This window comes from Gymnogyps californianus, chromosome 9 (genome assembly GCF_018139145.2).
Source record: "Gymnogyps californianus isolate 813 chromosome 9, ASM1813914v2, whole genome shotgun sequence".
NCBI lineage: Eukaryota > Metazoa > Chordata > Aves > Accipitriformes > Cathartidae > Gymnogyps > Gymnogyps californianus.
Window position 1 is genome coordinate 3,255,896 of NC_059479.1, and position 144,179 is coordinate 3,400,074.

The 144,179-nt window shown below is 38.4% G+C and overlaps 3 protein-coding genes and 1 long non-coding RNA gene across 6 annotated transcripts; 3 read left to right on the forward strand and 1 right to left on the reverse strand.

Moving 5' to 3' along the window:
- The first annotated feature begins 464 nt into the window (after positions 1-464).
- APOOL (apolipoprotein O like) lies at positions 465-21,238 on the forward strand. Its single transcript, XM_050901792.1, has 9 exons — positions 465-476; positions 6,895-6,999; positions 7,616-7,735; positions 9,312-9,366; positions 10,294-10,392; positions 11,528-11,619; positions 13,319-13,405; positions 15,091-15,247; positions 17,013-21,238. The coding sequence occupies exons 1-9, from the start codon at positions 465-467 to the stop codon at positions 17,108-17,110; spliced, it is 825 nt and encodes a 274-aa protein (XP_050757749.1). The 3' UTR covers positions 17,111-21,238.
- Positions 21,239-26,497: 5,259 nt separating this feature from the next.
- LOC127019640 (uncharacterized) lies at positions 26,498-33,607 on the forward strand. Its single transcript, XR_007766955.1, has 3 exons — positions 26,498-26,644; positions 31,512-31,550; positions 33,169-33,607. It is a non-coding gene; the product is annotated as an uncharacterized LOC127019640 (long non-coding RNA).
- Positions 33,608-34,062: 455 nt separating this feature from the next.
- Positions 34,063-81,806, forward strand: ZNF711 (zinc finger protein 711). Of its 3 annotated transcripts, XM_050901825.1 has the most exons (20): positions 34,063-34,202; positions 36,644-36,774; positions 38,322-38,410; positions 38,876-39,080; positions 39,458-39,596; positions 41,723-41,883; positions 51,588-51,735; positions 55,106-55,210; positions 56,744-57,274; positions 65,030-65,188; positions 68,601-68,747; positions 69,349-69,486; positions 70,914-70,961; positions 71,548-71,691; positions 72,158-72,327; positions 75,723-75,811; positions 76,923-77,019; positions 78,873-78,942; positions 79,050-79,141; positions 81,747-81,806. In XM_050901825.1, exons 8-17 carry the CDS (start codon positions 55,132-55,134, stop codon positions 76,945-76,947), a joined length of 1,530 nt encoding a protein of 509 aa, XP_050757782.1. In that variant the 5' UTR covers positions 34,063-34,202; positions 36,644-36,774; positions 38,322-38,410; positions 38,876-39,080; positions 39,458-39,596; positions 41,723-41,883; positions 51,588-51,735; positions 55,106-55,131; the 3' UTR covers positions 76,948-77,019; positions 78,873-78,942; positions 79,050-79,141; positions 81,747-81,806. The 3 variants fall into 3 exon arrangements, with proteins under 3 accessions (XP_050757782.1, XP_050757780.1, XP_050757781.1); XM_050901823.1 differs by lacking the exons at positions 34,063-34,202; positions 36,644-36,774; positions 38,322-38,410; ... (7 more) ...; positions 79,050-79,141; positions 81,747-81,806 and adding an exon at positions 47,320-47,364 and having other exon boundaries at positions 72,158-73,861; XM_050901824.1 differs by lacking the exons at positions 34,063-34,202; positions 36,644-36,774; positions 38,322-38,410; ... (7 more) ...; positions 79,050-79,141; positions 81,747-81,806 and adding an exon at positions 51,765-52,171 and having other exon boundaries at positions 72,158-73,861.
- An 88-nt stretch (positions 81,807-81,894) lies between these two features.
- POF1B (POF1B actin binding protein) lies at positions 81,895-103,481 on the reverse strand. Its single transcript, XM_050901826.1, has 15 exons — positions 103,015-103,481; positions 96,837-96,875; positions 96,260-96,361; positions 94,155-94,370; positions 92,693-92,808; positions 91,596-91,623; positions 90,513-90,587; positions 87,759-87,851; positions 86,104-86,217; positions 85,782-85,934; positions 85,554-85,664; positions 84,792-84,920; positions 84,448-84,521; positions 83,974-84,088; positions 81,895-82,102 (listed from the first exon to the last, which is right to left on the reverse strand). Exons 1-15 carry the CDS (start codon positions 103,474-103,476, stop codon positions 82,097-82,099), a joined length of 1,833 nt encoding a protein of 610 aa, XP_050757783.1. The 5' UTR covers positions 103,477-103,481; the 3' UTR covers positions 81,895-82,096.
- Between the last annotated feature and the right edge of the window lie 40,698 nt (positions 103,482-144,179).

The window sequence follows — 144,179 nt, forward strand, 5'->3', positions numbered from 1 at the left end:
AGTGACAGGCACTCTGTAGTGCAGGATTAAACAAAGACAACTGAGCACGCTGTCTTACAAAGCTACCGAAACACACCCGCTACTGCCGTTGTTTATTTAGTGACACTCTTTCCTGGGAAGCCCTCAGGCGCCCGTCTCGCTCCCGTCACGGTGCCCCGGCGCTGAGGGAACAGCCCAGCTCGGCGCTTTCAGGAACTCCCGCTCTTTCCCCTGCGGCGGCGCCGGGCGGCCCAGGGCAGGCGCGGCCCCTCACGGAGCACCCGCCGGGCGGAGCCAGGGCTGCCCGCGGCCCCGCGCACCGCCACTGCCGCCTCTCCCGCTGCCTCCGCCGCGGCGGGGCCGCTGAGGCGCGCGGGGAGGCAGGGCCCGGCCCGCCCCGAGCGCTCGGAGCCCCGCCCCCCGCCGAGCGCTCGGCCCTTCCCGCTCGCCGTACGCGCCCGTGGCCGCGCGGGGCTGTCGCTAACATGGCGGCCAAGGTGAGTGCCGCCTTGCGTGAGGGAGGGCGGTGCTGCGGCGGCGGCTCCCTCGGCCTGGGCTCCCCCTCCCGCTCAGGGACACCCACGGCCTCGGGGGGAGCCGGAGGAGGCCCCGTGGAGGCCTCCTGCGGCTCCCCCGCCCCTCGGGAGCTCCCAGAGCAGCGCTCCCCGCCGGCCCCGCGCGGCCTGCCCGCACGCTCACCTCCTGTCAGAGCCGGCCCGGGCACCCCGCGCCTCGCCGGGCACCCCGCCGGCTGAGGAAAGGGAGGGAGCCCCTTCTGCCGGCGGGGCTGCGCGGCCCAGAGGCAGCCTCAGCCGGTGGGTCCCACACGGAGCAGGCCGGGCCGGTGTGTGCGGCCCAGGCCCGGGGGCTTCTCCGGTCGGGGCGTCGCTGAGCTCGGGAGGAGCGCTGGGGGTGCGCGGGGTGTGCAAGGCGGGAAGCGGATAGGCCCGGCAGGCTGAATAGCTCGTTGGGATGATGTTACCCCAGCCCTCACTGGTCACCATGCACAGCCCTTCCCCAGTGCTGAACTCGTGTTGGGTGCACAACTTCTCTGCTCCAGCATGGGGGGATTAGAAGACCGTAGTTTCTCGAAGTGGGGACGTCCCCTTGGTATGTAACCAAGGGTTCAGATGAAGGAGTAGGAGGAAAGTAAGAGGTCTCAGTATTGCTTTCTCCGCTGCAGAACTTAAGGTAGAAAGAGCTGGTTGAAGAGAGTGGTTAAATTGTACAGCAGGGAATAAAAGAAGTGTTTCTCTTCTGGTTGTTCTCTGTCTACTTACAGCTTCTGAAATGCCTTCCACTCCTTACTTGAGAGATGAAATATCAAGATACTAGTTTGGTAGTAGCATTGTAAAGTGTAGTGGTGTTATACATCACTAAAACAAGGATGTTAAAATCACGCTGTTACAAACTAACAGGGTCACAAGTATCTAAAATATCTTTAATTGTAGAACTAATATAGTGCCTTTAAACAGGGAAAAATGTGCCTGTAAAGAGCTAAGCTTTCTCTCAAATATTTAGACAGGTTTTCTAGTTTTCATAGTGAGATTGATGAATAGGTTGCTTTCACATGAATCTCTATATTTACTTTTGTAAAGCATTTAAAATGTGTATATATCTGCAAAGAAAAAGATGATGCAAATGAGGACAGCCAAAGAAATGAAAATGAAGCATTTTACCTTAGTTTGTTATGAGACAAGTACCTGAAAAAAGAAACTGTATTTGGCTTTGCCATACGCCTAGGTGATCTTGAAGTAGTATCATTTAGTACATAAATTTGAATGATACCTTTAGTGAAGTGACATAACTTTATGTGTGTTCTTTATTATTTACTATGAAAAATTCATGGAGTTTTATTCTGAAGTTTTCACTCTCCATGGGTTACCATCTGGCAGACAAAGATTAAAAACAAATCTGTGGAGTGTCAGTAAGTTGAGTTGAAGTGGAAGGATGCTCTGTTCCACTGGTGTGCGGTTTTTTTGTAGTTGTCATTAGAGATTTATAAATAAATACATATCCAAATTTAATACTGGATTTGACCTAGAAACTTCTGACAATTGTCATGTCTCATGTAACTTCAGGGAAAAATAAATCAAAAGAATTGGAGACAGTTTTTTCTTCTACCTCAAGACATCTAAGTGGTTACAGAAAACCACAAACCCGTGCCTCTTATTCCTTGAGTAACAGCTCTCCACTGAAAATATGACATGCAGTAGCTGCTAAAATTTTAATCTTATTTTAATATGGCTAGTAGATTCTGATTTTGTGATAGAGAAGGCATATATATTTATATATACATACACGTAGCAGGTTTTTGCATATAGCCTGCTCCCTTGATTACCTATTTTTGTTTTGAGGCTTGTTCCTACATTCACGGCAAGCTTCCTTATTTGTGCTCCAATTCTTGAAGGAAGTATACAGAATTTGCAGAGTTTCCGTGAGAAACAATACTTAACATCTTGGAGATTAGCATAAATTAAATATATGGTTTTATTATGCTTTAGTTTGTGTTCTGCATCTTTTGAGTTGAAGATTCTTTTTAGTGATGTAGCTTTTTAATTTTTTTTAATAAATCTGTATTTTTGATCTTTGATAAGATTCTAACACTTTGAAGTAGATTGTTTGAAATGCAAAGACTTAAAGCCAAACTTATCTGGGTACATTTGACAGTTTTATTATTATATTTTGATTAGTTTTACTCTAGCTCTACTATTAAAAGGCATGGCTGTAACAATTTTCTGCTAGAGAGCACACATAATATATTTCTTCAGCAAATAATTGCTATTCAGTCTTCTCATCAAAAATAATGCCATGTCTGTTAGTCTACACTGTTTAGGGCTTTGAAATAACCAATGTGCTTTTTATGCCTGTGAAAAAAATGACCTACGGGTGGTACATGTTGCAGTGTGGTGGCAGTGTCAGTAGCATGGCACTGGTATTACTGGAAATCTTCTGACTCTTACCATTGACCTTGCCCCCCCGCCCCCCATCCAGAGCATTAAGGCTGGTAATCTCTAGTATCTGTAATTCTGGTGATATTTAGATCTATGTTCATACTGAATTCATCTCCAGAAGATGTCATCTGGGCTCCTGGCTTTTATAACTGCTGGTGTTTAGATCTGTTGCCATTAGGGACCGAGTGATATTCTTTTGTTAGTTTCATAGGGCTTAGGTCAGAGCATTAATTCAGATAAACCCAGAACTAGTAGTGAAATGCAGAACAGATGTTGAAGTCAACTCTTTCAATTAAAAAAAAAAAAAAAGTAAAATATTTCCTGAATTCATTAAAGAGAAGATTTTGTTTGTTTGTTTGAGTCAGTTATCGACTGACGTTCTGGAGTCATTCTGCTGGTTGACCATGTAATTCCAGGATTTTTTACAGCTCGAACTCGTTGCAGATGTTTTTCTCCCTACTTCTTTCCTAGTTTTTGATACAACTATATGATCCTGCCATTTCTTGATTCTCAATAACTTCTTTTAGAAGATTTCATAGGTAAAATATCTTTTGATTTCTTTAGCTAAAAATATATATTTCCTTGTTTAATACATAGTATCCTTTGAAGTAATTTGTAATAAAATAATTTTAATAAATTAATACTAGAAAACTTAGCTAATTGAGGTCTTTTTAATATACTTAGTGATTAGATAAAGGAAGAGGATAAAAAGCTCAATGCAGTAAAGCCTCTTTAGTGTAGTCAAGGTGACGTTGCTTTTCTTTCACCTCAGTTCTTTGTGATTTCAATAGAAAAGAGTGAAACCTCCTTGGAATAATTGTGCCAGCATAAAGGTTAGATAGTACAGCTGTTCTCTTGGATTTTTAAACATTTATGCATTTGTCTTCAGGCATCCAAAAATAAAGCAATTACTGTCTGTCAGGAATTGGACTACTTTCATCATTCCCGGTATAGCTTTCTCTTTTACATTTAGCACAATAAACTCCATTGTGACTTTTTAAAACAAATTAATCAAATTTGTTAAGTGAACAATATAACTTTTTCATGCTTTCTCACTTTTAAATTTTATTTTCCTTCTAGTATCTACTGAAAGTTGGAATGTTGTCTTGGTAACTTCTTGTACTGAAAGAAGCAATCTGAATTATGATACGTTTTAAACAGTTTTCTTTAATAATTCTTCAAAAATACAGACTTTTTTTGAGGACAGATGTCCCTTTAAGGATACTCTTCTGTAGCTCTGACTGTGGCATTTCGCTTTAAGCAACATTATTAGAAAGACAGTTATTGTGTTAATTGGTTCATATTTTGATTATTGCCATCCTCTCTCACCTATTTTCTATATCCTGGGGCTGTTCGGTGCTGGGAGAGCCGCTCTCCTGTGCTGGGCGCAGCTGAGTCAACAGAGCCTCCTGGTGACTTTTTCTGCTGAGGCGGTCATGTTAGGCACTGAAAGGAAAAATGGCAAGTACTCCTCAGTACAGCAGTCGTAACCTAAGTTGTACTAAGTGTGTTAGACCATTGATGTTTAATGTTAAATAACATTATATGTTAAACCTTTTGTCAACATGTGACTGAGTTTTTTCACAATGCTGGTCAACATACATGAGATCAGCATGGCTGTGTTTTCATATACGTAGGACTTTTCTCTCTAGATCTCTGCAAATGATATCACCTCTGTCTTCCTTCTGACCATGTCCACGTTTGCCAGCATAGCTAGGTCAACAGGGGAAAACCACAGTTCTTTAGTAACATGATTTTTGGTATCTCTCCCTCTGCCCCACTCCAAATCCAGACGTGGTGTGGGCTTAACTTGCAAAGCGTCTACTCCCGCACCTGTGTGTGTGTAGGGTGTGTGTAAACCCTCCCTCCCCAGGCGAGGAAATGGGCAGCAGCTATCACAAGTTCCTGCCTTTGAGTCACAGCCCTGCCTGCCAGCCTCTGTGGGCAGAGGAGCTCGCTCAGCCTCTGCTTTCGTGCTCTCCCCATCTCCCCTGGCTGGGACTCCCGATGCAGCAAGTTCCTCGGGGTTGTATCCCCAGCTTTCATCTAGCGGCCATGTCTAGCAGTTCTGTATCCGTGCCCCCCAGGCCTGTTATACTTCATCTCCAAAGGTAAAGTATTTTGGGGTGTCACTAGTGTAAATTAAGAGAATAGTACATGCTGGTCAATGTGGTTGCGTTTACAGTGATGGCTTTGCCAGCTGAGATTTGCTAGCCTAGCTATGCTGGAGTTGTGGGGTTTTTTGATGCTTCCAGCTGACATAGCTGTGTTAAAAAAATGTCGTAACATCAGCGTGGCCCGAAGAGAAAAAGTGGTGGGGTTCTGTTTCTCAAAGCAAAACGAACTCAGTCCTACACATTTTCCTACCATTTCTATATTGAAGAAAAGCATGAAATAAATAGTAGCCACTAGCAGACTTTTAGGGTGGTGCGGTAATTACGCTGACAAGAAGGTTTTATGCTTGAAGGAGAGGGAAGGGGCACATTGGCTGTATGTTAAGAGCAGGAATACTATATATTAATAAAGACCGTTACTGTAGAGAAACCTTAAGTAACCCTTCCTCCCCTTAGACCCCCATGCAAAAAAATGCAACTGAAGAATAATTTTTAGCTTTATCCTACAGCTTTGAGCTCAGGCATTGTCTGCTTGCCCCTTCTTTCATAACAGTCCAGTCATCATAGCAGTGTCCTCCTTTGTTCTCCTACGGCTTTGTGTTTCGCTGCAGTTGTACGATCTGAAAGTTTTGCTATGATGATCGCACAGTTTACTTTAGAAGTGATGGTGTTTTGCTGTTTTGAGTAGTTTAATCTGCATGTGATGGATGTCTGATGAACCTGAGCTAATTCAGGGTGGTGCTTTTGCGTTTCTTCTTGTTCATTGTGTTTTCATTATTATAACCAAATGCTATGGAGTAAATCCCGCTCCTTTGACAGGATATTTCCAATTGAAAGCTGAGATAACAGTGAGGATACAGTAGAGTTTTATACTAGGGATTTAAGGTATTTCCCAAAATCAAGTTGTTTTTTCCCTGCTTTTCTATTTTTCTGGCACTCTACCACCATCATCTCTATGCAGATCCTGGGAACGTTTTTCATACTTATTTTTAAAGTTTCAAAAATGCTTCAGGTGAAGAACAGAACAGAAAAGTCTTTACTGATATAGAAGAAACCATAATCTACCAAAGTTGCAGATGCTTTAACGTTGTGGCAAGTTTTTTAATATATGGCATGCCAGCATGCTTTATGCCACTTCTGATTGGAATCTTAAGGCAGTCATTTAAAAAATGTTCACATACTTGAGTTTAAACTTTGTGTCATGTACAGTGTTTTCCAAACTAATGTTCTAAGTAGACATGAAGCTATCATGACTAAACCGATATTTCTGTAATTTACATTGTAACATACGCAATTCAAAAGGTTAAGCAGGTGATTCTTAATTCCAGTTATTGCTATGTATTTTCATTTATTGTTGACACAGAGTTGTTCCAAACAGACAGTAGTTGAACCGTTCTCTGAATTGGAAAGATGACATTTTGTCTGATGTCATGGAGAATTCCTGTAAATAAAATTGAGGTGCTTTTTGCTGAAACAAGAGAGTCATTCATTGACTTGGAGTACCTGTATGTTGACTAGATTAGAACTTAATTTACCTTAAGGCATGGTGGAAGCATCAACATGGCTTTGGACACAAAATTCTTCCTGATAGACATAAAATTCTTCCTTTTAGACATAACTGTTGTTGTCAGTGATCTCTAGCTTTTTCTTTAGCATTGTAATTTGAGAAAATCTTTGTCTAAGACAGAAGAGGTTTCTAAAAAGTATACTATTTTAAAAAGGTTTTAAAAGTGACTTGTTTAATCCCGTATTTGATCAAACACAACACAATAGTAAAATCCAGATTTTATGGGAGTGAATTTTTTATTTCTGCATTAAGGCTCCCTCTCTTCATCTCTCTGTCCCAGGTGGCAAAGCTGGCAGCTGTTTCTTCTGGTCTGCCATTTGCATCTATTACTGTATATGCAGCAACAGAAAAGGAATCAAAAGGTCAACTGGTGAAGCCAAGTCAGGTAAGAATCTTACTGTTTGTCAGGCTTTAAAATACTACTAGAAGAATCTGCAGAATACTATCTCTTTCCATTGAATTATATTACCCAGTAAATAAAATACATAGCTAAGTAATGTGTGATAATAAAAATTACCTCCTAAATAACTGACCACTATAGCGCAAATAAAATATGAAGTGTTACAATAGAAAGTTAAAGTTTTGTCTCGTTTTCATTATTACATTATTTCCAGACTGAAGCCAGAAAAGGTAAAAGAGTATAATACTTACTCATAATAATAGTCTTTTTCTGTTGCACAATTTCTAGTAATACATTTGTGCATCTTCCAACTGTTCTTGCTCATGCTTTTTCTGAATACAAGTTATTTTTATCATACTCAGTAATTCTACTTCTTAGAACCTATACAATACTTTCAGTTTTCATTTCTAAAGAATTAACCTGTAGTCACACGTGTGTAAAATAAGTTTGTAAATATAAAAGAGCATAATTCGATACAGAGGTTTTATTTGCTGTAATAGGAACACTAAGGATTTGCAGTCTTGAAAAACACTATTCAGTGTAAATACTAATCAGTATACAAAACTATCTCCCTGCAGTACAGTTATGCTTTTCTTTCTAGCTTCCAATTTACTGTCCACCACCTCTGAAATCGAAATACATTGAAGAACAGCCTGGTCACTTGCAAAAGCAATTTTCTTCAGTAAGACAGACAACTGGCCGCTATATTGGATGGTGCAAGGTAAGAAATACATGCATCCAAAGTTTCCTACAATTCCTGACAGCACTAGACTAAAACATTTTTAAAACAGCATAGTTCACCCTGGAGGTTTTTTTTGCAGTTCCTTGTATTAGCATACACCTACAATTTAAGACGCAAAAATGAACCTTTCTCTCATTTTTCTCTACTGTGCTTATAACAGGGAACACGTGTGTTCTCCCTGTTTTCCAAATCAACAGGCAGTGAGATCAGAGAGGTCCATTTCAGTCAACGCTAAACTGGATCTAGGCCAACCCACAACGTCAGGTTCAGAAATACCTCTTGGTTAACTTCTACAGCAAGAGTTACGTAGGTGAATCCTGGCTAGCAGAACTTGATAGCATTTAGGAGTCTGAAACTCCAGGTACAGTTCACGGAGGGAGAGAGCGCTGCTTCCAAAGGGCAGGTTAAAAGACCTGATTTAGGTACTTTAGGAAAGACAAACTGAGTACATCCAATATAACTGTTAAAGCAGGCTATTACTAACTAGTCATCAAAAATACCTTGCGAGTCTGTTATTGAATATTCTAGGCATAGAAGAAAATGCAGTGCCTGCCACCATTCTCTTAACTGCTGGTAAACGACAGCGTTTTACCCTGGCTGTTGTTAGTATAAGAAATTTTATGCTTGTATTTTTCTCTTACAAACAAAATAGACCCTATTATTTGAAAGAGGCAAGGAAATCAAAAAGTCTTCCTGTATTTTCTGTAAATTTTGATTCCATTGATCTGTGAAAATTTTGTCAGTGACTGCATAACTGAAATAATTTAGTTACAAATCTGTATCAAACTTTTCCATGCCCTTAATCATCAAGTGAGTTTTTCAGAGATTGACTAGCAGTGACCTCTGGTGGTGCAAATTCTGTGTTACTGCAAACAAATGGTTTTGGTGAAATAACTCAAGATGACATTGTTTTTCATTAATCTCCTAAAGAATGTGTATTTACTCAATGTGCTTAGCAATCTGAGGACAATGATACTAATAATAGGCTGGTAGAAGGTCTTTTTCTGGATAAAGAAAAACTTGTAATTAAATAAATTGACCAATTTGAAGGGAGTAATGCAAACTAGTTGAGCACACATCTTAGACCAAATCAGTGTTGCTTATCTTTAGCGAAACTGAGCACCATTTTTACAAATTAAAAGACAAAGTCAGTTTTACTGGGTAAGTCCCTCTAGGGAAGAGGAGATTGTATTTTATAATTGAATTTTCTTATGTTATACAGTTGGCGTCCAGATGTTTTGCTACACTATAGTTTTGTTCCGGAGATGTCAGTTTTGAAAGTGATCTTATTATATTAAAGAGATTTTTTTAAATTAAATATGGATGGAAGTTTTAAAAATATAAATATGGTAATCAAAAAGGGGATAGATCTGAGCACAGCCTCTGTAGAAGTTCACTGATCTGGTTTGGTTTTTTTTAAAGTTATAATATTTCTTTGTGTCATTGTGCTGAGCGATATGTTTCAACCGAGTAGTTTTGTACTGAAAACATCTACTTTTGCAAAGATTTTACATTTATTTTGGGTTTTGTTTTTTTTTTTTTATTATTTTGGTAGGATGCTTTTGTCTTTGTTAAAAATGGAATAATGGATTCAATTCAATTTGGAAAAGGTAGGCAAGTCACATATTTCTGAATTGAGCATTTTCTGTTGTTTCTCCTTGCAACTTAGAAAGATGGTTGAAAGAGCAAATTCTAGTTAGAGGGGGAAAGGGTGGAAGGGGAGTGCACTGGAATACTGCCCACAAGTGGGGGGGGGGGGAAACCTGGGACCACTGTTAATTCACTATGGAGTTTCGTTTCTGTTGTCAATTCAGAGAAATGACCAATTAAGTGGTATTTCTCATTCCTTTGATTTTAGCTTTGTTCTTAAAATCATAGTATCACAGAATCATTGAAGTTGGAATCTCTATAGCTCCATAGATCGCTCTGTGGAGGCACCTCTATAGATTGTCTCGTCCAATCACCTGCTTAAAGCAGGGCCAAAGCAGGTTGCTTAGGTCTCTGTCCAGTCAGGTCTTGGACATCTCCAGGGATGGAAATTCCACAACCTGTCTTAATTGTAAAAACAGCTTCTTAATTCTAGCACAAGTTACAGGCAGTATTTGCATTCAAGTTCAGTATCAGAAACTACAGATAAAAGTTATTTTCCTTTAAAAAAGTATATTGGGAGATTCCAAAATATGCGTTGTCTCTATATTAACTCACAGTAAAATCAAAACTTAAAACTATGCTTTCCTTTTCCTTTATTAAGGACTAACATTTTACAAAACATGAAAAAGTACCTAAGGAGAAAAATTGTTAGCTTTGCTGCTGTGTTTTCAAGACCGTGATTCTCGTTCTAACACAGACTGCAGAATGTGCACCTGGAAAATAAGGCATCTTCATTCATTAACAAAAAATCCAGTCTTGGACTTTTTTCAGTTTTGAATATTCATAATTTTACTTCCATCTTTATTTCTTAAGTGCGAAATAAAATAAAAGGATTAATACTGAATTGCTATGCTTCTTTTTCTTCTTCTTTTTTTTTTAATTCTAAGATGCTTATGTTTACCTGAAGAATCCACCACCAGAATTTCTTCCCAAAGTTGGTGTAATTACAATATCAGGCTTAGCTGGCATAGTGCTGGCAAGAAAAGGTAGGGTTTTTTGCTTATTTTCATTATTGGCCTGTTGAATATGTAGTAGTTTTAATGGTCAAAAGATTTTTCTGAAACATAGGCAAAAACCTATGTAACTAGTATTAAATAAAAAATCCTTCCTGATAAATTGAAGGGACATTATTAAATATTTCTTTTAGAAGCTGGCTAAGACCTAATAGACAGAGTAGGATTACGTAGTCATTTTTAATGGTGGAATCAACAGAAATTCAAAGGAGGACACTTGTTTTGAGTTTGTTCGTTATTGGTTTTCAAAAACAATGTGTGTATGGGAGGAAACTGGGGACAAAAGGTAAGGTTACTGGATATAGCAAAAACGAAGGGAATTTAGAGGAAAGAAGGTACAGAATGTTGGCATTTGGCTAACAGGTACAAGAGAATACACATCAGAAGGCATGGTTTTGGCAGCTTTGAAGCCAAAAGGGTAGTTTAATAGATACAGCTGCCTCTCCTTTCAAGATAAATATTAGAGGAATAATACTTAACTTGCCGGAAAATACTGTTCAGAAAATGTTAATCTGTAACACCTGAGTGTGTGTCTATCTGAATATTTCATAAAGCAAATGGGTTAATCAAAACATTAGCAGATGTCTAAAAGCATTCTTCTTGTATCCCTGTTGCTTTTTGGTGGACAGATGTAAAAAAAAAAAAAAAAGACTTGAGCTTGAGAATCTGTCATCAGGGCTCCTTGTCAACAAACAGGAACCTGAGCCTGGCCCAGCCGTTCTCACGTTTGAACAGAGAGGCCCCAGTTTCCAGGCTCCTGGCTGCTCCAAATTCTGCAATCTGTGTCCTCAAGAGAGCACACGGAGCTAGCGAAGAACCACAGCAGCTCCTAAATGACACAGACATTCTTCTCATTTTTCACAATATTGGAAAATCTAATTTGGGATTATTTCTCATTCAAGAAACCAATGTTCAGAGTATCAGTATCTCCTGCAAACGTGACTGCGCTAAACTATAATCACACCCTGTGTTCTTTCCTCCAGCTGTAATGGGGATAAGTTTGATGTAAACAATGGTTAGGGGTTAAACAATTGCTTTTAATTGATACAACTGCTTAGCTTCACATTTCATTAGTGTCTAATTATTTGAAATATTTGGCTTTATACAGATTCTAGATTTAAGAAAATTGCTTATCCATTGGGACTTACTACTTTAGGAATTTCCGTTTGTTACCCAGCTCAGTCAGTGGTAATTGCTAAGGTAAGTTTACTTGTATTTTAATATTGAATTAACAGTGAATTTAGTCATAGCATTCCCATTTCACTTGAATTAAGCGTCATGGGACTGGGAGTCAGAATTCACATGCATCTTCATTAAAACATATAATGCATCACAGGTGTTAATTGCATAACTGTAAAAAATGAATAAAATGACTGAATTTAAAAATGCAGTTATATAGCCTCTCAATTTTTAATCCTCATTTCCCAAATAAATGAAGATTATTTTATCTTGCTGAAATAAAAGTAAATAAAAAATAAAGCCTTGCCGAACTTGATAGATGTGCAATTTGAGATACTGTACAATTGCATCTCTTGTTACAATTCCTTGTTTTCCAATTACTATCATCTTGCAGTTGTCTACCTGATTAGAATGTCTCAGCTGTTTATGTAGAAAAGCAGAGCTATACTTAATATTTTGCATGCAAGAATTGTTTACACACAGTACTTTTCTACACAAAAAGTGAATTGAAAAGCAGGATATAAAGTCTATATATCTCTTCCTTCTCTGTAGTTTTCCAGTGTTTCCCTATTTAGAAAAGCACATACTGCTTCATAAGAATTCTTCGTAGTTCCCTGATGAACTTTGTATTTGTGGTTTCAAAACTACACTTCTGTGTTAAATTGATGAGATAGGAAAATTTAGTTTAGTTAGTTGTGTTTGGTTCTAGGACTTATCAATCTTTCAGTTAAATGATCAGATTTAAGTTTTGACAGAAAGATTTGTGGGACGTTATCCTGAAATCTGATTGAAAAAACTACTGCTGAATCTCTTGACTTTCCATCATGCTGAATCAGTTGTTATTGTTATTAATTTTAGTGGGGTGTTTTTGTTTGGTATTTTTATACTTCCAGAGTACTTGGGAAGATATCGCAAAGACCTTTACTGTGGTTAAAATCTTTGGGCAATCTTATATTGCTAAATTGATATGTTGGTTTTTTCTTATATGCAAATCAATGAGGACTTCAGTTTCTCAAGAGGCAGTGGGATTTCTTGGCTTATTGTCATAAAACTTAAATGTCAGGGTTGGAAGATGGAGAAGTGAATAGGAATGCTACACTGTACGTTATGACCTATCTCAGGAAGCCAAATCCTTGTTTCCTATCTACTTACATTATGTATCACCTTTTGCACGGTTTTTTGTAGTTGCAGCTGTGAAGTATTCTGTTTCTACAGAGCATTTGTAAAGGTACTCCATAGTTACTGCAGTATTATAAAATTACTTTTCAAAAACAGACTGAAGGATTTGGCCATTTGTAAAGCAAAGCACTGCTCACTAACATGGGCCAGGTCATCTTTTGGGGCTTTTTCCTTTTGTGTTACTGCCTTTGATCATTTCCAACATAGTGAGACAAGTTTGGATCCTTTAAAACTGCTGCTCCAGTCTATTGTGCTAACATTGCCAAAATACTGTTTGCTGATCAGATTTTGATTTAATTTTGAGTAGATGGACGTAGCGTGTGAATGCTACCTGTGGATTTTTAATACCACTTTAAATATTATTTAGGATTTGCTTGATATAAGAGAAATATGCCCTAGATCTTGAAAAGTAGCTGATTAAAATGTCTTAGTATGGCGTCAAGCATGTTCTCATGCAAATAAGATGCATTTCATTTGAATGGTCTGTGTATCTTAGTATTTTTAAAGCTGTTGTTAAATTACGTTTTTCTAAAAAAAATAGGTAACAGGGAAAAAGTTATTTTCTGCAAGCCATCAAACCTATGAAGCTGTGCGATCGCTATGGACAAAAAAGGAAGATGTAACCAAGGTAGGCTTTCTGAAGTAATGACTGTAATTCATAAATTCAGAGGGAGAAAAAAGGAAATTAAAAGGTCAAGTACTATTCTGCTGATACTGTTTAAGACTACTAATTGCGTTGAGGCACAAAAACCCCTCGGATATTTTTGTAACTTCAGTGTTTAATTGATGTCATATTTGTTAAACCTTTCAGACCAATAGATACTGAGATCCCCTATGTAGTCCCACAATACATGCAAGATGCACAAGAGAAGACTGAGTTTCTCTTATAGCTCATTTTTTGGTCTTGACAAAAATAATCCATTCTGATTCAAGCTTTGGTACTAAGCAGACCACTGAATTTAAGATAAAGACACACAGAATTACAGTAGGTATGACTAGCTTATTCTTAAACATATCAGTGAAGGAAATTCCACAACCCTTCCCGGTAGTCCGTTTTAATTACCCTGCGATATAGATTGTCCATGTCTGATTTTGTTTTTTTCCTTGTCCTGTCCTCACTGCAGCCATAGTGAATAAATGGTCAGTAACCTCTTTATATTGACCTATTACATATGGAAAATTTGTCATCGTTTTTGACATTATCTTCTCCCTAGTATAACCTTTTCTTATAGAGCAGGCTTTCTAACTCTTACATAATTCTTGTTCTCCTCAGAGCTTTCTCTAGTTTCTCTCTGTCCTTTTTCTGGTTTTAGGGTTTTTTGTGTGTGGTTTGTGTTGTTTGGTTTTTTTAAGTGAAGTGGTCACAATACGACATAGTAAACCAGCTGAGGCCTTGCCAGCACTAAGTAGAAGGGAATATTAACCTCTTGTAAATTACGTATGGAATTTGGGTTAGTACATACCAGAATTAAACATGTTTTTTCTGCAACCTGAAAGGGTTTTTCTCCAGTGGAAATTTATAAACCCTTGACAAAAGTAGTACTTCCCTGAGTAAAATTTCAGCTTTGCAGAGCGATTTTTTTTTTTTCCCCCCTCTTTTTAAAGAAAACTAAAGTTTCTCAGTTATATTAACATTTAGAAGTATGTCACTTCAAATTTATGGTGTTCATTTGTATGCAGTCCTCACCTTTTATTTCCACTGAGGAGCACAAATGGAATTCTGAGTTTTGAAAATGAGATTCAGATAAATGTCATTAAACTGATAGCGAAACAAGAATTGATGTGGTAAAGACAGTTTCTATTAACTTTATTTTTTTCCCTGAGTGAAGCCTGTTCTCAAAACAATATATTATTTTTCATTTCTAGGGTGTTACCATGATTTACCTTTCCATCTTCTGTTAACTAAGGGTAGTAAGTGTTCTGTAAAAACTAAATGCTATTTCAGTCTTACACAAGACTATCGGTTCCTCATCTGTAAACGAACAACGACTTCCTTGTGAAGTACTTTGAGGGTCTGAGGTAAAAGCACAGTATCAGACTTAAGTATATACTTACGACAAAGTAAATTTCCTTACATGTGAATTTGAAGTTATTGTATCTGAACTGTGGGGTTCTTTCATGCATTTTATTTTTTCCAGCTGCATCCCTTGCGTACAGCTGACTTTAGCATTACTAGTTGAATATCATTGTATGATGTCATATCTGAAAATCATTTCATGAAAGAGAAGCTTTCAGACTTGAAAGCTTTATTTTGCAGTAATGTATTAAGCATATACCCGTGTGCGTTTCTTTTTATTGAAGTTTGGTTCACAGCTGCAGCAGGAGTCAAAATCAGTTACGCAAGAAGATAAGAAAAAGAAAGAAATTTCTAGTACAAAACCTGAGTCTGCTTTTGAGTCAAGATCATTTAACAGAACAGAATCTTCTCCAGTAGAGTCTTGGAGTAATAAAGATCCAGTGCCTTCATCAGGTGAATTAAACATTTCAAATGTAATCTCAGGGCAACTTGCAAATCCAATTACTTGACTTAATTTTGTAGTTACCCTTGCTTTAAAATGGAGCAGACCATCATAGCATATTATTCTTGAGAATATATTGTACACACTGTCGTTTAATATATGCTTCAGAGCCTCAGGGAGGTGATCATTTTCTCACTGTGGACCCTGTCACAGTATCAGAATTCTTATATATTTGTTGTTCTCTCTCAGTAATGTTTTCTTTCATTCCATATGGTGTGGACCATATCCCATATTGTTAGCAATGAGATGATATCATCAAGTACTTCTGTTAAATACCTACTTCAACTTATCTTTCTGTTGTCAGAATACCATAAGTGTAATTTAAAGGATTACTGCTGGATTATTGTGAAAATAGCTAATTTGAATTACTGTTCATTTCTCTGTACGGGTTCTGTATCTTCAGAAATTGGTAAAAGAGGAATGCGTAATTGACAAATGAAGCATTGGATTTTATTTTGCTAGGTTTTTTGCAGTGGTGTTCTTTGTGCATCTTAAGTGGTTGAGATAATCGACTAGATCATGTAACAGCATATTTAACATACAAATATTTTGATAGGCCAATTGCTAAGAGAAATAGTGGAATTACCTATTAAAGAAGAACTAAATTTATTTTAAAATATTGTTACCTTTTATAGGGGCAATTTCTGAATTTTACTCATCGCTTAAACTTACTTGCATCTTTTTATTGTGTTCTTTACCAGAACATTTTTTTTATGGAAAGCAAGCAGAACATATTTGGATGGAATTTTTGATTTTTTTTTTTTCCTTTACTTTCACTATAATATACATTCACATCTTTGCTTTGCACCTGTATTTTTTCTGATTTAGTTTGTGGAATGCTTTGATCTGTTTTTACATTCGCTTCAGGCCAGACTGTCTTTAATGGTTTTATGTATATAGATATCTTCCATCTTTGCTTTCATGGGTGGAATTAGGTCGTGTCCCTAATACAGCCAAAAATATCCATGCCCTAAATTAATCTGTGTTGTCAGAGATGTTTATTTTCACTAATCCAAATGGGGCAAAGCTTTCAGGAGAACATAGCACCCTTTGTTAAACCAACTGATGTAGCTGGAAAAGCAGCAGACTAGTAGTAGGAGGCACAGTCCTAGAAAACCTGCCTTTATATTCTCTTAGATCCTCTGGTATTACAGTATCATTAAATATGTCAGTCTTTGTGCATTGTCATTCAGGATGAGTGTGAGGGCTCAACGTTTTAGTAAACTTAGTTCATTGGTTTTGGAAGTCATGAAGTGAAACTAGGTAAGAGTGTTTGTCTTGATTTGGAATTCTTACCATCTGGCAGCAGCTTCAGGGAAGATACTGATTCAGTTGGTTTTGGGAGACAGCTGTGCTCCTGGGAGCAGTGGGGGAAGAAAGACTGGAGATTTTTTTTCCACGTCCCAAACTTTCCCTTCCTTTCCATGTGTAGGGCAAAGCATCACTATTTCTTCTCTCACCCTGCTGTGTTCAGGAAGTAGTATTAAAGTATAGACAGTAGGAAGACCTGCTTTCCATCCTCTGCTGTATGCTAATAATTACAACATGCCTTCATCGTCCTGTATTGCTTACACAGTTTTAACTAAAACATACGTATTCGGATCTTTTGTAACTGTTTGATAATACAGTAATTCTCAAAATGTGTCAATAAGCTTTTTTTTCTACAGCTCAAATATATATTTTTTTTTAATTAAATTTTTTTAATATCTCTAACAGGAACAGTGAAGACACCAAAATTTAAGCCTGATCCAAAACTTATGGACCATGGTCAGTCCAGCCCAGAAGATGTGGATATGTACAGTACTAGAAGCTAAGATAAATCTGCTTACAAATCTTTGCAAAGTATTACAGATAAGGGGGAGGGAAGAAGGGAAGGAATAATCCTTACAATACATACTCTGTGAGGTATAATTTAATCAGGTATTTTCTTATATCCCAATTTGTATTATTGACTTACATGATTCTGTTTAGTGAATATTTTGTTTCTCACTACTTATAAGCCGTGAGAATTCACTCATTGTCAGTGTCATTAGTGAGACAGAGAAAATAAGATTTGTCAGTGTCTTCTCACAATGAGGTTTCTCTGTGCCAAGCTGGTTAATAAATGTCACTTCACAAAGGATATTTGAAAATGTAAACATATCTCTGTACTTCAGCTCAGATGTTCATTGATCTAAAAGAAGAATGTGATGGATGGGGTTTGCAGAGGCTTCTTTGTCTTCTTTCAGTTCTGGACTGAAGTGCAACTTCTTATTGGTCTGAGTACCCTTTAAAAGTCAGTTGTTATATGATACGAATAGCATTATCTTTAATGCTTGTATAAAATCACTTTTTTTTCATTGCAAAGTTTGCCTCTTTCACAAAGGTGAATGGAAACAACTTCTTGTCCTGCGTGCTTCTTCACGTGCTATTTCAATGTCACTTAAGTTGGGAAAAACCACACAACTAATCTCTAAAATATCCTTTATAGACTATGCATTAGTTTTCACCTACTTCTAATACTTTGAAGAACTGTATGCAAATTGCTTAATCCATGAAACTGATACTGTTTGAATTTATATAGAATGCATTAGCAGTGTTTAGGAAGTTGGAAACCTGTAGTTTCGAGGTTTAAAGTGCTGACAGGTAATAGGCAGAATAGGCAGCCAGCTTTTTCTTCCCAGAAGTTTGTGTGCAGTACCCATTGATCTTGATAGGATTTCTGTGAAACTGTCTTTTTCCATAAGAATGAAATTAGAAATTGATTAAGTTTTCTAGGATGAAACTTTCAAACACTGCTTTTATCATTGTGTATGTCGCTCTACTTCTGTTCATCCTCCATTTCTCTTCAAAACACTCTTGTAAGGGTTGGAATAGATCTGGTGGTCTTCCTTGAACAAAGTGAAACTCATTATCAGTACACAATGATAATCGGCCTGCTGCCTAGAGGTAACCTCATCTGTATCTGCTGTGGCACTTCCCTAATATACAAACTGCAAAAGGATACTGTGCTGGTAGTTTGTCCTTCCATCTGTCGAATTCTGTTATCTTTCAATCAATGAAAATATGTGCTTTGTTGTAAAGTTGAGGGGGGGAAGCAAGAACAAACTATGCAAACAGATAGTTTGGTTGGAAGACTTAAACCTGAAAAAAAATGCTGCTTCATATGAATATATTCTCAGCACTGGGATATGAAGGGATATTTGCTCCTGTTCTCCATAAGAAGAGATTCACAACCTGATTCCTTCTTCTAAGGCTGCTAATGCAAAGGCAAATGACTAGTGAAATACAGGCAAACAGTATTCCTGGTGTCACTGTGGGACTAGCAGAAGTTGTGAGGAGATACTGCACAATGGAGTGTGTGCAAGGCACAAATGATGAATGAGCAAAAGAATAAGGCTTTTATGATGGTTCAGAAACAGTTAAGTATTGATATTTTGGAATCCAAATTTCTGGCAGAGTGTTGGACTTTGTTATACAGAGTCCAGCGGAAGGTGAAGTCAGTAAATGTGAAGTTTAAAGAAGAAGAATTCTATTAGTTAAACTTGCTTGGGACAGCTGACTTAGAATTTAATGTGTTTTGTTTCTTTAATCATCTCTTAAAGCCCAGGAAACTGTCAGAATTCAGGCAGCAATCAGAGGATATTAAATCAATCTTCACAGAGCTCCTGGACAAAGACACATTTAGTGTTCCATCACAGAGAGAGGAGTAGACAAATTAGATGGCTGGGCTTCATATACCATTTCCAGGGAAACAGATGAAGACATAAGGCAGGAAGTGAAAATGGTGAAGAAATGATCATTTTCAAGTGCAAGACTGGATGGCAGAAATTGTATTATCTATCTCCCTTTGATCAGATTCTGGATAAAAAACATAAAGGAAAAACCATCTGCTCTACTCCTAGATTCTATTTAAATTCTAACTTATGTCCTTTGAGTGATACGCTACCGCAACAAATCAACAAGAAAGGTAAGATGATGCAGGTTTGCATGGATTTTGTAGGGGTTTACTGTGGTGACGTTTTTCAGTACATAGTGGAAAACTATGCACAGGAATTAGTCTTCTGGGAGCAGGGAGAGAAGCTGCCTTGGATAGCTGTTAAGGAATAAGCATGTCTGCCCTTTCCGGGCAAGAGTGGGCCTTGAAAGGTTGCCCTCCACCTGCAGTGCGAGAAGCTGGGCTGGTCCTTTCCATACTTCAGGGGCATTACCGCTCAGATCTCATGATCCAAATGAAAGTGTCTGGTCTGCAAAAGGTATGTTGGACTCCTTGGTGGTTAGGCGGTCAAGAATTAGATGTTTCATGCAAGCAGTTTGTATTACAACCCCTGACTTTACAAGAAGTTCATGCTGTAAATGAATGTGATACACAAAGCTGTACTTAGGTTGTATTTCAGTCTCAAATTACTCCTTAGGGCAAAATTGTAATTAAGCTATACCTCAGAGTTAAATCATCATTCAGAAGTCTTAGATACATTTTCTGGGACATAACTTAAAATTTTTGCTCCTACCCACTTGGATAGATGAACAGGATGCAGGATGAGGAATACAGTTCTAGAGCTCATAAAATGGTATCCCTGTGCTGTGTCATTTCTTCTTGGTGGACGAGAGGAGTGAGCCAGCACAGGTTTATTCCAGTACAGCGTTTGCCTACTACTGTCACTTTTTAGTTTAGTTTTTCCGTCCGTTGAGATTTCTCTTTCTCATTCTTCTCTACGAGACAGGGTAAATTTTTTTTGTTTGTTTTCTATCAACAGTTTTTGTTTAACATCCTCACACAGTTGAAAAGCTGGGACTAAAATTAGAGGCTTGGGTTTTGGCACTGAAACAGATGTAGCTAAAGATGACAGTTTCCCTATCTGCAGCCAAAGAAAATGGGACAAAAAAAGTATGAAAAGTTTTGTATCCTGTCTGGGTGTGTTCTCGGCTTTCAGAAAGACGATAATCAATCTCTCAGTTGGTATTTCTCTGTCCTGGAGCATAGATTTATTGGTAGTGGGAAGGAATTTTTTAGCAAAACCTGGAATATGATATAATAGTTCTTTGCTAACATAAACTTCTGTTAGAGTTGGTCATCGTCTTGTCCACCCATGTGAGACACATGATGAGAGAAATTTCTAGAGGTATTAAAAAAGATGCAGGTTATTATAGAGAAGTTTGGAATGTATTTTCTGAAATGAAGGCAGCCCAAATCAGATTACTAATCTGCTCTTGTACAAATGTTGAAATGGTGACTGTGAATCTTTATTACTCAGCTGCCATTTTGTGAAGTGTTTCTTTGTCAGATCTAAAAAGGTGCCTGCCCTCTTCAGTTCAGACATCTGAACCTCCATGTTTTGTATCATACTCTACAGATGGCTTGTTCCAGATAACTACAAGGAACTGTAGCCACATCTCTGTATTAATGATTTATAGTAAAGGTGCTATGCAATGGCTTTCAAAAAGCAAATCCAAATCTACATTATGCCATGCTTGTGAGTCCTCATTTTAAATATATGTGCCTGACTTGATCTCTTTAAGATTTCAGACCCAGTACTCAAACCAGTTAAACAATGAAAAATTAACATAAGTACGCAGGAAAAGTTGCATTGCAAGATATAGTTTTATTAATTTATAGTGAAACACTTTGAAATGCCTCTCAAATGTATCATTAACAGTCACTTAAAGTTTCTTTCATAATGCAATAATACAGTAACAATAAAAGTAAGAATGTATACTGTAATTTTTATATGATGTAAGTTATATTTGTGAAAAATCCAATGTCTTAAAGAACTGGGTCACATGATATTTTATAATATAGAAATAGTTCTAATTTAATGCATGTTTTTTATTTATGATTGTATTCAATATATAGAGATTTGGGACTTGTTGATATTAATTTTTTATTTACATAAAACTGATTGTGATACTTTATTTTGTCATATTGTTGTGAAGCACCTGAAAATAAAGGGTGATAAGATACTTTTTAAAAATTAAGTTTAACTTTTGTATGTTGTCTCATCTGTAGGGCAAATTGTCAATTCCTTTTCTCTAAAGTACATTTTAAAAGTTAATTGGTAAACATGACTAAGTCACACCTGTTTCACTAATGTTGGGGAGAAAACTTCACCCCTGAAGTACTGAATCATACATTCCTGGAAGAAATCACCAAAGTAACATGCAGGACATATTAATGCTCAGCATTCAGTTGTTTATGCGTCTTAAATTTTGAGAAGTGCTTCCATTTTCTTTTCTCGGTAATTTCTTCTAAAGAATGCTGTAGCTCAGAACTTGGAAAAAAGGCGGCTTTTATCTATACTGGAGGAATGACACATATTGTTAAAAGAACAAGGCAGACAGCAAATATATTTACCTCAGTATGGCCCTGTGATAATCTTCCAGGTAAAGTAATTTGCCAGTCCAAGGGTCATAAATAATGTAATACATGGTGTAACCTACAGTGTAACTACTTAAAAGAAGAAAAATTGTGTGAATAAGTAATGTGGCTATTTTAATGGCAGATTATCATTGTGATTGTTGAATAACTTAGGAACTATTGTAAAGATATTTTATAATGCATCAGTATAGTTATCTTGCAGTGAAAGTTTGGAATATTTCTGAATCGCATTCAAATACAGAAAACATATTTTAAATCTAAAAAGAAAGTGGGGTCCTACAAAGCTTATACTTTTTAAAAAGGAGCATTAGTATGCTTTAGATTGTGTGTAGTTTTTACTTTAAATTGCAGGGATTCTAAGAAGCAAAGCTCAGATCTGTGCTAAAGGTAAGCTACCGTCAAGAAAGACTGTAATTGAAACCATTCTAGAAGTTATCATATTATTTATATTACCACAGTATTGATGTGCTCTTCTTGTAGACCAGAGCAAGTGTACAAAACAAACTGAAATGCTAAGAAGAAGGAAATCTAAAAGTTGGAAAATCTTACTGTTACACTAATTTTTTTATTTGAAGAAACTTCTTTACCTTTTAAAGTCTAATGGCCAGATCTGTTTTGTGTTGCAAAAAATGAGTATATCAGTACATACTAACAAGTTGTAGAAGGAGAAGAGAGAGGGAAATGGAAGTTTCATCACTGACTCGAAAGTGGTGAAAGGGATGTGCATTTGGGAGTTCTGAGTTTCCTGCGGGGCAGAGTCAGAACACCATTATTCAAGGTGCAATTAGTTCTTTGCCCTTTCATTTATGGGCTGTAGGAGATTGCTTTTACTGAAACAACTGAAAGAAATTCCATGTGTTTCCCTTGCTGTGGTCAGGTAATAGGTCTAAACTGAGGCTATCGTGGTTTTAAGTGTTGGTAACTTTTTTTGTGCTGTATTTGTAGCAGTCCTAATATCAATATTTGAGAAATATGTAGCTTCCTTTCTGTTCGTGCCTCTCTCGGAACCTCTGCAACACAACAGTAGTAGAAAGAGAGTTCTCCAAAGCCATCTTGAAGCAGATCTGAAATTAATTAAGATTAAAGCTAATGAGCAGTTGACCAGCTTCCACCATTAATTTTGGCCAGTAACTTTGCTTTAGCTATAGCTCTCTATTTGAGGAAATAAAATTAGTCTAGGTGTAGTCTACCTAGACTGTAGTTGCAGAATGCATAACTTTGCACTTGATTTTGCTGTGTTCCAGAAACTAAGACAATAAGAGAAAGAAATGGGTATGCTGTGAAATAGAGAGCTAACAGCTGTTTAGGCCTATTGGCATTGGTTTTATTTGTTGTGACCTAAGTAGGCACTAAAAAGAGAAACCTATTGATGGCCTCTGCAGCCCTTCCGTGAGGCCTAGTCCAAACCTGTTGCATTCAATAAAATGCCAACAACGTAACAGAAAGTCAGTAGTTTGGGTTTTGTAATCCACTTCATTAAAACATCCCGCCCAAGTAAAAACTGCAAATTACATTTCTGCATCTTTGTCTTAATCAAATTTAAAAGCCCTAGGTAAAGGTGTGTGTTTAGCACACAACCTGAAGTGCTGGCACTCAGCAGCTGTGAGCCGGATCCTGAGGGGAAAGCCCGTCAACCAGAAGAACAAAGCATGTGTATAAACTGGTACTTCACGCTTCTGCGTTACATCTGAAGAAGGATCACGCAATTTCTTTTACTGAGGTATATGTTAATTTCTCTGTTCTTGTGAGCGTGATTCTGGGGTCTGTTGTAAAGCAATCTTCTGGCAAGGCTGAGAATTGGTGTTATCCACTGCTGTAAGATTAAGTGCTGTTGGGCTTTCAGCTAAAGCAGTATTCTTTCAAGAATTTGCTAGGCATTGGTTTTTACAGATCATTATTTATCCTTTGAAAAGTAAAGGTTAAAGTTTACCTTTCGCTGTTAATGTGACTGCATTTGGCATGTTTTCATAAGCAGCTAGCTCCTATCAAATGCAGAAATCCATGTTGGGATTTTATAAATTACAGAGAAATTTCAAGGGCACCATCCTAAAAAACAATGCTTGTGCTAACTTAAACTTCAACGCAGTTAATCTTTCACAAACTTTGGGTGTATCCCCATTTCTTCCTGTATAGTTCTTCAGGATGACGAATCATTCACATAGAGGCCATCACATATTCAGGATCTTGTGCAGTGAATGTTCAGAATTTTTAAAAGACTTCTTAAATAATAAAAAGGCAAGGTGACAGTTTGGGGGTGTGCTAAGATGTCAGGTTTTGCTGCCATTCATCCTTGCCAGAGGGGTATTTTCTATTCTTTTCTCAGGAAGGAAACACAATTGCAAAAGAGAAAAGTTAACCAACAAAACTTAATGGTAGATGCATACGATTACAGGATTCCTTCTTAGCTCCTGTCTCATCCCTGTTAGTTAGCTTCAGGACCAGTGCCCTGCACACCTTTTTCAGGCTACATTCAGTCTCAAACAAAGGGATGGAGAAATCATTCTTTCCCTTTCTCTCATTTGTAACTTGGTTTGTAACTTGGCTTGGGCTGATGGTCAGAGTACATGTAGCAGCTGAGGCTACTTTCCCCACCCACACGGAGTCACAGCATATTCCTGCTGTGCCGTACCACATTCCTCCTGGGTTTAAAGGCTTCCTGCTCATCAGAATGTATTTAAGACTGTTAAAACACTTTAAAAACTAAGTAAAACACTTTAAAAACTAAGCTTCACAGTGTGTATTACCAAACTCCTGATGTCTAGCTTATTCATAGCTTTATATAAATTGCCCAGGAAATAAATAATAGAAAATATTTTAATAATGAGAGTAAATAATAGAGATTTGGTGTTCAGCACTTTGTTCTGATCTCCCTTTCTCCATCCTACCCTCTTCTTCCTTAGTCCTGCAGTTTCTGAAGTCATTGGCATGGAGGAATAGGCTTGTCTCAACGCTCACAAAAATAACGGTTGTGTAAGGAGTAGAAAAGTACCAGGAGTTTCCTTTGTGGGAGTTAGGTAAATGGAGAAATATGGTGATGCCAGTTATCCACAGGTAAACTTGCACAGATGCTTTTATATTGTAAAAATGATTCAGCAATGTGAGTCTATAAAATTCAGTACTATGTGGGAGGTCTTGAGGGCAGATCAGCTCTGAAATTGAATAAACAAACATTTTAGGGAAAAAAGCCCGAACAAATACATCCCTTCCAGCCCAGAAGAGATGAAGAACAGCAAAGAAATGCTGCTGTCGTGGCACTTGCTGTTTTGTGTTTCCTATCTATTGATCTAAGACTGTAATGTTAGCGTGCACATTCCCTTCATGTGGATTTTCCTCTTACTTGGTGCTACTTTAGAGCTATTGCAAATGAATACAGGATATAGAGTAATTGGAGAAAAAAATTCCTCTCTAGCTGTATTTGTTAAACTCCGCCTTCCCTGGAGGAGTTTTGGACTCTAGGTAGATGTATTTCATTTGTAAAATGAAGTAGTTATTGTACGTGTTTACTGTTATTTATTTTGCATTAATCAGTAATATTTATAATGAAATAAGAGTGTTTTCTCAATTTTTCTCCTCTTTTTTTTTTTCTTTATTGACCAAAACAATATTAAGTAATACTTCAAAGGGGTTAACTTTGATTAATTGAGGCAATCAGTGGGCTGTTGCTATAATCCTCTGACACGAATGGTATGCATTTGGAATCTTTCCTGCGCAATAAGGTTTCTAGCATGAACTATTATAAATAACTTAATTAGCTATCACTACTGTATATTGTAATTGATAACGCTTGCTAAGATGAGTTTGAGTAGAGCAGGTTTTAAGTCAAATCATTCGTGACTGAACCAAGACCAAAATAGCTCAGCACAATTTGGTGAGTTTAAATTACAAACCCCTTTACTGTGGACTTCGATGTCTGCATGAGTACATTGGTGGAAAGAACTTCCAAGGAGAGGGGTGGGAGAGAATCCCTTTATAATTTCATCTTTCTCAAGTCCCAGGGAAACAGAATAGCCAGTAAGTGTTGACGCAGAAAACAGCTGTTACTACAAAGCAGGACAGTTTCTCTACTATTACACAAAATTACTTACAAATACTCTGTTCACAGTCTACATACGACTATGTAGTCAGTGATTTAGAACTCACATATAGGCATCGCGTATAAATAGTAGCATTGTCAACTAAAAACCAAAATAGTGTAGAAGTGTGCTTAACTACTTTTAAGTATACAGTTCAAACAACTTTTAAGTATACAGTTCAAACTACTTTTAAGTATACAGTTCAGTTCTAACACCAAATATTTGTGTCACTGGATTGTGTTTATATATCTTGACCTACAGTTTATAATATGCAAGCTGTATGTGGGGCCATAGAAACCAAAGTTTAAAAATGTGGTGTAGGTCAGCAAAACAGTCTTTATCCTGCCAGCTGGGTACAATTTCCTGTGTTACATATTCTGGTGTTTTTCTCTATTTTTTCCATTCAAAAGTCTCAAATTAATAGAGCTTTCATTACCTTTTTAGAAGATTGTTGCAAGTTATAGGTTAAAAAATCATGGGTTTCAGAGGTAAAAAGAGTTTAATTACTGTGAGCATCAGGAGATTTCCTTTTTTTAATTTAGCCATCTTAATTCATTCCAGTATTTACACATTACAAACAGCATTTTACGGGTTGAGATAAAAGTTTTTGTATGTAAGAGATTGCCAAGACACAGCTTTCTAATATAGATAGAGGAAGGCTGCATTGAAGAGTAGTCTGGGAGAGTTTAGGATGACATTTAAATCATATGTTTACATTTTGATAGCTCTCTACATTTTATTTGCTTATTTTTGCCTGATACAGTTACTTGCACTTGGATTCTTGGCACTTCTGGAAGAAAAAAAAGAACTTGAGAAGATTAAGTATTGCAGACCACAGCTAGGAGGACAATCAAGGAGGAAAGGTGGGAAACGACGGTGTGAGGGACTCATGGAGGAAACAGATACCAACTTTTACTGGGGTAGGTGAAAAGGGGAAATAAATTCGCAGTACGAAAGGAAGCCTTGGATTGCTATGTGGGAGCTGTGAGCACATCTTACATTCCTAACTTATGCTGTGGATTGTTTTAACAGTATAAATGACAACAAAATACTTCAGCAGTAGCTGGGATAGCTACTCACTTTGGTAATGCTGAACAGGGAAGATTCTAGTAAGCCTTTAAAAAGTGATCTAGGGAAGACAATATCATGGGAAAAGATGCCACATTCCTGTCTACAGTGTCTTCCTCCCTGTCATTCTTTGATGAGACACAGAATTTCAAGACAGTCCTGAGGTGTTGCTGGGCAAATTTGAAAACAGCTCATGGTGCAAACATCAAAGCCAGCCTTGGAAGAAAATGCTGCCAGCAGAGAATCAGAAACTTCCAGGTAGAAAGATAAACCTCTGGGATGTTACTTGGGTTATTGACTTTCTCATTCCCTTCTCATTCTCATCTCGTGATGTAGGGAAGAAAACGACCAGCAAGCACAGTTTAGGCTCTTTTCTGAACTGTAGTCTAATAAAGCAATCCTTCCTTCTTAGTCTTCAAAATATGTTTGTGCGTGTTTTCCTATCTGACTATTTTTACCCAAAATTCATCTCCCCACTTTATGCAGTCAGATTTTTACCTCCTATCCCTTCTCTTTCCAGATGGATATATATATATGGAAGGTATACTCTTAAAGTGAAACTTGGAGATTTTTTTTGTTGCCTGTCAAAGCTGCTCCGTCTGGTTCTGATCATTCCTCCCCTACCTGCCTTGGAGACTTTATTTAAAACAATATATCTGAAAGAGAACTACAACTTTCATTTGTGCTACCTTCAGATATCACAAATGAAACAGCGCTGAGTTGGGTCACTAGTAAAATCCTAATAAGAATTATCATTAAGTTGCAAGTAGTAGTCTTGGTGTAGTCAACACTATGATTTGAAATATTTATTTCTCCTGATTATAAACAAATGTTCTGGCTTGGTGCTAGCATATACTGAACTCCTTGCCTTCCTTGATACAAGCCTCCACTTAGCTTTAACTTATGAATTACCTTCTCCAAAAGATAATATGGTATATTCATTAAAGTGAATATTAGATAGATATTTAGATATAATATTTAGATCTTTTGCCTTTTAATTCTTTTTTAATCTACGGGGAAAAAAGCATGCTATGAAGTAAGTTTTTGTTTCAGTTCCAGCTGTAGTAAATTGAGCTGTTGTGATTGGGACCAGAACCTTGTGCAATTATTTTTGGGGAACAGGCATCTTTACCTTTACATATGCAGGTAAAAATATCTAAATAAAGCTGCAGTTTGGAGTGAAATAAATCTCAGTGTAATTCCACATTTGCAAAAAGAAAACAGGTTCAGAGAAATTGGGACAATGTAAGAATTCATGTCTAGTCAGTACAGAAATTGTAGTTTTAATTTCCTTTTAGAATCTGATTTGAAAATGCATCAATACATATGGCAATAATGAGGAAGAATATGTATGGTATTTCATGCCAAACTGTGGGAGGAGTTTTGGTAAAATCATGAGATTGGAAGTTAGGAAATCATGAAAAATTCAAAAAGATGCAACCATGTTTTGTAATCGGACAGATTGTGGGTTGAAGGAAGAGCTGTCAGTAACATACTATGTTCTGCAGCTGTGCCTAGCAATCAAAGCAGCAATAATTATCGCAGCAAGGCTTCATTTGTTCTAGGAGCAGAGACATCTTACGACCAGCCTGATAACAACCTTTTAATCATCATTTTTATACTCTTGATCCATGTCAAAGACATGTCTTTAAAAACAATGTATGTTCAAGGAACTTTGTCTTCAAATACATTCAAAGTTTGTTATCTTTAAAAGGTAAGGTGACCCTAAAAGGAGAACAGATAAATGCTTGTGACAGATACCTTAGTGTGTTGAAACTTGTGTCATTAAAGGAATACTTTGCATATGTATTCAAAAATTCAGAAATAGCAAGATTAATGAGACAGTTTTATGGAACTACCCAGTTGTCATAAAATATGCTGGAGAAGTTATCAGGAAGTTGTATCTGTTATAAGTTAATTAGTAATTCTTCATAGAGCAGGATGTTGTAAAACAAGCTCAAAATCCATGATCCTTGACTTGCTACAGTAAATAACAGTAGCAGAAAGGAGAGTGCATTCTGCTGCTAGCAAAATCTGGAAGAAACGGTCTTTTACCACAGTCGGCTGCAGGATGTCCATTCTTGCTTTTCATTCTGTTCGTGGTCAGCAATTTGCTGAGTGAACAAGAAGCTTTAGAACGTAAGACGTGGTTGCATTTTTGCTCTATAGCTTGTCAGAATAGGGATGTGTCTATCAAATGCTTGGCTTACCTGTGGTAGTGCTGCTATGATATTCATATGCAATCCCAATGGTATTGCTTCTGAGGAAATTCTCCTTATGGTTTAGGTAGAGTTTATTTTTAAATAATGGGAAAACAGTGAAAATGTTAAGACCTTTGTGTGACAACTGCTTACCTGTGTTTGCCGTTATGAAGTGTTTCATAGTTCTTGAGTTCTGTACTGCCAAAAGTATGGTGGTATTTTACAGAGGCATAGGTATGCAAGACAAAGATGCTTTTGCTTTCACCTGTTATTCTGTACTTCTGTACATTAAAAAGATTGCAACCATATGAATTACAACTGAAATACTAAGTATTCTGGTGGTTTTGAATCATTTTGAGTCAATCTGTCAAGGTCAAAAGGACACATTTTAAATAAGTAAGATGGTTCGGTTCTTTTTCAGTAGGAAGAAATACTTGGTGTATGGGTTAAAAAAATTATACATTCTTTTTATAGCAACTATTTTTAGAAGATTTTTTTGAGATGAACAGGGAGAAAATCATCAGTAATTAAGAGCTTGATAACCAGAATGCATTGAAAAAAGGTTATTTTAAATGAGAAGTTAAGTTATATGGAATTGTCTCTGATTCTGTTAGAGTATACAGTATCAGTCAGGAATTTTTTTTATGGGAAGATTTCCTACAGATTGATTTTATTTATTTATTTATTTTATTACATCACTGTTCTTTACCTGGTAGCTACCAGTTACTAGTAATTAGGTATCACTAACCTGATAGTGATGTAAACCAGCTGCAGTTACTATTTTTCTAATAGAGTTTTGGTTTGTGATTTGAGGAATTTTTTTTGTGCTACTTTAGCCTTTAAGTTGTCAAAAAAAGTTACCACCTAAGGATAACTTTGCATTATATAGACTACAGTACTGTGAAGGGCTCAGCAGTGAGCGAGGCTCAGCAGTGGAGGCTCTCTCTCCAACAGAATCACAGCTAGTTATTTTCTACTCCCTTAGTAGTTTTTGTAACATTATGAAAAGAATTGTAATTCTGTTACTGATCATAGGGGTAGCTAAAAAACATTAGTGCTGCTTATCTCCTAGGTAATACGATGCCAAATACTACTAGGGTTTTTTCATTGTTCTGTACTTTATAGTCATAACATATGATCTATATTTAGGTTGTCTTGGAAAATGCTTCAATGCTGATGCCCTCTTGAGAGAAAGGAATGCAATATATTTAAGTAGATTTGTATGAATGCAAGCCTTGATCACTGTGTGATCATTTAGATTTATCTCTGATTAACAGTAAATGTTGGATTAGATTGTCTTGGACAGTGGGGAGGAAGGAGGCTTCCATCTTTTTTTGAAATAAAGACTGCTCATAGCATAGTTTCTTTAGCTAATAATGCATTAGTCATGAGTTTGCTAATGCACCTGTTCATGGTGTAAAATCCCTCTTACAATAGCAAAACAATAATATTACAATGCTCTGATACCACTTTCTTCCTGTCAGTTGCCAGGTAGGCTTAGATGGATCTGCTCAGAGAGAGATCTCGTCCAGTTCTGACTTTCTGGCTTCATTCTAAATGCATATTTTCTCATTGTGAAAAGTTATGCAAAATTATACTCAGCTGTACTGGCTGTTTTGGGGTTTTTTTGAGTATCATAATGGTGCTTGGCCTTGCCAGGTACAGTCCTGGTTTTAATTTTCTCTCTCAGCATCTCCAGTGGTGTCTTGCAATTCCTTGTTTGGTTATACATTATAGGTCAAGATTTCAGGTACATCTCCGTAAATCATAAACTTCAGTGGCTTTGCACCAGAACCTCTGGGTCAGCTTGTAGCTTGCTGGTATGAATGATACGTACAGCATTCAGTCCGAGTCCTACATAGGAAAGAAACAGGTAGCAAAGAATGTAGGGTCTGAGTGCCAAACATGGTGACTTTTGATGTCTGATTAATGTTGCTGATGAGGAAGTTATTTTTAGACAGCCGTATGCCTGTGAAGTACTGTAAGCACTCAACTTCTGGAACATAATTTACAGCCCACAATGTTTACACAGTAAAGGAGATGGAGAAGAACCAACATTAATGCAAAACAAATCCTTTTGTAGACCAAAATAAGGAACAATCCCAATCCAAAACACACAAAAAGGTTTTCATTTGGATTATAATTAGAAGGTTTGAGTCTCAAATGGGTTTCATGACTTTTAGCGTTTGCCAGCAATCCAGAGATGATACATAGTGGAATTCAGATACAACCACACTTAAATGATGCGATAAAAATTATAATATAAGCCATACAATTTACTGGCTAACTGGAAGATGGGTACAAATTCAGAGTAAAGTAATTTAAGCAGGTAAACCTTCATTTCTCAAATAATTTCAAAATTTTGAAGAGGCAAGTCACTGGAAAGTAAGACACAGTATCGTCTACAGAGTACATAATATGAAGCTTAAATTTCTGATGTATTTAAAAATACAGCCCACTAACAGTATGTTACTGTATAATTGCATTAAATAAATATTTGTTTTGTTTTGATTTACAGCCAACTGCACTGGAGTTGAGGACTTTAAGACCTGCCTGGGTAATACAGACAACTTCTGTCCTACCAATATTTACTGTCAATGTAAAAATGAAAAACTTTTTTGCAGGAGGGTGTGGGGTTGGCTTGCTTGTTTGTTTGTTTAAATATACACTATGTCAATGCAGCTTGTCAAATATATTCTTAATGATGAACTAAATTTAGACCCTGCAGTGTGATCCATGAAAGTAGATGTTGATCTTCATTCACAGTCTGCATAAGCTCATAACTCAGCTACAGAGCATCAAATCTGGGATGAGTGCAGCATTTTCTTTTTTAGAATATGTGTAGGCCATGTAATTCATAATGTAGGTAATCACTACAGTCCTCAATTTTCACATGCTTGCTGTTGTCTCAGAGGTTTTACTTTAGAAATGAATTATGCTGTGTAATGGAAAGTTAATTTTTTTTCCCAGGTTGATCAAAATTTCTTTAGAGTTAAAAAAAAAAAATTGTAATATGCTATTCTCCATTATGTAGTTGGTTTTTTCCTTTTTTTTTTTTTTTTTAAAATCTAATAATCTGAGTAGAAAATCTTGTTCCCATATCTAGCATATTTGGTTTTTTACATATAGCTTGACCCTTAGACTTGACAGGACATTAGCAAGAAAATACCAGGGCAGTATTATGAAGCTCATCTGACTACCTGGTGGATTCAAGGAAATAATTTCTCTGTGACCCAGTCTGTTGTTCATGAAGACGCAGCTAGCCTCCAGTTGTAGCCAGTATACCACATTACATCACTGAGTACGCTGTGTAAACGTTAGTGCAACTCCAAAGAAATAGAATGCTACATTCTTGAAACTATAAATACATATTCTGAATCATATCCAGGTCAATACAAATATTGCATATAAATTGCAGTAAGAAAAGAATTTTCAGTAGTGGAGATCAAGGTCAAACTCTCAGAAAAGGTTACCCAAATCCAGAGTTTACATCAACAAATGATGCAAAATCCCTATCAAAAGAACCTTCCCATCATGAGAATGGCTGGGGACATTCTGTTCTAGTGATATCCTTTGTATTAGCGGAGGAAGTAATGCTTTGGGAAGGCAAAAAAAAGAAGCCCTGAATTAATTAAAATAACTTAGCTTTTTAAAAAAGCAACATTCTTATCCCATGAGAAGTCTTACTCTTAAAAGCAGAGCGGACATATTCTGTGAATCTACTATGGGTTGTGTTGCTGCTTTTTCATAGAAGGTGCATCAATGTCATAATGATAGATAGCAATGTGATGTTTCAATTATATCTGCATAGTCTATTCTGGAAATTCAGTAGCTTTGCCGTGCTTACAGCTGGTGAAAAGATCTTTGACCTGAATCATGCCATGACTTGGCTAATATACCCTATTCTCAACAAAACTTATTATCTTGGACTTACTGGAATGCTAACTTGGACTTGGTTGACGCAGAACCTGGCAGAGTGCACTTGCATCAAATCTAGAATAAGATGTATATTACTAAGATAAGTAACATCTTTAGACAAACAGGAAAAATACTGAATCTCTTGACCTCTGCAGTGTTCAATAATAGATCATTATATAGCAAAATATTTTACTTTTTTGGTATTACTTATTTTTAAATTAAAGTAATGTTGCTAAAATTAATATTTTTATTTGCAGATGTGATTACTTCAGAGTGGACTGGAAGGAGTATGGGTACATGGGCTCCAAATGTAACCACCTTTGGAACACTCTAGCTTTGATTTTAGTAACTATTCTTCCTGCAGTAGCACTGGTTATCATAGTTATTGTAATATTTTACTGTGTCTACTATTGTAAAAGTGAAAAAGCTGGATAAGTTACTCTGGATGTAGTTAAAAGGGTTTTTATAATCAAAATGGAAGTAAAGCAAAAGAAGTCTGTTACTCTGATTAATTTTTAACCTCTGGATATTTAAATCAACAAGCTTGCCATATAGCGTCCTCTGCCAAAATACTGTTTACACAATTTTACACAATTTAAATCAAAGCATCTTACCAGGGCACTTAACCATTATTCAGCATTTTACCACTGCATGCAGAACTTCACTCTAAGTCATTGCTTCTCTTCTTTAGGGCTAACCAGGCAAGCTTTAAAGATTGATAAGTATATTTACTAATTTAACTCAAGACTACCAAATCTGTCTTGCTGATTTATTTGCTATTAAGGTTGGCTTTCTTTCAACAAGTTTTTAAAAAAAAAAAAAATAAGACCGATAAACATTGACAAGAGTCTTGGCAATTAAACACAATTCTTCCATTCTTTGGTCCTAGGCATTGGCAATTTGAGCTGCTTTTTGCTTTCAACACTTTATCTTTTTTTTTTTTTTCACTGATACCTGTCCCAAGTACATAGACAATATGGTTTTTTTTCTTCTTTCATTGAAGAAAGTGCGTATCACTGGTACTTCCTCTGTCATAGAAAAATTGTAATAATACATAGCTCTTGAATAGTCATTGCCACAGTACATCTAAACCTATGATATGGCTGTTGAACTAATCTGCAGTACAAAAAGATTGGTCAAGACCCTCAAACTATTGCTAATGCTCTAAATTCACATTGTTCCCCCAACCAGGAACCAGACAAATCCTCCATACCATGAAGCACAACATAACCCTGCATTTACTGCTGAAATGGCTGGTAACTTGGGGCACATTTGTCAGCAGTCACCAAGGGTAAGAGATGATGGTGTGTGGGGCATATCACATGTTCCTAATTCTAGTGGAAGTCAGACATGATTTTGTGATTCAACCAAATGGTATATGAATAGCAAAGAAGGGTCATCTGGTAAAATTAAAGGTAATCTGAGTTTAAAATCTTCCTTTTATTTGCCCAGTATTTGATTTCCAAGATCATCTAAATGCATGTGAGAAGGTGAAACTTCATCAAGGATGAAGTTAATCTAATTTGCATAGGAGAAAACAAAGAATTAGGCATTATTTTAAAAGGATGTTCAAATAAATACTTCCTTTTAGGCCAATTAGAAGACCAGCATTAAAAAGAGAGAGAATTTGGATATGAGCTGAAGCCATATGCTACAACCTCTTGCCTTGTATCGTCACTACACTGTTCCAGCTCCTGGGTGAGCTAGTTTCAGCCCAATCAGCTCATGAACTAGGTTGCTGAATGCTATTACTGGTAGTAGTGCCCGTGCAAGGAAAGGTGCAGGAGTATGTAGCCAGAGGGGAAGAGTTTGGGATACTGTCCAGACTTCAACCAATTTAAGCTGCTGAAGAGCCATGCCTACAGTTTCATTTGACTGTTTACTAGTTATACTTCACCAGAGGAAGGATTGGCTATTTGTCTTGAAGGTTTTTTGCTTGTATGAGGGTTATTGGCAAAGTTCCATGAGGATTTGTGTAGTGTTCATGTAAGAACAGGTAAAAGGCAGTGCTAGTAAGGTGACAAATTTTGCTGATAATGCCATAGTACTCCAGAGTAGTCAAAAATTAGCCTTACTATGAAGGAAGTACAGCAGCATATAATAGTGATTGACTAGACAAGAAAATGACAAATTTATTGTTTATAAATGCAAACTAATGCATGTAGAAAAGCAGTTTTAACTTTGTGTACCTGGCAATCATCTCTAAATGAGAAATTAGAACTCAGAAGGGGCGTCTAGAGTAAAGTTTTCTGAAAAAGTTTGTTTTGCTAGGGATTTTAGGAAGAAACTGAAAACAATATGAGGAACATTGTAATACCACTGCGCAAATCTTAATTATGCCTACATTTTGACTACTGAATGTAATTTTGACCCCCCATCTCAGCAAGCAATGTAGTACATCTAGAATTTCAGGGTCATTAGTATTGATTTCTGTATGAGGAGAGATTGGGTGAGAAATTACTATTCCCTGCTTTTAATGTAAGAACTAGGCAATGTCAAATGAAATCAGGCAGAAGTTTTAAACAAACAAAAAAAACCAAGTGCTTTTTGATAAAATGCATAATCCAGCAGTATGCACTCATAGCGTAAATTAGTTTTTAAAAAATCAGACATCTATTCAGGGAGGCAGGTGTTCCGATTGGATGTATGCTTTCAGGCAGGTAACGTCCTGGTTGTGCCACTCACTGTGCTGCGGTTCACGTCTCGGAGCAGCCTGGGAGTGCACAAACTGATTCCCCTTCAGATTAAACCAACCAGACTATATGCTTCCATCTCTGATGAACATTCAGTGCCCAGGCCAAACTAGACATATTCTGAAAAGCAGGCTCTTCTGAAGTGCATCAAGTGTCAATGTGAGGTCCCACTTGTATCAGTCCACTTCGTTTGCTGCTGCGAATGCCGCCACAGACTCCGCTCCGGCTCAGTCAGTTAATGACTTAGATGCTGCTGGCTAGAAGTTACGTTGATGTATTGATAGTACTTCAGGTATTTACACTGTTAGCACTTTTTTTTTCTTTATGCTTCCATTACTGGCTGTTCTCAGTGTGTTAGGTGGCCTAACTCAGTCTCTTCCTATATTCTATTTCTATATGTGCAAAAGTAAATTTTGCAAGTACAAGATGTGTCAGAGTACAGGTAGAGAGGCCTAGGAAAGACTTGATCTATGTTGTTTACTTTAGAGACAAGAAATCAGGCTTATTTTTGTAATGAAGATGTATGTGGTCACCAGCTGGTGCAGAGCAGCATAATTGCACAAATTAGTTAAGACAAACAAGGTGGTACTAGCTGAGAATCTGACCCTTTGTGAATAAACACCACACAGTTCTGCAGGCCCAGAGTCTAAGATTAAAACTTTATGAAAATTAGAAGCGTTTGTTTCAAATACATTTTATTCAACTGGAAGTGGAATGAAAATTCATGGAATGGGTTAAATTGCAATAATGTGACCCTTCTTTCCTTTTCATGTTGTGAGCGCTGCTTTCCGATGACACTTTTGGAGGCTGGGGGGGATCAGTGCAGATGATCAGAAGGATATGGCTGTACCAAATGTATTGTTTATCTTTGTCATCTCTCAGCTGCATAATCTATGAATGATAGTACATAATTGTTTGTAGTACATAACATAAGCATTGTTGGCAGAGTTCTAGCCGTATTTGTTTAAAATTCACTGCCTACAACTGAGTTAGGTTTGGGGCTAGAATATTTAACCGTTCCCTGGTTTCTTTTTTCTAGAAAGAAGAAACTCCCTAAATCAAATCTGAAATTAAATTACCTGCATCACCTTTGTAATGGAATATTTCACTGGGACATTTGCAACATTCCTGTGAGACAGAGTAGACAGAGTCATTTATAGGATTACAAAGGTAATCTGTGATGGAGCTGGGATTTGAACTGTGGTCCCCGAAGGGCCAGACGCTGCCTTTTCAGCTAGGTTAATGCTCTGCCATGCCAATTTTCTCCATTAGGCAAGATGTTCTTTGTAGTAGAGATCATCGCTTGAACTAGTGGGTATCACAAGAAAAGATGGATAAATGCATTTCAAAAACAGAACGGAAATATGAAATACAAAGAAACATGAAAGGGAATATATTTTTGTGTGTGTGTGTGTTCATTTCCTCATTTGGTACTTCAGGTGATTATTTTACATATTAAGGAGTGTATAGTGTCTGAGAAGAAGACATTGTAGGCTGTCTGAGAAAAGAAAGAAAATAATCTAGTCTGATACATTATTTCCTGTTAAATGTATCTGTAAAGTATTAGTAGCTTGGAAATGCAGTGGGGAAAAAAAAATTAGACATAAGCCTACCTTCACCAGGAGATGGTGCTGTTTAATTTTTAACTAATTCTGAACTTCATTCAACTGATACTGTCATTTTCAAGGTGTGAATTAGACCAAATCCTGCACACTTTGTTAGGGAAGAAAACTTACTGTAAAAGGAGCTGCTGTGGGTAAGGGCTGCAATACTTACTACTTTCTCGTGCTCCAGACTGCAAGTAGCAGCCCAGAGGCAGTCCGTGGGACGTTTCTGCCTGCCTCATCTCCTTGCTAGATGTGGTGGTCATGAAAATGTGAGCTTGTAAAAAGCCCACTGTTGACTGTCTGAGCTTTTGCTTTCATGCCAGCAAGGCAGGCTAGCGCACATATCACTCTGCAGTCTGCAGAGCCCTCACCAAAGCTGTCTGAGAGAGGCAAGAGAGGAAACCGAAATCCGCATCTGACAGCATCAGCTCCTGCAGATGAACTACCCTGAATGCTGCTTCTCTCCTGAGGGTACCTTGTTTTGAAAATTATTTCAGGTCATTGCATGTTTAAACAAAGATACCTTTAGCAAATGAACATCACTTATTAGTTTAATGAACAACATAGAATATTTATTTTGTTTCTTTGTGATGTTTTCCTTCTTCCTCTAGCAGTATGTTTGGCAAGACAGCAGCCAGTCTTTAAACGACAATATTGAATTGATCTTAATTGTTGATCACTGTATTTAGTTTAATTTTTGACTCAGTTTTGCATAAATCAGAGGTAAATCCACTGTTATTTATGGAGTGACATCTTTCTGAAATGTTTAATCATAAAAGACTCAACAATACTTCCAGGCCTTGATAAGACCCTTAATACCTGGTTTACTTAATTGTGCAGAGCCTTACCTGGGTGGCTGTTTCTCTGTTATATCTTAGAGGTACGTTTTCTGCATTATCTAAGTATGTAAAGGCTTCTACTGAGTCTTTTAGATAAATTGAATTTATACATTTGAAAACGTGTCTATAACAATATATTTTGTAACTGATAAACTGGTTTATACAATTTTTTTTACACCAAAGACAACTGCTAACATACTGTACCTGGTGAGCTGGTTTTGTGATTTGTTGTCATTTTGCTCTGTGTAACCACCTGATCCCCTACGTATAGGATGACTGGGTTGGACAAATTCCAGAAGTGGTACTGAGAAGACAAGATTTTGATGATGTCCCAAACCCAAGTCAATTAGAGAATTACAGGTGTGCTGCTGGTTTTATGTCTTTTTTGGTCATTTTCACTTTATACTCTGCTTTGGAGACAAGAATTACTTTGTAGCTTTGCCAGTGGTGTGGCAAAGATCCAGTAAATGGCTAAGCTTTTGACTGGATTACTCACATACATTTTGTGGCTTGAGTCCTTGATAGAGATTATTTTTCTGAATTTTTTCTTTATTCTCCTCTACCTTGCATAATTCTAACAGCATTGCTGCAAGAATTCTAGGACTGTTTTGTAGATTATTACTAAATGTGAACTAGCACACAGGACTAAACTTATCAGCTTGCTGTCTAAGACTTAGTCTGTTTTCCTAATGTATCACCAAAAAGAAAAAGTCAGTGTGTGTTTCTCTTGTTTCTGAAGCAAAATCCTAAAATACTGATTTATCCAAAGGCTTGTATGGTTTTCCTCTAATAATTACAAATTTATTCTTTTTCATTACTTTTTAGAAACGCAGTTTCCTTAGTTGTGCACCCTCACTTTAATCCTCCTCACTTAACACCAGCCAACTGTTGCAGCTCCTACCCGCAACTTTTGCAGAGGACTTGTTTACCATGAGGCAACTAAATGATAGGAGAACATTTTCCTCCTAAGTAGCATGGTTCTACTTCAGAAACAGACTGGAGCTTTCTGGTATTTCGGTCCATCAAGAAGGTCTGATTTTTTTAATATAAACATTGAAAATGTTGAAGGTATACCTATCATGAATTTAAAACATTTTCAAAATAATCATAGGAATATAGAAAATTAGATATTATGGCACTGTTCAGTGTAACAGTGGGGAAAAAAAAAAGCTCAAAGAATATGTTGCTGCTTTAAATTCACTGTTACTTGTGTTTGCAGGATGAGGGTTTGACAATAAAATGAACTTAAAAGACAGACCATTTAGATGTCAATGTTATTGCCTCAATGTTGTGCATGCAGTAGTGAGCTTTATTATTTTTATATTTCAATTTAAACTAACACTTTATGTAATTTGCAGTATATTATTACGCATATTTTTAATAACCTCTTTTTTCTCTTTTGCATAGTCCCATGCATCCTCAGCCATTAAGGAGACCAAATCCAGCAACAGACCATTTTTCTAACCAGCAACCTCGATGTGAGAAATTTGCCTATCCATGCAATAATTTGCCTTATGCAGGTTATGCAGAGGGGAGACAGTATCGGGTATGTATCAATACCATACCTATGCATATATATTACATAATCTTCTGTCTTGGTACTGAGTACAAATTATCATAATTCAAATTGGTAGTATGTATGTCACTAAGTAAAGATGTGAGCTAATAAAAAGCCTAAAACCATCTTTTAATATATGGGTGTTTTCTTCAGGAATGTTACATTCCTGCTAATTCTATTCTAGACTGGATAAATTTTGCAATGTTTTAATCATTTTCTGAGTCATTTACACTTAGATACCACAACTCATATAAACAGGGTTTTCACCAAACTGAGGGATGGCTGCCCAAAACAGCCCCTTAAGAACAGACACTGCAGTCAGTATAGAGATATCCCTGCAGCTCTGGCTGAGGAATCACTGGAATTCTCGGTTCTAACTTGCTGTACAGTGAAGGGAATTTATATGGCTGACATGAAAAAATAAAGCCTAAAAGCTCTGTGCCCATTTCACCAATACTGCTTTTTCATGCCAGCATGTCTTGTGATTCACTGGAATACTGTGAAAGATCAAGCTATTAGTTACCAGCCATGCTGAAAACTTCTGTAATGGTAATATAAAAGTGTGCTAATGCTCATGTAACAACTGTCTTGTTACATTTACTGACAATGTAAACTTTTAAAAATTATAATAATTTTCCAAACTCTATTCTGAATAATGATACAACCAAATTTCCACTGATGCGTGAAAAATACGACTGTTAATAGTTCTATCAGTACTTTCCTCTTACAAAGCACCTTTCCTTTGAGACTCTGGGGTTCCTGTTCCCCTCCCTCCACCACTTCATAATTCGACCTTATTAAAGCTTCATGGAAAGTTGCTATTATATGTTTCATGTACAAATAGTATGATGTACAGAGAAATTAAGTTTTTTCTTCCAGAACTTACAAAATCATTTATATAACTCAGTGTTCTAGCAGGCTTCCCCCCCAACTGAATGATTTGTAGACAGATGTATTTACTGTAAGACCTTTCTGTGCCTAAAAAATCAGCCTCATCAAAATTGCTAAAGGTGTTAGTCAACTAGCAATGTCTTTCTGGCCCAGATCTTGATAGATCAGTATTTTGTGATTACAGTTGGTTTATGTAAATGAGCCTTTTGGGTTATTTCTGTATAGGAGGTACCAATAATTGCTGTAAATTATCAGTAAAAAACAGGCATTTCTCTTCATAATGGAGTTAAAAAAAAGACAAAATGGGTAAAGTTTATTGTAAAAAGAAAAACGTTAACATTTTACAAAAAGAAAACCCGGTTCAGAAAGCCATATGTTTCAACTGTACAAAAGTATTAAAAAGGTGGGGCCTTTAGCGTAAGTGGAAAAATAACTAAATAAAAAAGAGTTGTGATGTGTTTTGACTGTCCTTAATTAAGGTGAGAATATTACCTGTATACTTTATTGTACAAGTAAATCTGTTGCCAGTCATGCATTATATCAGAGCCTGCAACCTAATTTACCCATCTGAGGTGTTCTTTTTTTTTTCCCTATGTCATGTAATATCTGCAAAAATAATTTTATGGGTAGAAAAATTTGCTAAGTATTCCAAGAAGTATGTGTGTGCATGTGTATTTTAGACTCCTGCATTCCTAATTGTTTGCCATTAACTCAGTGGAAGAATGATGAAGGAAAGAAAATACAGGATTTTCCTTCCAGAGCAGTAGTTTTGGTGTATGGATTTCTTGCAAAGGATCACTACAGGGTCAAGAGAAAGGTCAAGTGGCCGTGTCTGGCCATGTTTTGTCTTCCACAACAGCCCTGTGATTTCTTTGGCCCTCCTGTTTAGGCCACAGAAACTTCCTTCAGTTTTTGAAAAAACCACCTCAATAGCAACAAAATGTTCTGCTGTTGCTGCTTTCTAGCTCGCCCCGCTGAAATGTTTTTAAATATTTCAAAACCTGTTTCAGTTTGTGTGCACAAAGTCGTAATACGTTCAGTTATTTGCATGAAAATCATCTCCCAAAGCTATTGGTGAGTACACATTCAGAAGAAGCACACACATTCAGATACTAATAAAAGAAATATATAAATGTAGTTTGATTAGATACTTGCTATTAAAATAATCTGTATACTGGGGAGCGTTATGTTATGCTACTGATTTAATTCTAATCTCTTTACAGAAATACTAAGTACCAGTGCTTCCTGTATCTGAAATGTTTTGGAATGCCACATGATGAACGGACGATCCAAATGCTGAGAGATCAGTAAGGCCTTGTGGGCTGGGACATAGAGGAAATAGCCATAACTATTAGAAAGCACTAAAAGTTATTGCAAGGAAAAGGTATAGAAGATAATTATAAAACAAAACATGATATTAGCATCCAATTTGTTTACTGTGTAATTGATGACAACTTTTTGTGAATACCTGATTTTACAGTTTACATAGCTGCTTCTAAGTATTGCTTAAACTGATGCACATCTATCGGGACACAGGGTTCTTCTGCGATTAACCATATGTCCTGTGCCTAAATGATGAGAAGTACCTATCACAAAAAGCTGCCCTTCCTCAAAAGAAACTCATGAGAAAGGAAGTAGTCTTCTCAGATTTCAGCATGAGAAATTACAAATATGCATGCTAATCATTATTCTTCCTTGTTTGCTTCCCAGGATGGTTTAAATCCGTATCAAAGGGAAAGGGGGGTAAGGGGTTGCATTTTTTCATATTTCTCAGGAAGGCCTGTCAAAGACAGCTTTTGCCAGGTACAGTTTTTGTTTCTTGGTGTCCATTTGCCTCACCCATTTATTTGTGATGTTTGCTCTGCTCTGTGTCATGATCCCCCTCTGCACGTGGGTGAGCTATGGTTCCAAATCTAATGCTGTTGGTAGGACCATGAATTTCTCTTAACTATCATTATGACGATTCTTCAGGGCATTGTAGCATGTAGAGCCTGTTGTGCCCTGACTGACATTGCTTTGTTTTTCCCTGTAAAGAGCCAATATTTAAAGAAAGAAAACAACAAATTACATACAATTCTGAACTGTGTAGTAAGAATCTGTATTCTTGTTACACCAGTTACCCGCAGAATTAGGTAGAAGGGAAGGCTCTGTTCTCAGGCATAGCCACTTAGTCTCACTGACACTGGCAGCATTGCACAAACATAACCAAGGCACTCGGCTTCCCACTATCCCAAGATGCATCAAATACTGAAGTATTGACTAATGTAGCAACGTCAGCTTATGAGCCCATTCCATTGTCCCTTCTTTCTTTTTCACTTTGTCTTCCTTTGTCGTCTTGTTGATCCTAACAGCTGAAATGGTTTGCCTTTAAAAATGCAGTGGCTTTCTTTGTAACTTTTGTAAATAATGACAATAAATGAAGCTATGGAAAATTGACTACCTTGCCACTAACTAACAAAGATACTGAAGTCCTGGATATATTTCCCATTTTCCAAAAAGTCTCAAGCACGTTATTTTAACATTTATGTTAAATGATTCTTTTCCTAGTATTAGGTAATATGTGAAACTGTAAGACAAAACAGGAATCTTAAGGTTTTCAGAAAGGTGAAAATATTGGCATTTCTTTTATATAAATCAGAATGCTGTCCTCGCAACAGCTCCATGCCTTAACTGCATCCTGGCGCTTCCCATGCCCTCCACAACTCTGTTATTGCCCAGACTGTATTGGCTTTCCTATGCAAGTACAGTAGTAAAGAAGCCAGAAACCTATTCAGACCCCTTCATTTTGCTTCCTGTTCCTTGCAAGTATTTAGTGAATAGGTACAGCTTCCTGCTGGGGAAAAAAGGAAGGGTGGCTCCAAAGCTGGCAGTTTTTCTTGGCTCTGTAACTTAGCTGCCATCCTAGCCGCTGTTCTCTAATCTTTAGCCACAATTGCCTTCCCCCCCGCCCCGTTTCTCCCACAATGTAACAAATATCCAAAGTGGGTAAGTTTCACTGGTTTTATTTCTACTGCTGCAAGACACCCATGGGCATTTAAGTCTGGACCTAGCACATATTGAGGGCAGATTTGCCACCTGTTAAATCATCTAATGCTGGCAGAGGAGTTTTTCATGGATAGTTGAAATCACAGGCACCAAAACTCATTAAAAAGAATCCAAAGATTTTCTGAATGTGAACTGCTTGCAAACCTGCATTACAATGTCTTCTGAGACTGCAGACAGCCTAGAACAATGCTTCTACATATCAGTATTAAGAATTTTGTTGCTGATTAAAGCACAAAGAAGCTAAATGTTCATATTAGTAACATCTGCACAGCCAGCTTGAAGAAGCACCTTGTTCCGGCATCACCAGAGGATGAAGCAGGGATGAATGCCATTGCTCTTACTTGTCTCACCCACTGTTCTTTCAATGGGTGTGTTCAGTAAAAGCATCCTACTATCATCCAGTTATTTTTCAGTTTCTATCAGAAATAAGAGAAGTGAAAATGTTTCTCTGTTATCTTCAGAAACATACAGAAATGGTGTTAGCACATCTGTTTAGATCCTAGACTATCAGTTTAAACTGTTTTGACAGCAGAAAGTCAGATCCTAATGTGTCAGTGAGTTTTGTCAGTGAATTGCTTTTTTTCTGTCACTTCTTAGCCTCCAGTAGTGCCATAATTTAGCAAACTCTGGTTGTTGTTGACCTCTGGCTCTGTTTACCAACCTGAAAGTGATCACAGAATTTGAGTATGTTCATTTTGATATTCCAGCACTCCTTTGAAGAGAAATAGGAGAAAGAGATAAGGCAATCCTGTCAAATATACATGGTGCTGGCAAGAGAAGGGCTATCTGGAAGGTATGCACTCATGCTTTTTAAATTGAAACGAATAAAGTTTCACAGAGAATGAAGCTTTCCTCATCAGACTTTTGCTGTCTGCTGTTTACTCTCAGGCAGATCAAGAGTTGCAGGACATCAGCCACATGGACAGGCACTGCTCCTGATAACCACTCATGGTCAGGTCATCAATATTAACATCAGGCAGTTGTATGTGAAAGAAAACTGTGAAGAAACTGCTTGAAATACTCTGGTGTCACTTCTAACAACAATAATAATATTAAGGAATACCTTTTTGAATATGCCATCTGCCAAGCATTGTGCTTTGGTTGTTTGCCTCTTACTTGGAGAGCAGAGAAGCCCTGTAATTCTCTGAAATCTTTGTGTTCTGAACTGAAGGGTAAGGAGCAGTTCTGGTCGCCTGCTAGGTATCATGTTTTGGCTTTTGTGCGTTCTTTGTGACTCAGTGTTGGCCTTTTTGATATTTGGATTCCTGTGATCTTGGAGTCTTGGTGGGGTTTTGTTCTCTGCTTCTGACCAATGCTTTGGATTGATTTTCCCTGTAATTGCTGCCTTGCTCTGCAAATTTGCATGTTGGGTCTGATGTTGAATGTTGTGTCACGCTGCTGGCAATAGCCTTGTGGTTGCTTGTTGCTACATTATGCTCATTTTGCTTTTGAGATTTCCCGTAATATTATTCCAGAAGACAGAATCCAGCACAGGTGGGATTTTGTTGAAGAAAGGGGTAACTAATTTCTCTGTAGTTCTGCTTTTCTCATTGTATCACCTTGTGAGATTCTCTCTTACCATTTCCCTAAGTACTGAGTTTTGTGATTACCTTTTTCAGGTATTTTTCCTCTCATTCCTTAATTGTGTTGATCAGTTTGAAATTATTTTCTCATTAGAATGTCTACCTCTTGCTAGAGCTGGAAGAACAGACTAGAATGTTCTTAATACTGTACTTACTTTGGTGTGTGGCGTGTTACGGACAGCTTTAACCCACTATTCTATTGCTTGCCCCTTAAAAGAAAAAAAAGGGGAGGGGGGTCAAATGTAGGAGAGGTCTCCAAGTTCTGTGCTAAGGAGGTGAAAGTCCAGGATTAAGAATCTTTTAAGAATTACAGAAGAAAAAAACCTGTAACTCTGTATTTAAGTGAAATTTGTAATTGTGTAGTGCAAAATGAGATTTACTTGCATGATTTTGGTACCTAAACATAGGTGCCTGGAGCAGCGTTTGACGCTCTGTGGCGTTCCATCTGATGTCCCGCTGCTGTTTTAGAAGAGGGCAGGTCTTCTGTAGGTCGTTATATCTGCTATACCCATTTTGGACATCCTATTAGACATTCAGGCAACTGAATCCCACTGTCCATGAACAAAATTAATTTCAAATGTAAGGCAAAACTTTAAAAAACAAACATTCATTTCTATCAGCTATTTGTATTTCAACCAAAGAAAACAGTTGCTTGTGTTTGCCTAATGGTGTCTGAAAATCGACCATTACAGTACTACGATCTATTCAGCACAGTTTGTGCACCAATTTAACAGGTCAGTTTCTAAACCAGAGGTGTGTGTATGCCAAAATACTCTTAGCTTCAAGCAGGTTTAGAAAAATTAACAGTTACAACTCATGTAGTTAAATCAGAGAACAGAACTTATGGGCTTCTCTAGCCCAAGTTTTTCCCTATTTACTCTTGTAAGTGTATGCCATTTTTAGGTGTTGAACAATTTTACTGATGTGGTTACTAAGGTATATTCATGCTAATTCTTTAGAAGACTTTTTTTTCTTTTTTTCTCCTTTTTTGCTAGACCTGCCAATGTTTTATTAAGAGAACTACTTGGGTAGAGATGCTGGTATTCACACAGACATCCAAAACGATAAAAAAAAACGTGAAGAAAATACTGTGATGTATGCCAGCAGTTTCTTCCAATTTACTATCAGTGTCGGGGTTTTCTTTTGTGAATTGTGTTCTTGAGACTAGTAATACTGGCAAGAATGTGTTTTAAATACCAAAAAACATGTCTTTAATGTCATAGTACTGTACAATAATGAAGCAAAGACAGTCACAGCTGCCTAGTCGAGGTGCCTTTGTCTTTCTTATGAAACTAAAGGTGGATGGGAGGACAGTTGATGCCGTACCAGTTCCTTTGGGATTTCCAGTAACCTTTTTTGAAACCTTTTACGTTCACACGTGCTTTTGCATTCTCTCCGAAATGTCTGTGTATATGTAGAAATACTTGAAATTCAATACGGAATACAGAAATAGCAAAGAATTTCCAAACCGTGTCACCTTATGACGGGGCAGGACATGCGTATGTAAAATACAAGGCTTGTCACTTGTTGTTGCTTTCCACTGCTTGTGGAGAGGCACTGTGAGCAAGAGAGGGGCTGTAGCGAGTGTTTATCGAGGGACCACCCCAGGAACACCCCTTCTCCTCACCCCCCAGCCGGTTCAGTGCGGCGTGGGGGCTGCAAAGCGGTGCGGCGGGCTTGGCGTTCCATACCTCAGTAGTGCCCAGCCCGCGCACTTCTGCGTTCGGGCCAGCAGCCACGCTTACGGTGACACCGGGTGTTGCCCCTGACGGGGCAGGCTACCTGGCGGTCATACCTAAATACCTGAGTGAAACGCGCAGCGGCGGGCCCGCGCCTGCCGCGGTAACGGCGCCGCTGAGGCGGTGCGGGAGGCGGGGGGGGGGGTCGGCGCGGCCCCCCCCCGGCTCTCGCCCGCCGCGCACAGGCGCGCTCGGCGGCGCGGGCAGAGTGAGGGCAGCGGCCTCGGCGCGGCGGGTGCGCCTGCTCGGCGCGCGGGGCGCGCAGTGACGTGCGGCGGCCGCGGCGAGGCCGGCGGCGAGCGGGCGGCGGGGGGAGGGGAGCAGGCCGCGCGCGCTCGCGCCCCGCCGCCCGGCCCAAGCCTGTGATTGGTGCAGGCCCGGACCCGGCGGACCCGAATGCCAGGCCGCGGCGGCGGCGGCGGCGGAGTCCTGCGGCCCGAGCCGCCCCCACCGGGCCCCAGCCCGCGGCGCGGCCGCCCGGCGCGGGGACCCGCACAGGTGAGCCGAGGCGTCGGGGCCGGGCCGGCGGGGGAAGGGGACAATGGAGGCGGCTAGGCCTCACCGCAGGCCGCGCCCGAGGCCTGACAGCGCCGCCGCGGTCGCCGGCGGGCCCGGCCGCGGCCGCCCCTCGGCGGGTCGGCCGGCCTCGACCGTCCGCCGGCAGCTGCCGCGCCGGGTGGGCGCGGGCGGGCGTCGCTGACGGGCCCTGCGGCCGAGGGGCCTCTTCGGGCGGCTAGAAAATGGCGGAAAACAAGATGTCGGCCGGCGGGGCGGGGAAGGCAGCGGCTCCGCGGGCCGTCGCGCCGCCGGGACAGGGGTTATCCCCGCCTCCCCGTCCCGCGGCCGCCGCGGGACACCCGGCTCCCGTGCCGCGGCGGTGGGGCAGGAGCCTGGCGGCGGCCCGGGGCACACAGACGGGGAGGCCGCGGGGTGCGGCGGCCCCTTCCCTGCGCGCCCCTGCTGCGGGCGGCGGCCCCCAGCCGCGCCGCCGCCCAGCGCCCTCCGCGGGCTCCTTTGTCTCCGCGGTTCCACTCCTCCCTCTGCCGCCTCCTCCCCGCCCTCCTCCCCCGGCGCGGCGGGACCGCTGCCCGCTTCTCCGCGGCGGGCGTCCGCGCAGCCCCGGGGATGGGGCGTCCGGCGCCCGGGGCGGCTGCCGGCCGCTTGACGGTTGAGCCAAGCGGTGCGCGGGTGCGGGCGGGGGACGCCGGGCTGCCCGGCCGGCACCGCGGGCTCGCCCGCCCCGCCACCGCCGCGCTCCCGCCGCCCGGCGGCGCGCCCGCTCCGCGAGCACGCGCGGGAGGGCTGCGCTGCGCTGCGCTGCGCTGCCGCGCTCCTCCGCAGGCGCGCAGCCCCGCCGCGGTGCCCTTGCCGCCCGCCCCGCCGCCGGCGCGTCTGCTGTGGAGTGGTGGGATGGCGAGTCTGGCAGCCGGAGCCGCAGGCGGCCCCGGCCGTGCGGTGCCTTCCTGTGGCTGTCGCCCGTCCCTGCCTGTGATTTTTATTAGGGGAAGTTTTGTTAGTGCTGTGGCTGTAACATGTAGATGTAAATTCATCGGTTTTACTAATTTATTTAAGAGCCTTAAGCGCATTTCGGGCAGTAAGACAGAGTCTCATTCACTGTTTTTGTCTTTGGCGCTTTAAATGGATTTAGAGTGTAAGTTTTCATGGATGCTTTATAGGTGAACAGAATAAAAGGCTTTAAAACGGATATGTTAGCTTTTCATACCCAGTCTTTTTTCTGCGAAAGGCTTGTGTTAACCTGCACATTATTTTATTAATTTGGTTCTTCTGCTTAAGATTTCTGCGTAAGCAGGATGTTTCTCATTGCATTCCTATTGGTTGCTGCATTAAAAATTAGGGAAGAAAAACCCAAAACCCTGAAGCGTCTTCAGGAGAGGATAATTCTCTTGTATTCTTCTTGAACTTAAATGTTAAGACATAATTAGAAAACATCTGGTTGGGATTTTTCAACTACATATAAGTTTATTGTGTTACATTGCTCTGTATCTGAGCTTGGCCCTTTTGGTTTAATCAGAATGTCATATGCAGCTTATGAATATCTGAAACACCTGACAAAGTATGATGTAGCGTTTTACTTTATTATATGTAAACAAAACGTAAATATTATTTAGAAGACATTCACTATTTTAAAGGAGTGCTTAAGGGCTGACCATGCAAATATGCTTTACATGAAAATGTATTGCCTGAACATATTGGGAATAATTGCATGTGTAAACTGGGGAGATGCTTAGCATTTGCAGGACCACGCTGTTCAGGATATAACAAAATGTATTAAATACATGCTCTTTATTTATGTAGATTTAATAAGTTGTAATTGGCATTTTGTAGAAATATTTTTTACTTTTTAAAAATTTTAAATGCGGCAACAATGCCTGGAAGCCAGCATATTGATTGGGAGCTTCATTGTACCTCTGGGTACAAGAATGACACCCTTTTTTTCCTGGGAAGGGTAGAAGTGCTGAGGCGTTCATTTTTTTTCCCTCCTGCTTAAAATACTTTGCTGAAGATCTCTCAATTTAGGGTGTTTTCTGAAAGCTTTCTCAAAGAAAATTAAAATAGTAATGTTTATGATATTTTTATGGGAAGAGTAAGCTAAGAATAAATCAATGTCTATACTAAGAGCAATGTTTATAAGGGCCTGGGCCTTTAACAGTTTTTCAAATGAGTGTTGCTATTGTAAGTATGTGTTCTTAGGTAGTCCCAAACTGCCAACCATTATCTGTGATTTTAAAAATACCGTTTATAGTAGTGTTCCTGTCTGTAGACAGCGAGGTCATATATCGCTTTTTTTACTCTAAAATTCATTGCCTGGTCTCAGCTGAGCCCTGTCTAAGGAAGAGCTTTGGTATAAAGAACTGAAATAGGTTAAAATCCACTTTCTTCTGAAGCTAGTTAGAAAGAGAACTGTATTTTTCAAAAAAGCAAAACAGTATCAGATACATACATATTTTAAAACTTAGCCTTGAGACACTGCTCTGGGAGTCTCAGTTTAGGTTTCATGAAATTCTTCATTTTGGGATCTGATGGTAATGCACTCCTTCCTCGTGCAAGATAGCATGCTGTAATTAAAAAAAATCAATGAAAATATTAAGGGAATGTTGAAAAGTGATACTATTTTATTGGCTGATGGTAATAAAGCATTTTCACGATATTTTCTTCTAAATACACAGAGGAGAAGGGGAATTGAGAGGAGAAACTTGAGATCTTAATAGTTAGAGGCAAGAGAGGTATGGATAAGTTTAGGATTATGACAGTGTACAGAATTGTGGCTTTCTGCCTTATTTCTCTGTCTTTTTTTAAAACATACGATTGGACCACTTCTATGATTGTGTGGGTATATAACATGGTATACTCCAGAAAGAAGCTGTGAAGAACCACAGTTAGTGACTGTACTACATTTTTTGCTGTTTCAAATAATATGATTTACATGGATATGTAGTGTGTGAAACAAAGTCATCTGCACTACTGAAATCTATGAACAAAAATATCCAGTTGTAGCAGAATTGTGGGGCTTATCTGTTGTTAATTGTTCCAGCATTAGCAGTAAGGGGTTTTCCTGCTGTGGCTGCATTCCTTTAAGACCCAAAAGTAGATACAAAAACAAAAAAAAAAAATCTATGATTGCGTAGTTGGTGCAACTCTGTCCTTTGTCTGCATTGAGGGCTTAGAAGAATATACTTAAGTAATGGTTGGATACCAGCTGCATCAACCCAGGTACAGCTTCAGCATGTTTATTGCTAGTGTGTCATCATCCATCTCTGGTTTTAGTGGAAGTTTAAGGTACTCATGGTACTGCATGCACAAAAGGTGCCATCCCATAACTTTGGTGATTTTTATAGTCCTGTTAGCTACTGGGAAGATACTCCTTTTAGTGATAATTTGCTTTCCTTGCAGAAATTTTAATTTAAATTAAAATTATAGCCTTTGTATTGAATTTTCTATGTAGCACAATATGTAATATATTTGGCATCTAACTATATAATCTGAAAATAAATTAAATCGCTTATTGAGAAGGAAGAAAAGCCTAGCATATTCTTCCTGTAATCTCAGATTGATATAATTTAAGATAGTTTTTCATATCCATTTACATTAAAAAAGAAGGATTATCTGAGTGTAAAGGCTGTGGTCAGGAAATTGGAGATTATTGTATTAATTCTGAAATTGCTGTATTAAATTAGCCATTTATGGTTTAGAGCTGTATCTTATTTTGTAACAGCAAGTATTTGTTAGCTACTGTAAGAGTTTCAGATGGCTGTGACAATAATTTAGGAGTGATAGAGGTTGTGAAGATAGAGGTTACATTAAGGTTGTGAAGCTGCTTTGTAATTCTTACAGTGGTGAAAGAATTTGATTTTGGAGCTAAAACTTAAAACTACATTGAAATTTGATTGTATGGGTGGAATTGGGTTAGTTAAATCCTTGACTGCTTTCCTCATTGATAATGTTTGACTTGTATTCTTATAATACTAGCTGGTCTGTGGAACTAACTTACTCTGTTATGGAACCATCAAGAAATTACATTCGGGGATTCTTGTAGCTCTGCAAGAAGAATGTTATGTTGTTGTCATCTCCAAGAATTAGTATTGTAGATTTAAAGACAATTTGAGAGAAGTAGGTTTGAGCAAATAATACGGGGAGAAAGTGTTGAAAGGGTGATAGTGACACTAGGTGATACAAGTTCTTTGGTTCTTTTGTATTCTCAGTTAAGTTGAAACCTCCTTGGGGTGGATCGGTGACTTTTTCTTGAAATTGCCATCATTGCGGACTGCTTGCTGCTTCCTTCGCTTGAGGATTTCAAGAGTATAAAAGAAGGAATCTCTGCTTGGTTCCTTCCTTGACAATGAAGATGCAGTAAGCATGGATTGTGTTTTTTCACGTACTACTTCTTTGTCTTGTTACTCTGTTTTGTGTTTTTTCATATTAAAAAAAAAAAAGACAAAATTGTACCCACCTGGCATGTGTGTCTTGGCCTGCACAGAGTAGGCATTCTGCATCACCCGCTGAAGTGAAGGCATTTAACACAATCATAAAAAAGGAGGCAAAGCAATGTAGCACCAAAATTGACTTTTCACGTCATCTCACCTTGGTGGCTTTCTGCCTGGCTTGAACAACATCTGGAGCATCAGTTCCCACGTGCAGACCGAGCCTGGTGCCTGACGCAGCAGAGACCGCCTGATTCTGTGGGTCAGCCCAGTGCAGCGTGGCCCTTGGCACTGACAGAGTGCCAGCACCTCCCTTCTCGATGGCGGCTTGGTTTGGTACCAAGGATCCCGTGCTGTCAGTTCTGGTGAGCCACAAGCGTTGCAGTAAACATAATAACTGGCATTAAGGCGCTTTGATCTGTTCAGTTTTTAGGGTCTTTTACCGTGGACTCTAGTGCCTGTTACTGATAGAGCTTCATGTTTCAAGAGAAATTAATGTCATGTCTACTGCAAAGTTTAGTTTACTTCTAGTTTAGTGTGATAGTGTGAATTGCGTTAGGTCCTGGCTCTTTCTGGGTCCCTTGATTCTGGCTTAGAGGTATCTCAGAGATTTCAGGCACTTAAGCCATTTATTCTTACAGCTTGGCTTATTTTATTATTCACCGTGCTTGACTATGTTAGCTCTTAACTCTGTCGTGGTATATTTCACTGCAGTAGGGTTGTCAAATACGTTGTACCACAAAGGACTTGAAGTTTCTATCGTATTTTGGATTTAGATGCACAGACTTAAACAAATTCTTGTGGTAGGATGGGGGTCAACTTTTTATGAGATCCAGAAGAGCAAAATCAAGGTTGGTACTACAACAGTAAAAGTACCGTATTTTTGAGACTTGCTCTTAAAAGCATTTGTGCTTCCCTATTCATCTCTGCACCAGCCAGTTCCTGGTAGTTCTGACTTGAGCTCTTATTCTGCGTTCACTTCCCACAGCTCCTAAAACTCTTCGTTTTCTGTGTGATACTGTCACTTACTTCCGATTCTTGGATATGAGAGGGCAAGAACATACAAGATTTTAGTGTTGTGCCACAGAGATTTTTTTTAAGCTAGAGATTTTTCACCTAGGAAAGCCTTGCTCTCTGTATACTCTTGTAGCTGCCTCTACGGAGTCACTTCATCTGCGCTGAGAACTTGTGTAAAAGTCTTTTGGGTTGCAGCAAATTGCAAAATAATTCAGAATCCCTACACTTTAATGCTTAGTAGCAATGCAGATAACATGGAGGAATGCTAATTTACCCTTCTCTCTTGTATTTTATGGAAACAGTCTGTCAAAGAAATGGTACATGCTTTCTTCTCTGAAAGCAAGCTTGTATAGCTGTACCTTATGAAAGATTCAGCATCCCTAAGACAGATATGAGACCAGAAATGGAGATCTTGGTAAAATTGAGTTTAGTGAGAAGCTCAACATTTACTCTCCCTGTGTGAAAATTCTTGATGTAATTGGAATTGCATTTTAATGAATGCGAGAATCTCGGAAGTAAAACTCGGAGTAAAACTGGCGTGGCTGTGTGGCAAGGTTTGAGGAACTGGTATAATTTTAAAAGATTGAGGAAAATAGGTGAGTCTGGCAAAAGAGAAATCGGGAAACGGAAGCCCCTAAGCATTAAGGCGAATTACAAGAGACAAAGCAACAAAGCAACTGTCAAAAACGAAAGAGAAGAAAGAAAATCAAGCTAAAGATGTAACAGTGAAGGATAACAGTGGGGAGTTTACAAAGAGTTGGCGAGTCTGTTCTATCAGAAGCTTTAAAGGATCAGTTTTCCCTTAGAGGGATATTGCAGATAGCTGCATAGGACCAGCTTTTCCCTGGTAGCAGAAATGAGGCAGCACAGAAGGGAGTGTTGGAAGATAAGATTTCTAGAATAACCTGACAATTTTGAAATAAAATGTCATCCAGTATGGATAATACAGTCCTAATACTGGAACGGTAAACAGAGGCGTCAGCACAGGAGCCTGTTGAGCACTGTCATTTCTTCAGTATCATGGCAATGGAGACGTTGAAATAAGTTGGCCTTTCCTACGCTTAGCTGTTGCCTCTTATAATGGGTAGTTCTGCACTGTGCATGTAGATCAAACTGAGGCTGATTAAATTTTCTACCAGGCCTTTTGTCAGACTTTTTAATGATATAGAGGGGTTCATACACAGCCGCTGGAAGAGAAAATCAGCTTCAGCACTTTTGTTCTCATAAATTTAGTGCACTATGCAGCTTTTTCAAAACTTACCTATAATTAAGCTGAATGTTCAATTAAATTTACACATTAAAATTTGTTTTGAAATATCTGATAGATACAAAATTGTGAAAGAATCTGAAAAATCGATATTCCCAATACAATTGTCAGCTTTCATTGATGCAGCTCCACACATCCATAATCACCAGCCTTGATAGTTAGTTAAAGAGTATATACAGACAGGGACAGAGCACAGGTGACTTCTTCGTGCATAGTTGCTAATATATGTTATTGTGTAAGGCATGTAGTTAATAATAGCACGTGCGCTGTTGATGTCCGACTTGCATTTCTTGCTTCCGCAGACAGTTAGCTACAGTTTGTTTAAGGCAAAGTTAACTTGCTTCTTGACAACGTTTTTACTTCTTGATAATAAGTTAAGTGTAACTAGGTTCAGTTGCTTACTAACATTTGTTACATTGTTTTGTTACTATGGCCTGATGTTACTGTTGGTATTGCAGGTGAGATCTTCGCTGTCAGTCAGTGAGCTGTTACCCTATGGAGATAGTCTCATAAAGCTGCAAAAATATTTTAATGTTCAGTTTGCAGTGGGGAAATTGAAGGTTTAGGCATTTCTTGTGCTTACTGCTCCTAGAAATAAAGTAATCTTGAAGTTTGTACCTCTGCATGCTGAAAGTAACTAGAAAGCACTTTCCACTTAAATTCTACAGAATATAAACAGAACTGTTCTAGGCCAGGCAGTAACCAAAGACTTACATAAAAAAAACTTTTAAGTCCTGACCAAGAATTACTGACTTGTTTGGTTTCACTCGCATGTGTAATTCTTTTGATTAGTGTAGGACTACTTGTGGATGGAAACATTTTCAGGATTTTAGGTCAAAAAAAGTATAAAAACAAAAGAATAAAGCACAGTGAATTGTATGAAGTACTGCATGCTTTTTTCTTGACGTTTTGGATAAATACTGTCTGTGTTTGTCAGTGTGACACATTGATCCAGTAAAGTTAATCAACACAGTAATGCTGTTCAACATAAATTCTGATTTTGCTTTTATTGCAGTTATTTGTGAATGAACTTAGCTGAATATGGATCCAGGTGGTGGAAGTCTTGGATTGCAAACACAAGAATCCAAAATGCCTCACACTATGATTATGCAGGATTTTGGTAAACATTTTAACTATTAAAAATAATGAATAAAATCAAGACTGTTTTTCAGGTTTTTGCTATATGTTTATAAATGATATCAAGGTGTACAGTTGACTAATATAATAATGCTATTTGCATGACTTTCTTGAGAAAATTCAAAATTTAAGGTGTATAATATGTCTTTGTATACTTTGGTTGCTGATCTTGAAATAGGCACTTATTCCAAAATATTGAAGTAATTCTGGGGAAAAAAAAAAGGTTGTTAAGTCTGTGGCCCAGAGTGCTCTAGATGAGACAGAAAACGTTATCTGGAGTTCAACGGTTTTGTGGTGCATGTGCTTCTGCTTGAACTCACGTTGACTAGTTGTTACATCTCCCACATACAGATGTAAATAACATCCAGTACAGGATGTGAACAACATCAGAGCTTTTATGTGCTTACCTTGATTACTGTCTCCAGATCGCCTTTAGAGTATTTCAGTAAATGTGGGAAATAATGTCTCTGTCTGTGTGACAACAGATAACTTATTATGTAGACAACAATTTACAGATTGAGCTAAATCTGCACTTCACATGTGCTTAGAAGTCTTCTGTCAAGAACATCAGTCCTGGGACTGTACTGATGTAAGAAAACTTGTTTCTGAAGTGCCTTTTTTAAAATGAATACTGTTTCTTTTGGTGGCAGTGCTGAATAACCTCAGCAATTTTGAAGGTTTAGAGAAAGAACAGCAAGAAATCTCCACTCTTTTCTCTGTGGGTCTCCATTTCTGCATTATCACAGGAGATGACCTTCTCAAGTGTTGGGAAGGACCATGTTTTTGTTCTAACATGAATTAATATCCCTCAGAGTATACCAAAATAATTGCATTTGCAGTACAATGCTGAACAATTTTAATTTTTTTTTCATTCTGATAAGAACCATTTTCTTGAGTGTTTTATTCATTAAGATTAAAACTGCTGTTTATGTGTGTGTGTTAAAATAATTCACTGTGCATTCTTTTTATGTATAGAAAAGTAGTCTGCAAATATGACTGGCCAGTCAAGTCTGTTAGTGAAAAACAGGATTCTGCTTCTAGCCATTCCTTGCAACGTGGCAAGTTGTTAGAAATTGTACTATAAATATTGCATACAACTGAGTATTTATCAAGGCCCATGCAGTCTAAAGGATGAGAGTCCTTTTATTGTAACAGCAATTAATGTATTGTTACCACACTTCCAGTATCATGCAAGAATTCTGTGAAGGTTCAAATTGCTACTGTAATCAAACGTTTTCTAACTGGAATTTAAAAAAGATGAAATTGCAAACCTAAATTGGGGGCAAATGCCACATTATGTCTTAAAGAAGTGGCATGTTTTGTTTTTTCTTAGTTTAAAGAATACAGGTTGCTTTGGATAGTCTTTATCGGGTGAAATGCAAAATGTGGATTGTTGAAAAGTAACAGATTTGTACATCTGTGTAACTTACCTATAAAATTATTCCGTTCCTTAGATAAACTAATCGCTAATGCAATAATTTTAACATTTTTCTCCTCATTCATAATTGTTTCATAGTGGCTGGAATGGCTGGCACTGCTCATATTGATGGAGACCATATTGTTGTATCAGTTCCCGAAGCTGTCCTAGTTTCTGATGTTGTTACCGATGATGGAATAACTCTTGATCATGGCTTAGCAGCTGAAGTTGTCCAAGGACCTGACATCATCACTGAAACTGATGTTGTAACAGAAGGTGTAATTGTTCCCGATTCTGTTTTGGAAGCTGATGTTGCTATTGAAGAAGCTTTAGATACCAGTGATCATGTTTTGACTTCTGATCTAATAACAGAAACCGTTAGAGTTCCCGATCAGGTCTTTGTGGCTGACCTTGTTACGGGTCCTGATGGACATTTGGAGCATGTGGTGCAAGACTCTGTGTCAGGAGCCAACTCGCCTACAATGGTTTCAGAAGAAGTTCTTGTAACGAACTCAGATTCTGAAGCAGTCATTCAAGCAGCTGGTACTGTTCCTGGCTCCACAGTGACTATAAAAACAGAAGATGATGATGATGGCAAGAGTACATCTGAAGACTACTTAATGATATCTTGTAAGTTAAACAAAGGTAGATATAAACAGGAGATTATCTGAAGTAGAAGTGGTCTGGTGGGGAGAAGTTACTATAACTGGACTTTTGCTGCATTCTGTACTGGAACTCTCAAATAATAGTCTGTTGCCCAGTTAATTCTTAGTGTCTGGTTTTGGGTTTTCTTGATGAAAATTCCATTATCTCTGATACAGCAAGAAAGAGAATGACATTCATGCTGTTGAGTGAATGAATGTGTATGTTTGTGTTTCTGAAACTAGATATTCCTGAAAATTAAGAAAAACGCATTGGAAAGTTAAACATTCCACATATTTTGAGTATAATACTTTTTTCTAAAATACAGAGGTATATTACCATGTTACATAGATTCACGTAAATATAACATGTTGGGTTTAATCAGTAGAATCCAACAAAGAAATAGGTTTTTAAGATACCTGACTCATAAAGTTTTCTCTTATGTGTCCACCAAATATTGTTTGTTTAGTTGTATTAAGAATTATAATAGGCATTTTATTGTATATTGTGCTGTTCTGGACTGAGCTTGACATTAAGGGATTGTGTGCATTAATTGGTTGGCTCTCTTAACACTGGAAAGTGGCTGCCCATTTCAGTTTCCACACAGCATTCAACTCCGAGGAACTGTATGGTCCTATACTACTTGTTGAGGAGAGCTACTGAAAGGACCTTAGCTATGTTATGTTTCTTTAGTGGTTAAATTATACTCAAGATACCAGTTTTTATTGTTAAGCAAATTTATAAAATATATGATAGTTCATTTTAGATTTTTGACTTCTCCAGATTAATTATTGAAATGTGAGTAGGTCAAAACAGATTTTATTTAGTCAGAAGCAATATGTTAAAAAAAAGGCAATGCCAAGTGTGTCAAAGTGTCAATCTGTTCACAGCAAGCTGCATTTATTAAAAATTGCAAGACAGAGGACATAACTGATTAGTGATTATGATGATTTCAATATTTCATAGCATTTATGTCCCTTATGCAAAATATATTTTTGGTATTTATTTTTTGTTCAGTATAGGATGGACAGCAATGATTTTTTTTATCATTCTGTCATTACTGTAATGCCATATGTCACTACTAGAAGTCAAAAAGGTTTTTTGGAAAAAGAACTAAAAAAAAAAACTCAGTCTAAAAGCAAATTAGACCTACAGCAGAAGAATTCCTGTCTGTTTGTAAATAAAGGAACACCATTTTTACGGTCAGTTGTTTCATTGAAAAAATTCCTCCTTTCTGACAGAGTACTTCTGATGAGTTGTATTCTGTAACTGCGGTATTTCCAACTGCACCTTTGTAATTGTAAGTAAAGTCATCTTTGGAATTCCTTCTAAGATAGATAAGTGTGATTGATAATCATGATCACTGCACTTAGACAAGAGCATCTTAAACTTTCAGTAAGTTACCTGATGACCCCAGGTGTGTTTGATACATCTGTAGTTTTGTCAGGTGTTCTCAAGCCTACCAATGGCTTTTGCAATGTTTCGAAGCCAGTTTGAGACCTAGTTTTCAGCAAATTAGATTTATATATATGTATAATCAGGATATGCCTGAATAATCACAGTTGGAAGCTACATTATTAATCTAGAATTTTGTTTTAAGTAATCATTTTAGATAAATTAAGGCAGTCATAGAATGATTTAGGTTGGAAAAGACCTTTAAGATCATCGAGTCCAACCGTTAACCTAGCACTGCCAAGTCCACCACTAAACCATGTCCCTAAGCACCACATCTGCACACCTTTTAAATACCTCCAGGGATGGTGACTCAACCACTTCCTTGGGCAGCCTGTTCCAATGCCTGACAACCCTTTCAGTGAAGAAATTTCTCCTAATATCCAATCTAAGCCTCCCCTGGTGCAACTTGAGGCCATTTCCTCTTGTCCTATCGCTGCTACTTGGGAGAGGAGACCGACACCCACCTCGCTACAACCTCCTTTCAGGTAGCTGTAGGGAGCGATAAGGTCTCCCCTGAGCCGCCTTTTCTCCAGGCTAAACCACCCCAGTTCCCTCAGCCGCTGCTCACAGGACTTGCGCTCTAGACCCTTCACCAGCTTCGTTGCCCGTCTTTGGACACGCTCCAGCACCTCAATGTCTTTCTTGTAGTGAGGGGCCCAAAACCGAACACAGGATTCGAGGTGCGGCCTCGCCAGTGCCGAGTAGAGGGGGACGATCACTTCCCTAGTCCTGCTGGCCACACTATTGCTGATACAAGCCAGGATGCTATTGGCCTTCTTGGCTACCTGGGCACACTGCCAGCTCATATTCAGCTGGCTGTCGACCAACACCCCCAGGTCCTTTTCCGCCGCGCAGCTTTCCAGCCACTCTTCCCCAAGCCTGTAGCATTGCATGGGGTTGTTGTGACCCAAGTGCAGGACCCGGCACTGAGCCTTGTTGAACCTCATACAACTGGCCTCGGCCCCTCGATCCAGCCTGTCCAGATCCCTCTGTAGAGCCTTCCTACCCTCAAGCAGATCAACGCTCCCCCCAACTTGGTGTCATCTGCAAACTTACTGAGGGTGCACTCGATCCCCTCATCCAGGTCATTGATAAAGATCTTGCCTCTGCTAAATTTTGGGGCTGTATTATGCTGAGTATGCCAGCTTGACCCAACAAAGTATCTGCTATTGATTTTTTTCTCAGTAAAAATGAATCAGTCTTAGGCAGTTGTTCATTTTTTGGTTTTTTTTAAATGTTTTTAAATTGGCCTTGAATTTGTTATGTTTATGAAGATAATCTGTTGTGTAGAATAGATAAATGCCTCAGTTTATCAAGCAGTTTAAAACCTTTTTTATCTACTTACATTTTTAAATTGTCAAATGTTTAGAAAATATTGTAGAAAGTTAATTTTATTATATTTCTTTTGGGGTGTATATATAGGACTTGAACTTTTTTATAATGTAAATCACATCAAAATGATAGTTTTAAAGAATCTCAAAATACTTAGCTGTCTTTTAATGAAATTTAGCATCTAAAAAGGGGGGACTTTACATAAAATGACAGATAATGCCCTTAGGGAATACCACCAGCTGTTCTGTGGAACACGTTTTGGGAACTTCTGAAATACTACGTTTCAGGGTGTGAAGCTGAGCCGAGTGTGGAATTTTAACTTATCTTACTTATTTTTGGGAGTTACAGTATAAATATACTGAAAGGTGATTTTTCACCATTTTAAGACGACATTCCCATGTAGATATTTTATACACTATTGGTAATTACATTTTTGTGTAAATACTGTTTGGAAAATAATAAGTTTGTCTTGATAGTTCTGTAAACTAGCTGCGTATGATTTGTAATTGGAAATTTTCACTAGAAGATTATCACCACTCTGCTATCTCAGTGCAGATGAATTCAGCTTTTTTAAATCAGCCTTATAAGCATAAGACTTAAAAAGTCTTTTTTTGGTACGTTCACAACATATGCCACGGGCTATGCATGATCCCTTGTTTTAAATCTCCAGAATAGCTGTTTAAAAGGGACTTGTTAAAAAGGAAATTAATACAAAATGAATGCATGTGATGTGATCATGAACCCAATCCATCTCATACTGAGATGGGAAAATTATGAACAGTACATCCCATTTTGCCAGGGAGGAGTTAGCGCACGTGTAGCTTAAAGCCTACCCTTTTTTGTTTTTCAGGTTTGCGATATTCAGACCCACAGCGGATTGCCAGCTCCCGATCCGTGTGTTGGCCCTGCATGCACTATGTTGGTGACCTCATACCCACCAAAGAACAACACTGGAGCTGGCCTTTAGGGGTAAGGTACTGTTCCACCACCACCTCCTTTTTAGTATATTACAATACAGTGTTACGTAATTTGCTAAAGATTTTAATCTTAATACTCCTATATTATAACCTATGGGATATAAAATAAGTATATCAGACATTAGAAAAATATGAAAAATTGCAAAACCACGGGACTTATCTTGCCCTCATGTTATCCCTATGGGCTCCTATGGTGGGTGTGATATCACCAGCATAGTGCATGCTGAGGCATCACATGAATTGGGAGCTGGCAATCCACGGTGAATCTGGACATCACACACCTGAAAACAGCCAAGTAAGGTAAGTTGAAAATCGGAAGTGTGCTGAGTTTTCCTTTAAACCTTGTTTATTCAGGAGGATTCAGCATATATTTATAAAGGTTCTCTGTTGTGTTTTTTCAGTTAATTTTAAGTGACGAGATAATAATATGTAGTGCTTCTGGTGGATGAGTCAGATCTGGAAGACACTTTCATATTCCATTGACATAAAGTAAGCATTCCTGTTCCTGAGAACTATCACTGGGAAAAGTCATCAGATAATTTAGCACTGGGTTAACAGTCTGTGATAGAAGTCATATTACTTAGACAATAGAATATTTTCACGATCTGTTTTTAGAAAAAGTCCTAATATTTTGGAACTTGACAAAGATTACATGTCCTGCTGTGTTGATTGTTTTCCCCTTACCTAGATGTGTTTAAAAAATAGATTGAAACCATGAAATTTACTTCATGTAAGACAGCAATTTAAGCAATAGCAATTGCCAATTTAGTGTCTTTTGTTGTTGAGGTATTTGAAACAAAAGGCAACATCTTACAAATGACAGTGTATATCAGTATCATTTTCTCAGTCTAGTTTATATTTTTCAAATTTTGTTATATTACACTTTCGCTTTTTTTAGAAAAGTGATTCCAGAGGCCCTGGATACATAGGCTTCCTGATCTGTTTCCATTGCTTTAGCTTAAATTGTAGAGACTGAGACTTTGAAATACACAGGATGGTTGATGGTGTGGGAGTAACCACTAATTTTAAAAATAATGTTGTAAGTTTGCCCATCTAGGACAGGGCTCTGTATTTTTTGAATGAAATTGAAGATTTGAGGGCTTTACTTGAAATGGTAAAACACAGCATGTAAGCGTACATGCTGTATTAATGTATTTTACTTCATATTTCTTGCTGAAAATACTTATAAAAATTGTAAAATTGAAAAATTCCTCTTTTTTTTTTTTTTTTTCCTTTATGTAGTCTTTGTTGTATTGCAATTGATGTCCTGGTAAGGCAACTATCTAAAATTGTGTGGTGTACAGTCATTATCACCCAATATTAGTTAAACAGTTGGAAATTTTTGCCATAAAGAAAACTTCTTACCACATGTATGTGATTACTCCACTGTTCAGTAGGAAGTTGCTGTTGTTAAATATCCTTCCAGTATGGAAATACTTATTGTCTATGTTAAACTGATAATGCATTATGCTTATAAAATTTATGAGTTTAGAAAAAGTTGGTGTTGCTTGAGTTGCAGATTTGAAAATAACTTTACTACCACCTACCAATTCTAAAATTACAGTAACAGCTTACAATTAGTGATTTCTTCCACCCAGCCTTTAAATATTCTTTCTGCGTTTTGGCAGCATGTCTAGTCATACAGCTATATATATAATCACTCCTGCCTTGTACTATGAGTTACCTCCAGTCCTTCAAAGACTCATACATGCAGTGGAAATGTTCATTGTACTAAAATTAAATGTATGTGTATCATTTTGAAGAGTACGGATAAGAAACTTTTATAAATGTTAAAAGCCATGCAGAAAAGAAAATGGTCTTTAGTAAATTCAAACATAGTAAATGTATGGAAATACTTTTTCCAAGATAAGTATCTTTTAGCATCTTCCCTTTTCCTGTTAGTAGAGGGTGCATAATCCTCTCTTCTAGTAACTCCATTCTGGCAGCATAAAAAGTTTCAATTAGCAGATGCAGTAACACTCCCATTCTGGATGTAAAGATGTACTAATAACCTGGTGCTGGTAAACTTGCGAGTCAAAGGAATATGCAAGTTCTCTGTTGTGGCTTTCTCATCCGTGGTGTTCATACTCTTACTGTTCTCATTGTCCTGCAACGTAATGTGAATGCCGTGCAGTACCTTTTAGATTCTAACAGATTAAGTTGTTGATGTTGCTGGCATCGATTTTAATAGAGATGTAGAATGTTTTTTATTAAAATACAAAAACATTTTTCCTGAGGAAATTTTTATTTTTTTCTGCTGATCCAAGTTTGGTATTTTTTCGGCAATGCAATTAATCTCTTATTTACAAAAAGAAACAGCTAAAACAGCATATTTTTTTAATGTTTTCAGTTTAATTTTCATCAAAATATGTAATTTTCAGAAGTTCTAAAATGAAATCAAATACTTATTTGTACTTACCTACATTATATCTAGTTCTGTCCTCAATAACTTCTATACTCTTGTGATGCAGTCCAAGATTAGTGAAATAGAAGTAAGGTTCCTCAGTGTGGGGATGAAAAACGATGTTAGTTGGATAGGTGTTTCCGTGGAATCCTGTCCGTGAGTGGGAAGAGCTTAGTTTGGGATTGCTGTGGTGGATTCCCACCCTGCTGCAGGAAGGCATCTGCTCCTTTTCTAGCAGGTTCTGAACCACCTGGCTTGACTGCCTGGAGTATTAAGAAAAGCTTAAACTAACTCCAGTTTACCTCAGTACACCAGGCTGTAGCCTGAAGTAGTTAAAAGCAGCTCTTCAAGAGCAGTCATCGCTGCACTGAGGGCAGGAAACTTAGAGGGGGATTGGGAACCACTGCAGCCATCCCGAGGTAAGCCATCCTTTCCTCGGTAATCAGAGCCCTCAGTGTCTGCCTTGAGTAGACTCTATTTTTAGTCATGAAACACTACTGTCACTTTAATATTCATTTTAATGTGTCTTTTTTTACCCAGTATGCACATATTTTAATGTTATGTATGCAGTAAAGTGCTATTTCCCTGGAATGTATTTAATTCAGATTTTGTTTACATTTTGTGGAATTCTTCTCTATTTAGAGAACTTCAGTGGGTGTTAAGCATTGCACAGGTTTGTGTTGGCCATCTGCACAGGAGCTAATTTTATCCAGAGAGAAGCGTGTTGGCAATACATCTGTCAGAAAGATGCTTAGTTCAGTGGCCTCCGTATTGGCAGCTGGGGGGATATCTGTGTGAATACCCTTCTTATCAAAATAGTGTTACTTCTACACTTTTAATAGTTTGAATGTAATTTTTGTTGTATAAAAATGAGCATTTTGAATATATAGACCAAATAATCAGAGTGACTAAGTTGCATACATAAAGAATGAGAAGTCAATTTCACATAGTAGTATTTGGATGTATTGTCACTGCATCTTTTAATCAGCTGTATATTATGCAATAATCTTCATTAATTTATATGTTTTCAAGTGATAATGTGGATAAAATCATAATTTCTTTTAGGGTGAAGATGTAGTCAAATTTTTGATGCACACTTCTTTCACTGGGAACATACTCAGAGTCATCACTCTTCATAAGAGTTTCAGCTAGTAAATTTTAGTCACCAGTATCTTAGAGTAGTGAAACTTTTTGGGACTCAGACTGTAACAGACAATTCTGGGTTTAATTTTTAACATTTTTGGATAGATGTTTAATTTTACTTATTGATACATTTTTGCTTTCTAAGCATAATAGTTTCAGACATAACCATTTACCACATTCCCTTTGATGACAAGCTCCCTCTTGTGTCCTTCATTCTGTAATTCCTGCTGTGTTTCCTGAGTTGCAATAAAATGAGTACTAAACTTCGGGAATCTCTTTTCAGTATCTTGAGATGAACCGTTTTGTAAAGGCCATTTATGAATACAAACCTTTACTGTGCATGGGGATAATAGTGGAGAAAATCATGCTACTGATTACTTTGACTTTTAAAAAATGTGTTTAAACCTCATTATTATTCTCTTATCTTTACAGTGGATGATGTTGGAGAAAAATTGGACCATATAGGAAGCACTCCCTTGAAAATCAGTACCGAGGTGACAAATGATGATGTTGCTAAAGATGATGGTTTTGGTTCAGAAGTTATCAAAGTGTACATATTTAAAGCTGAAGCTGAAGATGATGTTGAAATAGGTACCTTTTAAATTCTATTTATTCTACCAGTAGTGTGAAGTATTTCAGGGTCTTTTTGTTTGTTGTTCTTAATTTCATGTAATCCACTGACTGGAATGTTTTGTAGAACGTGACATTTGTGGAGGCTGCCCATATGCGGTAAATACTGGGTGTGTATTAGTCTCAAGTTCTTTTTTGAACTTGAGTTTAGTATTTATTTTCAGGCAACCAAAGCCCAAATGTAGAAGTGGCTGGGTGTCTGCAGCTGTTTTTCAGCTGCTGCTTTTCTCTGATGTTGCAAGACTGTGTGTCAGCATAGAAAAGCCTCTAGAGTGGATTCCTCTCATTGAACAGTCTTTGGTGGCCTTGATGCAGAGAGAGGGGAAGATTGCTGGGGCTTTAGGCATACAGTCATTTCCAAACCTAACCAAGAAACTCAGAATTGCTCTGCTGTTCTCTTTTGCAAAGGATAGATCCAGCACTTCCACGTGCTTTGCAGCTAACCCATGTTCTGCTCTTCGTAACTTGCAAAAGCAGAGTCCCCCTTACAGTTGTTCTCAGAGCTGACACCTCTGGCTCATTCCACTTTATCCTTTGCATTTAGGTACTGAAACTCTGCCTCACTGGAACGTATCTGGCCTGGAGCCCCAGAGCTATTCACAGGGCAAATCAGCCTGAGTCTGTTCTTCCTGGAGTGGAGAAGGGAGTTCATCTCCCATAAACCACTAGCATTGGCCTGGCTATGCTGTGAAAATCTTGAAGTTTAGACAGAGCTGTGGATTAGATGGGCAAAGTCTTCCAATTAGTAACAGTCCTGGTGCTGTTTTTCAGGTAGCTTGAAACTGCTACTTCAGGAAATTTTTGGCTGTACGTTGCCTTTATTTTTCTTCTCTGAGAAACAAGTCATCTCTTCAGCTCAAGTTAATGGCAGACAAGGATTGCTCCAGGGATGATCAGACTGCTGGCTAATAGGGCAGTTGTCTTTGGTTTTGTCTCTCTCTCAGGGTAGGTTCAGAATTAGTTAAGACTCTGTTACGAGTTTCTTGGTATCTTTTACAGGATGATACAGTGTAGGTTTTGGAGCCTATTAATCAAGTCCTTCACAAGGTTGCCAAAGTAACTTTACATACTTTGCTATCCTACTTGGAATAGACAGTATCTGATTCGTCTGAACGTTAGTATTTCTGTAAAGCCCTAGGATTTTCAGTATTTGATCCTTAATTCCTTTCAAGTATGAGAAGGAGGTTGTGAAGACCATGTGCTTCCTAAGACCATGGGGAAAGGATCTAGAGAAGCAGCATCTTAACATCCCTTATCTATTGTGACATCTATTTTCATCTGCCAGTTCCTACATGAATTGCCAGGCTCTGTTCTTGAAATAGGGTTTCTTGTTATGGGGAGAGGTTGTCAGTCTTGAGGGACAGACTGCTAACGCAGCAGCAGGAAGAATCAAAATCTCTTATGGCTGAAAACTAATTTACAGCAGGGATGTTCTCGTGAGCTACTCTCAGTGCTTCTGGTGTAGCCGTGAGGTAGTCCCAACAAATTACCCCATTCATTACTGGTGAGTACTTCCCCTTGGAAGGAGCTGATTGTGTCGGTAATGTACGTTTGCTGCTCACATTAAGCGATACAGAAACTGAGATGACAGTCTTCGCAAAGATATCCGAGATTCAAGTCTACCCATTAGCAGTAGTCTCTTGATCTTTTTGTACATGGGAATGGGGTGGAGGGCTGTTCTTAAGTGTCATTCATTTGCATTGCAGTCTAGTTACTCCGATAAATGTCCTAGCAAAGCCACTTTTGAGAAAATTATAAAAATAGGCTTGGGTGACAAAATCACTTTTGCTTTTTCATAAATGTGGAGAAGTAAAACAAGTATTAAAAATTACCAGTAGTTTTGGCATACACACATGTATACCAAATATAAACTGAGGATCAGTGACTAAAAGGAAAGTTTGTTTTTGACTGCCAGTGTGGAAGAGGTTTCCTGTGCAGGCATTCAAGCAACATCTGCCATTGTACATGATTTATATAATCACAGATTATGCACCTTGCAATGGACATTATTTCTCTTTTAATTCTTCAGAATTCCCCTACCTGATCCAAACTGTCATAATGACCAAATTTCTAAATTTCTGAAGTGTTTCTCTTCGCTTCCTTGGGATCTGTCTTGTGTTGCCTGGCTGATAGGCATACCTGCTATCTTAGTTGGCCATTTTGGCCACCATTGCCTTCAAACGCATGGGGGTCTCCGTATACTGTATTCCACAGAGACATCACCCGTCCCAGTGATTTTAATATTATCTCAGTTTTCATCTAGCTTGGGAAAACTGATATTCCACTTTTTGATTGCAGAGGGAGAGCTGCTTCTGGTTTTTTTGGAAGAAGGATGTTTTGCAAAGTCTCCTATTTACAAAACACTTACAGGGAGTGATGGATCAATGTATTTGATTGGACTCAACCGCCTAGCTGAGTATTTTCCATCAGGAGCATTCATAGTAGCAAACAAGGACTCTTGGTGTACCAGGTGTTAGCTTGTTCTGCCATAATCTGCAGCTTCTCTACTCACTGTTCAGTCCCTGAGGTGCATGGAAGACTAAGCATCAACATTTATCTGCCACCTCGCTCTGACTCAAGCATCAATATCAAGTTCCAGGTTGGAACTTGTTCTTTTGCCTCTGTTCAAGTAAGTCAGTGGGCCAAAGCTTGTTAGTCACCCAGAGCGGGACCGTGTGGGCAGTTCTTCTCACTTCCTTCTTTCCAACTGTTACTCTTCAGATTGTGTTGTCTGCAGGGATTCGGTGCAGCACCTTACATCCCTGCTAGTCCTTCTCTCTAGATAACGTTCCTGTTGTTGAAGTAATTGGCAGTAACATCTGCTCTCTCATGGTTTGGGAAGTGTGACCCCAGTATAAGTTCGTACTCAATCCCGTGTAATGAGTCTGGGACATACGCATTAGAATCTTTGTAGGAAAAATTACCTGAGAATCAGTTTTTGCAAGGTGAGTAAATAGGATGTTAGGAGAGGAAGAGGGATAAGAATTAGGTGTTCACATCTCAAGAGAGAATTTAAAGGCTGTGTTTGGGGCAAGATTAGAATTACAGTCATTGTTTTTGGTGGGCATGGGCAGGTGTACATTTCCAGTCACACCCGAGTTCACTGCTAGCATGCATAACAGGCTCTTGATCCTTCTTGGGTAGTGATTGTTCAGTCTTGAATTTATCAGGACACACTGAGAGACCTTTTTCGTTATCTGCTCCAGAGTATCAAACTTGCATGATTTTATGACAGACATGGATGTAAAAACATTTAATTGGAGTTTTATGAAATAGCTTTGTTGCAAATAAAAAAATACTTAAATCTGAAATGAATCTTAACAGTGGCTTTGTTTACATTTACTTACTGTGTTTTAACTTCTTTTTGTTAAAGGCGGGACAGAAATTGTCACAGAGAGTGACTTTCACAATGGACATTCTGTAGCTGGAGTAATTGAGCAAGGAGGTGTTGGTAGAATGCAGCGAGAAAAAATGGTTTACATGGCTGTTAAGGACTCTTCTCAGGAAGATGAAGATATTAGTAAGCATAATAAGAAACATTTTTGTTTCTCATGCTGTTTTGTACAACAAATAAACATCATTCTCCAGGACTTTTTTAATTTTTCTGAAGGATTCTTCAGCCTGAAGTAGTAGAAAACTAAGCTCATCTTCCCTAAAAATAAAAAGCAGGCTATAATTATTTTAAAGTGATGTGGATAAATGCACTTTGTGCATACTGTATGCAATCATTTCATTATTTATATTAAATTTAACATGTCCGTGGATGAAGTTAATGAGGTTAGTCAAATTTCTCATTTTTCTGTTTTCCTACTCTGAATTGCCTTGTTTAATCAGCTTTCTGGTAAAGTGGCAAATAAGTATCATCAGTTACAAGTTTGTAAGTTTGTATATTTGAATTTATGTTGGTATTTGTTTTGGATTTATATTTATTGATATGTGTTTTCTCTCTTTAAGGCATGTCTGAATAAACAATGATCCCCTAAGGGAAGGGGTGGTTCTAAATGCCAAAGGAAGAAAAGTAATTTCTAACGGGTATCAGTCAGAGTGAGAGCAAATTAAATGAAGGAAAATTTAGGATGAGCAGAATGAAATTAAAGATTTATTCTTCTCCTTTAATCCAGGCTGTGCTGAAATAGCAGATGAAGTTTATATGGAAGTTATTGTAGGTGAAGAAGAAGCTACATCACTTCCAGACACGCAGCTTGAAGACTCTGGCGTGAATAAAACTTTTGTCCCTGTTGCTTGGGCTGCTGCTTACGGTAGGAATCTGTATGCTTATTTTCTGAACATCCCTTCCATTATTTTCTCCCTAATCTAGCTTCCAGAATCTCTGTGCAAATGAGAGAATCTCTCACCTTGTCCTAGGGGTTTAGAAACAGCTCCTTCTGATCTTTTAGCAGTGTCAGTTAGTGGAGTTGATGAAATGATGTGAAAAATTATTTTGACATCATTCATGACCTTTTACACGTAAGGCCCTTAGGTTTTTTGCAGTTCAGTATCAAGAAAACAATTTCATTTTTGTATTGATGTTTTTTTCCCAATGCTGGCCTGTCAAGCAGTTACAGATTACTTTAGTAGTTGATTGTCTTGCATATAATGAATGGGTTGCTATTTGTTGAGTTTTATGAAGTAGAAAGAGAAAGCTGTTAGGAGAATTTTTATACTGTTCTTGATTCCAGCTCAGATGTACAGAGTGCGTGGGTTTTAATGGTTAAGTTGGCTGTTGAAGATACTACAAAAACAAGAATAGCCTTAAGTATTTTACATTAGCTAGGAGGAAGGGGAAAAAACTTTAAAAAGGGAATAGTAGGAATCAATTTGTAAACATGTTCCTAATAATTTAAGTTTATATACCTGTTTTAAGCCTGTTAGTCCTTCAGGATAGAAACAAAAGGAAAAAAGGTAGTTTGTTCTCTGCAGCCATGCTTCAAATAGTAGAAGTGTCTTACCAGGATATATTGCGAATTCTGAATATTCTTTTATTTCATATTCTTTTCTTGGTTTTTAGCATGTTAAATGTACACTAAGAGGGTATCAGGTCATCCATGGTTTATGTTATAATTAAGTAAGCAAGTTAGTCAGTTAAAATTCATTGGTGTAATAGTTCTGAGCACAGTAGTTGGGCTGATGAAGTGGTTTAGAACCACAGAGCCTTGGCACATAGCAGTAAACACTTTCAATCCAAAATGAGGAATATACTCTTAAGGTATTACTTCTGCGTGTTCCAGAATGTTGTAGTGCCTCATATAGATGAGTGCTGAGCGGCTGATAAGGTACAAGTCTTCTTATCTGCCTAGTTCTACTCCAGAAAGATAAAGTACTTCGATCTCAAGAGCAAATTGTGGATTTCAGATAACCTCATTTCTGGATTGGTATCTGAGGTTATATATGAGGTTAAAAGTTGGCAGAAACAAGCATATTAATTATGAAAAGCAGGAAAGACAGTCTGCATGGTAAGCATGCAAACACAGCTTTAGTGGATATTAACTATTCACAACGATGTGATTTTATTTCCTGGGGCTCATAATGACAGGCTACTGAACTGATGGTGAACTGCACATCTCAGTTTGGCTAGAGTTAAGCTGTTACTTATTATCTGTTAGTTTTCTCTCTTTATCAGACTTTCAAAGCCATCGTCTTTAAAAAGAACTTTAATTTATAATGACTAAAATACCATTTTCTGCAGGAGATGAAAGAAGGCTACCCAGAAGATACGAAGATGGTCAAGCGGCAGGTAAGAGCATGTAACTGTACTTGGTACAGCATTAGAACTAACTTACTGTCTTTGAAAATAGATACATTTACGTGTCAGTTCTCCTAATCGGTGAATGCAAAAAATTATCCATAAAGTATATATTGAAGGACTCCACAGTCTTTCTCTACTATTTTGAAATGAAAACAATTCTAGATGTGTTGTAGGCCCTCAGAGTGGGTGGGGAAGTTGGGAGGATCTGCCAGGTTTTTTAATACAGTTTTGTAGTCAGAAAAGAGATAATACAGTTGTTAAGAAGTAAAACCAAGTTAAATAAAAGGAAACAACCAGCATAATTCATAAGAAATTAATGTCTTGAGAAGTATGAGAAATCAAGGAATATATTTGAAAATTAATCAATGTTTAAACAATTATATTCTTGACTTTTGCCAGCAAAGATAGATAGTCCTTTGTATTGGCACTCTTCTTTTTTATATATGTTCATTGTAGAGGAATGGGCAGTATTTTTTTTTTTAAAAAGTAGATATGCTGCTGTGCAATTCCAGTCCTCAGTCCCAAAGAAAAAAGTTGTTTAAGGTTTTTTATGGTGTCTAATTTTTGTTTCTAGGAAATAACTTGGATACACGATTAGAAAACAAAAACGGTAATGCAACACAATACCTGCAGATTTGTGATAGCATTAGCACTAATAGAGTGCTAAAACAAAAAACCAAGAAAAGGAGGAGAGGAGAGGCCAGGCAATGGCAAACAGGTAAACATTGTACGGTTATGTGTATTGTCATGGAGTGGCACTTACTCCTGTACTATTCCTTTTTTTGTTTTTAAGCTGGTGCAGAATTAAAAAATATAAATGATGATTTGCGTATTTCCTGTGTCCTTCCCCCCTCCAAATCTGTGCATAGAAAATGTAATAGTTTTTGCTGTTCAAAGGCAGTACACGTAGGGCTGATGCAATTCATTTGAATTTTGCAAGCTATTAAAAAGTAATCACGGATATATTCACTGCACGTATGATGCTACTGATCTGTTTGAGCAGTTTCTAAAACAAAACTATATAAACTATAGGTGCTGTGGATTGGTTGTTTTTAAACTACTGAACCATTCTCTGTCTGCTGCAAGTGTAAGTGCATGAATCTGAACAGCAGTTGGCTGATTTAAAACTTCTTAATCAGTAAATTTGTTTCCTTCATAACTTGTTTTTGTTTGTTTAAAAACAGCTGTTATAATAGGTCCTGATGGACAGCCCTTAACAGTTTACCCTTGTCATATTTGTGGGAAAAAATTTAAATCCAGAGGATTCTTGAAAAGGCATATGAAGAATCATCCAGATCATATGATTAAGAAGAAATACCAGTGTACAGACTGTGACTTTACAACTAACAAAAAAGTAAGTTTCCACAATCATCTGGAAAGCCATAAACTTATAAATAAAGTTGATAAAACCCATGAGTTTACAGAATATACCAGAAGATACAGAGAAGCAAGCCCGTTGAGTTCTAATAAACTAATACTGAGGGACAAGGAGCCTAAGCTACACAAGTGCAAATATTGTGACTATGAGACTGCAGAGCAGGGACTACTCAATAGACATCTGCTTGCAGTTCATAGTAAGAACTTCCCTCATGTATGTGTGGAGTGTGGGAAAGGATTCCGTCACCCATCAGAGCTGAAAAAGCATATGAGGACCCACACTGGGGAAAAGCCATACCAGTGTCAGCACTGTGTCTTCAGGTGTGCTGATCAGTCCAATCTGAAAACTCACATCAAAACCAAACATGGGACTGATTTGCCATTTAAATGTGAGCACTGTCCCCAGGCGTTTACAGATGAAAAAGAACTGCAGCAGCACACAGAATTATTTCAAGGGCATAAGACTCATCAGTGTCCACATTGTGACCATAAGAGCACCAATTCAAGTGACCTGAAGCGACACATTATTTCAGTTCACACAAAGGATTTTCCCCACAAATGCGAGGTATGCGAAAAAGGCTTCCATCGTCCATCTGAGCTCAAAAAGCATAGTGAAACCCATAAAGGTAAAAAGATACATCAGTGTAGACACTGTGACTTTAAAACATCAGATCCTTTTGTACTTAGTGGGCATATCCTCTCAGTTCACACCAAGGACCTGCCTTTTAAATGCAAAAGATGTAAAAGAGGATTTAGGCAGCAAAATGAACTTAAGAAGCACATGAAGACCCACAGTGGAAGAAAAGTTTATCAATGCCAGTATTGTGAATATAGCACTACGGATGCGTCAGGCTTTAAACGACACGTAATATCAATACACACAAAAGACTATCCACATAGGTGTGAGTATTGCAAAAAGGGATTCCGTAGACCATCTGAAAAAAATCAGCATATAATGAGGCACCACAAAGAGGCCATAATGTAATATATGATCTCAAGAAGGAAGCAATTTAGAAACTGTGATATGCTAATTGGGGAAAAAAAAAATCTCATGAACTGTTTCTCCTGGTTTCAAAGCTTGATATTAAATCATAACTTTACATTCTTTGTATTAAAAGTCTTAAAAGTATTAGGGTTAACAGGGGATCTCATAGCCCTATGATTGTTGCTTATCAGAACCTAAAGAGCACTATAGAATGCAGAAGGATGGATGAATGTCTTAAATTTGCAGAAAGATGGATGAATGTCTTCAAATTAATAGTATTACACATTGTTAAGCTATAGAAGACAAAACAAAGATGATTGTGTTATCCATTTTGTCAGTAACAGCGTTTGTCTCCAACATGAAAACAGTTCAGATGTATGGTGGGGTTATTTACAAATTGTTTGCAAAGGCAACCGAGTCTAACTTCTTGTGCAGTTTTGAAAGGAGAGTATTAGTCAGTCACTTGATCATAACGTTTTTAAATCGTGCCTGGAAATTAAATTCCAGAATTGGTCAAATTTGGGGGGGGTGTCCCTTTTTTTTTTTTTTAACATTTCATTGGGAAACTTTTTCGTTTCCTTTATTAGTTTAGGTCCAACAAGTAATTTTTTAATGGTTTTCAAAGCTGCTAACCTATTTTATTGCAGGATATGATGTTTAAAATATAGCATTATGTTATGATCTCAAAGGTGGTGTTCTGGTGCTAGGGTTAAAGATGTGTATGTATATAATTTCCCTTTTTTATCTGAAACTACAGTTGAATGTTGTTCAGTATGGCACATATAACAAAATTAACTTTGACTTTCTTTTTTTAAGGATAAAATGGATGCAGCTCATAGTGTTGTGACTCAACACTCATTTTTTTTCTCGCTACTTTAAAATCTCTAAAAAGAGTATTAAAAACAAAGTTGAAAAATGTAGGGGTTTTTTAATTAAAATTCAAAGTACTTAGAAGTTCTTTAGGGCAGTGTTCTTAACAGGTATGACTATTATTGTCATACCTCCTAATATGAAATTTTCAACATAGACATAAAATTGCACCTTTTAATCAATTCTTTAAAAAAAATCTATACCATACTATAAACATGCATTTTCAATCTGTAAGAAAGTATATATGCAGTATTTAACCAGAAAAATATGCTGCCACTAGAGTTTGGAGGTGGATCTTCAGTTTACAGTGTATACATTTAAAATATGCATCCCTTTAAACAATGCTTTGTGTTAGCATGCTGCAAATCAAATGGCGCTTAATATAACAAGCTGGTCTAGGGCTATTTAATGAAAAACCTGTTCATAAATGTTATGCATATAATGTGTATTTTTTACTTTTTTAGTTGCTTCACGTTTGCACACAGCTGTTCACATGATAAATTGTAACTTCATGCTATATTGTGGCTTTGTGTTTCAGATAATGTTCATATTTTGTTTTTGCACCAGATGAGAATCAGTTCCTTGAGAATAAATTTTTTTTATATTTCTAAACTTCAGAAAGTTAAATTTGGGAAATCTCTTAGAAAAATACGTGTTTTATGTGGCTGTAAAAAATGATGTACACGCTGTAAAATAAGATTGTCACTGTTATGTGGGATTATTATTTCTAAATGTGTTACTCATCGTAACGGGCATACAATAAAACGCATCTCTTGCACTCCAAATTTTTTGGAGTTTGCTTTTCATTTATGGTGTTTAGGAAAGTCTCATTCTGTGTAAATTTGCCTAATATTTTTAATTACATTATTCACTAATTAGTATGTAATAACATTTCAAGTAAACAGGTTACTTGAGGTATATTTATCAGACTATTGAGGGGAGAGTATTGGGGTTTTATTTGACTAACCCTTTAAAGTTACAGGTGATGTGTTTGTGCTTATTTCTAAAATAATTACCAAATGTGATACTGACATTGCTTTGAAATTTTTTCCTTTAAGTAAAGAGAACATAAAACTTCTCACATATTTTGGGAAAAGCCAGGTAGGTTTTGTCTTTTTATCTGTGTCATAAGAACAGCTTGCAGAATGAAATAGTAAAAATATTGCTATCTTAATTTCCCTCTCTTTTTAGAATATTTGAATTATGACATCAGTGATAGATTAAAAACTTTAAGAAGAGAGTGCGATATTAAATGAATTCTTCATCAAGGATTTCCAACGGGCTTTTAGCCAGTGAACTCGTAGGTTTTATACTAAAAAACAGAAGTGATGCAGACATGAACCTATGCATCTGGGTTTTGTTTATACTACTTTTTTTTGTATGCCCAGCAATCAAAGGAGGAGGCCGTAGCATTCAAAAAAATCTTTAAGAGATTAAAGTTGTGGTTTTTTGACAATTTTAATGCTTTATTCCTGAACGTTATATTGAATACATAGACTGAAGGAGTTTCTTCATAGCAGACTGAAGATGATCATTCTGACTCTGTGACAAAGCACACATCCGTGCTGGCTCATTTTTCCACCTTACGGATGGACGGAATAATCAGGTACTTGAGTGTTCTAAACATTTTCTGTAGCCAACTTTGTAGAAAGACTTAGTCCCACATTGCCTAAGAGTCCGTGGCAGTTCATGGGGTGCAGAACAGGACGTGGGGGCTAGAACTGACAGAAATGAAACTGCTGGAGAGCCAGCATTTTAGACAGCAGTATGAAATCTGGACATAATGCTTTTAAGCATTGCATTCAGATCATGTTTTGATACCTTTTATTATTCATACTTGGTTATTTACTGGTGAACTATATTAACGTTCACATTTTACAATGTATGTTTGAGGATAACAGTAGTGTTTCTTCCAAGGAGTGCAGGGAAAGGCTTTGACCTTTACGTATCTGATAGTTTAAAATTACATGTGTGGGTTAATTCTTTCTGTGATGAACAGTTGCTTAGTGTAAGATTGTTGTTTAGTTCAGAGTCGATGAGTAGTATCTGCTGTTCTTAAGAGCGTGGTGCACTGTGGGGCATCAGTTTTGTTACCTGGATTTTCTGTTGCATCTAGTTTTTTCTTGCCCTAAAACTACATACCGTGAAGAGCACAAAAGTTTTTTTTTTTAACGTATCTAATGATAGCAGAAAGTATATGGTGGATGCTGGATAAAAGTTTTAATTCATTTACAGCTTCATTATATTATAGAATGATTAAGTCCTGTAACTTTGTATTACAGAAGTTGAAATGGGTGCTGAGGTTTAACAGTCTGTAAGTCCACCTGATCAGATTTCTTTTTAATTGGGGGGGGGAGGGGGAAGTCATACCTTTTGGAACATGAAACTCTGTGAGGAACGTGTTTTTCAGGATGTGAGGGAGGGAATAGTGGTTGGAAAAACTGTAGATGGTTATTATCAGCTAAGGTACAAATACAGGAAAGTGTGTAGGACTTGAAGCAAGTGCAGACTAGTACAATCTTCTGTGTGTGAGCCCTGCTTTTTGTGACGGCTGGGTGGAGAAACTGAGTTGTTAAACTTAGCAGGATGGTTACAGGCAGCCTTGTCCGACGTGAAAGCTCCAGATGAGTTACCACTTTTCTTTGGTTGGCTTATTGCAGTAGCAGTTTGAACGTTTCTTTCTTTATATTAATTGTTTGTCTCTTCTTCTTTGGCAGCGTATGGACAATGAAACCTAGCTAAGAAGAAAGACTGTGGAAAGAAGGTCTGTCAAAGAGAGGAAAAGCCTTGAGACTTAACCCACGCAATGTTAAGGTTAATGGTTTACTACCCATATGTTGTTAAATTTCAAACAGTTTAAAAAAGATAAGCTTGTCAGACTTTTTGCTTGAGCAGTGGTTTTAAAATTCAGTAGCTTATGCTACCGCTGGGAGAGGGTGGGCTTCTACTTGGCCCTTTGCTGGTTCTGTCCAGTGCTGCTTAGACGTTTATGACTGAGGCTGGGCTTACGTATTGTTCTGTCGTTTGAAATTCCCACCAGTGCTTCTGCTCCTTCTAGAATTGACGTCTTTCTGTATAGCTGTGGATATCGAAGCTTCTTGTAACTCTGTCCAAGCTGGATGGTGAATAGGCAAAGGAGGGGGTTGAAGATGTTAGGAGGGCTCTGGTGGCTTAAAAAAAAAAGGCAATATTGTGATGGATGGAAGGAGGAAGGGATCAACAAGAAAAGGCCTGTGCACTGTGTTGCAGGTGTGACATTGGGGCTGTGGAGGAAGTTGGAGTTAGGAAAGGGAAATAAAGGAATGTGCCTGCTAGACAAAGAGAAACCTGAGAGGAAGTGGTATTACATGCAGTGCTCTTACTTTGTGTGTGGTGTTTGAGTAATTTAAGATCTTTTTATATCTATCTTGTGTATGTATTCATCAAACAGAAGATAAGACTCAGGTAGAACCTTTTGGTTTTTTGCTCTTTTTTTTTTTTTTTTTTCTTTTTCCTACAACCGTGTTTCGCCGATAACTGAAATTCTGTATTAAAGCAAGCGGTTGGTTGGTATTCTTGACATAAGATTTTACTAGGAAGTGGTGTTCTAAATCTTCTGAAATGTAAGAATAAAATTTCACCTGAATCCTCAGCAGTTGGATGCACAGTTCCTAGATTCTTTTCAGTGCACTTTCCCAGTAAATATTTAAGAGAAGTTGTGATGGCTGTTGTATTGTTACCATGGAGGTGTCGTGATTCTAAAAATGCTTCATTCAAACCACAGTAAAATTTGGATCTCAGTACTTCCACAGATCCCTGCTCTGTATAGTCTGTGCTTCTCCCCTGCCTGGCTCCCTCCCCTGAGCTGGCAGCAAGCCGCCTTCTGTTACCCAAACTGACGCAGCCTTTAGGACGGGATGAAGTGCTCTACAGGCAGGCCCTGCTTATTCGTTTTCCAAGCAGATGAGTTCCTAAGTGGTGGTAGGAAGCAAGTGAGAGACTGCCACCTGTAAGCCTTGCAAGTGGTTTGACTTAAATGTCGAATTGAATGATAAAAGGCGGTGGTATCGTATGTTATTACTTGTCCTGAAAACTCTGAATGATGTCTCCCATCATGTTTGTGAAGTTGCATGATCTCCATTCTTTAAAAGTACTCTTAAGTAGACATGATCGTCTTTCATGCATACATGCTTTCCTTAGTGAAGTTTATGTATGTCGTGTCTTTTGCCACATTTTCCGTAAGGGCTTCGAGCTGTTCTGTTGAAAACAGTCCTTGCTTGTCAGATTGTTCCAAATCTGGCCCTGCCGCAACGCTCACTAATGGGGTGAATTACCTTTCCCAGCATTCCTGATAGGATGCCACTCCACGATACCGGGAGTAGGAAAGGTGACGTCTGCTGTAAAGCTGTTCACCGCCTGGGAGCACAACATTGAGGAAGTTCAGCTGTTGTTGACCGTGTTTGGATTTCTCCTCTGCCTGCTCCTGCGGTGCTGTATGTGATGTACAAACCCATCATGGTTGCTTGAGCAAGCAGCGAGTTTCACAGACCTGGGGAAGGGTTGCTCTAAAATGTCAGATTTGTTTACTGCAGTTTCTTATTTGAATGACAGACCGAGAACTCCTAAAAGCCAGGAGCAGCTAAAAGTGATTCGTGTCTTGGTCATCATCTGTGTTTTTCTTTCTTCAGGTTTCAAATGCCCACAATTAAAAGTAATGAAATTGAGAGAGAACACCAGCAGAGTACTCTCAAGGTAAAGGTAAGTTACCTTGACGTAGTATTCAAAGTCTGTGTTGACTCTTCAGACAGAATGCTAGAGGTGTCGTAACTTTTGAACCAGGGCGCTATTTGGCTTTTATTTTACAGCTGAGGCAGAGGAACTGTTCCATACTGCATACTGAGTTGTGTGGAAAAGTCAGTAATAGAAACCAGAAGACAGTTTTCTCTTGCTCTTCAGGGTAAGAACCAGCTCTGCATGCTACCAAATCTGTTCAGGCAGTGAGGGTTTATTTAGCAACACTATTGATAAAGACAGTCTAATAGGGCGGTATGTGTATTGTTGTAAATACATGAAGTAAATGCTGTCTTTGATTTTTCTAATTTGGTCCTGAAAAAATTCAGGACCTACCTGAAATTGAGGTGAAGAATTACCTCAAGTATACTGTTTATAATAGGGTGATAACTAGCATTTACAGAGACGAGAAAAATGTGTTTCTGTAAACTCCAGCAGAAGTAATGTTAGGCAAATCCATTTAAGCGCAACAGAAACGAGGCAATAGCTGAGACTGCAGCAAATAACATGTACTTTTATCATAAAAAATACTAAATTTGCTTTTTAAATAAACCTGGTTTGAAAACAAAACCAGGCCGAGATGGCCATTATGCTTCATCTACTGGCCGAATTCAGCTTTTTGACAAGTATCTATTGCTTCGTGTCACCTGTGAGTACGGTGTGTTGTTACGACCATCAGCTCTGTAGCATTTACAGTGTACGGACAAGCCTTAGAGAAGCTGATCCTTGCTACACAGCACAGGATTGACGTCTGTCCTGGTTAGCAAACTGGGCTCTGTTTAAATAGTATGCATGTCACCCGTCTCTTCAAGCATTGGGAACAATCACGGTGTTTTCAAATTTATCGCAATGCCAGCTGTATATGCAAAAGAGTTCATTTGCCTAATCACGGCCTTTGCCATGAAATGACGACACCACACCCAGCAGCTCTGCCTGTATTCAGAGCCTGCATGTTTCTGTCCTTTAAGGGTGTTGACTGCTTGCGTTACGCTACCACACGGTCTTAAGTCATACAGAGTTAAAGAAGCATTGGTTAGTGTTACTGGATGGCGTGGTTTGTAAATACACTGTGTGACCCTTGCAGTGGCTGAAGTGAGTGCGCAGTAAGTGTGTCCATTAATAACTCATGTTTCTGCTGTTGGTAGCTTCTTCCGAGCTGTTTGTGTAATGCTTCCGACTGGTCATGGCAAAGGCCACAGTAAGTCCGTCAGTCAGCAAGTTATTATTTTGTGTCTCCTTCCATCGGGGTAGCTGCAGTTCGGCACAGGTGACTGTGATGGCATTAAACAAATGTGGTGGTCTTCCTCTTTGATTTCTTTTTCTTGTTCAGGTCACCAACGGTGACAAGTCATTAGATGACAGTGTAACTAACATTATTTATTGGGACAGAGTGACACTGTTGTGTGGCATTAGTATGTTAAATGTCTAACTGCTATACAGGAGGGAGGGGGTTATTTTAGAATCTAATAATTACTGATTTCAGAGGGGTAAGGCACTCCTCATTCAAACACGAGGATAATTAAAACCTCTTTCTGTAGAGCGAGGCTAAAATGATTGTTGCTTGATGGTGCAGACTCTTACCTGGCTTCTGAAACTGCAGGCCCGTCTTAGGCTGGAGATGCTCAGAGAGCAGTGCAACGAGCAGGTTGTACACTTGGCTCTCTCTCCCCGTTACGAAGAGCATGAGGTCGTGTTTGACATCCCAGCATTAACTAGCTGAGTGGAGGACTGGCATCAGTAGCAAGAAAAGGGACCTAACACCATTCCTTTACTTGTAAAGATTCATTTAGAGTTGTCTAAAAAAATTCATTCAAGTTGTCTAAAAAAAATGGCAGTATCACACCACCTGAAACAACCCCCCTCCAGCCTATCCCATAGACACGAGATGTTTCCAGTACAGATAGCCATGATTCAGAAAGTTACACTTAGGTTTATTTCATAGTTACACATAGCCTACAGCATTCTTCCACCATTAAACATTGTCTATGATATATATTATTTGTGAATAGAAATGCATGTGTGCAGAAATAAAGCAAAGCAAGAACCCCGTGATAAAGAGCGAGCACCTTTTGATTGCATAGTTTAAAATTTCTGCTATGATTCTCTGCACTGCGTTGCTTAGACAACTACTTACTAATACCAGATCATTTTGAGAGAATTTCTGTGGTCCTGCGAGGAGCAAAGATTGTAAATAGAAGGTTGGTCTGATAATGAGATTTAGTCTATGAGCTATTTTCATGCTAAGTTTTTCTATATAAAAATTACCAAGTTCTTGAAATTTTCAAGCACAGCAAAGTAAATACTTATGGCTGGTCTGGGGGCTTGTAAAGGTTCAGCTGAAAATACATCAACTCTGAGGTCAGTAACATTCTTTACAATTAGCATTTGCCCACTCATTTCACTGAACCAGATAACTCTGGTATTTGTTAATTCAGGAGCTAAGTTTGAGGAGTTACATATCTGGAGTAAGTTCAGGAATTTTCCTTTGTGTTTTAGCTTCCCATACACAGGCAGAGGTAAGCGTTTTGCAGTGAGGTCTTTTTAAAGTTCCCCATGAAGGTTGTTTCTGGGGTTTTCTTCATCTTCAGTAGGCAGCAGCAGATAAAACTGCACGCTGTGAATGTGTATTGAACCAGCCATTCAGTATGCGTGGGACTGACTGACGTGCATTTGTGTCACTCTCACTCCTCAGTGTGAGCAGATAGGACAGAAAAAGAGAGCTAATAGTACAAAGACGAAAAGGTTTCAGACGTCTTCCTTTTGTCTCTTAGACTGCTTGAGGACTGGCTGAAGAACAGAAGTTAGTCATGTCAAGAAAAACTGAAGTCCACAAAAGCATGGCATACCGCTCTCTCCTGAGCTAAAAGTAAGTGCACGAAAAAGTACAAATAACATTTGTGCATAGGTGTTAGTGGCAGACGATGGACACAGGTACCCGAGTTCTTTACGATGAGGGTAAGACAGTGTTTTCAGTCATCTTCATGCTTCTACGTCCTCAATGTGTTCCCCGGCCTTTCTTTCTATCAGACTGAACCTTTTTTGGATGCAAAGTAGCAGAGAGTAAAGCAATTTTAGTCGTCGTGAACTCCTCTGAGCACCTCTGATGGCTTAGAGATTTCTTTCATTCCTGAAAGAAACAAGCAGCTTGTTAGAAGAAAATACACTAACTTATTTCTGTATGTAAAACAAAACTGCCTGGTATGTCTCATTTAATGACATATTTATTTTCTCTAACAGCCTGACTTTTAACGTGTCTTACGTGGCCAGTGAGCCTTTCCTCCTTAACAAACGCTCAGCATGTCAGTGCTCACAGCGGCCAGTATGGCAAGGTCAAAGCCTTACCATGACAGTGTAAATGGTTTTGTTCAGCAAGGGGCAGATGTCAGAACTGGCATGATCCGCTCTCTCCAGTAAACACAACTAGGACATTAGCTTTTTTTGTACTTACGAAAACAACCAAGAACAGGAAGTTACCAGGTACCTAAAGAGTAGGTATTACCGAATTTCTACTCTCAAGTTTTCTCTAATATAACTAAGAACAATGTTACAAAGAACATTTAAGTACTTTCACTTGCGTATCTTGAAGGACTGAGCATGATAACTAATCATTACTTGAAAGACAGTATCATGTACAGGCTACTCACTTTCAGTATGAAACCCACACTATTCAGACACCTATCAGCAGCATTACCACTCCATAACGAATGCAGGTAGAAGGATTTGGCTGACAGTACGTAACTGCAGAAAAAGTACTGGTGAAGCCTGGAGTAAAGGTGCAGTTGGCACTTCTCAGACTTACCGAGTTTATTATCTTGCAGCAAAGTAATTTTGTTTCAGCTGAAACTTGCACTAGTGATTGACAGAGACCTTAGGAAACTTAAAATACAAACAGTTTTCATTTATTTAATGATACTGATCTCTTCAAATGCAGAGCACGCTCATCTTTTCCAGTTTTTATCATGGAAAGTATGACTACCTTTTCGAGTAAGCTAGGAGGGAGGGGGTTTTGGCTTTTATCAGTGTGATTTCTTTATTACTGTTTAATTCCTTGACATTTCACTAGGTTGCAATGCAACTGGATGAGTTTCAGAGATCAGGAATAAAACTGCTGTTTGCCAGTGACCTCTACCTTTTATTTTCTTAATCCTACTCCAGGTAACATATCGTTTTAGAACATGCCAGATGTTTTACCCTTCCTCTACTCAGGCTGCTCACATAATTGTCTTTTTCTTGGTCACATCCCCCCAAAGCTACTCCCTCCCTTACACTTGTTTATTTGTGCTGCTCTGCCACTCCATCTGCAGACAGCGTCATCAGAGTCCCTTGTTCAGAGCACGTGGCTGTGAACCGGCCGTGTTGATCTTTCTCAAGCCTTTACCTTGTATTCCGACTTGGCAACGCTGCCTTGTGCCCTGTAACATAGCTAGCTTCTGCAGTCCCATTTTCTATTTTTACTTTGAATCACTCCTTAGCAAGTCACCACTCTTCTGCATTTCCTGGGTTAGTCACGGCCCTGTCTCAAGGTAAGTTTCAGGGACGTGGTGCTTAACGCGTTTTAGTAATAGCTTGGAGTCATGAATCCTCATGACTCAGAGCAATACTGCCCACCCAGAACACTCCTTCACCTGAGAGCACAACACGGAAAAAGTTCCTGCCTCACTCACTCCCCAGTGCAGCGATGCCCGGAAGACTGCCTTGTGCGTGAGGGCAGAGGCTGGTGGTTGTTAGAGCAACGCCACTTCTTTTCTTAAAGGTAATCATGTGTCAGAGAAAACAACGAAAGATTACCTTATTTATACTCCACCCAACAATTACTGCTGCCTTGCAAGAGACCGTACAGTTCCTGGACTTCAATCAGTCACTTTGCTTTTTGCAGCCAAGTTAAATTAACACTGTGGCTTTCTCTCAGATGTCAATTTTGGCTAATGCTTTCTTTGAAGTTAAATTGAATACTTAGGAATTTCAGACAGTGAGTAGTCAATCTCTAGGCAAACTTACGTGTTTCCGTATCTCTCCAGTCCTCTCAATTACAATAGTTTGTGATTTACTGACAGGGGATGTAGCCTTGTAGTCATCAGACAAGAGACCCAGAATAGGATACTGATTCCTGTACCTGTGTTAAAAAGAGTTGCAGACCTGTAAACTGAAATCTGCACACCTGTATCCGCACCACTAACTCCGATCTTGCCACACAGTCCTTCCAGTCATTAATCCCCAAAGATTTTCACTAGTAGCTAAAAAGCTAATACAGTCATTTACGTGTCACGCCAACATGCTGGCCACCCCTCCAATTGCTCTTACAATGCTTAGGATTGAATGCTCCCCGGATGGATAGGAAAACCTATCTCGACTTTTCCCCTTTAGGTTGAACAGGCAGCATGAAGACATTTGCAGGAATAACTTGGTTAACAGAGGCTACACAATAGGCAATCAAAAGGATGTATTTTTAAGAAAGGTGAATAACTACATTACTTCTTGGTGATGACAGCTGTTACACCAGGGGACTGACTGCCTGATAATTTCTCATGCTTCAATCTGAAGAGGTCCTGAGAAAACCAAAAGTAAACATTCAAATGAAATAATGCTTTCTGAAGTATTAGTTCACTAAAGTCACAACAAAACATTTGCAGAAATTCCTCTCAAAGAGCAGTCCTTCCAAAAGACTGGCAGCGGAATAGCATTCAGTTAAAAACAACCTAACCCTGATTCCTGAACCAGGAGAGGGCAAGTGACTTCCTAGGAAGTTTCCACCTATGCAGTACGTGGAAGCTTAAATATAAAAATTCTTAGAAGAGAAATGAGTTGGGTTATTTTACCTCTTGCTGTTGTTTAATAAAAGCTTCTTTCTCCTCCAGCATCGATGTCAGTTCGTGCAACCTTATTTGCAAGTCACTGTTACTTCCTTCTCTCCTTGATATATCTTGCTGGAATTGGCATAACTGAGACTACAAAACACACGTTAAGGAACAGTTAGGTGTTTGCTGCTCCTTGCAGGTGACCTTTCAGTATGGATCTAAGACTCCAGATGTATTTTTTTCATTAAAATCATGAACAGTAAGACCCAATGATTTTCAAATAAGAATGTTGAGCTGCACAGTGCTAACTGGGCTGAACTCTACCCCGTATCAATGTAATAGTTTTATAACTCAATAAAGCTAATATAACACTGAACAAGTTGAATTGGCTTCCAAGGTGGCAAATATTACTACAGTGATTTAAATGAGAGATGTTTCCTACATACAGTTTTGACTGGGATTTATTTTTGTTTTCTGTTGGATGTCTTTTGGCCAATTCTCTTTATCAGGACACACACACATATCCCTTTAGGAAAGACTGCTCATCTGATGACTCCCTAATTTCTACAGCTAAGGAATTGTATTTTTTTTTAAATCACAGTTTTATGTTCTACCATAAGGGTTTCTGAGCCACCAGTAGTGTCTATGTATAAAGTAACTGCAGAACCAAAAGATATCTAGAAGTACGTATGGTAGATCTTTCCTGTTCTTTCATTAAAAAAGCAGCCGTTCACCTACAGTCACACAAGGTGAGGAATACACACGCCAAGGTAATCAGCTTACCCTAAGACTGCGGATCTCACGATCTTTATCCTCTCTCAAGTTATTGATCATCTCTACATAACGGCTGGAGAGCTCATCTGTGGTGGTCTGTCGTGTTGGATTAGAGCAGGTCTACAAAAAATTGAGTAATTTTTTATTTTAAAAAGTTTTCATCATTAATTTTCATACGTTAATGCATCTGTATCTGTGAATAACAGCTACTGAACGCAGAACAAGCGAGCCTGTTACCTGTAGCCTAAGGCTCTGGATCTCTTGCTCCAAGGCGCGCTTGCAGTACTCCAGTTCCTTTAGCTGACAATCCTTTTCTCCCTCACTGAGCCGGAGAGAGAGGAGCTGTTCTTCCAGAGAGCGACATTTTGCAGTGCTCTCTCTGAGTCCTTGCTGGAAAGCACAGAAGTGGAAGGAATGCATGGTGTTCCTTAAGGAAGTAACAGGGTCACACACATACACAAGCACACCAGGCAGCAATTCCTCCGAATACTCAACAGTCAGCGTACTGGCTAGTTGTTGGCTGGCTGTAATTACACTGAAAATACGTTTTTAGATTTACCTGCTGCTGACGATTATTCTCTCTCAGAGATGTCAACATAGTTTCATATTCTTTTACTTGAGAATCTTTAAAAGCCAAATCCTTCTTAAGTAGGACACTGTCGGTTTCTAACTTCTGTAAGACAAAAGCGTTTGTGGTCAATAGCTGCAATTTTTCAGTAAATTTTTCCCATATTCAAAGTGCAACATCATACTGAGTAATGAGTGATGTTTTAGAACGGAGAAAATACTCCATTTTCTTGAAACTGTTTTTTTTAACTACGTAGCACACAGTTGCCCATCACTGTAGTACCTGTGGCTTTGTGTTGTGTGGCAAGCACTGGGATCCTGGACACTGCTCTTTACGTCTGTCCCAGAAAGAATTATTCGTAGTTATTAAACAGAAACCAACAAACCCCCCAAAACTAAGACCACTTCACTGCACGGACTCCTTGTTCTCCGTTGTCGTGGTTTAACCCCAGCCAGCAGCTAAGCGCCACGCAGCCGCTTCCCCCCCCCCAGTGGGGTGGGGAGGGGGAAAGGGAAAAAAAAGTAAAAATAAAAATACACTACTAACTAAGATAATAATAATTGTAATGAAAAAGAATACAACAACAAAAAAGAAATAAGACAAGTGATGCACAATGCAGTTGCTCACCACCCGCTGACCGATGCCAGAGCCATGATCCGCCCCCCCAGGCGAACTCCCCCCGTTTATATACTGGGCATGACGTTCCATGGTATGGAATATCCCTTTGGCTAGTTGGGGTCAGCTGCCCCGGCTGTGCTCCCTCCCAGCTCCTTGCACACCTGCTTGCTGGCACAGCATGGGAAACTGAAAATCCTGAACTTAGGATAAGCGCTACTTAGCAACAACTGAAACATCAGCGTGTTATCAACATCATTCTCACACTAAATCCAAAACCCAGCACTGTACCAGCTACTAAGAAGAAATTAACTCTATCCCAGCCGAAACCAGGACATCCGTTAAAGCTGACAGTCAGCACTCCCTCTCCCCTCCCTAAACTTTGCATTTTACAAGAGAATGCTGTGAAGTTTCCAGCGGTGCCGAGTACTTGGGCTGGTGTGGGAAACGTTTCTGCTTTCCTAACAGCAATTATCTACTGTCTGTATGAGTAGCCGCAGAGCTCCAGCTCCCAGACGGGGATGCCTGTACCCTGGAGAAGCGCTGGAGTTGTTAAAGCCACCAGCTGACAACGGCTTTCCTGGGAAGTGGGAAATAAACTTGTCAGGAGTGGACGGAACTGAGGTCTCCCGATTCCTGAACAGCGCTAGTGAATAGGCACTTGGTGTATGCTCCTTGTCCCTGCTGAAAGTAAAAACACAGTTCCACCCATCTACACCACTGTAGATTATATATGCATTGGATATACCAATTCAGAGCTTTAAATCTAATTTCACTCAGCAGGGTCTTTTCTTCCTTTGAAAGTGTTTGGTTTTTTAGGTTTCAACCAATTCGAACACTTGAAAACCACTGCTAGAAAGAAATCTGCCTCATCCACTGTACGAGTCTTGCATAGTCCATTAATAAACCAGCCATTTGCATTAAAGCAACCGAAGCCTGGACTTCACAAATTAAATTTCATCATAACAGACTTCCTACTGACAGGTAAAAACAAACGGATGAAGCCATGGGAACTGAAAAATACGGCTTACCCCCAGGTCATCCTGCAAATGGCAAAGCTCTTCACGTAAATTTTTGAAAGTGGAAAGCACAAGTCTCAAAGATTTATCTGATGTCACTCTCATCTAGGAGGGGAAAAAAAATGAAAATTTATACAACTCTCATTAGTAAGCTTTTTATAATATGCTTGACAACAGGTAGAACAGAAAAATGCTATACAGCTGAAAATAACTTTTAGAACTACTGCACGTCATTCTGTGAAGTGCCCACAGTTTCTACAAAGAAACCCATTTTCATGCACTTTGTCCTGCAAATGGCAGTTTTTAAATTCTTGCCTGGTAACACAGCATAACGTTTTTAAAGTGGAAGGAACAAGAGAGTGCAGAACTGCATTTGTACACCAATACAGGGAAAAATAAATATGTTAATATTGCACAGTCATTTTTTGAGCATTCAGAGCTTTGTGACTTTAAACTGATTTTAAAAAATTACTACCCTACCTGAGAAGCCACAGAGGAATCAGTCATCATCTTTGAGATCTGGCAAAGCACGCTTTCAGCCCAAGGGCAAGTAATTTAATTAAAATTTTAAAAAATTTAAATAAAAAGCCATACAACCAACTCCTCCCTTTAAAAGGAAAAAGATCCCAAAGATTAAAGGAGTCAACTGGATGAAAAAGAAAGGCAGTAGTGCACAATAGCCTAACACTGCATTTAAAAAAAGAACATGTTAACAGCTGTGTATTTATCCGTGTTAAAACACAAATTGTTGCATTTTATGATACATTTCTAATATTTGAAAGAAGAAAAACAGATTTTGAAAGAACACACAGAGTAATTCCTCGAGTTTTGACTCATCTGGAAGGGCTGAATATTCTGTGCAAAAGATGGATTTTTTTACTATCTGGACAGAAGTGAAATCCTCCTGTCTGTTTCTCCTCCTCTGATACCTTCCCTCAACTTTGTTGATCATTCGACTTGAAGAAAGCTATCAAGATCTCCATCAATCTGGTGATTAGCCCTTGTCCTATTTTTTCATCCCCACTGGTGCTGTTATGTGACTAAGGCTTCAAAAATAACATTTCTAGTGGAACTCACCTGTTTGTTTTTTAATTAAAGTGGAATTTCAGTTTTGACTTATGGTTTTGTTGGTTTTATTGCGAAATACACTATAGGAGTAGATTAAAAGACGGAATTAAGTCAAAATGGTTCAATTTAGACTATAAAAATATAAGTAAATCCCCACTCAGCAATTAATTACTTAGTGATAGAGGTTGCTAAATTCCAGAGGTGTCATGTACTTGTACAGTGAAATTCTCCACGCTCTTAGACCGGAGCCTCTGGGCATACCCAGCACAGCCTTTATCTGAGCAGTTTGACAGCTAGCTCAGAATCCTTCTCAGATGTAAACACACACCACACATAACTCTGTCTGAGAGGCCTGAGGGCTCTCTAGTCCGAGAGCACACTTAGTACGTATGCTGACAAAAGCTGGTTCCCCAAAAGACATTTGAGCTGCATTTTTTTAAGCATAGGTGTGAGAATGTGAAACCAGCTGGACTCACAGAAAACAGGAAATGCGTGTTTCAGCTCCTTCACACAGAGGTGAGCTGAACCGGCTTCCTGGGACAGTGTTCTAACATGAGGTCATGAAATGTTTTGGTGTCAATGTCCACCTTCCTTGTAAAAGAAGAATTCCAGTTGGAAGGGACTTGGGGGGTCACCTTGTCCAAGCCTCCTGCTTAAAGCAGGATCAGCTGTTTAGTCAGACCGGGTTGCTCGTTCACAGCTTTATTCAAATAGATTTTTTTTTTCCACCAGGAAGTGAATCTAAGCTGCAGCTCCCCGGTAGGATCACCTTACCCCTACCTCAGGGAGAGCAGACCTAGACACACCTGCTGAGCAGCGCGGGCTGTTGGGGATCCTGTTCTAACATACCTACATGTCAAATGGTTCTGGAGTCGACAGTGGGATTCATGCTACAGCACTGGTTTTAATGTTTTATCAAAGGCAGGGGCCGATTCCAATCAGCTGTCTTCAAAGCATTTCATAAAGAGGTCAAGTGTTTTTCTAAAAAACGCATTGCAGAGAGTATTACAGTGCTAGGAAGCAACAACATGAACTACCATTATCAGAACCTTGCATTCCTGTCCGACTGCCTTACAGCCAAACCCATGTGGCCGGTGACTGAAAAGGCAGGCCGAGATGGTTAGGTAGCTAAAGAACAAGATCAGAAGAAACACAAAAGCCTTTATAAACGGAACCAAAAGAGAAATGGTTATGTTTTGTTACCAAATGCCATAAACGCCTCAGAACTTAGTGCTATGTTAGAGGTTTTTAACCAGAACATGTGTAAAAGGTGAGACCTAAGTTACAAGCATTCGATGTAGTTGGCAATTGATACCCAATTCAACATTCAGTAAAGCACCTAGTATTTGCCTTTAGCTTTTAAAGTAAAGTGTTAATATACAACACAAACAAATAGAAAGATGAAAGAGCTGTGTTCTCCTCTAGCTGGTCAAAAGCCAAGATGGTTTCCAATGAAACTGCAAGAAAGCACCAGTAAAGCTCAGTTTAAAATACACAAGTAGTCTGCGGAACCAACTGCCACAACATGTCACTTGAAGCCACCTGTATGATTCCATAACCTTTACACAAGAAAAAATGGATTAAGCAGACGATAGAGTGAAATAGGTTAGGTACGAAGTCCCTGGTATGTGTGAGCCAACTCCCACTGTTTCAAGTTGCTATAGGCTTCCACACCCCCCCTCCACCCCTCTCACATACCTGGAGGAGATAACGAATCTGCTGCTTTGTGGCCTCAGACAGTCCTTTGGGAATTAAATCTTCAATATCTTCAGTCTAAGCAAAGAAGGGAGGAAAGTGGAGACATCTTGATTAAGAATTTTGCCTGGTATATCATAATGTGGTTTCTTCATTAATTACACAGATCTACTATGAAAAACATGTTTAGTACAAGGCAAATAAGAACAAAAATAGATCAAAGTGTATCCAGAAAATTTCCAAAGTCTTATATATGTGTGGCATATAAAAACTGAGATAAAGTGATACATGAAGCATATATTCAAATCATTGAGTTTAACATTTATTTTAAAAGCAGTATTCAAAACAATCCTCCCTCAAGAAAATAACCGCTGACGCTAAAACAGAACTCCCAGCAGCTTATGATACGAGCAAATCTTGTGTTTCTAAACAAAGAACAGACTCAATAAACTAAAGATGACCAGTGTGTCACAGGAGATACTGCCAGCGATTAAGTGGCATTGCTTCATGTAATTTAATCCTAGACCAATATTTCTGCCATACACGCAGTGCCTTTAAAAATAACAGAGGTGCTGATGCTTCTGTCATGGCCCGATTCACAAAGGGGAGCTTTCTGTAGACACAGGAAGTCTGGTCTGTCAGCTTACGTTCCTCTCATTTCTGCGAGAGGCAGCATTCTTCACTTCTTGCAGCGCATGGCAGCACGTGTTGCTGAACAGCAGCTTTATTGGCAAGAGAGAGAAAGATCCTTTGCAAAAAACGCATAGTGAGAATACATGTAGCTGTGTAAGCTTGTTTTACAATGAAGCCTTTATTGGCACAACAGGAAAGACTTTCGAAATTTGACTCTCATACTGGAATAATGCAAATTATTAAAATTTCCTTTCAATATTATCACATTTGCAAATACATGCCTAGCAGTAGGCTTCAGGCTCTGGATGTTATTAAGAAGCAGGAATCATTAACTAACAAAGACCAGCATCCTTCATTTAAACTGGCTTGGCTTAATTTGCTTGAAGATCCCCGCCATTGTTACGAGCACTACATGTCAGGGAACAGCTTGCTAAGAGCATGCCTGATGCTTACCTGACACGTGAATTCAATGTCATGGTTCCTGTAAAACAGACAAAAACCAAGGGACCGATTAACAGAAAGCTTCTCGAGAACTTTAAGAATTCCTGCCCGCATTCACAACTATAAAAAGATTATCTTTAAAATACGGAGCAAGGACGGTTCTTTATCAGATTAAGAGCTGTTACCTTCCTTTTAAGGTGCTAGGCAACACGAGTTGTTAAATATGACTCCATGTAGCAATATCTGAGGAGACTGGAATACTAATAGGAGTACAGTTAACACAGGCTAACTATCTCCGTCTCTTTGGGCAGTTATCCCAATTATGTCCAGTTAACCCAATTACATTCTTAATTGGCTGGCTAATGTTTTACCCAGAACTACGCTGCAATATATTGACATGCCTGAAGTGTTTACTTTGTGGTGTCAGGTTTTTTGTGATGCTTCAATTCCACTTTTCCCCTGTATGGGACCACTTTTCTTATTTCAGTGAGCTTGGAAAGCACCAAACGAGACTGGGAATGAAGGGGGAAGAATGAAGTAATGGTGACTGTGAGGGAAGGGTAAGAACATTGTGAAGACTCCGATTACTGGCTGCTGTGATTCTGCATTTCTTTTCAAAGACAATCTGTAGGGCTCTGCAGAATACATGCTTAACAGTAATTTGCATGTAGATACTGAGCTTTATGCCTTATGGTGGCCATCTTTTAATCCATGACATACCACCACGACAGAACGAAGGAAATGGCAATTTGGACATTTGGGTTGTTTCTTCAGGATGTAGTAATAGAATTGTATCACTAAATGTATGTCAGAGCATGCTGTAAGTATACTTGTTTGCTCTATGTGCAAACAGGCATGGGATATGTAATTTTTATTGCATATTAGTCTAAGCAATTTGAAAAAGCATCAAATTCAATAAATTTACTTGGTTTACAGCATTTTTATGTCCTCAGTTACTCAGCAAATTAGATGAATGTGTAAAATACACAATCAATTCTAGTTGTCAGGGAAGAAAAAAAAACAACCTTGCAAACAATACTGTCCTCTCAACTGTGCAATGCCAGGGTTTCTGGAATACGGAAATGACAGAACAGATATAACGCCAATACCTTCCTCCTATCTTTTCCACATGCTGTAGTAAACAACTGTGCAAGTCGTTGGTCTTGCGGTTCAGTTCAGCAAGGAGCTCACCAAAGTAGCGGCAGTCCAGCTGGTCGTTATTTTCCTGAGAGCAGTTCACCTAGCAGAAGATATGCCAGAAGATCAGAACTGAGTTCCCTTCTTCGGGATGAAAGCTGAACATGAAAATGCTACAAGTGTGATGGATTTGGTTTTGTTTGGTCTTACTAGTTTGCAATTTGTTTACACTGTTCTTTTCCTTGATATTGAGTCTTCCATGTCTCTCGGTTGTCAGTAAACAGAAATAAATTACTTCCTTTACAACAACAGGAAATATGCAAAGTAGTATCTTCTACAGCAATGTCATCATCATTATGCTAATATGGAAAGTGTTGAGAATTAGGCAATCTCATTAATAGACATGCTTCCATAGCTGTAGTGGATAAGACGCCTGTGGGCAGCACCCAGATAAAACCAGCCGGGTGCAAGATTCCCCATTGCAAAAATGGTATCTGTATTGCCACAGTTCAAATGCTTACGTATGCGAGCAATAAAAGAATTTCAACAGCAACCCAAACTGAGTGTACCTAAGTTGGTTTACGGGAGTATCTGGCTATGGAAGATTCCACGCAGGCCTAACACTGAGGTCACTAAGTACGTCTGTCTTGCCACTTACATACTGAATAGATGCATAGGAAGGACTGCTACTCTCCCTGCCCCAACTGAAATAATACTATACATGTATAGCAAGCCTCCTGCAGCCCTTAGAAACTCCAGAACTTGCAACCTGCTGTAAAATGAAGGGCGAAGGAAGCTAGTTTTGTGCTTCCAGTGAATCTATGTCAAATACTTCTACATCAAATTGAAATATATTTGAAGTTCTTATTGATCGGTTTAGGTAGAAAGCAATCCTGAATTGATGTATGTTGAGTTTAGAAAGTAATGTATCTTTTCTCCAAAACTAGAGGCGTAAGCCTTACATTACTCAATCTTTGTTGTACAAAGACTGACAGATGAAACCTGACTCAATCAATGGGTAATGCTCCCAGATGAAGAAAAAAACCAAACAAACCAGCAAGACTTAACACATTTAAAGGACAACAGAATGATGATCGGTCAGTACACCTAAGCGCAGGTCTATGCCAACAAGAAAGAGGATACAACACCTAAAACAGCTTTTTTTTTTTTCCCTGTAACAGCATGTGACAGTGTCTTGGACAGTTCTAGACAATGTCTGCAATCACAGCATACAAAGAAGTTACCTGCAACAGACACACAAACTCTGCTGTTTACTTACAACGGGTGTGTGGTGCTTAATTACCCTACTGTGAGTTTGAACAAAAACTTTTGAGATTGAGGATTAGCAATTTTATGTATCTGTCAAGTTTTGTACTCTGCATACAAAAGAAAAATACACTGTGAACAGTAAAACATTCAGCAAACGATTCTTACCGGTTCACAGGTTTGAACTGTTACCCTCCTCACTGTATTTCCTCCGCAGTCATCGCTCACAGAGACTGGAATTATTTCACAAGGGCTGCTGGTCTGTGTCTGTTGGCACTGGTGAGTGACTTGAGACTGCTCAGAGTGCTGGCAGGGCTGGGCAACATGGCACTGATCGGCTTGCTGGGGAATCTGACATTGGTGGGAAAATTGATACTGCTTCTCCTAGAAACAAGAATGAATTTTTTTTAAGCTGCTGGACACATCTTACTGAGATTGAAGCTTAATATGAATATATAAATGAATTAAATGTGGTTTTGCATGGAAAGACTGATGACAGTTTTAGATATTTTAATAATCCTAATAAAATTGCTTTTTTCCTAATTGAACGTGAGTTTGCCTCACACTTTCATACTTCAAGGCTGTAATGCACCCACTCCTCAAATTTCAGTAGCTGCAAATGAAAAGCACAGAAGAGACATCTTTCCTGAGTTGTATGTTTCATTATGTTGTTACTCTTAACATACTCAGGCAATGGGGGCCTCCATTATTTAATTTAAAACACATGCATATCCTGTTTCATTAAGTATTTCAGAGATTAAAAAAGAGCTCCAGTTGAACTACTTACTGCGTTTTCATTATTTCAGAAAGAAAATTAGTATAGGAAATGGCTCAAGACATTTTCCTCTATAAATGCTTTCAGCAATTCCAGATTCAGAGTGTACAATACATAAGGGACACATGCATCTTGTTTTTATCATCTGAGAAAAGTGCTGTTTACAAAACCACCCACCACAACAATAAAGTAAAAACTAGTTTATGTTCCAGTCAAAACACTGGAAGTTACCGATTTCAGCAAACTTAATTGTTTCTCTAGATCATGGCTTTTACAAGTTTACTTCAAAAAATACATATTTTGTATTCTACTAGAAGTATATAAATGCAAATCCTTCAGGTAATTTTGACTTAAAACTCACAATGCGGTTACATTTAAAAGGTTGAACCAACGTCTAATTCTGCACCAAAATCGGAACACAAAGACTACGTTACATCCGCATTACACAGTGACACAAGGGAGCAGAGGGAGGACCCAATACTGACATTCTACAGATCTGAGGAGGTTTTACATCGGGTTTTGAATGGGCTACACACCCATTAGCAGTCATAGCCCACTGGGTGCACTCTTTCAACACATTTTAATTTCACCTGAAGGAAATCTAGTTTGCGTGGTCCCAGACCACAGTGCAGTGTAAACCGAAGGGCGATATGTGGTGGGAGACTGGGAAATTTTCTTCAGAACTACACTCCTGATTTGACTTAAATCTAGATAATACCCTGGGTAACAAAAAACAGAAGTAGAAATGTGGTTTCCAGGACTAGACTCCATACTTTTTTTTTTAAATTTTTTTTAAACACCATCTGTGGAAAGAAAGAAGCTATTATTCATAATTACTGCTTTTTTTTTTCCCCCTTTCCACTTCAGAGAATGGATATCACACCTAATTTATCTATCTAAAATCCAGAATGGCACGAAAACGTCAGTTTTAAAAAACACAGCAAAAAACAGATAAGATAAATCACTCTGAAATACCCTTCATTTCAAATTTTTTCCTGTTGAAAATAAGTGTTTCAGAGCAATAAAAAAGGAATATTTTTGCTATTGACAAAACACCAATTCTAAGATGAAATTTCAGACAGCTTTGCCAAATATATTTTTTCAAGAATGAGTTTAAAAAAAAAAAATTGTCTTTTCATTTTTTGTAAAAATTTATATTGGTCATTCTGTTGTGGAGCTACTGCAAGAAGCTAATTCTCAGTTAATATTCAGATAAAGACTGACAGTGCGAGAGATACAAAAGCAGTTTTCATTGTTAGTCTCAAATAATAAATTCTTAGTAAAAATACAGCACATGTTCCAACTTCTGCTCTCCTTACATGCAGAAATTGTTTCATTTACTTTGAGAATGTGTCCTATACCTCAACAAGGCAATTCTCAGGTTGGCAGTAGATCTCAGCAACAACAACAACAACAACAAAAAAACACCCAGAAACATTACTTTTCTGCTACCATCTCAATTTTCCTTTGCAATAGATAATATAAACAACCAACTTACTTGGTGGGGATTTAATAGCTCGTATTTTCTTATTGTCTTTTCATAGATGACATTATTTCCAGGACAGAAATTCCCTCCTCTAAGAAATGGGGATAACGGCTCCTGTAAAACATTTTAATAAAAGCATTAGTAAATGTTGTCAAACAGCAAATTCAGAATTACACTAATTTGACTAAAAAATGATACGGGATTTTTGTAATTTGAAGACACATATACTTTGAGATAGTTCTTTAGGATATGTACATTTGAGTGTATGTCCATTTGGAACAAAGTTACTGCTTCCATCTAGACAATATTTGAAATAAACATAGTAGAAACAGAAATTAATCTCTGCTAGCAATACTATTGAAGCATACTAATAGAGACTTAACTGCTGAGAGGTGGGAAGCCTGACTGGCGATTCTGTAGTATTTTCAATCCCTGATAATTTCATCTCTCGCAATCAGAGGTATGGGCCATGCGATTTAAAAATATCTGGCATCCCCTGATGGAGGTAGCCGAGCACTTTACCAAATCACGATAATTAAGGGAGGAAGAGTTACACAAGCAGAACTCCAGCACTAAACAGTTTTCCTACCTGATCAGGATTCTCGATAATAATCCTTCGAACAGTGCCCTGCAAGGAAGAAAATAAGCAAAGATTCAGTGATTACTGCACTTTAATCTCTAAAACCTTTTATGCTTAGCGCTCAGGCTTACATGGATTCCCAAAGTAATCTGAATATGGTCATCAGCTATAAACATATTGAGATCCACCGGCCAAAATCACCTAGAAATGTTTTAAATCCAGGGCCTTTCCACCCCAAAGGAAATAACCCATATACAGCGTGGCAGTAGGCAATCTGTTACTCCCAGTTTTAAGAGTTTGTTTTTTCTCAGTCACCTCTTTGCAGGTCTGAGGGAATTAGTCCTTATATTCTGTAAGTGCTGACAGAATAGGATACAAATCAAAGCTGACATACTGGACTAGGTCTTCAAAGATCCCATGTCCCTATTCCACAGACGCTGTCTTTTACTTATGGTCTTTCATGTTGCATATCAAGGTCAGCTGGTATAAATGGATGTACATCTCAAACATTTTTTGTTTCGCCAAGGGAAGAAAATTTGCATTTTGCTTCAACACCGAAATGAAAGGGCAGAGGAACTGCCGACAAGCCACATCAGGTCACCATCCTACGCACCAAGCAGCGGCAATTGTTTCAAAAAGTGGTCACAAAACTCCATAATTGAAACCTATGGAAAAAGATGCCCACACATTTGCACATTCTTGAATGAAAAATGAAATACACCTTTTTAAATTACAGAAATCTGTAAGTGGCAGCAGTTTTGTTCATTTTCAAATAGATTTTTTCACTTTTTTTCCCAGCACTGTCTACAAGCAATTGCTGACGCTGTCTTCCATTTTGTGGACGACCACCAGTTATAACAAATCATACACATTGCTTGAAGTCTCCACATCCAGTCCTTTATCCAAGTAAGCAAAATTCCCACTGAATCTAAACTAAGGACGGGGAATTTGTTAGTTTACAGCATACTATTTATTGTTCCTCACAGTACAAACTTCCAATTTTGATAATAAATCATTTCTTCCGTTAACCCGTGGGCAGTGCTTAGGAAGTTTACATTGCTGCAGTTCAGTCTCAGAGACATTCTTAACTGGGTAAGAGCAGCTCTGAAGTAAGCCAGATTTCCAGTTGTGAACTGTTGCGTAAGTTTAGGAAGCCTGAAGCGGTTTTCTAAATCTCCCACGAGTGAATCATAACAGCACCAGGAAAGAGAAATCAAAGTAGAAAAGAAACTGTTTTAGCACCAATCATAGTAATTAAGAAATCTCAAAATTGTAAGTAAGTGCTGCAGAAAACTTAGAAAGCTGCTTACTCCTCCTCCCACCCACCGGTACTTGAGGTAAGTCTGTCAAGGAAGGGAACCCACAGACACCAACAGAACTCTCTGTATCGGACATAACACCGAAAAGAGACAATATGGAGGTCTAGAACATACAGCCCAATTCCTACGTCACTCTGACACCTACAGAATTTGAACTAAAAAGTAAAATACTTAAAAAATGAATGCCCACTGGTACTTCCTTCACACCAGTTTCACAGCAGGCATACCCCTGACTCCCAGTGCCTCCTCTGACCCAGGCGAGGCAGCTCCGAGCTTCGCGCTGAGCCTCACGCCACTGGCTCTGTCCGTCCTGGAGCACTCCGGTGCTACGACAATACCAGTACCATGGGAGAGCAGTAATTGTTCTTATTCAGAGCTGACTGCCATTGTATGGCATATGAAAACAAGATGAGCACTGTGCATGAAATTAAGACACATTTTCAATTTACTGAGAAGTTGGACAAACCTGCCTGAACTAAATCATGCTGCCACAGGGCTTTGGAATACGTAACTCACACCGTCTAGTTTAGATAGAATAACGTGTAAAATTATTCTATCTAGTTACCTATGTGTTCTCAGATGAATACATTCAGAACTGAGAAGACCAGAGCATTTTAAGTTGAAATATACTTTTACAATATTCAAAAGGACGGTCTAATCATATGTGGAATATTATACAGAACCTAAGAATGTTTTGCTTGGATAAAATTATGCTTATTTTTAAGATACCCAAACTCTTTCATTTCCAAAGAACTTTGAGGCAGATATATTTCCCTTGCTCCTTTGCAAACACGGATTTGCCTGCCCTTCCTCCCATACCAGCCAAGCAGGCCGGACTTGCACAGGCTGGGAAGGAACGGAGAAGCCAGAAACCCTGTGACTGTGTGCCAGCCTGAACTACCCACACAACAGTTCCTTGCTCTGCACAAGGAGGTGCCATCTCCAAGGTCTCTGGAGCTGTCCCCTCGGCAGCACGAGCGTGCTGCAGGAGGTACGCTGCGATGGAAGATGACCTCAGGCTATTTCCATTTTTCCATCACTCCCAAGGGGCGTAGCTCAGGCTACTCTCTGATTTCCTACAATGCTTTGGAGATGCAACATTTTGTAACCGGGAGAAGGAAGGGGAGGGTGGGATTTTAAAGGGGGGAACCCAGTGCTGTTGTGGATTTCAGTGGCATGACTAGGTTTGGGATTTATAACGGTCCTGACCAGTCGTTCTGGGTCTATGTTTATAAGGATAATTTCAAAAGGTATATGTTAACGCTTTCATAATGATTTTTGCTAGTCTTCAAGATTTTTAAGTAAGATTTTTAAATTTTAAAAAAGCATTTGATAGATTTATCCAGTTACCGTGCGCAAATTTTATGCAAAAACAATCAGTACGCTAACTTTTATTTCAACAAGTTTCCCTTAGCTTCGGACAAACCAGCGATTAAGGTGAGAATTTCATCTATGTCAAAACCTTTTATCCATAACATATTGTCTTGTTAATTACAAGCAAGCCAGTCATCTGATCAGAATTTATGAGTTACATTTGGCAGCTGAAATATGGAAATGGCAGGCTACGTTTGAGGGCTGTTTCAAACCAGACAAATCTTACAAGCTGCTTAATATTATACCATTTTCACAACGGGAGGCGAGAGCCCTTAGCACTTCACAGAACCGAGCCCAGCCATGAAAAGATCTTACTCACAAAATTTCTCACATGGACAGACAGCTCCTACAAAGGCTTTCAGGATTTTGCCCTCTGCAGTGACAGCAGACATCTCATGTGTGCCATTTCATACATTATTTTTTCATGACCACGGCGAAAGGGTTCATACGTGTAAGTCACGCTGGAAGAGAATTTATTCTAAACAACATTCTTCATTTAGATCAAGCAGACGAGAGCAAAATTTGCTGTGAATTACTCCAGATGAAGCTTGCCATGGCTGGGAGTAGCATTTGGCTTCTACATCAACAATAAAACAAAGTTAGACCAAAAAAAGTAAAAAAAACTGAATCCTGAACCACAAAATAATAAAACCACGTGTACTATATGCACACACGTTTCAAATTTTCCCTCCCTCTAGCTTATTAAAAAAGTACATAAACACAACAGAACACACCAACCACGCGACTAAATAAGACAGCGTATCAACAGTGATGTGGATGTTTGTTATCATTAACCTACAAAAGCTCTGCAGAAGTAAATTACATATTGCTCAAAGATAACCCTTTGCCTTATCAACAGTAAGAAGCTTAAACTACAGCTCTAGGCTGCCACTAACTGAAAATTCTAGTATTAAGTTAAAGCATCTATGTGTGTTAGGTGTCATTACATTATTCAGTTCACGCAGCTATACGTGACCTACTCAAAGGGCAACTGAATCAACTCTTTTGGAAACTTCCTACACTCTTCCCAGCACTTCTTTCTGACAACTCCCATTCAGCATCAAGCATGCAACTTCTGCCTACTCCCAGCTGACTTCCCCGTTTGTTATTGTTTTCTTCTTTAATAACTTCCTAATAATCTTTATTAAGCACCTTCCCTCTCCACCATTAAAACTGCAACCCACACAAAGCCTGATTTGAGCTACACCCTCTTTTGTCTTTAAAGTCTAATCCAGCAGAACACTTCAGCAAGAAATTATTTTTCATCAGCACGACTTAATGGATTCAGTGACTAAAACAGATGTTGAAAATTAAATATACTTCGTAGAGCAGAGACAGCATTTGAGTCTATAATCAAATTGTTCGCGTACTTATCTGAGTAGGGGAAGCCTAGGACTGCAGTACTTATTCTAATGAATATTTAATTAATTGAACGCAATTCAGAGTATCATCTAGCCTAGTTGAGCAGATCACTTATCTGGGAGGTGAGAGACCAGTGTTTACACTCCTGCCCCACATCTTGCACAAGAGGGATTAACAGCATTGATACAGCGGGAATGTGTCTGCCATATCCAAGTCATATAAAGCTAATTAGTGAAGCGGCTCACTTTCCAGAATTCACAGAAGCCACCCTGCAGAGGAAGGCAGCCCTTAAACTATGCAAATATGGCTTTGAAAGGAAATCAGATTTCGTATTGGTCTTAATCCCCATTTTTTTTCATAGTTAAATATTTTTATACCACAGGAAAAAAATTAAGAGTTCAACTTGAAACAAATAAACGTTGCCATATTGAGTACAGCATACCAATCCCACTTCTACTGATATTAATGACAATCTGATGTTTAAGAGAAAAGAATGGTTTAAGAATAAGTTCTGATCTCCTTTTCTGTTTTTATAGTCAAAGCTGTTCTTAAATCATTGGTTTCTAGTTTTGCTTTTAAGATTTAGCTAAGGTATCTATCGCATATGTTAAAATTATATTAAATTCCATCAATACCTTCAAGCCATTCCCTGAATGTGTTCCCTGAACACAGCAGCAAACATGCTAAACTACATTGTGAAGACTTTTAAAGCAAAGCTAAATGAACTCTATTACTTCCCTACCTGCTTAGTCGCATACGTTATTAGCATCATCGATTCAAAGAGAACTATTAAGCACACACACCTTTACATTATATTTACATGCATAGCACCAAGTAAGCAGAAAAGTGTTTTTGCGTACCTCCCGTCAGCGGGAACGGGAGCACCCAGCCTGCTGAAGCAGCAGCACGGGGCTCCTGCTCCGGCTGGATTTTTACTGTTCCATTGACAAAATGGGCAAAAATATTGCAACGCAATAAGGTAGTTAGAAGTTTAAAAAAAAATGCAAATTAGACTTGCCAAACAGGAAACAAATATGGGATTGACCGACCCATTCAAAATCAAATGAAAAGGAGAAATTTAAAGGGAAATTCAGAGTTCTAGATTAAAACGGGTTACTGAGGTGCGCAGCTTTCCTCACTCGACTGAGACAGGAGTTATTTCGTTAGCTGCCCATTTCAAAGATGAGATCTTTCCTGCTCTTATCTGCACCGCACGATGAGCCCGGCCGGCGCTGCCGGGACCGGCGGGTAAGGGCTGCGGAGGGCCGCCCGCAGCCTGCCCTCCCTCATCACCCATCCACCATTAAAAGATTAAATAAGTTAGGGGTTTGCGGTATACACGCTGCCAAAGGAAAAGCCCCAGTGTGGTTTGAAGACGACCTGTTCCGCTCCCGGGTGGTCGCGGGAGCTGGCACGGAGCGGCCGGGCCGGGCCCCTCAGGGCAGCGGCGGGGCGGTGAGCGGCCCCGGCCGGCCCTCCCCGCCACAGCCCCCGGCTCCGGGGACTCCTCCGCCGAGACGGCAGAGCCGTGGTTTTTCCCAGACGGGTGTTTTGTGGAAGGGCCGAGTGTTCTTAAAGGCCGTCAGGCGCACGGACGGGGCGCTCCGCTCAATCTGAGGTAAAGCGACTCTTTCAAAGGAAAACCCCCGGGCACACACGGCTGTGAAGGGCGAAGGGCTCGGCCGGGCCCACCTCCGCGGCAGGCCGCGGCCCGGGGCTCTGCGCACCGCTCGGCCTCGCTCCCCGCCGGCGGGAAACCCGTCCCCACCCGCCTCTCCGCCGGGCAGCACCCGCAGGAGCCCCGCAGCCTCCCCGCTCCGCCGTGCCCGGCGGCACAGGGGCGTCTGGCTCACGGCCCGGCGCCGCCTTTGCACCCGGGGCGGCCTTTGGCTTCGACGCCGCCTCAGCCCGGGCGGGAACGGGGCACCGCGGCGGGAAGAGCCGCGGGGCGGCCGGGCGGGCAAGTGCGCCAGCGGCGGTGCAGCCCAGGCCAGGAGCGGGGGAGCAGCGACCCGGGAAAGAGGGAGAGAGGGAGAGAGGGAGAGAGGAGAGAGGGAGAGAGGGAGAGAGGGAGAGAGGGAGAGAGGGAGGGCCGGGGGGCAGCAGACCCGGCGGCGGCGCCCGCCGTATACCTGTTGCGGCGGGTCGCAGCCGGAGATGACTTGCTGGTAGCCGTGGGAGCACTCCAGCGGCGAGGCCGCCCGGGAGGAGCAGGACGTGCTCACCCGCCGGCAGCCGGGGCCGTAGGTCCGCACCCGGTCGTACGCCACGCTGCTTTCCTGCTGCTGGTGGGGCGCGGGCTCGAAGCACGGCAGGGGCCGCGGCGGGGGCTCCGGGCAGGGCGGCGGCTCCCGGCACGGTGGGGGCCGCGGCGGCGGCGGGGGCTCCGGGCAGGGCGGGGGCTCCCAGCAGGGCAGGGGCCGGGGCAGCGGCTCCGGGCAGGGCGGCGGCTCCCGGCAGGGCAGGGGCCGCCGGCCGGCGGGGAGCGTGCTGTAGTGCTGCTGGCGCCGGTAGTAGTGGTGCTGCTGCTGCTGCTGCTGCTGGAGGTGCGGGGGCAGCGTGAGAGGCTGCAGCTGCTGCTGGCCCCCGTACATCCCGGCCGCGGCCGCGCCGCGCTCAGGGACCGCTGGCTGCGGGCGGAGCGGGGCGGCAAATGCAGAAGGGAGCCGGGGCAGGGCGGCGATTAGTACCTGCGGGAGAGCCGCGCCTAGGGCGGGACACACCTTCGGGTGGCAGAGCCCCGCGGCCGCCTCCCCCTCTCCGGGCAGGCGGCCAGGCGGCAGCGGGCCCGCCGCTACCAGCGCGCAGGGGCGGCCCGGGACGGGGGGGGCGCAGCCGGGGCCGCCTCTCGCCTCTCCGGCGGCGGGAGGGCGCAGGAGGGGCGCAACATGGCGGCCCGGAGCCCGGGGGGGTGGCGGCGGCGGCAGCCGTCCCGGGCTTGTTTTGCAGCAGATTTACTTTCCTCTCTCGCCTTCGGGTCGTGCCTGGCGAAGGACTTCTCGTAGCAGATACCGCCCTCGGTTCCAGGCTTCTGATACAGCACCGTAACAAAACCTCGCTAATGGAAAAAGTAGAGAAAAATAAAGCATAATGCTGTTTAATAAAGCCCTTTGTTATTGATCTACTTACAACGTGTGTAGGGGGAGTGTAAATACATAGTTATCTGCTACTCAATTAAATACTGACTCAAATACTTTTCGCAGGAGGTTATGAACTTTCCCGCAGAGCACTTGGCATCTGCCGGAGCCGTCGCTTTGTCCCCCATGCAGCAAACTCTGGCTGTAGCAGCAGTTGTCTGGGAAAGGAGTATGTTTTCTAAGTGCATGCATTCCTGCATCTGCATCGCAGGGGAGAGGCAGCCTTACGTAACCGGATTGATCATTACAGATGGACTACAACACGGCGCTTATCTAGAAAGGATGGAGTTAGTTACTTATCCAAAATCTGGCTCTGTAGAGAAGAATGTGAACTCCAGTTAGTTTCTCAATCCAGCATATTTTGGTTTGAGTTTCTTTGGCTGCATCAGGCAAGCCCTAACTGAGAACTTAACTTTGTTCTGCAAGGTAATGTAGCAATAACATAATTGTAGAATCTTGTGTAATAAATATTAACCTTAATAATAAACCTTAGATTCTTAATTTTGTCAATTTGTTTCCCTTACATGCTTACTACGCTTTTAGGTCACACAGCACAGTCACACAGAACAAAAAATAGTTTCTATAGTACCGTGTTATGGCAAAACACCTTTGAAGTAATGGAGCAATACCAACTGCATTATTCTACATAGCATTACATTGGCCATTCACTGAAAGCCCTGTCTCAGAAATTAAAAAGTGCTTACAAAATCTGCTCAACAGGCAGTTGGGAAGCTATGAATTTTAGGATGAGGTCCTACAACAATTCAGTATTTTAAGGTACTGTGACATCTGGAGACATATTCATTAAATATAAAAAGTTTCACTTTTCCTTCAGGCATTAAACCCAAACAGACATCGAGTTTACATATGAGCATATATAAAAAGCATTTGAGGTAAGTTAAGTTCTATCCCACTGGTTTCAAAGGAACTACATGCAAAGAAAACCTATGTTCTCTTAAAACCTCGTTCTTGGTTCACCAGCTTGGAAAAGCTATTGATGGCTTCTCACAAAACAATTAAAAAAAGACCATCTCTTGGAAAGCAACGAAATATGGTTACAACAGCCCAGTCTCTATTTTACACAAACCACAAGAAATTGTTTTATGCTTCAGTAGGAAACTACAGAAACTACAGTAATACTCCTCGGGGGGGGAAAAAGTGCTGTAATGTAAAATGTGGAGAACACTGTTGGTTAGCCAGCTCAAGAATCTTACCAGCGTGCAGTATACTGCCCTGTTTAATAAAGAGTGTCTTGGAAATTTCTTACAAGGGTCAGCAGAAAGCAAGCCCTAAGTCATCCTATTGTAATGGAAATACAAAATAACTTCCGGAAAAGTTTGTAGATGTGGCGAGGATTATTGGAGTCATAAATAATAACAGTAAGTAATATATGCATGGTGATCTGTACCAGTTAATGAAAAGAGCCTCAAACAAAGCATTTGAATTTTAATGTGACCAGAGTTTTATATATAGCTAAACCCAAGGATGATACTGCATTCTGTATCTTACAGGGTGTTACCTGTTCAGTATGAGTTCTTGCTGTGACAGCCGTGGCTAGGAGGAATAAAACTGTATTTTGATATAAAATAGGAGAGAAAAATACTCACTTGGGAAGACCACTACAAGAAACATTGTATTCTGATGGCTACACTTCAATTATTTAAATTACTTGTCATATGGGGTTGGGAAACTGTCTGAAGGGGTTGAGGAAGAGAGGGTTAAGAAGCCAGCAAACTGGCAGGCAGCTGCACCCCATAAGCAACTTGATGAGGCAGAGATAAAAATCTGCTTTCAGCTGAAAGGAAGGCTTTAGAGATTGAAGGGGAAGTCAGAACCAGCTGGTAAGCAGAGGCTTCGGTTTTGTGATCCTCCCTTTGAAGGAAGAGCCATAATGCACTTGAGGTTTGGTGGAAGGTGCCTGTCTGCAGACACTGATCCAGACAGCCCAGTGCAGCCACTTTGTTCCTATTAACCTCTTAACCCTGGGCTACCTGGATCAGACTGCGCCGATAGTGGGACAACACCTGGCAGAGAAAGGAATCTAAGCAAGAAGATGCCTTTCTCCTCATTCCAAATGGCTGGGACAGCCTGGCTACAGAGCCCCGCTCTTGTTTAACCAACAAAAGCTTAACACCATTAATTGCCTATAAAGATGAAGCAAGGTATTTTCAGACAAGACAGCAAGTGTCTAGAACTTGCTGTTTCAATCACAAGTAGATCATTGTCTTTTAAAAAGATGAGCTCCATTAAATCAGAAGTTGTGTGTTTACAGTAAAAATTACGTGGTGATGGTCGTAGCCTATTTTATGCAGGTCAGCCTTCATGATCTTGCCTTTTATGAAACTACTTGTATAAGCAGACTGCACTTTCTGATTTGAGTGTCTGTCTGGTTCCCCCCGCCCCCCCCCAAAGCTTTTGCTTCTCAGCTGCCTTTTTGCCCTTAATTCTGTATGGATATGTATGTAACATTTGTCATCAGGCAGAATACAGAGTAATACTTCACTGGAAGTACAGAGGCAGAATGAATTGGACAGAAGAAAGAAATCAGACTTTGCTTATAATAGGAATATATAAGGATGGAGAAGTGACCGGTCGGGGATAGGGGGAAGAATGTAAATGCTTCTAAGCGGTGAAGTTAAATCTCTTTTGCAAACACAGGTGGCATCCTGACACCTGGGAAAACAGAAAATTTGATCTTTGACTGCAAAGCTGGTACACTGTGTAATAAAACAGCACTTACCTGTTTTAGAAGATCTTTTGTCCTCTAATTCCTCTTTCTTTCATTAAGCAACTACAGATGCTCTGCACACGGAAACCTCCAGAGCATCAGGATCTCCGATCTCCTGCTTGAACCTCCTGATACATACGTACATTTGTGTGTATGTATCATGCAAACACACACTGGGGTAGAGGGGATTATAGAGGAGCCGCTAGATGAGTGGGGAAGGGGAAACCACAGACAAGTATTGAGCAAAGGTCTGACTGGGGAAAACCTAGCTAGTGTAGAGGGAGTGTTGGCTCTGTGGTACCTGGAGCCCCATTTGCCACATTTCCACAGCAATTTCAGGATAGAGAGTACTGAGAGAAAGGATGACAGGTTGCTCTTTGTACTGCCTGATCCTTTGCCCTTCTGGTTCGCGCCTCTGCAATCACAACATACTCTATTTCCCACGAGAAAAAAAAAAAGGCACCTCTTAGGAAATATCTTGATATTGTTTTAGGACAGCACTAGTTGTCTATTTATATTTTAATTAAAAACATAAGAACAACTATACAGTTCAGATCAAGACACCATCTAGATCTCAAACAGCAGCAGATGCAGATGCTAAAGAACCATCAGTATATTGCAGAAAGTATCTGAAGAGGACAAGCCAGTGTAACACTTCTCTCTCAATACTTTCCCACGCACCAACTATTTTCAACTCTGGGTATTTCATAAGGACAATATGTTTTTTTCTCACCAGTAACCTCCAGTCTCACATACGTGGACTTGCTCAGTACGCCCCTTGAATTCACGTAAAATTCTTGCACCCACAAAGTCCTCTGGAACTTCAGCAGATCTGCTAGTGCTGCATGAAGAACCTCCTTTTGATTCTGACTCCTAGTTCAACAGCCCCTAGTTCTTCTGTACAACTTTATCATTTCTCCGTTAAGTCCTCTCTCTTCCAGGCTAGAAAAAAACAGCCCTATTCAGTCTTCTTCATAGAGATGTTATTCCATATCGTGCGTGATTAATGCCCTTTTCACGACCCTTTTCCACTTCTAATAGATCACTGCACAGTATTCCAGATGTGGAAAAATCATAGATTTATACAATGGTGCAATGATGTTTATTTTTTTGTCTCTATTATTTTCCTAATAGCTTCTAATGTTTGATTTGCTTTTTTCGACTGCCACTAAGCTGATGTTTTCTTGGAGTTATCTGTCATGACCACAGACTCTTGCACTAGAGCAGTAATAGGCTGCTTAGAGCCCATCATTTCATATGTTCCATATAAGCATTACTGTATACTCATCCACAATGACTTTTTATCTGCTGTATTATTTTATTTATTTTATTTAGAAATGTATTTTAACAAGGTGTCTTGCAATGCATAGCTAGCAAGATTGGATCTGAAATGCTTCTTATGTGATTTCAGAATTTTAGTTCTCTTTATACATTACAGTGTTTCAGTGGTAAGAAAATTCAGCAAGCAGAAAGGGTTAAACAGAGTTTAGGGTGTGTTTTAAAGACTGTAATTTACTGTGCTGGCATTAACTAGTGATCAGACCATAAAGCGACTGTTGCAAGTTTGAAGGAAAACCCTCTTATCCCATTAATATGTTCCTTGTAATAAATTGTGATATCAGTTGAAGTTTATACACTTCAAAAAGAAACGGAAATCCTTGGAATATACCAAAAAATCTAGACTTAAAAATTGCATCTGATGATTAATAGCTAGGATGATTTATAATCTAAAATCGTCAAGGAACATGCAAATACACTCCTCCTGCTTTTGCTATACCAGCAGAGGGGAAAAATCATCTTTGTATTATAGTATAACAACAGTACACGGAGTGACAAAACAGAATAAAATTACTTTGTTTTATAAGGACACTGTTTTTGTGATGGCTGCCAGTGTCTTCAACAACTCAAAAGCTCAAAAGATTGCATTTCATTCTATGAAGTGAAATACTACAGTACTGTACTTACCCTTAAGCAGAAGTCACTCTTTTGTTCTAACCATCTTCCTGTTTGAATTGTTGAGGTTATTTAACAGTCAATTTACTTTGTTTCATATAATTAATACTATGCATGAGATTGGTGATCAAACAACAACAAAAAAAACCCCACGTTGAGCAACTTTTCTCCTATCCATTCATGACCTTATTCAGCATGCTAAAGAGTGAATGCCTCATTTTAATGAAACACTACCAGTCACCATTTACCCAATACTGACTGCAAAAAATAACTTAAGAATATAACATTGTATGCTAAATACAGAATTTTATCCAACAATAAGGCTTCGTACAAAATAAATAGCAAAAGATGATGCTAAACTTTCCTGTCGACGATACAGCAAAAGTCCTCTGAGCACCCATCAGTGATACCTATATTATGCTGCCAGTTCTAATTTATAGTTCGGTGATGCTCTAAGAAAACTGATAAAGGAAAAGGGCCCGCAGTCATGTGGAGCATAGTAAGGAACCGCTGATCTGTGGAGCTAGATACTTCTCAGTTTCATGCCAAGGAAAGATATTACATTCATTATGACCAAAGAGCAGGAAATGAGTTCAATTCCAAAGCAACAATTTGCATTTCCCTCTCCTGGACAGACTGCTTAAGGAACAATCCTCTTTATTAAAGGAGATAAAGGAGCTGTGATTGTGACATACTTTAAAATAAATGTTTGCACCTTGGATTTTTAGGGAGAACAAGACAGGGATTTGGGTGTTTATTTATCTTTGCTTTTACTTGTACGTGACTAAAAATGTGTCATAGAAACAGCTGGTCTGTCTTTAAAGAAAATCTAAAATCATCAAGCAAATAACAGAAAAGTGTTTAGAATTTGTCTAAAAAAATTTAAAACTGTATAAAACTACTAAAAGCAAGGGAATAAGTTCTTAACATCTGTAAATAAAATCTATTATAGATTTTATAGACTATTTTTCCACCCAATAACCTGTCAAGAGGAAAGAATGGTTTAAGATATACTTAATTTCAGATGCATTATCATCTCCGTGTTATTCAATTGCTATGAAATTTCTATGGCCAAGTATGAAGGATGATAGGAATTTAAAATAACAATAGTAATCAATAGACAGTTCTTTGGTCAATGTATGTCATAGCTATACATAGATTAGAACAAAATATCTAAATAGCTCAGGCAACCTGGTCACAAAAACTGGAATAGGGACAATTTAACCCGCTCCATGCTACTGCAGCCACACTGTTCTAGTATCCAAACAGGCTAACTGAAATATGTTGTCTCCACGTTGTGACCTATATCTTCTCTTTTATACCATATTATTTGGCTAAATATATTTAAACAGTTATAACCCTATATCTTTCTGTCATGAAATTTAGGGTTTTTTTCCATAGCTCCTCTCCCTTGGAGTGACATAAATTTTGCTATATTCCTATAATTTATACCTGAAATTTCCACTATTTCTGTGAGTGCAGAGTTTATGCTGTTTTGTCTTTATGCAACATGGAAAATTTTCCAGGTTATGGATGCATTTAGCAAGCTTTTGGTTTTGCTTAAGTAAAACATTGCGCAGAATTTCATTTAAAAAATTATTCAATTTGAGCCCTTAAATTAGGACTTTCTCTTTTGAGAAAGCTTACGTTTCTAATTTGTCTCTTACTGGTCAGGTAGAAAGCAAGAAACCAACTTGATAGGTTTTTTTCCCATAGATCTGTAGCTGCTTCTCTTGGATTTCAGAAACAGAGCTCATGACAATCCTCCCACATCTGTTTCATCAGCTGATTAAAATGTAGATCTCCTACAAGGTAACACATTTTTGGATGACGGGCGTTACTCTAACCAACTCATTATTAAGAGAACAACTTTATGCACGATCAGCAACTTGGCAGCGTAAACAACATGAAACAGTTCTTTTAAATAGGACGTGATATTTTGTTTATAAGAGCTTTCGTTTACTGGAAGGCTTTATGGCTTTTATAACCCATTTAAGCATACAAGTTTTCATTATCTTTTAAAACCTTTCTGCAGTAAAGACACTTTATCTAGCACAAGAAAGAATTCAGATAGGAGCCTTATGTAACGCGATGAATATTTGATTTTCTGATTGTGTTGCATGATTTGTGGTGTGTACTGGAATACACTGAAGGGCAACGTTTCTTTCTTTCTTCTTTTTTTTTTTTTTTGTAAGCCCACAAGACACCTGACAAGTTTTAACTTATCCTTATTCTTCAAAAAGTGAGATTCTTTTGCTGATAGGGATTGAGTGTGCTGTTATGCTTAGTTTTGTAACTACTCTTTATTTACATTTAAAGTTGGAAAAAAGTCAAAATCAAGACATTTCAGTTAAATGTATATTAATTTCACGAGTAGAAAGATTGCATTTTAAAACCACAACTGCTGGGCTTTCTTGAGGAAGGCGTTTTTATTTTGACCCAGTTCCACTAACTGCTGTTCTCAGACTTGCCTTACTCGTGCCCACTGGAAACATAGCGGCCAATCTGCTTTGCCCCTCTACCCAAACTAGAATGCAAGAATTAATTGCGCCAAGGTAAAGCTAACCCTATACCATGCTGCTCGTAAAACCAGGAACTGCCCCAAGCCAGCAAAACGTACCCAGTGTTAGAAATGGGCTTTAGGAAGCACAAACATTCACCTTGCAACTCTTTTTTACTTCAGTATTTCACCCTTATTTATATACAGTGTGAGTCTGTGAAAACGGAAGTGGAAAGAGGAATGATCAGTGATCGGTGCATCAGCAACGTGCATCAGAGAAGTGAACAGAGCATTCCTGACAGAAAAAGCAGGGGCTCAGTCATCCTGTGCTATCAGCTAGCAGAGTTGTTTTTACTCCTAATTCTCTGAGAGGAGTACTAGCTTCAGAATTTGAAACATCACAAGGACTGTCAAACTTCTTTGATTTTAACAACATTTCAGGAATCCTGTAGGTACACGGTAGGGTAACATACAACTCACCATTCTGGTAAGTATCGTAACTCTGACTCAGAAAGCATTTTCTAGTTTTAACCTCTCAATATGATTACTTTTTTCTCAACTTCTCTAAATTTCCTTCTGGATCAGAGATTCAAAGAGGTCATAAAAAATAATGAAAATTTTAATTCTGTAAGTGCAAACCCCCCATATGCCTTCTCTTAGACAACCACATTCAGTTGGGTTGTAAATGATGTTTTAAAACAACCTATTATGATATGGAGGATTACTCTTTTATTATGAATAATGTTATACTTTGCACCTTCCTCCAAGGTAGGTCTTTAAACACACGTATTCTATGTAAGGCTACAGAGTAAGAACAAAGTCCATTGAGCAGTGAGAGATTAACGAGTCTTGGCTTTCACTAACTGCCTTCTGTTTCCTCATTTAAAGAAGCTTAACAAATCAGTAGTTTCCTATCATCTCTGGATATTGGTTATTCTAAGCAAGTAGCACTCTGAAGAGGTTCCCTGTTGTGGGAATACTGATGATTTACATAGGTATATGAGTTTACATGTGCACAATACCAAAAATTATTTCAATCTACATTAGCTGGTGCTTTTATGTTTATATCAGATTATTTACTTTTTCCTCAAACATTTTTCCATTTTACAGAGATGTATTCAAATATTACCAGATTCTGTTTTCTACGTTAACTTACTCACACATAGGTAATACTTCAGCTTTCCTGCTCTGCTTTCTGCTATCAGGTTCACACATAATTGTTCTTCTACAGCTATTTTTATTTGTACATTACTATATTTGTCAAGAAAAGTCTTTACTTGCATAACTTGTCAGGTATACACATACTAAAAAGCAAGCATACCTACATACACGCATTAAAACAAGCGTACGCGTGATACGTAACATTGCTACATTAGTTAAGTTCTGAAGAATCTGCTTTAACACTCAGTTTCTTTTGTCCCGTAACAATGGCATAACATAAACCCTTCCTACAAACTTCTCAGAAGTTGACAGCTTCTGGAGTGCGTTGTGTGAAACGGTAGTTCCCTTCTGCCTGAAGTGCACTTCCAGTATTCAGAAAGACAAAACTTTTCAATCTCAATTTCTCTCTTACATAGGCACTTTATTAACCAAGTGTTAAGCCACTTCTGTTGCATGAAGTCAGGTTGTTAGACCCTTGTTCTTTCAATACTGGCATTCCGAACAGTGCTGAAAGAAGTGACTTGGTATCCAAAGGCGTGTGCCTGGCCCTAACCTTAAGACAGCTGAAGCTAGCAGCAACATTTTCACTTACATTTAGTCACTGTAGTCAGTGACCTACATGAATTGATACAAGTATCTTGGAATATTTGTCAACACTGTCACTTCCCTACTTTCTACTCCTGTTAGACCAGTGAACAAGCTAGAATCTTCAGTCATAAACAGGTTCAGGCTTTAAGCCAAATTAAAAGAGGCTTAAAAGCTTAAAAGAGTCTGTTTTAAGACTACCCTGTTTTCATAAAATCTTAAAGGCAACATGAGATATTTTGTAATGCCCGTAATGAGAGCGGTTCTTACTTGAGAGGCTATTGAAGATAATCAACTTGAGAAATTTTTACTTCCTTTGCAAGGGAGATAGTGGTCTTCCATGCCAGTTTATACCATCTGAAAAACAAGATTTATTATGTTAGGATAATAATATTGGATTTTTTTTTTTCCCTAAAGTAAAAACGGATAAATAAGAGTTGGCAAGTTTCAGACACTAGGTCTTTGTCTGTGTGCATGGTCTATGCCATACCTGGCTTCGTTCATTTATCAGCTATTCTTATCAGCCATTAAAGCTACTGGTAAAATTCTCGCCTCATAACCATAATAATAACAACAACAACCACCATCTTAACTGTATCAGAAAAGATATTCCCCATCCTAGCAGCCCAACTTCTCTGTCTCTAAGGAAGATTATCCACAAAGCAGAATGAAGGCATTTTACACCAAAGAGCACATGGCTAAAATAAACTCAGTGTAGTAGAAAGAGGCATGTGCGTTGCAGACAGTGAGAGTGAAGAGAGAGAATAACTGTGTTCTCCCCCACAAGCTACTAATTCACAAACTACTAATTCTGTGGTCAGTGCAATTTAGACTATCACTACCAGAACTCTTGGCTTAATAATTGCCTTATTATTTTAATTGCAAGTCAGCTGATAACACAACTGATCAGTCAGAAACACACAGAACCACCTTCTACCTGTGGCCAAAGTAGAAGGTAATCATCAGGAGCCTTTCATAAGTGATCCATCAGTCCCCTATCTATCCACCTATCAATGTTTCAGAGACATGGCTGGCCTGCAAGCATCCAGTTTGTACTTTTATGAACTGGGAAGAGTACTGGAAAATCATCAACTATCAATAATAAGTTTTTCTAATGACAGAAACAGAAGAAAGAATATTCTTTAAGCAGGAGTGACTAGTTCAAACCAGTTCTGCAGGAAGCTTCACACACCAAAGATCAAGAAGAATGCTAATGTGCAATCATTGAACAGAATAGGAGCCAAAACTTGATATAAGGCATGTAATGAATAATGCTATACAATCAGCTTCTATACACCCACTGTGTATCTAAATTTATAAACCGTACACGCCATTGGATAAAATGTAAATGCATTTCCCATCATTGAAGTGTACTATCCAATCTGCTCTAACACAGGACCATATTGGGATTGAGCAGACCATTCTGTTTGTTAGAAACTTACCAGAATGTGCTGGTATTTATATCTCATAAAAGCTGTTCAGTAAACACAGTACAAAGACCTCTGATTTCACCGAATGCATAAACACGTGCGAAGAATTTCATTCTAGGATTTCAGACATGAGAGAGCTCTCTCTGTCAAGTGAGCTTAACTATCATTACCCCATCCCAGTGAATTAAACCTCTTTCCACCTGGAAAAACTGTTCTGGCTTCACAGATAAGAATTTCAGAGTTCTAATGACAAAACTCTGAATTTGCCTATGACATATACTTTAAGGGAAAATGCAGTATAGCTTCCTAGAGTCAACAGTTTGGGGTTTTTTTTCCCAACTAATCAGAGTTTTGAGGGACAGGATTTTGAAGACGCAAAACTCCTCTCTGTTCCTGTTACATTTCTGTGTGGAATTACATATGTTGGTGTATTTTTTATTAATATGACACTTCAAGCCTGTAAGAATGACCGTTATAATTTCATTCATATTGTAAAGATCCTTTGTCAGTCTTAGAAGAAAAGTGAAAGAGAACTACAAAGCACCATGATTATCTTTGTTGCATACAATTGCAAAACCTGCTTCTCCAAGCCACACAAACGGAATAGGTAATAAACCAATAAACCAACAGAATAAAAGCATATCAGGGTCATAACTTCTGCCTTGACAAGGAAAGGGAAGAAATCCAAGTCAGCCTCTGCTGATGCTGAAAAGGAATGAGGTGCACTTTATTTCTTTTCTTGATTCATCGACAACGGAAGGTGCAAGGCACCTTGAGAGGTCATTTCATACATTCGCTTGTGCCAAGGCACGATCAGCTATACCTAAATGCTTCTTAAAGTTTGTCGGTCCCTTTCTAGCAACAGCATAACCTCTGTAGACAATCTATTCCAGTGCTTAACTGTTGTCATCAGAGTACTTTCCTCAAGTTTAGCTTAAATTTCTCTTGCTGCCACTTAAGACCGTTGTTTCTAGAACTGTTTGTGGTGAACAGAGAGAAAAATGCTATTTCCTTTCCCTTTCACAGGTTAAAGAATGTAAGAAAACAAAGTTAATCATCTCAAACAAATATCCACTTAAAAAAAAAAAAAAAATCAAAACACAGCAGAGACTCTCTCTAGAAATATCTGCAAGAGTACCAAAAGGAGAAATCAACTACCTTGGTAGGCTGTCGCTCTTCGGGCAAACCAAACACACTCATTTAGAATTAGTCAGGGGTTGCAAAACAACTCAAAAGAATCCTGAAATCTCTACACTTAGCCTGGAAGCTGTTTGGGTTTGCTCAAGAAGGTACAAACCACCCGTAGGCCAGACAGGATGTTTGAGAGCTGATTGCACGGGGATGGGTTATCTGGTGACACGTGATGTTACCTTCCTGCTGGGAGTGACCCTTCCCTTCTCTGGGAGCCACCTACAAGGGACTGTTAAACCAGGGACTCTAATCTTTTGTTATAAAAAAACAGCAACAGCCCCATCGCAGTATTAAAGCGGAGTGCTTTATTCCAACTTGCTGTCTTCAAAATGGGAGAGAGGATGACATTTCATTTCAGATTTAAGGTTCAAAACCTTTCCATGCAAAATAAAGGTCAGCATGGTGTCATAATTACTTTTATAAATTCTTTCACAAGAATTTAGAATTTGTTGCAGAATGCTGAGTTCATTACCTCCAAAAGTTGTGTGTGCTAATAGAGTCTTACACAGTAACTCAAACTTACAGCATCATTGTAATTATGATAGTTTTTACTCTCTTTGTGTAGTATTTGAAGACAAACAATAAAATATAATGTTGAGAATCTTCAACATTTTTCCTAAACTTTACAAATTATGGATTATGTTTTATGTTCTGCACCTGACTTCTCTCATTGAGATCAATTTAGTATTATAATTTATGGAAGTTACCTGGTTCTGGCATTCGTAAAATATGAACAAAATTTGAAAACAAATCTTGAATTTGAAGTAGCTTTGTCACTACTAATTGGGCCAATGACTGAGCAAAATACAATGCAAAGGGAAAGTGAGCTGAAAGAAATCACCTTAGAGGTATTTATATAGAAAATATAGAAAATTTACAAGATAAAATAATATCGCACATAAGTGGTCTGGCTAATTTTAATAAAATATTTGTATGTAATTTAATTTTATAATTCAAATGTTTATAGTCTGATAACACTAGAACAGTAGAACGGACCATGCTATGTAACTTTCATAGTAGACTAGAGCAGAAATGTAAGTATTTCAGAATTATCTTAGCCCAATGCATTGGGAAAGATAAGTGACTAGGCAATTTTACTGTGACTCAAGATTCAAACAGTTTTGATTTGTAACCTTGGTGTTGTTTTGAATGGATGGCAATACACATAAATCTTGTGCAAGCATTTTACAGAGAGAATTATGGGTATAAATCAGGAAGAAGGTGCTTTGTAGGGTGGAGTTAAACTTCAAAGATGGTGAAATAACAGTCATCACTACACCTAACAGCTGTCCTTCTATTGTAATTAAATAGAACATTAATTTCCAAGTGTTATGACATTTAATCAGCTATATAAAAATAATAATAGTAATAAGAATGATAAGCATCATCACCAACGTTATTATGAGAGCAAGCCAAGTCCACATGCCCAATGCTTCTAAAAGTTGTTATAGACAAGGTGTTCTAGACTGTAAGTACTGTCCAAAATATTTTCTTGGAACATATCCTCATAAATTTCTTTCTTTAAAGAGAAACTTTACAAAGAATCCCACAGTTCCTACTCATTAAACGAAACAACAACTATACTCTGACATTGTATTGCATCTATGTATCCTCATAAAGATGTGAAATAATTTTTTTCTTTTTAGTCAGTACACATTCATGAAAAATTGTCATTTTGTACCATATTACAGGAGGCAGACTAAGTAAACGGATGTTAAATGATTCATCACAAAGCATAATATTGTAGCTGCAGACCCAGATTAAGAATCTTGACTTTTACTCTTTGATTTTTACACCATTTTCTTTTCCTGCATAAAAAACTGGATTAGATATATACATTCCTTTCTGCTCTAAGTACAGTAATTATAAAATAAACTGTCCTCCAATAAATGGGTGTTTTAAACCCTATCGCCCAGACCTTTTGAGTAAAACACTAAAACAATGAAAAGATGACAGGAATGTAAATTAATACATTCGATCAGTTTTGCCATAATTCATGTTCTAGAAAGCAAAAAAAAAGTGCAGGTTTTGAAATACTTGGGGTGGAAAAGAAAGGATGAGTCAATGAACCTCAGCAGTTCCTACTGCAGGTTTTCCATCTGCTCTTAAGTGGCTTTCTGGGCAATCAAGCGCTGACACCATGCTGGAACCTTTCAAGCTCTTCCTGAGCTGTATGGCTCATAGAAAAGGGTCAGCACAGTCCACTGGAGCTACGCTAAAACTATATCCACAAGCAACAAGTGCTGTTCCTGTTATGATGAAGCTGACAGGATGATACATTGTTTTCCTTGTGCATTTTCAATTCCTTACAGCATATGTAATAGCTAGTTATTTGAATCGTATTTCTTTTGTTGTGAGGTTTCGTATGTTTGTTTTTCAGTGAGCCACTTCCAACAAGTGCAAAACCCACCAGTGATATCCTTATTACTGGTTAGGAAATCCTTCTTAGACTATTATGAAGAGTTCTTGGAAAAGAAAGGTATCCGTTATGTTCCAACCAGATTTCATAAGGATAAAAACAGTAATAGAGAAGAATCATTAGAAGAAACCATAATATATTTTTTATTTTTGAATGCAGAGATATAACATAAGCTAATGTCTGAATTCCAGGAGCCACCTTGCTGTAGAGGAAATTCACTCTCAGAATAAAAAAAAAAAGGAACGTAGTCACAAAGAGCTACAAGTATCTCCCAGCTTGGTCCATGTAATCAACCAAAAATGCTTCTGCGTATTCTGCATACATGTCCATCCCTCCCTTCGATATACTTGAAACATCAACTAGTTCAGCAGCTGGCAATTAGGCAAGGAATAGTGACGGGTAGGAAGGAGGTGCTTTCTCAAAAAAAGGCTTTTTTCAATTATTTTAAAGAACAGCCAGTTAACCTCCCTTTCATATATTCTTGCCAAATAGCGACAGTAAGGAATTTTCTAGTGAACTTGGTCTTATCTTCAAGACTACTAAGTTGGCAAAACAATTACTTCCAACAGCTTCCTAACAATCTCCAATTAATTAATTTTTTCTTGTATTCTTATGTGCATAACAGCCAAATGATAGTCCTACCAGCATAAGCATTTGTACTGGATGTTATGCACTGTTTCCCACACTTTGCGATGGTGTTATATTTGTTATTTAGAACAAACCCAAATTGTTCCTGGAACTGTGCCTATAGAAACTACTGCTGTAATGTGTTTATACGATATATAATTATAGGCATGCTGTAACCTGTCCATAGCCACTGCAGAACAAGTTGCATTATCAAAAACATAAACCAGTCCCTGGATTAACTATTCAATCTGATATATTCCCTTTCTTCAGTAGCTAATGTCAAAGAAATTAAATGAACACAGGCTACATTTTTGAGCTTCAGTAGAAAAGAGGGTAACTATATAATATTCCAAGCCAGTAATACGACATTCAAAGCTACTGAATACTCCCTAATGCAATATGGATTTCAAGCCACTATGTCTGAAGATTAGGCCATGCAGTTAATGTCACACATTTGCATTTGAAAATACTTGCCAAAAAACACAAACAAGATGTAGGAAGAAAGATGGTACTCACCTACCAATGGAGTGAGTCACAGTATTCAAGCAGTTGAGCTTATGTATGCAAATATAAATAGTAAAATTTGGTTATAATCCTAGCAAACAACAGATTATTACAGGTTTTAATCTAAGTACTGTGTCAAGATAAATAATTAGGACTGTCTTTAGTACATATTACCTGTAGGGAGAAAAATCTTTATAGTTAAACAGAATAGTGGAGTATATGAAAGTTTAATTATTAGAAGAATTACTTTGATGTACTTCACATGTAGACTTTAATACTGTTTCATAGCTGGTATGTCATATTTTTCTGACATCAAACATCTAAACAACTATTTTCTTGATAAAAATTGTAAATACTTGCCAATAATTTTCTGTTCGTGCATCCTTTTTACCTTATGCTTTTATTCAAGCCAACTAGTTATCAAGAAGAATTTTTAAATCATTGTAATACTTATGAATACTTTTTATCCCATATATTAAATATCTCTTTCTTACGTGATGTCTAAGACAGATTTATAAAACCTCACTTCAATAATATCTAATGAACTTTTTTTATATGGTATTGTATAACCTATTGCTATAGATACACCATAACAACACAGTTAAAAAGTGCTTCTGATCGTATTTGTGTGTATGCATTCACAGTTACAGGTGAGTCAAACCAGAATACAAAGTGTAAGAGCCACTGCGTTCAAAGCGGAGACGGACAAGGAGGATAGGATCTGGTGCTGCAGTTTGTAATTTTATTTTTGCTTTACAAATTTTATTTTGGATCAAATCCAAACCTAAAAGAGATGTATTTTGCAATTATGAAATGGATGTGGTCAAAATAACACAAGAACAGCTACTCTCACTCAAATGAGTTAGAGAGGGCAGAAATCTTGCAATAGCAATCTTACAAAATTTGGTAGAAAAATTGTATGATCTGCCTTATCAATTCACTGAGTGCATTCCTGCAGATGTGGGGAAAACTTCTGATCTCTCATATCTGACAATTTCTAATTTGTTACTCCAGTAATATTTTGTGTGTGTGAATTAAGTAAGATTTTTTGATTTAGACTTGCTCCACACTTATAACCAAGTGCAAGAAATAATTATACAGTATTTTCCTATGGAGTTCCCATAGTGTTTTCTGGGACGTATATTATTATTACATCATGACATTATTCAAGTTTATACAATAAGTTAATGCAAGCTGCTATCTTGTACTGACTGATGAAGTGGAAGAAGGAGGAAGTAAAGAAATACACTGAAAAAGTGCCTCACTTAGGTAACTGCGATTATAAGGGTATTACATGACATGTTTGACATTTATGCTTCCACAGAGAAATTCCAAAAGAATTGCACAGTAGTACCTCAATTCTGTGCTCTTACAGCTCTAGCTCTTCCTTCCAAATTCTATGCAGGTTGTTATAATACACAAAGCTACATGATGTTTTAGTCAGGAAAATAACTCCATCTTATAAATCATTTTTTAAAAAAGTTTTGTACAACTGCATGGTGTTCTTTTGAAGGATGTCTGTCTTGCATTTTAATATTAATGACATTTAAACCAATATAGGAAGTATAATGCATGTAATTTCACTAGAGAATGTTACTTAATTACAAATATATCCAATTATCTCTTAATGATATTAATTTCTCTTTATGAACATGGATGATACTGTATATTTAATACATCTAGGTTTATTCTAAACATTAATAACACCTCAATATGTAAAGTATTATAAGCCATTTCTACCAAAAAAACCCACTATTTGAGTATGCCAGCTGGTAAGCATGATAGATCCATCATTATAATGGTAAGACAGGGAAGATTCTTAGCTGATACGAAAATGTGTGTATATGGGATCATCCTTTTTTCTCTCCGGTTCTGTTATGAATTTTAGGTTACTCAAGGTAGAACATTTATATCTACTGCCTGCACTTTATTACAAAGTGCTGAATTCCATTTCAGGAAGTCCTAATAGTAAACTATCATTTCTCACAGAACATGCTCTAGGCAAAGCTGATCCCAGCTCATCGCAGTGGCTTGAACTGGGTGACTTTTGATGTCCCTTTTTCTATGATGTGTAAATATGTAAATATAAACGTATGTATGTGTGAATATGAATTTATAAAATAGATTAGGCAAATTATTTTCTGAAATATTCCTTTCTCCCCATTACAACCTTCTGCAGCATGATCTTCTCACAACTGTTTTCTGAGTGTTTTGAAATCCGAGGGGGCACATTCTGAACTCAGTTACATGGAAGTAAATACTGAGTAACTGCCCTGAAGTTAATGGAATTACTCCCGTCAGAACAAGGTAAGTGAAAAATTTGTCCCTTCTCCATTACAGAGGCACCTGAATTTTACCAGTCAAGTGAAGACAGGGAACTCTTTCTAATTACATTTTATACCATAAGTACAAATGTCACGTTCTCCTGGTATATCCAGAGTATTTAACAGTAAAGTACATTTGTTATATGTACTACAGGAACAAAGAAAGAAACAAAAATCCCACCTCCCACGTTCTTACACGCAAGTAGCTCAGCAGTGCTAAAGCTATCCTGACTCTGAAACCCTGCCCTTGAATAATTCTGCTGACATGCTCGGAGGGTTCACATGAGCAGGGACAGCAAGCATTGGCCCTTTGTGTAAAGGCGTATTTAGATAGAAGGTCATTCAAGATAATTCTGCTTATGAAGACAACTGTTCATTTGAGTCAACCAATTTTATAATTATGTGTTACTCTTAAAGTGGAATTTTGGATGTTATTTTCTTTGATATCTTTATGACTCATACTTCAGTTGAGCAAAGCAAGCTACAATTTGCTAATGCAAGTGTGTACAAATTTGAAACTGGTTAGGTCGGGTGTGTCTGCCTATAGAAAAATACATTTTCTTATAGTTTTCAATAAATGTTACTGGTGCAAAATTATCTGGCTATATCTTGGTTGAATTTAAAAATTTCATAGTTTGAATACCATTCTTTAAAAGTTAATTCAACTGGGTAATTGCTGAGGTTCAGAACAGGAAAACTGTGTTAATTATGAAAAAGACAGTAACTGAGTAAGAAGTTGTCTATCTTGATCAGGTCACATAGGTTATATAACCAGTTGGCATCACTTTACATCTTTTGTGCATGCAGGCCCACTTCCCTCACACGTCCTGTGGAAAGCAGGGGGCAACTGGATTTCATTTGAGAGAAAGAAGAAATTATTCTTTTTGTTTTCCTTCAGGCTGTAGCTCACAGTTTGGAAAGCTTGGAGTGAATCTGATCGCTCTTTACCATTTTGCAAAGACAAAGGGGAGCACAGCCCACAGCTCATTTCTATTGCTATGTGGAACGTTGCCAACATGATTTGCAGGGATTCATAGTCCATTTTATGTAGATATTATAGGACAAGTTAGACGAACTCACCAGATACAGCAAAGAGCATGCAGGCTCTGCTCTCCCATTCTGTGCTTGTGGGGTTTGGCTTAGGCGCTGGAAGAACAGACAGGGCACTCCTAATCTGAGAACGGGCATCTCTAGAGCATAGGTAACCTATGCAAGAGAGTCTGTAAACTGCTTTGGTTATGCTAACAGCCAAACAAGTCATCAGCAATCCCCAGAAGAAGGGAAATAAAAAGGTAGTTTGATCCAAATCTATTAGATCCAAGTAGCTGTCTGCTAGCTGAAAACCTAGGCTTTAAAATCTTTCTATCCTCCCCTCTAAGCTAGTACTGCTGTGGACTATTACCAATTCAGAGTTGAAATGCAACTGTAGTCACCACAGTATAAAAAACAAATGCAAGACTTTTTGAGGAATCTTACCAACAGGCTTGGACTTTTGGGAAAAAAATATAAAAATATAGTTTGTATTTAAATGTAGGTAACTATCCCCAGTGCATTTACTGGTACTATTTGAAGTCCTGATTTATCAGTCATACACTTGCAATATATTGTATGAGAAAAATAAGGCTTACATATCAGTATTTCAGCTTACTAATTCACTGCTTTGCAATATAGTTTGTTTATTATTTGTAAATTTAGAAATATGTGGAAAATAATTGTATCATTTGCTTTCTCAAAATAAATATGTTTTTTCATCTACCAATCCAAATGTTTCCAAAGAACTGAGTGATTAGTATCGTATCTAAAACTGTGATTTTTTTTTTAATAAACATAAAGCAAGATATTGGACTAAGTATGACTCCAACTGTGAGTGATTTATAGTGATAAAAATACACAGATGCCATCTGTACCAACAGAAGAACACTCATCACAAATTTGTCTTATGGCAACACTTCCCTTTCATTTATACTGAAGTGAGCGCCATTTCTTTTAAGATGATACTGACAGTAAAATATGGCCACTTTTAAAATGAGTAACCTAACAGTAGCAGAAATACACTGAAAACTATGAATTAAAATACTCATTTGACTTACTCAAGGCCTCCATGATATGTCATTGAACGCTCACCAAATATTAAGCAAAGTTTGCCAGACTAGCTATGCTAGCGTAGTAGCTGCTTCCATACTAAGAGTTTTTGTTGGGTGTAACACCCCTTACCCCTCCCAAAGAAAATCAAAACAAAAAAATACCTCAACCAAAATGGCAAAACCTTTAAGTTCAGAACCCAGCCTAAGTCATTAGTCTGACTTCATCAGTCTATGATACGTTTGCCAGCATCTTTGCCAGTTCAGCATTAAGCAAGAGGGCCATGGGGTATGCACCAGGGAAACTAGGGCAGGTAATGAGAACATGGTGATAAATATCAGTCAACTTCAAATACTAACAGCAAGATCAAAAGAAAAGTGGAATTTAAATAAAATCTGCACACAGAGAACTTCATTAGCAGCAGTTGCAGAAACAAAGATATGATACCCAAAGCATTATTAATTTATAGCCATGCACCAGATACTGAAAGTTTTGAGGATGGTGAGGATTACCATCACCCATATAAGCATAATAAACCGATGGCAAGTGCAGTACGCAGGATAGGTTCTAGCTTGGTCCCCCTGTTGAGGATGCACAGCCACAGCTGTGCTATCTTTGCCTTGCATTCTCAGTTCTGCATTGGCTCTGACCTTCACTGGATGTAGTGAGGAAGGTAGATTACATACTCCCACAGCCTTTTAAAAATATTTTTTACTAGCAGTGGGCTTAGAGTACCCCGATTCTGCTTTGGGTTCTAAAATATGGCAAGAACGTAAATTAAAGTCCAAAGTAAATCCGTATTTATTTCTGATTTTTGTTCTGCAACTGTGCTTCCGCCCCACTTTTGTCAGTGCTCCAGCCCTCCAAAATTTCCTTTGTATCAAAAAGCTGACAGATTTAGTTCCTGAAAACTTCAAGCTAGATTTCTTGTTGAAGTTCAGGAAAACAGAACAGCTGTCATTCAAACACACTTCAGCAAGTGGCAAGCCTGTTCACTTTCAAACGTTTATTCCCCAAAAATCAACACTTAAATGACATGTCCTACTGACATGTCAGAAAAACCACATTCAGATCTGACAGACATGTGGAACAAACATGTGCCAGAGCCTGAGGTTCCAGAGTTCCTACACATCTGATGTTTGGGATATTTTTAATATCTCTCTCTTTACTGTTTTAAACTGTGCAGAGTTTTTTGGTCCAGTGGTCATTGTTAGTCAGGTTATGAATTTACCTTCTTGGAGTGAGACTTGACAATAATTCCACCTGAAGCAATGTACCACATGCAGGCACAGCCAACAGTAATGGATAAGCAGCAACTGTTGCCACAAGCTGAATCACTGAAGCTGCTTCTTTCGTGCAGATGTTATGTTTCTGGTGTCCAAACAGGACCATACTGGTATGCTATACTCAAATCCAAGATCTTTTTCCTCCTTAACCAAATTGTGAGATTAAGAAGCCTTCACTTACCAGCTGGCCGGTAAGCATTTGTTCATGAGCCCACTCGTTCATAACTGGACATTACTGTGAAGGTCCTCATGAAATCTTCTAAAATGAAGTGCACCGAATGCAACACAAAATCCAATTTATCAAGGACTAGGGAAAGACATAGTTAAAACTCAGTTCTTGATAGCTTTTCCTGTAAGAAACCAAACAACTTGTAGATTCCATAGAAATACCACAGAAATGAAAAATAAGTTTACTGTACGACATACAAGACAAATCCCAGCAGTTTAGTTTCCGTCATTTAAGCCTTGCTACTCATTGTAGGGGGTGGATTTTTCATTCAGACTTTGATGCTGCTACATTCATTATCAGATTTTCCACACTAGTCAAATGCCACTTACATGCCAGGAAGACGTGCAAGAGTAGCTGATCTGAAATTATTTTCCCTAATGACATTTTCTTTCTGGATGCAAATAAAAATTGTGTATAAAAGGTGTATCTGTATAGTGCAATTACATTACTTGTATCAAGTAGACATGATAAGTACAATCCTAAATTAAATAACTGCACATGAAAATTCTACGAAAATATAGTCCTGGTCTTTAATAATCCTCGTTCACCTGTCAGTTAGCAACCAAGCTTTATGGATATTTCTCTACTGGTTTTTAAAAGTCAAAATAATGCAATGTTCTTTCTAAAGTAGTAAGCATTCACTCTTAGCATGGTTGACCGTTGATTTTTTAACTCACGTTAATGGGAAAAAACCCAGCAAGCAGTAGACACTTTTATAAAAAAGGTGCCTATATATACTTTCTACTGATTAAGTAAAAGTTGCATAAATTTTTATGCTGTCCATGCTGCAAAATGCTTTCATCTAAACTTTTTTCTCTTATGAAAAGTGATGGAAGATTGCTTCAGGTATCTGCACTCATCAATACCCCCATACTGAGAACAATACAGCAGGAATAATTTAAAAATGTGACCAAAGACTGGGAAAAAAAATGCTAATTTTACTTTCTTTGCTATAAATTTACAGAGATGAATGGCATCCATGTACCAACAGTTTTCATACTTTCATACCTCAAAATTAATAGGAGAACATGTCCTAAACATCTTTGTGTAAAAACATCTGTACAGGAAAGAACAGACACTGGAAAATAAATGTCACACTAATTTGCATATAAAAACTCATAGCTTGAAGAATAAACAAGGTTAACAAATTGTTTCTATCTTCTGAAAAAGCAAAACAAAGGTAATAAATCAGTAATCTATAGGATTCCATTATAGTACTCATTATGGGTATGTAATTCCATGCTATTATCAAAAGTTATACTTCTCAGAAATACTGCTGGGTCTCAAATTTTATACCCGTTTTACATAAACTTGAACTGCTTGCTTACTTCACAGCTCCTACAGACTTCACCCTTTATCTGCAAATGGACACTCTTAATACTTCCATTTAAAATCTGACAGTTTTCATTTAATTGAAAGAAAAATGCCTAATCAAAGCCACCAAACATAAGCAACTGTGACATATGGCTCCCCAGCTGGGAAAGTGTCTGACCAACGTATCAGCAATTTGAGAGACAGAGACAAACAGCCCCATCAAATACCCTTTCACCAAGGGACAGGTGCACTGGGATGGAAGCCAAAAGACCATGCTTCAAAGACCCAATTATTGAGCAAAACCATACGAAGGCAGCAGGTATTGTTCCCCCGCTTTACAAATGAGGTTACTGAGAGGTTGGACAAGAACCCTTTTGGAAATAGCTGGGAAGGGATCCATATGTCTATTCTGACAAAACCTATTTTCATCCACTTAACTGACACTCAGAAAAAACTCATCCAAATGTATGTTTCTGGTTACGCAAGGTGTGCACTTTCATCACCAGCCTCAGTGTAAATATTGAGCTTACCACAAACTATTACAGTTTTTCTGTGAACGTTTCACTCAGGATGGCTAGACTCTGTCCTCATATTTTCGTTGGGATTGAGACCACACACCTTTCAACAACGTGACGCTATTTCCCTCAAGGTTCAACGAAAGCAAACCTGTTGTTAGGAAATACAGCAAGGAGACGGCAGAGAGAGGAACGTGAACCTGAATGTGGAAGTGGTTGATAAGAGACTATCAAATTGAGGGTCCTTGTTTGTGGGAAATGGAGCACAACAGAGGGTAGTAAATGACCACAAAGGCACAGAAGGCAGGGACAGGACAGGCAGAGAGAATGAGACTGCGAGCCCTGAAATAAGGAGCATCCAAAAGGGAAAACTATATCCAGGTTAATGCAGGGAGACTATAGGAGAAAACAGAGTGTGGGCAAGATGGGGAGTGGGGATGGAGGGAAGAATGCACTGGATTGCTGGGACAATGAAACAAAAAGGAAGCAGAAAAGGACAGTAATAAGGAAGGGAAAGAATTGCAGATGAGATGTATGACAAGTGTACAGAAACTGGCCCTAAGTAGCCACAAGCAGACCAAAATTTGGAATTATGTTTAAAAATGAATCCAAACTTCAAAAGTAAGTTTAAAAATAATCACAGCGATCACATTTTTTCCAGAGACTCAAAATCCAGAAAACACACCAAAATCAGTTTCATTAAAATATATGTCTTAAAGTCAATCTTGGTATGATTGTTTGAATTTATGGAACCAGAACTGTCTCCCTTCAAATGTATATAAAGCCTTCCAAGTGTCTGAATAAACACATTCAAATTCAGTCTCGGAGCATATGCTAAGTATCTTGGACACTTTCAACAGTCTTTCAACTTCTGTTTCCAAACACAAAATGTTTAAAGCGCAATGTAATAGTTGTTGTATTCAGATATCATTCAAATCACATGGTAAAATTGATTTTCATTACATACTTCAGAACAGTTGACAGCAAGAAAGTTAGAGAACACCTCCCTCTACTGTTCCTTTCTTGTAAAAAAAAATAATGCTGTTTAAGTAGTTTAGATCAAAAGCTGAAAGTAGAAATAAATTAAAGATAAGCAAAAACCTGTATATTTTTCATGTGACACTTTTTTTAAAAAAAGAAAAACACTAAGTATACTAACCTCCAGCTCAGCAAAAAAAGAGGGCATTGTAAACCATATTCAAAGGGAAGAATATAATCTGAGAAAGGAAGAAAGGAAGAAAACAACCAAAAGGCATACTGAAGGGCTTACTGGCACTTGTATTTGGATAGAACAGATCTAGCAACATAGTGTGATCTGTGCATGAGAACCTCAGGTGAAACTGTCAATGTTTAGCTTGTATTAGTACTTCAGCGATAGATTGTTCAAATTTTCCTAGGTGCTAAAAAAAAAAAAAGCATTTATTTCTATTCTGACCATGTCTATGTTTAGGCTTTGGATCTTAGGGGTCAGTCAGCCATCTGTATCCCAAGCCCATGAAAACTATATTCCAAGCTCCAAGAATTAAGCTTCAGGAACTAGCGTAATCAATCAAATAAGGGCATCAGAGAACTGCCACATTGCATCTATCCGAGTATCCTGTCTTTATAATGTCTCATAGCAAATCCTTAGGGAAAAAGTATAAGAAGCAGGTTAGACAGTGTGGTCTTTCCTCAGATACTCTGCCCTAGCTTCCGATAACCAGGAGTTTGGGGCCAAGATTTCATCTCAACCTCTGTATCTAACAGCAACTGATCAACTCCGGCGTTGTTAATTTTCCCAATCTCTTTTGGTCCTTTTAATCCTAAAAGTTCTACAGTTTGCAAAAAAGTACTTCCTTTTACTTGTTTTAAAGCATCATGCTGATAATTAACTGCTTTTTTTGGTTAAGCAAAACAGCGATTAATCATCCTGCATTTACTTTCAATCTCTTCTTCATTATATCGACCATTATCGTATCCTCCTCCTGTCCTCTCCCTCTCTCAGGCTGAACAACCCTCAGCCATTCAGGCGCTCCTCATACAGAAGCCATTTGTACCGCTGTTGGTTCATACCGTTCTCTGGCTCTTTCCTGGTCCCACTACCTTCTTCTTAAGCTGAGGTGACCAGAATCACAGTGTTGAACACACAGACACACCTTAAACAGTTACACAGTTACAGTGGCACAACGGTGTTTCTGAGTTCAGCCACAAAACACATTTTAAGTGACTCTAAGTCTGTGAGAAATTCGCCCATTGATTCAGCTGGATCAGAAATTCACCACAAAAGCTAACTTAAAATGAAATCTGAATAAAACATCCACGCATTTTGGATGTCTTTTCCAAATCAAATATGAGATCAATTTGAATTTTATTTTGCTTGTCTATACCTATGCTTTGTCTATGATGAAAGTCAGGCCTAATTGTAATAGTCCCTGAACATTGCATCTGCTTTCCGAAAAGGATAAGACGTGTTCCAACAATCTACAATAAGTTCATGCAATAAAAGACAAAACTGTAAGAGATTAATAAATACCTATGGTACAAATTAATGATTAGTCTTTCCTGCAATCGTGATGATGTACCTTATAATTTTTCACATTTGAAATTACATTTTATCTTACAATTCAATATGAAAAAAGAAATATTTTATAAATACTAAAAGTAAGGGTCTGCTCCCCCCCACTCTAACAAAAACTCCAGTATCTACTCGCAACAAAACCATTCTTTGGTATCAGTGTGAGTGTTCTCTTTTTTAAGACATTATGGTTAGGCTTTAAATGTTTAGAAGTTATTTTATTTTGAAATCACAGTCTTCAAAGTAAAATATTGTGCATAAGCTTAAGTGCAAGCTTCCAATTTAGGATAGCATGTGCTATCTCATTGTCTGTCAAAAAAACAGTTTTGAAAATGTGTAAGTGCTACATATGCAGGGGTTTGGGTTTTTTTTAAATGAGATTTTTATCCAATATGCCCAGAGGCAACTCACACTTTCATCAGCTGCAGTATCTGCAGTTATTCTGCTAACTAGTGGATTCCAAAAGAACAGATTTTGGTCAAATGAAAGCGTAGTGTTAAAATGTTCTCAGTTCTACAAGTGCAAGCAGGCTGGCTTTTGCTGTCCTAAGCATTCCCCAAACAATTTTAGAACCCAAGCAAAAAGAAATAGGATTTGCTTTGTACCTTCAGGGGTAGGAAACAACTCATTTAAAGAAACACAATCGGCAGTGATATAGGCAGCTCTCGTCATAATTTTCTGCTCCAAATAAGCAAAACTTCATCTCTGGATAACTGGAAGGATTCCTGCTTTACGTGGTTTTTTAAAAGTGAATGAGAACAGAACTTACGCAACTAAACTTTAACTAAATGTAAGCAGTGGCATTACAGAATGTTAATAATTTAAAATAGACATGTGGTCCATGAGAAGTTAAAAGGTAAACTACAATACTCGTCTGCTAATTTTTGGTTCTTTGCTTTGTAAGTTAAGTATATAGAGATATGTTCATCACCATTAAAGGAAGCAACAAGACTCTAACATATAAAAATCCTTTGAATTCCTTGTACACCTTAGCTTTAACTTATGAGGTACACAAAGAGCAGAGTGAGGAGCTACTGCAGGCTGGTTTAGTATGTTGGGATGGGAAGGTACTAGGAAAGAGGATGCTGTACAGCTGAGGTGGGGGGAGCGGCACAGCAAGCCCAATGGTCTGCGCATCTGCGTGCACTGAGGGGAAAAAAAAAAAAAAAAGAGATGTACAGCTCAGTGGCTTAATTTTCTTGCTTTGATAGCACGGCTATGTAACAATCATTGCTGTTTCGTAATGCAGAGTTCTCTTGTTCGTATACTTTAAATATTCAAGACAATTCTTATTAAAGAATAAAAACAAAATTTTGCCCATAGTTACCTTCTCATGCCACTAGCTAGCCCTTTGAATCTGATTATTTACTATTTAAAAAGTTAGAGAGCGATTTTCAATATTCTTTGTGTCTGGTCGAACTACTTCTTACTCTGTTATCCTTAAATTACTTCATTTCAAGAACTGCGTCAAGGATTTCTGTTTGCTACTAAGCTTTTCCATGGAGGTATTATAGAGGGTACATTTAGTACAATGAACTTACTACTCGTGGCCCATAATGCAACACAGAACCTTTTTTGATATTATGTGACCTAATGTTGTTTTGTTAATTTCATTTCAAAAATCCATTTATACTTTAGTCCCTTCAGTTAACAGACTATGGAACTAATTTCATCATCAGATGCTTATAGTTATTTCTGCAAGAGGTAGGCATATGCACTGAATGTTTTTCAACTATCTTACCTATGAATATCAAAGGGAAATTTCAGTCTAATCTACGCTCGGTCTTTCAATGAGTTATCTAAACCATTGCAAATGAATTTGAAACACTGTTACAGAAAAAAAAGTAATAAATCAGCCTATCTACAATGGCCAGCCAAATAACATCTAAACCGTTTTTGGTAAAATACATCTAACTCACTTAAAAGCTCAACAAAGCCCAAGTTACTACAATTTTTTACTTGTTTACTTCTGCCTTTAAAAAAAAACAAACCCAAACCAACCATAAAAGCAGACAGTCACAAATTTCAGTGTAAAAATAAGTTCTTTATCCTCTACCTACTGAAATGTTTTAAATGTACCACTCGTAGGTTGTGCTTCATCACCATCACTTTAATACACAAAATTAAATGAAAGTAAACACAGAAAATAATATTAAAAGATGTACTAAGTGGTATAGAAGGCAGTGATAAATCTGTAGCACGCTGTTTAAACGTAGTTTACAAGGAGTTTTCTGTTGCTGTGTGTTTTTAACTTACATTACTCTGAAATCTGTGCTTTTTCTCACAATTCCTTCCAGAAGCACCACTCACACACTGCGTTGTCGCTCTTGCTCGCCCAGACGTTGCCGAAACAAGCAATCGCTCAGGCGAATTTGGATTCGGCCGTGCCTCTGGCGCCTGTGTGGAGAGAGACGGCGAGGCCCGGCGGTGCCCGCGGCCCGCCGGTGCCCGCCGGCCCCTCCCCGGCAGGGGTCAGTGTGAAGCCGCGCCGCCCAAGGGAACCCGGCCGCCGCCGCCGCGCAGCGCGGGCGGGAGCAGGGAAAGCAGGACGGTCGCCTGCTTTTCTGGGAACGTAGAACTGTTAAATAGCGGGACAAACAGAAGCGCTTATGTGCTGAAAAAGAGCGTACAAAACCGAGCCGGGATTTGGAATGGGTAAAGTAAGGCCATACAGAGCTGTAAGGCCAACTGAGGACCAGGGATCACCCAGAAGTGTGAGGGTATGCTCACAGATTTTCAGAAAATTTGACCAGCTGTGTCCAGACAGTCCTCCCTCACCCCAGAAGTTCAGTCACTTCCCCCCCTCTTTTCTTCATATGTATGGGGGGAACCCCTGACCATACAGACAGTAACATTTCATTTCAGTTTTCTTAAGATTATAAATTATTCGAAAAGAAAACCTAAGCAGCAGAATCATACTGTAGCAGCAATGCTAATTTAACTTTCTTGTCTGTACGCATCATCATTCCATTTTTAATTATGTGACCATATACTGTTTCCCCCCTTAGTGCAGAAGACAAAGCATGCTCACTCAGGCAAATATTCAGTATTTCTCTCAGTCTTTATAATTCTGTGCGCAATTCCCTACTTTATCTACTCCATGCAAAAACTGAGTATAGAACTATCCATTTCCTTGAGGTCTTTTATTTGGAATTTACTGCTAATAGTTTTCTTATAAGTACTAGTTAACCTATACGCCCAGTTCTCCCAGAACATAAAACTACATTATGAATCCCATTTGACAAATGAACTGAGACAGTGATACACCCCAAAATTTGGGATACATCCCGAATTGCTGGAAAAGTGGAACTGGGAGTCACGTTTACGTTTGCCTCTTTTCCAAGAGAAGCAAGTATTCACAACTCACACTAAGTTCAGTTGCAGCCCTAAAAAATCTAGTACTGTGCATCTCAAAGGACCCCTAACTGGACTGCTCTTTTTCTAGGTGACAACCTGCCAAGATTGACGCATTTGCTGGGTACCCTCTGAGAAGTCTGTCACAAGGAGAGGACATGACCAACTTCACTTACAGTCCTCTGGTGTTGTTGCGGGTTGTTTTTTTATTTTGGTTTGTTTAGTGCACTGGCCACTTCCAGTGTAAATACAGGACTGGTCTCACAGGCAGCAAACTCACAGCATAAACGTCTGTCACTCTCTGAAAACTAGTTACCTGCACACAGACTGAAGAGGCCCTGTGCTACAAGATTCTTATCTTTACATATCAGGTATTAACAGAAGAAAATAAACAATGCTTATACAAACACTTCCCAAATAACAAATGCTGAACTCTGTAACTTCGCTTTCTAATATGTTGGATTCTTTTTATTAGTCCTTTCATTTTGTTAAAAACAAAAGCATGAATAAATGCCTTCAAACAAAGCATCCTTATCGGGATTTAAATCTGAAAATGCCAGGTTGATAGCCATCAGCACTCATATCAGTAGCTCAGCTACACTGGAAGCAGCAAAAGATAACTTTAACCTGTTAGTCCAAATGCTAAAGGGGGATATCTGAATAGCCTCACATTAAAACATAGCCAAAGACAAAGTCATGGCATGTTCTCAGTTACATGTAGTGTGTCCTGTGGATATTGCTTGTCCCATCTCTTAAATATTAACTACCTGGCTGAGTAGTTAAGTAGCCAGGAGACCAGCTACTGGAGCCACGTGAGGGGGCTCCATCTGGCCAGCACTGCTGCAGACGCTTTGCTCCTTGTCGTAGCTATAGGGGTTTAGTCAACAACTGGGTTCTGTCTTTCTCCGAGAGGTGCTGGTTTACCGCATGCTGCTGGTGCTGCCTTGGTAGACTGACCGTCCGGAGAATGGCTCAGAAATTTTGCCATGCTGTCAGAATTACACTGAACAATGTGACAGTGGCATAAACAGTGTCTTTTAACAAAACAGCAAGAAACCTCTCTACACTTTTATCACCAGAATGGCCTTAAGGTTAGGGCACATCAAAGGTAGATAAGAAAAGCTCTTTCACGTTGGAAAGCCCTGAAGATTACTATCAGCTTCCCTTATCTGCCAACAAGTGCCTGATGACCTATTACCTCTCCTTGATACTGTGTGCTTAACTAAGAGCTCTTCTTGGAAAAGCAAGTTTTGGGCTAGTTTTGGAAAACCGCTTTTAGGACTGCCAGACCAAAGAAAACATTTTAAAAAGTAATCCAGGGAAATTCAAAGGCAAGCAATATCTCTGTCGCTATTTCTTTTTAACATTTTCCAAGCCACAATCTATAATCTCTTTTCCTATGCCTACCTCTCACTGGATGCAAGATGAGAAAACACAGAAAATACTGTACCACATTATTTGAAATATTAAAAGCAGTGCCAAAACTTTTGCAATTAAATGAACTATAGATAATAAAAAATTATGTATGTTATAGATGTTCAGGAAGTTTCTCTACGGTAGCTGCTTACTTTACACAGCCTGGTCAAAATTTACCATTTTGATGGTATTTTTAAAGAAAAATACAGCTTCCTTCTTAAGCTCTTCAATTTCCTTGTTACAATCAAGATATTAAAAATTTATTTCAGTAAATATGATTATAAAACAAATAAACTCACTTTTAAAGAAGTCCTGGTTCAAGCATATGATCAAATGTGGAATAATTACATCAAACAAAATTATGACTTCACTGATTCCAGTATTTTTTTCTGTAGGGCTTTCATGCTTACATGAACTAAATATAGTGCTTAATATACTTTCTTGTAATATAAAACTGTGGCAATATTTTTAACACCTTTTGCATGCAAGCATTTATAATAAAGTAATATTTTTAATGTTATATGTAGCATATAAGGAACAAAAATGGTGCAATTTTGTGGCCTTATTTCTACATAAAGGATAGAATAATTTATAGGATTTATTAAGGCTATAATTATTAAAAACTCAAGGCAAGTTAAATTTTCAACTGTCATTTAATTTATGGAATGTGAGCTCATATTGCCTACAGGTAGCACACAAAGAAATGTTTATTTTGTGAAATCTAGTAAAAAGAGTCTGGAGTTATTTCTAAATGCTAACGTTATGCAAAATGTGCATTTCTGCAAATAAAACTCACTGTTTTTTATGTTATATTGCAATAAAATCAAGACACACATTGTGAACCAAAGACTTTCAGACCAATTAGGCATACAATTACATGTGCAGAAGGCATGCACAATTGTGCAGCTAATTTGTGCATGAAATTACTTTGATTGCACATACTAATTGGATAAATGTGTGTGCAAATGCCAGCAGTCATTTGTGCTAGCAATTATCCAATGCGCATACATAGTCATGGCAACTGCATGCATAAATTAGATGCAGTCTTGCATACCTAACTGGTCTTGGTTTTTAATCAGAAATCCTTTTTTTCCTCTACCAGGTCACTTGGACACAATATTTTTGGAAATTTCGTACTTATTTCTATCCAGATGAGCCAAAACAATGAACATCAGCATTACCAAGTAATCTGATTTTTTAAGGAACAAGAAAAGGAAAAGAAGGGAGTTCTTTTCTAGAGATATAGCACCTTATATCTTCCTTTGATAAGGGAGACGATGAGAAATATAAAGCAGTATAAAACACAACAGGAACATGTAAGTATACTTTCATGACACTTACCTAAATAAGAATTACAAAATTTTTTTGTAGGTCATAATTTAAAAAATGAGTAGGTATTCACATGGAGGTTTTGGGTAATTCTTCCAGACATGACTACCATGCTTGCACACTTAAGTTCAGCGTTCACAGTCTTCAATATTAGAATTAAAAGAAATTCTTCCATGTAAAAGCAATGGATTGGAATTAAAATACATATCCATACAAACATACAGGTAGGAGCCCAAATCCTGAATGAATCCTTAAAAGAAATAGTTGCTTACATTATTTCTTTCAAATCTAAAGAGCTCTTTAAACATACATAGACAGATAGTAGGAAAGTGTCTTTCAATAAGAATGGGCTATTCAAAGGAGTCTAGTGGAGTTTGAAATTCAATGGGAGAAAGGTACCGTAAAGTCCTTTAAATCCTTGGAAAATCCTAATCTAAACAGATATTGAGCAGCAGAGGAAAAAAAAGTGTAAGGGTGAAGTTTGAGAAAACTCAGTATTATAAATCTACCAAGAATACTAAACTGAGTGCTTACAAAGCAGTCTCAGGAATTTTAAAGAGATTTTTTTTCTTCAGTCAGGCAAGTTTATTTTGCTAGCAGAAGGTATGTTATTATGAGTCTATCTTATAAATGAGTAAAACAGCTTCCTCCCTCAATTATTGTCTTCACTTCTGGTCATACTCTTAAAAAAAAAAAAATGTACAGAACAGACCAAAGGACTCTAGAGAAGAGGAATAAAAATGATCAAAGCTACAAAAAAAATACAATACGAGAGTGAAAAATAGGACATTTTTCTTTAAAGTTGAGATGAGTAAGAGAAGACATGATAAAGAAATAAAATAGTGAACATTTAAGAAGGTAAATTAAGTGCTTCTGTTTACTCTCATAACAGAGGCAGAAAATTGAAAGGAAGTATATTTAAAGCTAAAACCCCCCCACTCTTCTTAAACAAAACTAAACTATAATTAATCTGTGAAATGCATTGCCAACAGATATCACAAGGAACAAGGATCCTACTAGTATCAACATGGAACTCCACATCTCTATAAAAATTGCTAACATCTGCAAATGTTACAATTAATTTTTAGGAAGGTTTTTTCCCCCAAAACCAAAAATGTACATCTTTTCAAGATACATTTTTTGTTAGAAGATGATTATAAGATATCCTTTTAACAAAAACCGTGTACTTACTTAAAGGAAGCGTTTCTCTGAAACATTGTCTCCACACAAATTCTACTCTGGGTGATCAGCATCTTGGTAGCTCAGAGGAATGATAGCTCCCCAGCTAAGACTTTCGGAGAAGCTGTGCATCTAATGTAGACCTTGATGCTAAAAATAATGTGTCTTAAAAGTATTTACGAAGAACCTCTGCAGATTTCAGTATGGAAGCATCTGATACCAGCTGTGACTGACAACAGGATACTACAATACGTGAAAGATTCATATAATCAAGAATGACAATTGTAATCTACTAGCAGTTTGTCTCCTCAGTGGCTTTTTGTTTGTTTTTTAAAAAACAGTGGCTATATCCTTGCACATTCTCCCCTCCCTGTTTATAGCCTCTTTTCATTCTGCCTCCAGTGTTGTCTGATAATGCTCTGCCTAACACAAAATTATTTATTTTAGCTTTAAGGTAATCAGCAAACACGCTCTCTTTTGGAGTTACCTTTAAGGTCAAAGAAGTTAGGGTAGGGTAAGCTAGCGTATAACCTGATATAACACTTTTCCATCGTGGCCTGTCAGCAGTCCTTATGCCTAATACATGGCAGTTTCAAGACACAGACATATTCCATCTTTTTATAAACCACAGCTTTCAGCATTCCTTCATCCACTCACACTTTAAAAAAGATGGAGATCTGAACCAAAACAAAGTTTTAATCTTCTGTGTAGATATCATTAAACCTAAAGTTTCACTGAAAAATCACTCTAATCCTACAGTGACTAAAGAGCTTAAGAATTCCAGGAACACACAACGAGCTTTTGCTTACGTGGAAGGCTATAGGCCACTCACGAGGGAAAAGCGCCTTCTTTGGCATTTGACAACTGAACTCCAGAACAAATCATTTCATTGCTTAGTTTAGTACAGTAATAGCAGCAGTATGTTTGAATCCACTGGAAAAGCACTGATTATAAGTAATTTGTCTGATAATCATATGGTGGTAATCAGTATATCCATACAAAATTTATTATATTACTGTACGCTAGCAAAGATTAATAGTTAGCAGGTACTTACAGCAATTAAATATTCTTGTGGTTGGATTTTTCATTTCTCTGAATTAGTAGTTAAGGACACTGTAGCTGTCATAAAGAAGATTTGAAAATATAGGAAAACATAATGATTAGCTAGCTATCATTCCTAAATGATCTATGTCCTGTGTCCTTAGAACTAGATCTAACCTGAAAGGCTTAGAAAATGCCTTTTGTAAACGAAGTGAAAACTTCTTAAAAAAACCCCTTACATAAGAAATACAGAATCTGGGTTTATGATCAAGATTCAATGCACTAACATGCTTAGCACTCACTGAGGAAGGAAAAAAAAAAATGTATCTACATTGCTAAACAGCTTTAAAATTCTACTGTTAAAGACAGAACAAAAGAAATAGAAACAGCTTAAAACTGATTATCTACTCACATTCCCCTGAGCAGACCCTTAAAATTATTCCACTTCTCTGACTAATGGACAGCCACTACTTTTCTGGAAGAAAAAAAAAGAATAAATTAACTGAAAAATACCCCAAACTCACTCCACAGAGAGATATTAACCTCGTTCATGCCTGATAATGCCTTCGCACATTGTTATCTCTTGTGCTATGAAAAATAACTAAAAACTGTTTTCTAAGCATTTTCTCCAAACCAGTCATGATGCTACAGGCCTTCTGCTAGATCGCCCTGCATGCATTTCTTTTGCAAGCTGTAGAGTTCTGGTCTATTCAGTCTGTCCTTGTAAGGAACCTGCCCCAATCTGCCGATCATTTCACTGTCTTCTTACAGCTTTTCTGGTTTTCCAAAATGCTTTTGGAAGTAAGGTTATTTCTGAGGCAAGACATATGTGAACTTCATAACTAGTAAGGCCTTACTTTAGCAGAAGGGTGTCTTCGTTTTTTGTTTTCTGTTTCTTATGTTTCTCTTTATGAGTGGCCACTGGGCATAGCAGCAACACTGAGCTGACAGTTTCAAAGAAGTATCAAGACCTCTGTCTTGACTGGTTAGAACTGAGTTACAACTGCTGTCCTGAAAATGTACTTAATGTTTTCCCTCCCACATACCGTTTTACTTCACGTGTATTTTCCTTTAGTTGAAAACTCTTGATTTTATGGGCTTTGCAGCAGTAAATCTGTGGACTAAGCTAGCCTCTGATACCTAAGACATCTAAATCTCGTGCGATTTTGGGCAGGTCACAACCTCCTTGTTGAGTTTTCTGTCCTCACAAATGGGGATATCAGCCCTGTTTATGAGGTTTGCAAGTGTGCATCACCCCGCAGATGTGGTACTAACAACAGTATTATAAAAATACTATGAAACTAACAAACTCTGCTATGTATTAAGGTCCATAATGTTGAAAGGAGGTGAGAGAGGAGGTATTTGGATTTTGATAGCTTTTATATCATAATAAAGATGGAGGGATAGCAGTTTTGGAACTGGTTGATATGCATGGAACTCCAGAAGCTCCTGTTCTTTCACTGCATTGCATCTATCATGGCTATTCTCTTCCAAGACATAGAAAAATGATTCAGCAGAAATTGAAGTTCCTCATTTCTATGCTGCAAGGGCTCATATTCATTTTCAGGGCAGTTCACAGCCTCAGAAAGATAGTTATTGTTAGCATGGACCATTCCTGAAACCTGAGATGCCCTGCTGAGGACACTCCATCAACAAAATCACAGTTGTCCTACTCTTGTGTAAGTGATGCCCTGCTGTCCTCACAGCCTATTAGATTGCCCCAAGAAAATGTGTCCCATGTCACTTAGCGAACTCTGATTTTTTAGTTGTTTGCTGCCATCAAGTGTAACACAGTTCTCTTCCTTTTTTCTCCAGATGGCAGCATTCTCTACGTACAGTGGAGAAAGGAGGACTCTGAAGTAGTCTGTTACATGTCTACTGGTAGAAAGAGCCTTTTAAAGTGTTCAAAATTCTTATACCTTCACTCAAAAATTTACATATTACAACTACTATCCAGTTCTAGCAGAAGTAGGAAAGAAAAATTCAATCCTCCAACACAGATTATGAGAAACTAGTGGCTTGGGCTTTTTTAAACAGATGAATTTTTAACATTCCTTCCATGGAAATAATGTGACACAACAGACGTAGTTAAAATAAATGTCACAGATAGATCTTGTGACTATTAGAACTAGAGCTGCAGTCATTGTTTTTCTTGAATTTTGAACTTTAAAGTGCTTGTACAGAAGAGACAGGCTAAGCGTCTTGGGTTCTAGCATTATGTTTTCACTCAAAAAGACCAAAAGAGAGTACGGAGAATTTGAAAGCAAAATGGAGTAACTATGACACCGGCCAACTGCAATCTCTATCCCTCCGTTGTTTCATATTCAGAGAACTTTGTATTTCTCTCTGAGTTTCAGCCCTCAGCCATGATTTTGTATGTATCCAGCTTCAAGTCTGACTACATTTCAGCATTTGAATTTTTTTCCTCTGGAAATATGTATTAAGTGGTATAAAATGACATAGCAGTCCTCAGAGCCAAAAGTCATCTTCAGCAGTAGATATAAAACTTCTAAAATATTAAAACAATAAATGATCTAAATGCATATTTTTCTTACATTCCGGTTTAAGCAGAGCTTGCTTCTTTAGGCAGTCTCAGTGGAAAGAATAAAAGGAGAGGAGAGGGCTATGTTTCAGTTTAGCTTGTCTTCAGTGACTGCTGTTTCTCATTTAACAGAAAATCTCTTTCAATTCTGCTCAGTTTCTTGTACTCTTTTTATGTCCATCAGCTCTTTCCCAGTCTAAGTAAAAACAGTTTTGTAGGTTGTTGTAAAAGAGATTAAATCACCACAGCAAATAGTTTGGGCATTTTCCCTTCAACTCCTCCAATTTCTCCTGAGAGACTGCTGTTTTGAGGCACTGTTTTTCTCCACCTGTTTTTCAGCATACCTTTTCAATAAATTAACCAATAAATTAAAACCCATCTCTGTAATCAGAGCAATAATGTTCAGAAATTACCATGTATTTTTAACTTTAAAAGCAGAAATTCACTTTAAATGAACTATTCTGATTTTCGTGTTGCAGTCATAGAATTTCAGTCTTAAATTCCAGCAATTTGTTATATGCCTTGTATGGGCTCACATACTTTACAGTAAGGCAATTCAGACTTTGAAGACTTTTTGAGAAAGAAAAGCCATCATTTTCTCTGGTTGCTTCACAGTCTTCATTTATGAATTTACTTTGCTTGAGGTTCTAGTCCTTGCTGTGTTTGCGTTAAAGAGACTTTAGTACACAAAACTTGATCCAATGAAGTTATTCGTACGCTAACAGTTATCCTATTAAGTTCTTTTTTAGTAGCTCAGCAAGCCAACCTTGAAGTCTCTAATTTACAGGTGTTTCTCTAGCCTGACTCACATTTGAAGCTCTTCTCTACGTTCTGTAAGCTCTTCAACATTGTTTATAATTTAAATACTAGAATTAATGAGAACACACTGCAGAATCAAAAATGAAAACATACCAGGCTCAGCAGTGCACAAAGTAATTTTTATATTATTATCAAATTTATCCTATATTACATAGCATTTGCTGGGAGTTTCTGTTGAGTCATTTACTACCATTATTTTTAAAGCCTTTTCAAAGTCACTTCCTTCCTGGACATAGTGTCCATTCTGTAGTTATAACCTATTTTCCCTGTTCTACAAGAATACATTTGACTACAGCAGCATTAACATGTAGTTTATTATAATGGCCAATGCTTACCATTACAAGCTGTATTACTATGCATAATGGCTCTGTCCTTGTCAATGCTTATTAAGCCATAATCATTTTGTCAGTAGCAAATGTTCTGAGTGGTAGTACAGTATTTATGTTACATTATTGATAAGAATATTGAAGAACATAATACTTTCCTACCCTGCCAGAAATACTGGCTTTCAAAGACTTTTTCCCATTGTTAGCTCCTTTGTGAGGTCTCTTAGCTGATTTGGATCCATTTTACATATCCATAATACTCGGATAATTTGTTGTGTTCTAGCAGAGCCAACAACTTGCATCTAAAATATATATTACATCTGTACAAATACCTTTATAAACATTAATCTTGAAGAATGATATAAAATTCATCTAATGATACTTGTCATCCATAATACAAAGCTGACTGTCAAAAGGAATGGAATGGAATTCCCTACAAACTTTTTCTTTTCCATTCTTTGCCTGGGATTAGTCAAGTTAATCAGCCCATAAGTAACTCCAAACCAATCACAAACTCTGCTATCAAACAAAAACTAGAAATTGAGTCTGATAGAAAAAGAACAAATAAACACTTGGAAAATATCTAATTTACAATGATGGGACTCAAAAATTGGAAACATAATTACTAATATTTGTTTCTACTGTGTATATATGAAATTTTAAACAAGGTGCAAAAATGAATGGATCACACTAAAGCTAAATTCTATAGGCTAAGTTTATATGTGAATAGCACTTAAGAAGCTACGAATGCAACAAAAAAATTGTTAGAAATACTGCAGACAAGACAGGTTACATGAAATTAGGCAAGAATAATTTTGCAAAAAGTTAGAGTAAGGTTTGAAAGCATTTTAAGAATAGAACAAGCTTCTTTTTAGAAAGTTCTACACATTTCAAGAAAAGCTCATTGGAAGCAAACTCACTAAGCTTGTTCTAAAACCAGAACTGTATACAGACAAAATGGGTACTGTAGATGAAATATAAATTGAACTACTACAGCACTTGCATATGCTATTCAAATGAATATTAGCAAACTTTTAAAAAGTTAATATTAAAAGAATTCATTTTATTTAAGATGTACCTTTCTTCTTTTGACCAGCTTTCAGTTTTATATTAATCCTACTAAACTACTGCCACTTAAATGGCTGCGTGTGATGAAACAAACCTAGACTAAGAGATAATATTTTCACACAGATAAAAATAAGTAATGCATTTAAAAGTCTGAGAATTTTGTGGTATTTTCCTGAAATGTCTAAGTGTTCTTTTTCATTATCTGAATACTTACAAAATTGCTGCTGAAGAACAGACTTAGCCAAATCCTACCTAGATGACACTACACATCCGTGTATTTTATCATTCTCTTTGATGAACATCGAGCAGACAACGCAGCCATCTGGTCAGGGAAAAAGAAATTGTGTAAAAATGAGATATGCGTGTGTAAATAAAAGATTGATGAATGAAGCCCTGAGAGCTGAGATGAAAGTGAAGCAGAACAGACAGGTAAATCATTCTGATACTTATGTTAGTGCTGAAATTATGTTCCTCTACTTTCTATTTTTTTTTTTCTGCTGACAGCAGTGCAGGTGACAAAAAATACTTTCAATTTTGCTGCTGACACAAGTGCTGGTGGTTAGCAAACTGTTTTAGTTCTATTGCTGAGAAAGCATGCTTTAGTCAGGAAGAAGTGAGAAAGTTTTGTTGCTTCATTTTTAATTACTTGCAATGTATCCACATATTAGTGTGCTGATGTTATTTAGCTATGAAGGTCCAACTTCAACACTACCTAGAGAGCAATCTAGGATGGCTTACTAAAACTGAAGCTGAGTTTAGAAAAACGTAACAGTTCTGAACCTGTTCACTTTAACTTAGACACAAAGGGCTAAATATATCTTCTTGCCTAGAGTTTCAGAGGTGTTTTTAAGTTAGATTCCTTCCCTGACAAGTGTCTGAATTTTCTGGTGTTAAAATATGTTTAAATAAAATATTTTACAGGCAAGCTTCACCTAAGAGCCCAGTAGACTGAAAATGTAATTAGGATCTGTTTTTTTCATATGAAAATCAAATGATACAATATCTAATAAACAACTAGTTTAGAAACTGAAGAACCCTACTTGATGCAACTCCTGTTCTATTTCAGCAGGAGATAAAGTGACTCGAAAACCCACTTTCTTTGTCATCATGTAACTCGGTGTTTCCCAGTCTTCCTTTTCACTATAATTACTCTGTGAGACTGCTTTTAAATGGTAAGTTTACATTTTGGCAATGAACAAAAAAGATGGTGGTATGCAAAAAACCCACTACAACTCATTTTTCACATAAATAATCAGTCTGACATTACAGAAAGCTTACTGAGCATACCTAGAACTACATCACTGTAAGGAGAAATAAATGTTAACTACTCATCTAACATCTGAAATATCCACTGCTTATTTGTTGGTGTATTGGGCATTATATGAATTTAAAGCCAACAGCACTCTCAGTTCAGTAATCTTTTGCATAACTTTCATGAAACAGACTCATTTTGTAGATCAGCAGTATCAATCTTATTTCTTAGTTTATTATCTCATACAGTACTTAATATTTAGTGTAAGTATATAACCATGCAAATCAACACGTTTAAGAAGTTAAGCCTTTTTGATTGACATTTTCATATTCTGTGGATATTCGTTCCCTTATAGTTTAGGATAAAAGACATTTTTAAAAGAATGACCTAAGCCAAATCTGTACCACCTACAATTTCAAAGATGTAAGAGTC

Bases quoted from the DNA above. Each gene is read 5' to 3' on its own strand.
- ZNF711 (XM_050901823.1), top strand. From the start codon at position 55,132: ATGGATCCAGGTGGTGGAAGTCTTGGATTGCAAACACAAGAATCCAAA. The intron at 70,962-71,547 runs GTAAGAGCATGT...TTTTGTTTCTAG, and splicing joins CGAAGATGGTCAAGCGGCAG to GAAATAACTTGGATACACGA. The intron at 71,692-72,157 runs GTAAACATTGTA...GTTTAAAAACAG, and splicing joins GGCCAGGCAATGGCAAACAG to CTGTTATAATAGGTCCTGAT.
- APOOL (XM_050901792.1), top strand. The intron at 7,000-7,615 runs GTAAGAATCTTA...TTTTCTTTCTAG, and splicing joins AACTGGTGAAGCCAAGTCAG to CTTCCAATTTACTGTCCACC. The intron at 7,736-9,311 runs GTAAGAAATACA...TTATTTTGGTAG, and splicing joins GCTATATTGGATGGTGCAAG to GATGCTTTTGTCTTTGTTAA.
- POF1B (XM_050901826.1), bottom strand. From the start codon at position 103,476: ATGTACGGGGGCCAGCAGCAGCTGCAGCCTCTCACGCTGCCCCCGCAC. The intron at 85,935-86,103 runs GTAAATCTAAAA...TGTGCTTTCCAG, and splicing joins AGAATAATCGTCAGCAGCAG to CAAGGACTCAGAGAGAGCAC. The intron at 85,665-85,781 runs GTAACAGGCTCG...AATTTTTTGTAG, and splicing joins TCCAGAGCCTTAGGCTACAG to ACCTGCTCTAATCCAACACG.